The sequence below is a fragment of the Phocoena phocoena genome, chromosome 5 (genome assembly GCF_963924675.1).
Source record: "Phocoena phocoena chromosome 5, mPhoPho1.1, whole genome shotgun sequence".
NCBI classification, from domain to species: domain Eukaryota; kingdom Metazoa; phylum Chordata; class Mammalia; order Artiodactyla; family Phocoenidae; genus Phocoena; species Phocoena phocoena.
The window spans coordinates 20521062-20665240 of NC_089223.1; the positions used below are offsets into that span (position 1 = coordinate 20521062).

General features: G+C 44.0%; 1 protein-coding gene and 1 pseudogene across 1 annotated transcript; both read right to left on the reverse strand.

Moving 5' to 3' along the window:
- Positions 1-21707: 21707 nt before the first annotated feature.
- Positions 21708-64731, reverse strand: SETD7 (SET domain containing 7, histone lysine methyltransferase). Its single transcript, XM_065878073.1, has 8 exons — positions 64656-64731; positions 56000-56129; positions 44655-44856; positions 40544-40733; positions 34195-34276; positions 31851-31968; positions 27011-27168; positions 21708-21888 (listed from the first exon to the last, which is right to left on the reverse strand). Exons 1-8 carry the CDS (start codon positions 64693-64695, stop codon positions 21708-21710), a joined length of 1101 nt encoding a protein of 366 aa, XP_065734145.1. The 5' UTR covers positions 64696-64731.
- Positions 64732-65839: 1108 nt separating this feature from the next.
- LOC136123119 (transmembrane 9 superfamily member 1-like) lies at positions 65840-84414 on the reverse strand (annotated as a pseudogene).
- Between the last annotated feature and the right edge of the window lie 59765 nt (positions 84415-144179).

The following is a 144179-nucleotide window of genomic DNA, read 5'->3' on the forward strand; positions in this document are numbered from 1 at the left end:
CGAGGTATGGGAACAAGCAACAAGGGAAAATATCTCCTGGATCATAATAGACTAGTAAGACAGAGGATCCAGAGAATCTTTATCAACAGGGCCTAACCCAGAAATTAGCACCTGGAGTGGCGTATCAAAACGAATTTTCGCCTGATCTGGGATGAGCCTCCCAGCGCCACGGGACAAAAATTGGTCATGAAATGTCTTCCAAATATTGGTCGAATTTCAGACCAAGAGGAGGAACTGATAAATGGAATATTGCCTGCCATATCAATAAACAAAAGATGTCACAGTCATCAGCCACCTCATGGTGAGCTGGTGAACCCTGAGGGAACTCAGGAAGGAAAAGAATACCTGACATCTAGCAGCCATCAGACTGCAGCCACTCACAAAGGTGAGCCCTGAGGAACCTCAGGATGTGAAAACACAGGATACTGGCCCAGATAGCTGAGGTGCACATCAAAGGAATGATTTCAGTGAGCCGCCCAGACTCTTGCACCTTCCCATACATACAAAAGCGCTAAATTCCTTAACTTGACATATCTGTCTTTCTTTAACTAACAACAATCTTTTGACATTCAGACTACCTGCCCTTTGTCGCAAAACTCCTGTATATGCTGGCTCACGGAGCAGTTCTCTCAGGGTTACTTGACGTGCTGCCTCCCAGCTTGAAGTCCTAAAAATTCCTGCCAAATAAAACTTTCAACTTGGAGGCTGTAAAAATATTTCTGAGTCGACAGGTGTGACTTCCAGGGCAGAGATGCTCTCCTAACCCCGCTGTCTGTAGTGGCCGGCAGCCGAGGGGACCAAAAGGACCACAGGGTGTGAGGCGGCCCTGGCGCCCCCAGCCCTGCTCCACCCTGGAGCCCAGCAGCCCCGCAGCGCCGCTCCTCCACCCAGCCCCGCAGCGCCGCTCCTCCACCCAGCCCCACCGGCCGGCCGCCACAGCCGTGCTCCAACTCCACGTCACTGCCCAAGGCCAGCTTGGCGGAGGCGGCAGCCAAGGCCCCAAACGCACCGGCGCCGGCGCACAGGCAGCTGAACATGCCCCAAAAGCGGCGCCGCATCGCGCCGGCCTGCAGGCGCAGGGGTAATCGGGGGGAGGCGTCGGGGAGGGCAGCGCACACATACAGCCGCCAGCAGCCTGCGACCTCGCCGCCACGGTGCGCTCCGCCACACCTCCTTGGGTCCCCTGCCCAGCCACCGGCACGGCGGAGTGCGCTCCGCCATTGGACGGCGGCCTCACGTGACGCGAGGCTTACGTCAGCGGGTTGGCCAATGGAGGCTCCGCGAGGGCCTCGAGGGGCGGGGCCGCCGGCTGCGGTCCTGTTGCTCTTGTCCCCAAGGTGAGCCGCCGCCCGGTTAGGTTTAGGCTTTCCGGGGAGCCCTCCCGGACCGTTGTCCGAGGCTGACAGTGGTACTGTGCTAGCTGTTGTAGAATAACTCTTCGTGGTCTAGCAGTTTCAGTCCTTGCCACTGCGGGAGGTCAAGCATCAGCTTCCCCAGGGATTTCTTAAAACGCCGAATCCCGGTCCTGCCCCACACCCATTGAATCAGAATCTGCCTTTAACAAGACTCCTAGGAGACTGACCTACATACACCTCGTTCCGGAAAGGACAAAACGTAGAGATGCTTCGGCAGAGGGTGCTAGAGACCTGCAGACTCAGCAAGAAAGCGGGCTGTGGGGGTGGGGCGGGGGGGTGGAGGTTAGGGCGTCTCACAAATCAAATGGCCCAGATGGATACAAGTTCATTGTAGGAAATTTAGAAAGCATAATTAGGAGAAAATGTCATCCGTAATCACGCCACTCAGATAATCAGGATTAGCATTACTTCCAAATTCCAATGCACTTAAATACTTTTAAAATGTTTTCGTTAAAGAAGTAGTACATTTCTTTGAAAATAAACTGCTATTGAGGTGTATAAAGGCCTACTTCCGCCCTCCAGGAAAGTCATTGTTATTACAGAACTTTTTCTCTATGTATAGCTTTATATATAGCACACGTTAAAAAATAGTATATGTGTGGAACTTTTTTTTCTAAACATGATTTCACAGTGTGCATACTGTCCAGCAGCATTCTTTTTTTCCATTCAGTAAATTTTCATGTTAGTCCTTACTTGCCCTTCTCTCTCACAAGGTGGCTTTGTGGCTCTAATAAAAGCCAGGAAGGTTAGGGACTTCCCTGGCCAGTCCAGTGGTTAAGACTCCATGCTTCCAGTACAGGGGGCACTGGTTCAATCCCTAGTTGGGGAACTAAGATCTCACATGCCTGCAGTGCAGTGTGGCCAAAAAAAAAAAGTTACAAATTGTCTCATTTTGCAGCTGAGAAAATGGAGGCTCAGAGAGGCACGGTGCCACTGAACAAAGAGCTGTGTGAGGTGATCCCCTTGGAAAGCTCTTATGTTACTTGGAGCCTACAGGAAATTGAGTGGTGTTGCACTGGATAAACTCTTCATGCTTTATAAGGAGTTTTCTTAAATGATGCCTCCACCTAGCACAAGAGCACCTCAGAGCTACCTCCTCTGTAGGACGAGGTTGTGTGGTTATGTGTCTGTTTCCCTGTTAGCCTGCAAGCTCCTTGAGGGCAAGGACACATTTATTTCTTCTCTAGGTCCCCAGTGCCCAGCACAGGGCCTTGTTCTGGTGATGATGGTTGAGTTGATACCATTTTTCGACGCCCTGCTGGGAAGTGATTTCTGTCTCCTGGACAAAAGCTCCTGTGTGCATACATATCACCTGCTAGCAATCTTGTTAAAATGAAGATTCTGATTTAGGTCTGGAGGTGGATTGAGGTTCTGCATTTCTACCAGGCTCCCAGATGGTGCTATGCAGGCGTGGTGGGGTGGTGAGACCACGCTGATTAGCAAGACTGTAACTGACCGTTGCCCTCAGCATACTCACACAACTTGCTGCATACTTGCCTCTCTAACCGGGCCCCATCAGGCAGATGCCATGCATGTTTTCTCTTTGTTTCTGCCACAGTGCCCAATACTGTGACCAGCTCCTGTCCTTGCTACAAGTGTTTGAGTGAACAGACTATGGTTTGATTATAAAAGATAAATAAAATTTAAAACTTACTAACAGCATTGTAACCGAAAGTGGGGTCCGGCTGCTTGCCACTCAAAAGCCAATAAACCGGCAAGATTGGCGGAAAGGAAAGTTTGCTTTATTGCAGATGCTGGCAACAGTGGGTTGGGGGCAGACTCCTCCCCAAAGGCTGACTCACCCCCACCCCAACCAGTGGGCAAGAGCTTTTATAGGCGGAGGGAGGGGGCTACGTGCAGAAACAGCACCGTCAGCTCTGACAGTCGTCTTGAAATTGGTCATGCGGTGGTCTGACCAGCGTCATCTTGATTGTTTTAAGTACGGTTAATCTTCAGCTCCAGGGTCAATTTGTTCCATTTCTTTGAGGCCAATTCTCAAATTGTGGCAGCTTATGTCATGCTTACCTTCTGGTTGTCATGTAGTTAACTTCTTCCACCTGATGGGGGTTTCAGTATCTCTAAGACAGCTCAAAGGATGCGGCTCAGAATGTTATCTGTAGCCCTTGAGAAGGAACTAAAGGTCCTTGACTATGTTTAATGACTAAACTATTATTATTTGGTCTCCTTTGACTGTTTTCCTTTGTTTCTGCATTTTCTCACTTCTCTGATTAAACTTATTCTTTGGCTAAAACTTTTCCACAGACAAAAGGCAGGCTGAAGACATGGGGGGAAAGGATTATAGGGTCCTGATTCAGTTCAGCATCATGGTGCAAACTGGAGCACCCTGAACTGGGAGTATGGAGGGGAGGGAATACCTCATCCCACATTTATTTAAAAAGTAATGAAAACAAACCTCAAAGATGGCTTATGGACAAAAGATGACCTGTTGAGTTCTGGGAGACCCATTCAAACTCTCCCTCAGCTTTAGGGGCTAAAGTCACACATTTAAGAGGCCTTAGGGACCAAGGAGGGAATCTAAATATGAGAACCACACCACCCCACCCCCACGTGAGACAGGAGGGATGGGTGTGGCCTGTGACAATCTAGGGAGTGAATGTCTTCTCTCTCTCTTAAGCCTCCTCTCCAAACTTACCTCAGTCTCTTCCTCTCTCTCTTCTCTTTTCACTGTGTCCATTTATTTCTCTGCCCAATTAAACAAATGAGCACACAGGTACCCTGGGCCAGGCCTGTTCCAGGCAGTGGAGTTGCCAGGATGACTAAGATCCCTGCACTCCTTGGGTTCTGGGGTTTTGCAAAACATTCAGTTCTAACTCCCTGTCCTGAACTGGCTTAAGGCTTTATCTCCTTTTCCTCGCTATGAGTGATGTTATGGGATGAATTGTGCCCTCTCAAAAGATATATTGGGAAGTCCCTGGTAGTCCAGTGGTTAGGACTCCGCACTTTCACTGCCAGGGGTGTGGGTTCAATCCCTGGTCCAGGAACTAGGATCACACAAGCTGTGCGGCAAGGCCAGTAGATAGATAGATAGATAAATAGATAGATAGATAGACAGATGATAGAAGTCTTAATCCCTGGCACCTGTGAATGTGAACTTATTTGGAAATGGGGTCGATTGCAGATGTAATAAAATTAAGATGAGGTCATTAGGGTGGGCCCTAATGTGACTAGTGCCCTTAGAAGAGACAGAGACCCAGGGGAGAATGCCATGTGACCACAGAGGCAGAGATTGGAGCGATGCATCTACAAGCCAAGGAACACCAAGGGTTGCCTGCAACACCACAAGGTAAGACAGGCATGGAACAGTTTGTCCTCTGGAGGCCTGAGCCTTGCCAACACCTTGATTTTGGACTTATAGTATCCAGAATTGTTAGAGAATAAGGTTCTGTTGTGTTAAGCCACCCGGTTTCTGTCAGTTTGTCACGGCAGACCTAGGGAACTCAAACAGGTGACCAGACCCAAGCCTCTTTATTACCAGCTTCACTACTCCACCTTCTCCCACCTCCGAAGCAGTTAGAGCCAGACCTGTAAGGGATGCCTTTGATTCAAACAGTCTCCTTAAATCATGGGACTACCGATGATTCAGTCAGGACTCTTGTATCAAGAGGCTCCCGTTGATTCAATCAGCCCCCCAAAATACACAACTCCCATCGATTGAATCAGATCCTTAAATAGCCTCACTCCCATTGATTAAGTCAATTCCTTTAACTATTGGGACCCCTGTTAAATCAATCGTCCTCCGAAAATCTCTTAAAGTTCATTAAACCTATCAAATGCCTTAGATTTCCTGACTCCCATTAAATCAACCCTCCTTCTTAACTCTCCCTACACTCATTAAGAAGGATGATTGATTTAATTAGGGTCACCAATTTAAGAAGGCATATTGAATCAATGGGAGTGCAGTGATTGAATCAATGGGAGTTCCCCCTGGCGGACAGCCAGGGAGGGGTGCTGTTCCCCATGGGGGATGCTCGGGAGCCCCGTGTAAATTAGTTCATTTGTACCAATTTTTGGATTCCACCTATAAGTGATATTATATGATATTTGTCTTTCCCTTCCTGGCTTCACTGAGTCTGATCACCTCTGGGTTCAACTGTGTTGCCGTTAAGTGGCATTATTTCATTCTTTTTTATGGCTGAGCAATATTCCATTGTCTGTATGTACCACATCTTCTGTATCTTTTCATCCGTCTGTGAACATTTTGGTTGCTTCCACATCTTGACTGTTGTAAATACTGCTGCAATGGACGTTGGGGTGCGTGGGTCTTTTCGAATACTGGTTTTCTCTGGATATACCCCCAGGAGTGGGATTGCCGGATCATCTGATAGCTTTATTTTAATTTTCTAAGGAACCTCCATGCTGTTCTTTATAATAGCTCTTACCAGTTTCTATTCCCACCAGCAGCATAAGTGGGTTCCCTTTTCTCCATCTCTGATGATGGCCATTGTGACTGGTATGAGGTGATACCTTGTTGTTGTTTTGATTTGCATTTCTCTGATAATTAGGAATGTTGAGCATCTTGTCATGTGCGTCTTTTTAAAACAGTGTGAGTAAAAATGACCTCTTGAAATTGGCTTCTTGACAGTCTGCCCTGTTTTGAATTCTTTTTCCATTCCCTATGGCAGGACATTTCTAGAGGGTAGGTGTCAATTACAGCCCCCCAGGCCTTGTGAATATGAAGTGCCCGTAAGCATGTTATGAGAGGCCCCGAGTTAACAGGATTTCTTCATACTCATCTCTGGTTATTCTGGCAACAAGAGCCTTAGAGAAAGTTGTGCTCATGGGTTGTAAATTCGAGTGTTATGTGCCAGAACAAACACCCAAGGGGACTTCCCTGGAGGTCCAGTGGTTAAGACTCTGCACTGCCAATGCAAGGGGCGCTGGTTAGATCCCTGGTCGGGGAACTAGGATCCCATGTGCTGCGTGGCCAAAAACAAACAAACAACCCAAGGGTTGATTCTCATTACTTCTTCCCCGTTACTCTTTACCCCTGGGGCAAATCCCAACCTCTGGAAAACCACTCTGCTGAGGGAGCTGTCCTCTGGAGGTGAGGAGACTATAAGGGAGGAGGCTAGAGGTGGGAAACTCACCAGCAGGAGACCTGGAGACCAGCTGACTTTTCAAAGCTCTTCCAACCCAGAGGGTCTTCCTGGATCTGGAGATTGTGGTCCCATGAAGAGGGCACCAGGCACTACAGGTCCAAGGAGGGCTCATTTGCTGGCACATCTCTCCCCGTACCTCAGTCCCAGGACAATCCAGCCTTGGAACCCAAGCCTGCTCAGGCTCCAGGGATGTGAGTCCAGCCCAGGTCACCGAGGTCTGTCGGGAACATAGTAGGCATTTCTTTTTTTTTTAAATTTAATTAATTGTTATTTTATATTGGAGTATAGTTGATTTACAACGTTGTGTTGTTTTAGGTGTTCAGCGACTTGATTCAGTCCTACATAGACGTATATCTGTTCTTTTTTGGATTCTTTTCCCATATATGTTATTATGAGTTTTGAGTAGAGTTCCCTGTGCTAGACAGTAGATCCTTATTGATTATCTACTTTATATATATGTTAGGGTGTATGTGCTAATCCCAGCCAAACATGGCCAAAAATAATAAATAAAATAAATAAATTTATTAAAAAAAATAGTGACTCAGATCATGCCATTGCTCTATGGAATCTCTTTCCATTGCAGTTAGAATAAAATCCAAACTATGTACACTGGCCTGTCCATCCTGATCGCTATTAAAGACATTTTATTGAATCAAGTCCTGCTGGTTTGAGCGCAATTTTTCTTCTTTTTCTGGTGACTTTAGGTAGCTCTGCTCTGATCTTAAAACAGCTCCCAGGGGGCTTCCCTGGTGGCACAGTGGTTACGAATCTGCCTGCCAATGCAGGGGACACAGGTTCGAGCCCTGGTCCGGGAAGATCCCACATGCCATGGAGCAACTAAGCCCATGCGCCACAACTACTGAGCCTGTGTTCTAGAGCCCATGCTCTAGAGCCCTCATGCTACAACTACTGAAGCCTGCGCACCTAGGGCCCGTGCTCCGCAACAAGAGAAGCCACCTTAATGAGAAGCCCGCACATCACAATGAAGAGTAGCCCCCGCTCAGGCAACTAGGGAAAGCCCACGCACAGCAACGAAGACCCAACGCAGTCAAAAATAAATTAAAAAAAAAACAAAAAACGGCTCCCAGAGAGTGATTTTTAAGTTCTTGAGGGAAGCCTATGGTTCTGAGAACAGTTACCATTATCATTAGGCAGGGTACATTCCACTTACTTTTACCTTTTCTTAATTACTCAGGAATATCACTGTGAGCATCACTTACTGGACTACACTGCAAGGCCGAAATGCCAGGCTTCTGTGCTCTGCCCAGGCGACGTGATCCATATGCAGGGTCTCTGGGAGTGGGGTCCAAGAATCTGCATAGGTAACAATTTCCCAGGTGATTCTGCCCCTGAGGTTGGAGGAGGACTGGCTGAGAACACTGTCAGAGATTGCTAAGGTACGGAGCTTTCAAGCCATGGTGCTGAAAACCCGGAAGAGATTTTTAGAAAACCAGCTGCATTTCTCTGATACTTCCCCCTTCCCTGTGTCGCTGGCTGTCACACCTCATGGTTCAGAGGACCTGAGGCGGGAATCTCGTGCTCCTCACTGGCTGTGTCAAGGCAGTTCTGCAGGGCAGAGTGCATGAACTTTGAAATAGCTACTGGCTGCTCAGAAGTCCCTTACTTTCAAGTTTCTGCCTGTGTCCCACATAGCTGTGGGTACTATAAGTCTTACCTAGGTAAGTGGTGTTCCTGTACACACACACACACACACACACAAGCAGAGTGCTAGATTTGCTTTTTTTAAAAATTGTAGTTGATTTAAAATGCTGTGTTAGTTTCAGGTGTCCGGCAAAGCGATTCAAGCATTATATGTGTGTGTACACACATATTTATACACACACATATATATTTTCTTTTTCAGATTATTTTCCATTATAGCTTACTATAAGATATTGAATATAGTTCCCTGTGCTATACAGTAGGTCCTTGTTGTTTATCTATTTTATATACAGTATTGTGTACCTGCTAATCCCATACTCTTAACTTATCTCTCCCCCCAGCCCCCTGCCTTTCCCCGTTGGTAACCATAGTTTGTTTTCTATGTCTGTGAGTCTGTTTCTGTTTTGGAAATAAGTTCATATGTATCATTTTTTTATAAGATTCCACATATAAGTGATATCATAAAATATTTGTCTTCTTCTGTCTGACTTACTTCACTTAGTATGATCATCTCTAGGTCCATCCATGTTGCTGCAAATGGCATTATTTCATTCCTTTTTATGGTTGAGTAATATTCCATTGTGTGTGTGTGTGTGTGTGTGTATATATATATATATATATATATATATATATATACCACATCTTCTTTACCCATGCATCTGTCGATGGACATTTAGGTTGTTTCCACATCTTGACTATTGTTAATAGTACTGCTATGAACACTGGGGTGCATGTATCTTTTCAAATTAGAGTTTTCTCTGGATATATGCCCAGGAGTGGGATTGCTGGATCATATGCTTCTAGAGTGCTATATTTTGAATGGTTCTACTATATAACAAAATTTTGAGAAATTTCTCTAATATCTCAATTCTACTGGGATAAATTATAGGGTTGGCCAAAAAGTGCATTCGGGTTTTTCCATTCAATGTTATGGGAAAAACCCGAACCAACTTTTTGGCCAGCCCAATATTTTCCTTTTAGGGACCAATTTCAGTAGTTATGAGATAAACATTCATACTCTCCCCCCCAGTGTACATTCCACTCACATGGTAAGCTTGAATACGACTCTTTTTATTTCAAGCTACTTAAGATTTCCTTATTTTGGAGAAACTATATTCCTCTGCCCCAGTCAGGAGTAGATTCTAGAGTTTAGAATAAGTTCAGGAAGCTGGTTGCCAGTGAAGGTATCTACACGCTTCCATTTACTCTGTATAGTTCATGCATGTGGTTAACTAGGAGATAACTTCCCCTGGTGATCCATGACCCTTTCACCACCCCACGGGTGACTCATTTAAAAATAAATAAATAAATAAATAAAATGATAGGTCAGGGAAGTACAAGATAAGATTGATTTAGGACTAGTGAACTCATAACCCATGTTTTGCAGAAAACTGTGCTTTTAAAGAGCTACATGCCCTAAAAATGCTTTTTTTTCCGGTTTGTTTTAAAAGAAAACCAAGCTTCGTTCAACTTAGTTTTATTGCAAGCTCCAAAAGTGCTATTAGACCTTTGGAAATTTGGGCTTATTTAAAAAATAAAAAAAGCCCTGGAAATTGTGTCTTCATTTGTCTATACAAAGTTCAACCTGATAATGGGAATAAATAGACATCAGCCCAGTTTTCATGTTTGTTTTCAAAATGTATCAAATCATCCTTTTGCTAAAGTTCTTTCGGATTCCTGTCAGAAACAGTATGAGAATAAATGCTCACCACAAGGGGGAGCTGGACCACGAAGAAATTAATGGGTTGTTTTGGAAATAGAAATAAAAACTGGGAGAGTGCAGGTGATTCACGGTAAAACCATCAGGATTGGCAGGACTGATATTCACAAGTGATTATTCCATTCTTTTAGTTGTTCAGACCAAAGATCAGAGTCGTGCTTGATTCCTTACTTCCCAATGAATTAAGCCTGTCTTTCTCTTCTGATGCTTTGCCATCTGGGGCCTTGCTGACCCTGGGCCACCAATTCCTTGAGACAGCAAACAACTCGTCCTTTCACATGCAAACCAACCAATCCAGAGCCCATCTTGCAACCGGCTTCTTTCAGGGCTCTTAAAAGAAGAGCCCAGGCCTCTATCACCCCAAGGCCAGGTACCAGGTGACTAAAAGCAGCCCCTATACCGCAGAGCCCATTGAAATTATTCAAGCTAATTCTAAACCTTCCTGCCTGTTTCTTCCCCCAGAAAGCATAATCAAGCCTCTTGTCCCTGTTTTCGCCTGTTCCCTCTGCCTCCTGACCGACCCTGGCGCTTCCCTGCGTGGCCCCTGTGGCTTGGTGTCCCCTACCCTTGGGAACTGTGAGTAATGAGCTCTCTTTTCCTTCCATGGCACTGATCTGTTGGCCTCCCTGTACCTGAGAAATAATAAGACCAACACCTTAAAATCGCTACCCCACATCTCAGCAAATCCTACTGTCTCTGCCTTTATGGTGTAGCCCCAGTTCAAGCACTCATCGCCATCACCCCTGTGTCCCACCCACCATCATCTTGTTCTTCCTGTTTCCACCTGCCCACCACCCCACTCCCTGCCCCCTCATTCCAGGCTATTCTGCACCCTGTGAACAGTCAAGGTGAGCCTGTCACACGAGTAACGCAGGTCTTATCACTCTTCCCTTCAGAGCCCTCCAATTGAAGCCCTAACGGCAATTACAGTTTCAACAGCGTTTTTGGAACCTTCAGGAAACTAAGTTGGATAAAGCTGGTTTGTTTTTAAAAACACACAAAAGTGGTTCATGTCATCGGTTTACTTTCCATCCACTCTGAGTTAAAAACCCAGTCCTTAAAATGGCTTTGGGGGCCCCTATAGAATTGGGTTCCTGCTTGCCCTCTGAGCACAGCACCTGGCCGGCCCTTTCTCCTTACAGCCCTGGCCTCCACCCTACCAGACCCCCCGATTTGCAATCCCTCCCTCAGTGCGGTCCCCCACCTAACCGCCACACCCCTTGCCTTGTTCCATAGCACTTACAGCCATTGCTGGCTCACGATCAGGGTCGCCATGAAAACGTAAGCTCCACGAGGCAGGGACTTTGTTTTTGTTCACTGCCAATTTGTTAATGGCTTAGAATAGTGACTGCTACATGGTAAGAAATATGTGTTGATTGAATAAGCAAGCCGAGAAAATGATTTTTTTAAAAACGACACTCCAGCCCAGTCATTCTTACATCAAGTATTTGGAGAATGCTTTGTATGCATCCCGAAAGACACACTTGCTGGCCCCGAAGCCTGTCATCTAAGGGGGAGGCCAGCAAGATGTTTCACTCATTAAACAATCGAGAATACATTGTGGCCCGTGATGTCCATGGGTGCAGAAAAGCGGGGGGGGGGGGGCAGTGAGGGCAGGTCATGAAGAGTGAGGCCAGCTTCCCCTGCCCCCTCCACACCCCACCCCCCAAAGGTGGCGTTCCAAGGCAGAAAGGACACAGTTAGTGAGTCTGCTCCATGGGTCAAGCACTCAATCTTTTTTTTTTTAGGTATCATTATTAATGTAAATTTACAAGTAAGGAAACTGAAACATAAAGAAGTTTTATCATACAGTTGGGAAATGGCAGCGCTGGGATTTCAATCTAAGATGATTACGAAAGCTCTCTTAAACATTACAATCTGTGGACTCCCGTTCAGTTTATTGAGTGCTTACTATGTGCCTCATGTTAAGGATCCATCAGTGAATGAAACAGACTAAATCCATGCCCACCTGGAGCTGTAGTCTAGAGAGAGGAGAAAGACAGTGAACAAACATGATGGATAATGAAATTATATAGTAAGTTAGAAGGTGAAAGTGGTCTGGAGAAAAAGAAAGGAGGGTAAAGGGGTTCGGAGATGCTGCGAAGAGGAGGGTGCTGTAATTTAAGTGGATGGTCAAGGAAGGCATTTCAGCAAAGACTTGTAGGAGGCGAGGGAGGGAGCCATGTGGATCTGGGAGAAAGACACGCACAGGTGAGAGGGGAGCTGGAGCAAGCCTGGCATTTCTAAAGACAAGAAGGCAGTGAGAGTGACTGGAGGGGAAGGAAGAAGCTCAGGGAGGGAGGAGGGGTTGCAAAAGCTCAATCTTTACAATCCCCAAGCAACCCTGTGCAGCAGGTGTTATCCACGTTTGCTAGAGAGCAGTCTAAAGCCTGCTGTCCTTTGGACAGTGGCAGAGCTGATGAGAACCAGTCTGACTCCAGAGCCCAGGTCCCATCCATCACATGACCCTCGCCGGTGCCACCAGAGAGAGGCAGTGAAACCTCATCACTGAGGGAGCTGCACGTGGTGGGGGTGAGGAATGAGAAATAAGATGGGATGGAGAAGCTACGACTGGAATCAAGGCAGAGGGGGTGAAAGTTCCGGATCAGGGCAGAAGGTGATGAGAGCAAAACCGTAGGAAGGTGGTCTGGATACGCCGAAAGCTCAGCTTCTCTGTATACCGGTGCCGAATCAAACCTCAGAAACAGAGTTTGGGGTGAAGCAGAAAAGGATAGCTTTATTGCTTTGCCAGGCAAAGGGGGACACAGCAGGCTACTGCCTCAGAAGACCGTATGTCCCAACCTGGGAGGATGTGATGAGTTTTATGGTGGTAGTTCAGGGGCGGGGTTGCTGACAAGATGAGGGTGTGTGCAGGGTCTCAGGTGGTCCGTCTCCTAATCTTGATGGGCTTCTCTGGTCCCTGTAATCTGGCCTCAGGTGGTTTCTTAGCTGCTCCTCCCTTGATTAGCAACTGTTCGAATCTGCCCTTTGGAACTCAGGGAAGGTCACGGAGGCTGGAGTCTTGCCTATAAGAAACGGGGGACAAAAAGGCCTCCAGGTCCGGGAGCCCCACAGGGCCCCGCTCGCTTTCAGTATCGCATGGATTGGACCGAGGAGGGATGGGGCCTGGGAGATCAGTCGATTAGCTGGCTAAGCAAATGATCAAGGGAAAGAAGACTTAGACTAAGGATATTAATAGTTGGTTTTACCCTGTGGAGAGCATGAAGAAGTGAAGGGCAGGAGGAGAGAGGAGCTCCCATAAGTGTGGTTAGGAGAGCAGCCTGGAGCCCAGCTGCCCGGCTTCATGCTTTGCCTCTGCCACTTCCTTGTGAGTTCTGCGACCGGGTTACCTAACTGCAAGTCAAGTTACTTAACATCGGTATGCCTCAGTTCTTCCCTCTCTAAAATGGGGTGATAGCAGTACCTGTATCACATGGCTGTTTGTGAGATAAATGAATAAACTAAACATTTAAAACTGCCTTTAAACTTGACCTAAATGTATCTTTGTAGAACTCTCTCCCACACCAGCCACTGGAGAATTCTCGGAGTTGATTTGATTAATTAGAAAATCCATTTATGTATCTGAAGAAACTATTTCCTTTCTTCTCTGAAGAAAATAAGACAAACCCTGTGACGAAGAAGAGGCAGACACTGTGAGCGGTCAACCCAACTGTCTTTTCTCCTTTCTTCCTCGCTGGGAGAATCCCAGCTTCGTTCAGGCCCTCCGCCCTTCTCCACACAGCAGTAAGCTTCCCTCAGGTAATCATGGTGCCCCCATGGCCCTGCAAGGGATTGGTCTAGGTTTCCTCCATGGTAGGGACCATACAAGAGATTTTCCTTTTCACCCACTAGATGTTGCCAAATCTGGCTGTGATGTCTGCAACTGTGACACCCATGCTGTGACTGCAAGGTGAACTGGGCCCTCAGGGCAAACCGGACCTGCTAAGAATTGCAAAGCAGAAAGACAGAAAGTTGGTTAGAATTAACCAACTCCAGGGTCACTCAACACTTCTTGTTATGTGAGATAGTAAATCTTTATTGCTTCAGCTATATTGAGGCAGGTTTTTAGGCTTCTTGAAGCTGGAAGCATTCTGATACTTGCAATATCAGAATGATACTGATACCTGCAAAATCTGATACTTGCCAATAAAAATTTGGTAGCAATCTAGATGGAGCCATTCATCTTTTTCTATGTACATTATAAGAAGTGAAGCTCTAAATGCAAAACCATGGCTTTTGGTTTTCACAAAGAAACAAAACTTCAAGAGAAACACATACCAGTGTGTTGCAGGGGAGTTTGCATCATCTTTTTATATAAAAGGCAACAGCTGTTTTCTAAAATACTTTTGGGGCAAAACTTTCTAGTTGAACAACCCCAAACCAGTCAGATGCATAAAATCCTTCTGAATGATTGTTATCTAATTCTAATTCTAGAAATGAATAATTTCTGAAATAATCTTAAGTCTAGTGTGAATTAGCAGGCTGAATGGTCTGGAACATTAAAACCCAAAAGCAGATATTTAGTAAGAAGTATATGTGGGACGAGTATTGAGACTAAAATTTGGTTTCAATCTTCCTCACAATCCCTTATGCTACAACACTTGAGCCTACATCCATCTTAATCCACAAAAAGTTGCCTGTTCGAGAACAAACGTATGGACACCAAGAGGGGGAAGGCGGGGGTAGGATGAACTGGGAAACTGGGATTGACATATATACGCTAATACGTATAAAATCGACAACTAATGAGAACCTGCTGTATGGCACACGGAACTCTACTTAATGCTCTGTGGTGACCTAAATGGGAAGGAAACCCAAAAAAGAGGGGATATATGTATACATAGAGCTGATTCACTTCTCTGTACAGCAGAAACTAACACAACATTGTAAAGCAACTGTACTCCAGTAAAAACAAACCAAACATGTTGCCTGATTGTTCACTTTTGAGAGTTGAGCTTCTTAGACTTGCCCCAGTTTTATTCAATTTTTAATCTCACACCCCTCTCCCACACAAGGAGGAAGAATATTAATATTGTGTGTTAGTGGGCGAAACTCTGCCTTAAAGTTCCAGTGTATGGACGTGTCTTCATCCTAGTGGGGAAACTGATCTAGCCCCGTTTGGACTGAGTCATCTCACTTGCTTCAATGGAAGGAAGTGTGATAAGATCAAAGAATGGGCAACCGGGGGAGGTAAGATAAAGCAGGGGGGCTCATGGGCTGCTTCAGTTTGACACCCAGCTTACTGGAATTCACTTCTTTGGGACCATGGGTAGATGGCCCAGCTGATAGCAAAGTACAATTTTTACCTCCTTTGTCACTGGCCTTTCTGCTTTGGGAATGTTGTAGGGGAGAGTTTGGGAACGTTGACAGTGATTGGGCAGAAATAAGGGGTTTCTGGCTTCCTTGGCTCAAAGCTGTCCTAAGATCACCAAGATCTACCACAACATCTAACAACGTTCCTGTATCTTCAACCACAAGTGGAAGTTTCCCATTCTTCAGATATCTTCGCTGATCTTCTGATTTACGTTCAATATCCTTAACATTTATGGAGCCCATCAGATACGTCTGGCTGATGTGGCTAATTTTTCTGGATTCATGGGTGTATGGGGTGCCATGCCAAATACACAGCAGGCTCCTCACCTTTCATACCCCTCCCTCAAGTCTTACTATGATGCTTTGAAAAAGGTAAAAGGTTAATACAGTAAGTCCCCCACATACGAACCTTCAAGTTGCGAACTTTCAAAGATGCGAACGTGCGTTTCATCAGCGTCAGGCATGAGTGAAACTGCAGCTTGCCTTGCATCTCCTGTTGCTGACGATCCTTCAGCTCTACCATCTCCCACCTCCCCTCCCTTCTCCAGTCCCTAACTCTTCTTGCCTGTTCACTCGATGCCAGCCCCTGGATGCCAGCTGTGGTACTGCACTGCTGTACTTTTCAAGGTACTGTACTGTAAGATTAAAAATGTTTTCTTTGTTGTTTGCATTTGTTTTTTATGTATTATTTGTGTGAAAAGTATTATAAACCTATTACAGTACAGTACTATGTAGCCGATTGTTAGCTGGGTACCTAGGCTAACTTTGTTGGACGTACAAACAAAGTGGACTTACGAACGCACTCTCAGAATGGAACTCGTTCGTACGTAGGGGACTTACTGTAACATTTTTAAACAACTTCAAATGTAAAGTTTGCTTAGTAATTTAAATATACAGGAAGACATGGCAGAGAAATACGTTACTGCCTTCCTGCCCCAGGCAACCAAAGGAAGACAACGACAGGTGATTGTATATTTTGTTTAATACTTGCATTGTTTCTATAGCGCAATTATAGCAATCTTTAAATTTACTTTTCATTACAAATATTTGTCAAGTTTTGTTTCAGAAACATTTTTCCTACTCTTGCACATGCACCCAGACACACTACAAAAAACTCATTCATAACACAGTAAGGGCAAACATTATTCATGTAAACATCTTTCATTAATTTCCCATAATTTAAAAAAATCATAGAATTATAGATATTGAATAAGGCTCATAGATTTAGTTCAAATTCCACAAAAGACCAATCAAAGATGCTCGTTAACTGTGATGAGGTTAACTTTTGGTTGCAATAAATGCCGAAAGCATTCCCCTGGCTTCCAATCCTTAAACATACCTCACAACCTAATCAATGCATTTCAGGATAAAAAGAGAACACAGAAAACCCAGGAGGAAAAACTTTTGAAGTAGGGAGCTCAGAACCATGAACCCAACTTTCCTCTATGATAAGCAGACATCATGTAGTCCCTGTAGTTTCCCAGTACATGACTTGAGATGAATGACAGTCACCCAAAATGTAACCAAGTTGTATGTTAAGATACATTGGTATGTGTGTACATATTGCTAGTATACACAGTGAAAATTTGTCATCATATTTATTATTTCATTATATCCAGGACTAAAGCAGAAAAAAAAAAACCAAACCACTCAAGTTGAATATCATTATAAAGGAGTGTTCTAGTAAGAGTCAGGGGAGTTGGGAGGTATGTCCTAGAGGGAGTTGATTGGTCTTGATGTTAAAACGACTTCTAACAACGGTGTGTAAAGTCACAGACAGAGGAAGCAAGGATCTGCGTTATCCGAGGATGTCTCTCTCTGGTTGGAAGTTTGGTGCTTGGGTGCATAGTTTCCCAGAGCTGAGACCGGAAGTGTACTGTGCTGAGAAATGGGCCCCTTGCCAGCAGGACCCTCCTCCATCCTCTCTCGAGGTGGAGGCCCAGAGGCAGGGACTGCTGGCAAAACCGTGAGGTCCCACCCGGGGGTCTGAACCCCAGCTCCACTGAGGGCAGCCTCCCTGACGTTTGTGACTAGGCAGTAAGGAAAGCGGTGGATGGCGGCCAGAAAACCCGGTTCCGAGGTTCCCATGGCCACGTCTGGCTTCTGATTCTGCTGCCCTGCAAAGAAATTGTGCTCCGGATAACTGCACCGGTGTCTCTAATGCCTCTGAGTCACTCACGGGCCCCCAAAGGCCCGGAGTGATGTCACTAAGGGTGGACATACCTCCACGAGCACCTAACTTCCACCAGGAAGCGGCTGAGGCACTGGGGAAGCCTACGAGCTCTCTCCACATCAGGTGCAACAACGCGGGGAAGTTGCCATGAGTCAGAGTTTTTTGTAGGCTTTTTGATTTTGTAAAAATCAAAACTGATCTGCATTATATCTCAATAGACTCAGAGAATTCTCACCAAAAATGTTTGCAATTTGTTTAAATAGCACTGGAATAATTCAACTTCACTTAAATATATTCATTCTACCATGAAAATAGTTCATACAAACATCTATTTACATACAAACACGTTAAAATTTGTGAAAAGGGTTTCCATCCCTGTGGTTGTATGGCTTGAAATAGTTTTCATTGCTTTGAGTATGTCTGCACCCATTTGGCAAAATAAAACGATTACAATTTAGTATTTTAAAAATCAAAATGGATACTGAGGCTCCACATTCCTGAAGGGAAAGATCAAAGACAAAAAAAAAAAAGTCTATCAAGGTACCTCAAGTAGATGTAAATTCAATATATTTTGTGAACCTTTGATCTGCGGCAAATAAACATTACGACTGTCAGTCTTGCAACATGGTTTTGCTTGTTTTTCTAAAATGAAAGAAGTCTGGATTCTAAATCACTACTCTTAAGACAGAAACTTGAGGCAACTGTTTTAAAACAAAGCACAACAGAAAACAATAACCTTCCTGGAAGATCTTAAATGCATTTTGCAGTGAGTGATTTAAAATTTCATATAGTAAAGGAAGTTTACTAAAGTGCCACACACCACTCACTGAGAAGACAACCCTCGAACTCACTGTTCACAGTTACTGCAATTTTACCCTTACAATTAAATGTTGTCAATGGTTACACCTGGCCTTCACTTGGGCCTTTTCAGGTTGTTGGTGATAAGGAAATTGTTTTTCAATGTGAAGAACCCCCAGAAGGCAAATAAGTTTAATGACAGCCCCAGACAGGTTCAAAGGGGTCTTGAACAACGAATTTCCTTCTCAGTTTCTCAGGCAGACCAGGGATGAAGCAGGTTAAAATAAGAATAGGTAATGCAAAACTCAAGTCTTCCTTGCCTGTAGCTTTTAAATCTCATCATTCCTCTGTGTCAGAAATTCAGTCCTTACGGTTGTTTTTTGTGAGTCCTTTCAAATGCCCATTTGGGGACATACTCCTACAGATTAGTTCCTATTCCTAACTCTAACACAAGATAATATTTTGTCATAGAAAAGCTGCTAAGGAAAGATCTAGTCATGCAGGAGTTGGACTGAGACGGCTCTGAGTGAATCTGCTGGGGACCATGGCATCAGGCACCCTCCTCAGCACTGGCCCTTTTGCAGGAGAGCAGAAAGTTACGCCTTTATCCCCACCACCTGGACTCTTCCACATTTCTGTTACGATGCTGATGAAACTACCTGCTTCCTGACGTATTTCCTTCCACAGCGGACATCAAGATTCAGTAGAAAAATACATCCCAAGGCTTCCCCCTCAGCTTTGGCTCAAACAGGGAACAAACCCTATTCCCTCACCAGTTAATTCCTCATGGGACCCCAACCCCCTTGACTGTTTTATCTACCTACAGTGAATCTCAAGGCCCCCTACGACCCCACCCTGTGACAAAGCCTTACATTTGGTGTGTGTGGGGGTGTCAGGGGGACAACAGAAGCAGCAGAACCAGACGTGGACACAGAGTGATGGAGAGAGGTACTCGCAGAGGAACAGACAGACAGAGAGGGTCCAATGGGCCAGAGAGACTGGGAGGAGAGGAGGGAGAGAGGGAGCGGGCCGGAGGGATCAGCTGGCACGCTGTTATGTACGAACACCAGCCATTCTCACAGACAACAGAGAGAGAGAGAGAGGAGAGGGTAGGGCAGGAGAAAGAAGAGCCAGAGAACGAGACAGGAGAGAGGACGTGGAGAGGCTCAGCTTGGATGTACTGCTTCCTCTGATTTGTCTGAACGTCACAGACAGACACACTGCCGGGCTTTAAACTCAGAGAGTTATTCACTATCTTATTTGAAAAATGGATTCGCTGGTTAATCACTATTTCCAACTCTTCAGCCACTTTTGTCAAAAGAAAAGAAAAATTCCACTTGAATGGGGAAGCCCAGTGGGACAGAAATTACACACCATGGCAGCCGGCAGCCTGAAGTCCTTGCTTTGGAGTCCTGCGCCATCCTCCCCCGACCGACCGCACTCCCTGATCTGGCTCCACAACCCAACTCACTGGGGCTGATGAAAGCCATCTTTCTCCTGAAGACAGTCACTTACTTTGGGACGCGTTTGAATGAAAGCACCTATCAGAATACAAGTCCCAAGACTCTGCCCATCTGCCAGTTTATGGAACGGTCTCTTTCTACAGAATAGAAGCGATCCTATCCTGGTGCCTTTTAATCTAAAAACTCTATTCAGTTCACTTCGTGGAAGATCTTCCTGGCAGCCTCAGAATTTCTCACAAGTGAACCAGCAGCTTAGCTCCCTGAAACCATGGCCACCCAGCTGCAATGCTGGGGACAGGGGAGCTCTGGGAAGCCTGGATTTACCAAGGGAAAGGGCCACTTCTGTCACTGTCTTGAAGGCTGCATCCTGTGCCCAGGAGCTGCCAGAACTGAAAAGTTGTGAACAGTCCTGGATGAAGCACTTTTGTTAAATTCTTCCCAAGAGCAATGTGTAACTGACGTGAAATAGCAAACTTCCTCCTGCCTGTTTTTCTCTTTTCCTGCTCCCAGCAAGCCTTCCCTACTAGCCAGAGCTACAGTGTGGAAGGCTTCAGCTTTCAAGACCAAACTGACTCGGTGACAGGTGCCCCAGCTGACAGTTGCAACTTGTAGCAACTGCTGCTTTCCAGACCTCCCAGCTCCTCAGCTGGGCATCTGAAGAGGACACAGCTATGGCGTGTGGTGAGGGCACTTACAAAAACCCCAAACTCCCAGAATTCCCCCAGAGTAATCCCAGTCAGGTTACATACCTAATTAGCTAAACTAAAAAACAGGGGCTTTTCTCCTTATTTCTGCAGTTGTGATTACACACGGCTAGCAAAAATGGCTGAAATGCTATTGATACCGTTGCTTCTAAACTATACAGGTGTTAGTCTTAATTCACAAGGCTGTGAAGCAGATAAGTGCTTTGAAATTACAATGATGAAGAGTTTTACCATTAAGGTTTGATTTGTACCTAGTGATCAGTACGTCTCTCTTAACAGTAGCGATTAAAAAAAAAAAAAACGAAAAACAAAAAAAACCTTTTGAATTCTGTGTTATAATTCAAGTTTGCTATTTGACTTTTGAATTCAATGCACTGTTGCCACAAGCCAGGCTGCTCTGTTATGTACATTTAATGTGTACCCAAGGAGAAAAAAAATTACTAGCACTATTGAAGATATTGCAAAATTGCCACGTCTACTGCTTAGAAATACTAATTTCCCTCTCTTCTTTCTTAAAGTATATGTTACAACTCTTCCATAACTTAATGCAAACAAAGTAAATTCATTTCTTCTCACATCTTAAAGCAAAGATACCTTTGTTTCCATGCGAGAATAATAATTCTATAATAGTAGCCCGGCCCTAGGAGCCAGGTCTTTATATTAGGACATAATAATGAAACAGTGATATAGAGAGAGCCAGAGAGACCTACACACTGGCACTGAAACGAAATCCATTTGGAAGTTTTCTCTTGTGAAAGATACCTAAGATAGAGAAGAGGACTAAGGGGTGAAGTGACTCAAAAAGTGGGGTTCTGTTCGCTAGGGAAAAAACAAAGCCATTCTATTGCAAGAACAGATCAAAGGTTAAAAGGCAAATGATACTACATTTAGAGAATAAAAATGTAGTAATTCTCTGTCCTCCATATGGCGCATATGCAAGTGTGATAACGCAATTTGCACTGGCCACAGAAATAAACCTCATGGAAAAGCCACTGACTAAAAATGACTGAAAAACCCCCTTTTTCCCTTTTTTCAGTCTAATCGTTTGGCATCTCTGAATGTGGTACAGATTTAGTCTTGAACCACCCAAGAACATCACGCTGTCTTCTGTCAAGTGCTCAACAGTACCTCTCAGGAGGGCGTTGTTGCTAGCTAATTTTAAATCTGGTATGAGTAATACAGTCAGACCTAGTTAGTATTCGAGAAAGTTGTAGCGAACGCAGAGTGAGAGGATGTGATGTCACAGCAGGAGCAGTCCCTGGTTGTCCCGTTGTCGGATGAACGTAGTGCATAGATCCAAGTTTCTACTCCAGGTCTCTGAAGCCCAGAGCCAGGCCTTTCACTTCCGCTGGGTGGCCTGGAAGGCCTTCAGCTCCACCTGGTACCACTCGGGGGCTTCAGGCCCACTCTTCCCCGGGGGGCTGTGGTCGTAGCCATAGGCAACAGTGAGTTCCTCGTCGGCCTCCACGGCTCGGAGCGTGCGAATGCATTTGATGGGTCCAAAACGGGGGTGGACAAACCTAGACATCAAGATGCACATGGTCATTCCCGGGCCGGACCGGGAGGTCAGATGCAAAGGCTAGAAGGGCTGAGGCAGGAATCACCCGTGTGCTTGCTGCGCCCTGGACGCCACCGGCAGGTCCTCAGTGTGTGGGCCACAGAGGAGCCGGCGTCAGCTTCCCCTGGGAGCCTGGTGCTCACAGGGATACTCCCGGGCTTCCCCACCCAGACCTGGTAGTGGAATCTGCATTCTAACACCCCGCCCCCTCCCCTCCCCTCCCCCTCCCCTCCCCTCCCCTCCCCCTCCCCTCCCCTCCCCCGTGATTCCTATGTACATTAAGGTTTAAAAAGCACGGCCCTATCTTCCTTTCTGAACCTATTTGCCACTCTGTATTTGTAAATCAACAATCAGGATCTTCAACAAAAACCTGTCTTTAATGAGAAATCAGATCCAGTGTGGCCTGTCAGCATTTCAGATGTACCTCGGGGAAAGGCTTTGCCAGGGCACTTCTGGAGTTGTAAGAAAGGGCCCTGTGGATTTTCAAAAGCAAAACCCTCTGTTTTCCATCCTGTACCTACAGAGGAAGAGTTATTTTCTAGCATAAAAGTAAATGAAGGGCTTCCCTGGTGGCGCAGTGGTTGAGAGTCTGCCTGCCGATGCAGGGGACACGGGTTCGTGCCCCGGTCCGGGAAGATCCCACATGCCACGGAGCAGCTGGGCCCGTGAGCCATGGCCGCTGAGCCTGCGCGTCCGGAGCCTGTGCTCCGCAATGGGAGAGGCCACAACAGTGAGAGGCCCGCGTACCGCAAAAAAAAAAAAAAAAAAAAAAAAAAGTAAATGAAGATTTTTTTTTTTCCCAAGAGGGAAGCCCAGACCGCTCTGCCATCCTGCTTCTTTCAGATTTCCCTCCGATGCACCCTGTGATGGGAGAGGCCGGGCTAAAGCTAGGATTATGCTCCTCTGCCAGAGGCTCCCAGCCTGGCTCACCTGCACAGCTCCCTGCAGGGAAACGGGAGCTAAATAAGTATTAAGAGACTCATCTCCTCTAACAGCTGCTGAAACCCAACACGGATACCTGGAAGGCAGGCCAGAAAGAAATTAACTCTGTTCTCCTATGCATCTGGTCAAATCCATTCATTTATAGTTACATTTTGAACAAAGGGCATTGAAACACCAGAGGAGGAGGTTCCAGGCCCGGAAGTCAGAGGTACATGGGGCTTGATGGCAAGCGCTTGGTGGGAGAGGAGTGTGTCTGCAGTGTATGGACATATTTTGTGGGGAGTAAAAAGGAACAAGCACACCTTCACTCCAAGGGGGCCTCTATGTCCACCCCCTTTGGCTGTCCTGTTTCTTGGAAAGCACACTTGATTTGGGCCCGAAGACTTCGGTGTGAGTCCTGGTGCCACACATTATTACTGCCTCCTTCTGGAAAGCTCACCTCTGTGTCTCTGAATCTCACTTTCCTCACCTGCCAAATCATGATAACACCAGTAATCCTTATCCTCCAAGAGTCATTGTGGTGACAAGATAGGGTCACATAAATAAAGCACCACACGCAGTGCCTGGCACAACTGAAGACTCGTATCAGTTGTGACATGTGTAAGCAAGCACGTGGGCATATGAGAGCACACACGTGCACAGAAATCTCAGACTGTGCTCCAGCACATAGGACATCCCTGGATCAGGGATTTGGGAATTCCTTATTAAAATCACAACTCTTTGCCTCTAAATTAAAATATTTCATTAAAAAATAATACTCCTTACAATGGAATATTACTCGGCCATAAAAAAGAATGAAAGAATGCCATTTGCAGCAACATGGATGGACCTAGGGATGATCATACTAAGTGAAGTAAGTCAGACAGAAGACAAATATTTTATGATATCACTTATATGTGGAATCTTAAAAAAAATGATACAAATGAATTTATTTACAAAACAGAAACAGACTCGCAGACATAGAAAACAAACCTATGGTTACCAAAGGGGAGAGGCGGGGAGAGGGGGAGGGATAAAGTAGGAGTATGGGATTAACAGATACACACTACTATATATAAAATAGATAAACAACAAGGACCTACTGTATAGCACAGGGAACTATATTCAATATCTTGTAATAACCTATAATGGGAAAGCATCTGAAAATGAATATATGTATATCCAAATCACTTTGCTGTACACCTGAAACTAACACAGTATTGTAAATCAGTGATACTTCAGTAAAAAAAATACTCCTGAAATGGAGCTCTAGGTAACCTTCTGGTTCACTGGAAAAAATCACACAAGAAGCCTAAGATTTCTCTTAGCGTCCTCTTGTACTTTAATTTTCTTGCTCATTATCGTTATCCTCAGGGAGTAGAAAATGGACAGACTGAAAAGACAGAACTCAATCTCAGGCGCTGATTCTTCAAAGCAGCCCTAAGGCACAATGGTTAAGAGCACTTCTCCACTTTGACAAGAGCCCTGTGCTCCTTTTCTTTTTTTTTTTTTTTGCGGTACGCGGGCCTCTCACTGTTGTGGTCTCTCCCGCTGCAGAGCACAGGCTCCGGACGCGCAGGCTCAGCGGCCATGGCTCACGGGCCCAGCCGCTCCGCGGCATGTGGGATCTTCCCGGACCGGGGCAGGAACCCGTGTCCCCTGCATCGGCAGGCGGACTCTCAACCACTGCGCCACCAGGGAAGCCCGAGCTCTGCGTTTCTTGTCGCTGATCTGGGACCAGCGGTAATACCAGAAGCCCCATGAAGTTACTGGGAGGATTGAATGACAATGTGCACAGAAGGCTTTAGCACAGCACCGACCTACAGGAAGTGCTCAGGAAACACTGGCTGCACGATTAGCACTCAGACCAAACCTCTGGGCCACACTCTTCGGTCCCTTGTCAACAAGTAACCTATATTTACAGCGAGAAAAGTAGTTCCTGCCTATCTGTCCATTTGGCACGCTGTACCAGACTACAGTTAAAACAGCTTATAGAAGTGCTGTTCTGTTTAAGTTACAGTGTGCATAACAGTACCAGTGATTTTAGAAACAAATGAATGCCATGGATTGGTATCTGAATGTTATATTTGATTATTATTCAGCTAGTCTCCCCATGACCCCAAATAACTAATCGTTCACATTGGGCTTAGAAAAAAAAAAAACTCTGAGGAGGGAGTTGATTTTGCACAAATGGTTCCTTCTCTTGTCTCCTGTGCTCTCTTCTTTTTGATGAGAAAAATCATGTTCTTGCCATGAAATCACAGGACTCATTTGCTTTAAGGGGCAGCCTAAGTAGCATTTGTTATCCTTAGTTACCACTGCTTTAAAGGGTTGTTGTTCAGCTGTGTGCAGCCTGCAACGATGCTTTGGCCTAATTCACACTGGCCGTGAAAGCCTTGGAGTTAATAACAGTGTCAGTTTCATTCCACATGACACATGTCCTTTGCCGTTTCTACCCGCCCTTTAAACAGAAGTTGTAGCTTCAGTACTTGGTACTGGCTGCCAAGGAGAGCAAGTCAGTGCCAGAACAATTTTAAAGCCATCTCAGGGATGCAAGAAGGGACACTCAAATCCTGGCAATTTTCCTACAGATTAAATGCACATGATCAGATCCTGCTTATGTTAACAAGCTAGAGGACTAAGTGACAGCAAACTACAGCTGAGCAGAAAAGGTTGCACACAGCTGCGTAATTCCTAGACTCCTAGCCTGTCCTCAGGCTGAGTTAAGGACAGCAACAACATGGAATCTCAGCTGTATCCTTTAAGGCATAGTCGGAGATGCTTGCCTTTTGGAAGAGAGGGTTCAGGGGGCACATGAAAACTACTAAGATATTTGTAGGACTACTGTGTGGAAGAGAGACTGACACTGTACACAAGAAAAAAAGGCAGGTAATTAGGGCCAAGGGCTGGATATTACAGGGAAACCCGTAAGGGCTCAACAGAAGGAACTTTCTAATCATCAGAGCCCAACAGCTAATTCCATGATATGTATTTGTTTGTCCAGACAGCCGCCTTTGTGGATAATGGTAAGGTTCTCATCAATGGAGGTTTCCAAGAGGTTCAATGCACCATTGGAAGGGGAAGTAGGACTATTTGATTTTTTAAAATAATGATTTTGTTGAGATGTAATTCATGTCTTATAAAATTCATCCATTTAAAGTGTACAATTCAGTGGTTTTCAGTTGTGCAACCATCGCCACTAATTTTGGAAGCTTTCATCAGCCTCAAAAGGAACCTCCACGCTCATTAGCCATCAACTTCTACTCCGCCCACCCCCGCCCCCAGCTCTAGGCAACCACTGATCGCATTCTGTCTCTGCGGCTATAGTGGACTGTTCATATACATGGAAATCATACACTACATGCTCTTGTGACTGGCTCCTTTTTAAATATTTATTTATTTATTCTGGCTACACTGGGTCTTCATTGCAAGCATGCGGGATCTTCGTGGTGGCATGTGGGATCTTCGTGGCAGCATGTGGGATCTTTAGTTGCGGCACGTGGGATCTTTAGTTGTGGCATGCGGGATCTTCAGTTGTGGCATGCAGGCTCTTAGTTGCGGCATGCATGCGGGATCCAGTTCCCCCACCAGGGATCGAACCCAGGCCCCCTGCATTGGGAGCGTGGAGTCTTAACCACTGGACCACCAGGGAAGTCCCCATGACTGGCTTCTTGCACTTAGCATGTCTTCAAGGCTCATCCATGTTGTAGCATGTGTTCAGTATTTCATTCCTCTTGATTGTTAAATGATAGGGACTCTGATTTTACACGGTTTTTTCCAATACTGAGAGCTCACGCCCTAGGCTTAGGATCTTTTGGTTCTTCCTCGCACATAATAAAAGGATTCCCTAATCTCCACTGTGCAGTCATTTCAATTTGTACTATTACTTCAAAGGACACTACCCTTAATTTTCCAGAATGAGACAACTAAAGGACAAAAAAGCCACAATAAAACAGCAACCACTAAGTACAGCATTTCCACAGCATTTCTACTCTTTGAAGCACTTTTCCATTTCTGAGTTTCAAGTTATAACCATGAGGCCCCTGGCCAGAGGACCCTCGAATAGTCTGAGGAAGTCACCTTCCTCGAGGCAGGATGACACCTTTGAGGTGCCCTCCTCATTCTCGGGGCCCCAGCCACTGGCCGCTTGGTATCCTACTCACATGTCATAGATGCAGTTCGGAGTGAAGGAGTGATTTGCCTTGTGTCCTAAGGAGGCACAGTACTTGGATACACGGTTGTAGGGCTCAGGCACATCAATGACCGTTTCTTCATCGAGGGAGAGGGTGTTCCCATTAAGAGTCCAGTCCCTGCTATCAACCTGCAGAAAACAAGAAAGCGAACATTAGAAAGGCCCTTCCTCCCAGGAGCTCAAAGGACACCGGAGATATTAACTCATTTATCCTTAAACTTCACAGTTTGAGTGCCATATACATGGAAAGAGCCTAAGGCATCCCTTGCACCTCGATGGTGCAAACCCTGCACACTGATGGTGCACAAGGCGTATGTGGGCAGCGCCGGGCAGCTCAACTTAGCATTTATTGATTTTCCCTTATCTTATATGAAAAAAAGGATTTAAAGTCCCTTTACAAAGACACAAAAAAATAACCAGATGTCTTTTTTTTTAACATCTTTATTGGAGTATAATTGCTTTACAATGGTGTAAAGTTGGTATAAAGTTTCTGCTTTATAACAAAGTGAATCAGCTATACATATGCATATATCCCCATATCTCCTCCCTCTTGCATCTCCCTCCCACCCTCCCTATCCCACCGCTCTAGGTGGTCACAAAGCACCGAGCTGATCTCCCTGTGCTATGAGGCTGCTTCCACAAGCTATCTTTTTTACATTTGGTAGTGTATATATGTCCATGCCACTGTCTCACTTCGTCCCAGCTTACCCTTCCCCCTCCCCGTGTCCTCAAGTCCATTCTCTACGTCTGCATCTTTACTCCTGTCCTGCCCCTAGGTTGTTCAGAACTTTTTTTTTTTTTGGATTCTATATATATGTTAGCATATGGTATTTGTTTTTCTCTTTCTGACTTACTTCACTCTGTATGACAGACTCTAGGTCCATCCACCTTACTACAAATAACTCAATTTCGTTTCTTTTTATGGCTGAGTAATATCCCATTGTATATATGTGCCACATCTTCTTTATCCATTCATCTGTCGATGGACACTTAGGCTGCCTCCATGTCCTGGCTATTGTAAATAGAGCTGCAATGAATGTTGTGGTACATAACTCTTTTTGAATTATGGTTTTCTCAGGGTATACAGTGGTATATAGTGGCCCAGTAGTGGGATTGCTGGGTCATATGGTAGTTCTATTTTTAGTTTTTTAAGGAACCTCCATACTGTTCTCCATAGTGGCTGTATCAATTTACATTCGCACCAAGAGTACAAGAGGGTTCCCTTTTCTCCACACCCTCTCCAGCATTTACTGTTTGTAGATTTTTTGATGATGGCCATTCTGACCAGTGTGAAGTGATACCTCATTGTACTTTTGATCTGCATTTCTCTAATGATTAGTGATGTTGCATCCTTTCATATGTTTGTTGGTGATCTGTATATCTTCTTTGGAGAAATGTCTATTTAGGTCTTCTGCCCATTTTTGGATTGGGTTGTTTGTTTTGTTTTCAATAAATTTATTTATTTATTTATTTTTGGCTGTGTTGGGTCTTCGTTGCTGCGCACGGGCTTTCTCTAGTTGCGGCGTGAGTGGGGGCTACTCCTCATTACAATGGGCGGGCTTTTCATTGCAGTGGCTTCTCTTGTTGCAGAGCACGGGCTCTAAGCCCGGAGGCTTCAGTAGCTGTGGCACATGGGCTTAGTTGCTCTGCGGCATGTGGGACCCTCCCGGACCAGGACTCAAATCCATGTCCCCTGCATTGGCAGGTAGATTCTTAACCACTTTGCCACCAGGTAAGTCCCAGGTTGTTTGTTTTTTTTTGATATTGAGTTGCATGAGCTGCTTGTAAACTTTGGAGATTAATCCTTTGTCAGTTGCTTCATTTGCAAATATTTTCTCCTATTCTGAGGGTTGTCTTTTCATCTTGTTTATGGTTTCCTTTGCTGTGCAAAAGCTTTTAAGTTTCATTAGGTCCCATTTGTTTATTTTTGTTTTTATTTCCATTTCTCTAGGAGGTGGGTCAAAAAGGATCTTGCTGTGATTGATGTCATAAGGTGTTCTGCCTATGTTTTCCTCTAAGAGTTTCACAGTGTCGGGCCTTACATTTATAACCAGATGTCTTGAATTAAAAGCAGGTGAGTGTTATGTCAACGAGTCAAAGATGGCGTCTGTGTATGGGCCCCTAGGTTGTTTATTTCTTCACTGCTGGCTGAGATCTGTTACCTTAAAAGCCCATCACCACCAACCTTAAATTTTTACATACCCCACTGTTATTTTAAATAGCCCAAACAGAGCAGAGTTTTAGCCATTCAGAGTTTGCTTCATCCACAAAACCTCACCCCACATCTGCTAGGAGCAGGTAGGTAAACCCAGGACCATAAAGACGCCAGACTGTAGCTGTCCTTTGGAGTTCTTTGGCGCAGAGATCCCTCCCAGGCTACACATCACCTGGACATGTCAACCCCCTCTCTTTCCCAGGAGTTCCCTTGCCCTGCTCCCCTCTGGACCTTGGCCCCTGTGCCATAAGCCTCTGAATGGCCTCATGCTGGGAGGACACCCCCTCTCATGCAGCCCCGCCCAATCACCACCCAATATCTATAAAGCTTGTTGTGTGCTGCTGCCTCTTGTGGTCTTTTTCTTTAATCAGCCCTCAAATCTCTTGAACCTCTACAGAGAGAAGGATGAAGCCAAAGAAAAATGAAAGTAAGAACATCAAACAGAACCAGAAACCTAAGGAATGCAAAACTGAGCGCCAGAAAAGTCCTACACCTTTGCTGCAGGTGGGCAATCGGTGTGACCAGCAGAGTCACGGACAACCAGTGTGCTTTCTCACCCACAGCAGGACTCACTATCCGCTGTGCAAGCAGCAGGCATCCCTTCTCCCAACCAGTCCTGACCAACAGGCCCCAGCATCTGTGCATGCCAGCAAGGACAGCGTTTTGGAACCAACAGGATCACACTTTCATTCAAAAACTGTTGACACTCAGAGGTATACCACCTCTCCTGTCTGTAAGCTACAATTACGCTTTTATTTGTATCTGATATTCAATCAACAGATACTGACTGAGCACCTACCATATGCTAGGCACTGTTCTAGGTGCAGGGGATACAGCAGTGATGAAAGTGAAAAAATCTTCATGGATCTTAATATTCCAGACCTGTTATGTGATTTGATATATGATACTCAGTACCATCTTCCTTATGTTGCCACTAGTTGTGTATTTTTCTCATCTAAACTTCATGAAGGCAAGGAGGCACCCTCATTCATTTATATAGTGAGTTTCAGCACAGAGCCAGATTCTGCCGTTAGAAACCTTGCTTGAATTCTGCCAGTTACTATATTTGTGGCCTTAGGCAAACCGCTTAACCTCTCTTGGCTTCAGTTTCCTTAGATGTAAAACGTTTGAATAAATTATGTATCAGTATCCCAAGCCACCGTCCACAGGCTGAATTTCTTGGACTTTCTGGATTGACCATCACAAGGGGACACAGCGAGGCAGATCACAGCTCGGTTTCTGCACTGACACCTTTGCCTGGGCGGCTGCTTTGAATGTACAGTGACTTGATTATTTCTCGGCCTTTTGCTTTTTATCATTCCATAGGAACAAACGAAAAATGAAGACGTGAAGGTGGGATGTGAGTGATCGGCTTAAGTCCCACCCAACTTCACACAAGTGAGACCAGGATGGACAGAGCCCTAGCTGTGTTCAAAGCATCAAGCTTTCACCCTTAAGCAGACACTTAAGGAAGCTAGTTGTGAAGTAAAGAAACAAAAACAAAAAAACATATATGAAATCTGAGAAGTGTATCAAAGATTGTGTCTTAAAGGCAAGAGGTGATTCAACTCTTCAACTTTTAATTTTAATTTTTTTTGGAAATAGAACCCTTCCAGGTAAGATGGAGGCTATTGTATGGCTTTTGCACAGACAGAAGTAGGGGCCCTTCCTGTAAAGCACCCCACCCAAGGTCATAAATTAATTATTGACAGAGTCCAGTTGGATCTCAATTTTTCAGATACTGGGTGTAGTCCAATACAAAGCAATTACTGTCTCCCTGATGGCACCAGCCCACTCTCTATAAAATAGCTGTGGAATGTAAAAAAAAAAAAAAAAAAAAAAAAATCATACTAAAGCTCAAAATAAAGAGGAAAATTGGGACATCCCTGGCGGTCCAGTGGTTAAGATTCTGCATTTTCACTGCAGGGGGTGCGGATTCAATCCCTGGTCGGGGAACTAAGATCCCACATGCCGTGCAGTGTGGCCAAATAAATAAAAAAAAAAAAAAAAAAAAAAAAAGATGAATAGACTTGATTTCACAACAATTAAAAAAAATAAGAGGAAAATATCTGCTATAGACTGAATGTTGATGTCCCCCCTCCAAACATATGTTGAAATCTCATCTCCAATGTCAGGGTATCCGGAGGTGGGGTCTTTGGGAGGTGTTTAGGTCATGCCAGCAGGCAGAGCGCTCATGAATGGGATTAGTGTCTTATAAAAGAGGCCCCAGAGAGCTCCCTCATCCCTCCTGCCATATGAAGTTACAGCAAAAAGAGGGACATCTATGAACCAGGAAGCAGGCTCTCACCAGACACTGAATCTGTTGGCACCTTGATCTTGGACTTCCCAGCCTCCAGAACTGTGAGGAATCAATTTCTGTTGTTCATAAGCTACATAATCTATGGTGTCTTTGCTAAAGCAGTCTGAGGCTGGCTGTAAGACAATATCCAAGCATTTTACAAAAAACCCTAGCTTTTTGCTCCTTTATATTCCTAGTGAATATTAAAGTAAAAGGACTAATGAGATAATTAATAAGGGTGCTTGAAACAAAACCCTTTAACCAATCACGCTGATTTTCCACTTCTACCCCGCTCACCTCTTGGTGTGTAATTCGGACTCCATTATAAAAAGACATAACAGTATTGGGTCCCACTGCTACCTTTGAAAACAGTCCTTCTCCAGCACTGGAAATGAGAGATTCCGCAACATAAACCCTAAACAGAAAAAAGGGGCAAATAATGATTTTTTTTTAGTTTGATATGTCATCCCTTACATCAACCACCAAAATATTCTTATAGCTACGGAATACAAAATGTCAGTTCATAATAATCCAATGAGGAAGTAAGAAACAGAGAAACCACATACTTTGGCATTAGAAACTGGAGAACTGTTACTTATTTCTCTCACTGCTCTCTAATAAAGGGATTATTAGTATATATTCACAAGGTAACTCAGTGCTTGATAGAAGGTTTTTAAAAATTTGTCTGTTTTAATTAATGACAATTTCCACTGTCTTCCTAGACAAGGCAAACATTTCCCAAAGCTAATTAAAGCTATACCTAAGTTTCTTAGTGCCAAATAGGAGGGAAAGACTGTTTTAATGGAGCCCCAAGATGAATCTTTTACATAATAAAATATATCCAATAAGCACTTCCCAATAAAGGAGTTTATAGCAGATCAGCTCAAGGACCAAATCTGGCTGTGTCCATTTTTGTAAATAAAGTTTTATTGGGACACGGCCACACCTATCTGTTCAATATTATCTATGACTGCTTTAGCATTACAAAGGTAGACTTAAGTAGTTGCAGTAGAGACCCACAAAGCCTAAAATACTGACCACGTGGCCCTTTATAGGACAAGTTTGCCAACCACTGGTTTATAAGAAAACAGCACCCATGATTACGGAACTGGATTTAGTAAGTAAGTGCATGCCCCATCCACAGGATTTCAGTTCTTCTGGCCCCTGTGATGTAATGACTCTGGTGGAACTGGTCATCTGGGATTTTTGTTATGTAGATCTTCTGCTTATTTGATGGGCTGGAAGGCTGAATTATTGCTTTTACCTCTTGACTCTCTCCCAGGGACAGAATTATACGTCCTGCTGCTTGGCCGCACGACTGCCCTTCAGCTTGGGCTGAGGATACATCCCTGCCTGACTGACTTTGGTCTTGGCCATGTGATCCGCTTTGCAACTAGGCAGAAGTGACTGCAAAGCTAGGTCTTGGATATTAAGAAGCATGGCAAGTTTCTGCCAGCTTCCTTGAGTTTCCATTCATCTCCACAAGAAGAAGATGCTCTGGGGGGCTGTTGCTCCCTTAGCCTGAGTCTTGGAATGAAGGCATGTGAGACAGACTGGAACCCAACTTGAAACCTGGAGTGTAGCCTAGTCCAGCTGAGCTGAGTTGAGCCCAGTCAAAAGTGGCTGAACGTCAGCCAATCTGCAGAAGCACGAGTGTAAAAGAAAATGTTTGCCTTCATAAATCACTGATAGTCTGAGGGTATTGTTATGTGGCATCATCACAATGACAGTAACAAAAAATGACTGATGCATACAGTTATGGTACTGTTGTGTTTTGGGGGCTAACAAGAGACCAAACCTTTCTCCCTGCAAACAGGCCAGAGCCTCGTGTCAAGAAAGAGGCCATTCATCCATTGTGACATTGTGGTGTCAGTCCTGTCAGTTAAACCAGGGAAGAGGCCTTTTCTCCGATGGGGACGGGACAGAAACTGAATAGAAGCCACGCTTACAGAGTGAGGCCAAGAGAAAGCCAACTGCAGGTGGCACTCTTACCCACAAACAGGCCAGTCGCTGGGGAATAAGAACCCCAGGCAGGAGACCAGAGAAAACCATATCAGGAGCTTAGAGTTTAGCTAGGGTATGAAATGGAACAGGGCTTGACACTCTGGGAGGGATCTTATAGAATCAGAAAGTTGTAATTTATAAGCTGGAATTTTTTATGCTTCTTGTATTTTCTTTGTTTCACTCCTGTCTTCCCTTAGTGAATAAAGAAATTATCTCACATTCCAGACCCCCTCGCTGGGCTAAGTAGAAAAGGAGGCATTTGGTCCCTGCCTCGGCTAGAGCTTTCAAGAGTGTGTAATGCTCCCTAGGGGCCAGCAGGGGCTAAGGCACAAACTGTGGCACCAGAGCCCCAAGAAAGGGGACACTTGAGCAGGGCATAGCTGGCTGCCTGGCCCAACTGCTGTCTTTGTAGAAGCTTCATTCTGGGACTGACACATAAGCTGTTCTGTGCTTTATGGGTGGAAAAACTTCCTTACAGGGACAGATTCTATATGACAATAAAAACACTCTTCCTCGGAATATATGAATTTTTTTTCTGCTCAAGAACTCGGCCTTAGCAGAGGGCCAATAATTCCTACCACAAGGGTTATTTAATCTCACATAAATGGTGCTGTTTAAACCACATGGAAAAAATTACCTCTCTGATTCATATGGATCTGGAAGAAGGGCATTGGTAGAAATGCAAGATGAAGTTGACTTATCAAAGTGGTACACCGAACCTAAAAAGCAAACAAAAATCTCAGTACAAGGCCCAGAGTTAGGGAAGAGCGTTCTCTCTATCCACAGGACCAGAGTTAAATAATGAAAAGTGTTATTCAAGTTAGGCCAACTAGAATGAAATTCTTCAATATAAATGGTTAGTTTTTAAAAATGATAATAGGTTTTTATGATAAGGAAGTTTACTGGAGCAGGTTAGGGGGAAAAAACGTTTACTTAATACTGAGTGTGCAAACACCATAAATGTCTTAGCTTCATTCTCCATCATATTCACATGAATCTCTTGGTGATTAAAATAACATCCATTATATTTAAGAGAATTTACGATTGTGAATAGATAAACCCCAACTCCTCGTTTTGTTACGTAGTAAAAGACACACATACGGGTTTGATTTCTTTTCCTGAATATCTAAGTGGAAAAAATACATACAGATAATCAGGAAAAAGTTAATCTAAAGAAATACTTTTTTTATATTACTCCTGAAATGCTTTCACTTTATTCAAGAATATAATAATGATGGATACCATGTTATACAGCATAATGTACTTTCTCTCTTTCATTCTACAAATATCTGGAATTACCTGGGTGCTCTACATCTAAGCATCATCCACACCATTTGGTACAACTGATGTTATACCTCTAAGATCATTTACGATTGGAGAATCATAAATATAACAAATATTGCCATAACATCAAATATTCTTATACGAGGGGATTAAAATCTGCTGTCTTGCTTGTTGAACTTTGTGATGTCGAATTGAGTTGCTAAAAGATATTTTTAGGTTATTACTGAATACAGCAATTGGATGCTTAGTAGATGGGAACGGTAACATGTGGTAATATTAGTTCTAATTAAAATATGTGATAGAGGGACTTCCTTGGTGGCACAGTGGTTAAGAACCTGCCTGCCAATGCAGGGGACATGGGTTCGATCCCTGGTCCGGGAAGATCCCACATGATGTGGAGCAACGAAGCCCATGCACCACAACTGCTGAGACTGCGTGCTGCAACTAGTGAAGCCTGAGCACTGCAACGAAGAGTAGCCCCCGCTCGCTGCAACTAGAGAAAGCTCACGTACAGCAACAAAGACCCAAACCAGACAAAAATTTAAAAATAAAATAAAATAAAATTTAAAAAATTCAATGCCAAGGGAATACTGTGTAAAAAAAAAAAAATGTGATAGAATGAAATAGTAGCTGACTGGCTAGATAACATGCTTCCTATAGGCAGGTTTACACCAGTCATTACAAATTGCTGTGCAAGATATAAATGGATAGTTTTTAGGTTTGTTCTGGAGTTTTGTTCTCAGGTCTTAATAAACAGCCATCAGAAGTATCTTTTAAAATCCCATTTTTGCTTTTGAATTTTCTTTATTCATATGGTTTAAAAGCTGCTTGTGTAATTACAATTTTTAATCAAGAAAAAGCTTTGTCATGAAAATTTGAGATCTCTCTGGTCAGATCAGATTGGATAATAGTTTTAAATTTTTCTTGTGGTTTTCTTCATACTAGACACAGTCTATAGAATCCAACCACCCACCCCTGGCAATTGTCTCCTTCACTAAAAATAAATTCAGCCTCAGCAGAATTAAGGAGAACAGACTGCTTTTGAGAAAGCATTAACAAAGTCATCTTATTTCTATTAAAGTGGTTCAGAAGCCAATTAGTAATTTATTCCAGAAACGAAGGTACACAACCGTCCTAGAATTAATGTTCGTTCTCTGCAAAGAATTAGCTTCAGAGCATCCTCCCAGAGCACAAGGAAGACATACGGTGTTCCAAAGGCTAATAAGTAAAGAAACAAGTTTTGGAACTGGAGGGCTTACTCCAGCAAAGTCAATTACTTTAGGTACTAAGGCATCACAAATTATTCCATTAAGCAATTCCTAAGTGGTTACCAATGGCTACCAGGTCCTCTTTCTGTTTCCTTTTTTTATACAATCAAAACCCAAATTAATGGGCTTCCCTGGTGGCACAGTGGTTAAGAATCCGCCTGCCAATGCAGGGGACACGGGTTCAAGCCCTGGTCCGGGAAGATACCACATGCCGCGGAGCAACTAAGCCCGTGTGCCCCAACTACTGAGCCTGCGCTCTAGGGCCCACGAGCCACAACTACTGAGCCTGCATGCCACAACTACTGAAGCCCACGCTCCTGGAGCCTGTTCTCCGCAACAGAGAAGCCACCGCAATGAGAAGCCCGCGCACCGCAACAAAGAGTGGACCCCGCTCACTGCAACTAGAGAAAGCCCATGCACAGCAACGAAGACCCAACACAGCCAAAAATAAAATAAATAAATAAAATAAAACCCAAATTAATGTCTCAAAGTAAAAGTCAGAAAACAATCCAGATCAGTCGGTGTCTAACCAGGAAACAGACCATTTGAGTATTTCAGAGAGAGAGAATTTAATACAGGGAATTGGTTACACAGAGGCTGGAAGAGCTGGGAAGCCAAACAGGGCAGTGAAGAGCCCAGAAACTGGCAAGAGCAGGAGGCCAAAACCCTGAGCCACAGGGACAGAGGCAGAGGCATTCCTGGAGCTCTAGAGCTGGGGGAGTCCAGGGAAGCTGGACCCGTGGGGGACCGTCCTGCTGGGAGATGGAATCAGGAGACAGGCCACTGCTGGGGACTCTGCTGGACACAGAGAGGGCTTCTCCCTGCTCCTGTCCCTCTCCGTGTCCCCAGCCTGTGGCCAAAACCAGACAGAAGCCCCAGGCACAAGAGCCTGGGGAATGCAGCCTGCAAGGGGCAGAAGCCCCATGCAGTAAAGCAGGGCAGGGAAAGGCTGAGGAATGCATCCGGACCAGCACACAGCCCATTAAAGGACGTTAGTTCAAAAAAGAAGAAAAAACCACTTTCAAACCAAACATTTCTGTGGAATACACATTCTATTGTGCAGAAATTCTCCTGTGAATTCCCATCTCCCTTCCTTAGACTAATACTTTCCTCATGAATGTACTAAGTGCCAACCACACGTAAAGCACTGTGTTAGGGGCTATGCAGATACCAGTGGGAGTCACATCTCTTCCTGCCCTCAAGGAGCTGATGCACCTTCTTCAGTGCATACCATCCCTCCCTCTACTCCCTTAGACAGGCCTGTGCTCCAGGCAAACGAAAGGAACCCTTTCCTTTTCCTCCTTTCCCCTATCGTTGGTACTATGACCTGTGACTAGAATTCATCCATTCACTTGACAAACATTACTTCTAAGAGGTGAGCCAAGCTGTAAAGATGGAATAGGCAGGGACTTCCCTGGCGGTCCAGTGGTTGGGACTCCTCACTTTCACTGCTAGGGCCCAGGTTCAATCCCTGGTCGGGGAACTAAGATCCCACAAGCTACGCAGCCAAAAAAATAAAAACTAATAAGGGCCTACTGTATAGCACAGGGAACTCTACTCAGTCCTCTGTAATGGCCTATATGGGAAAAGAATCTAAAAAAGAGTAGATATATGTATATGTATAACTGATTCACTTTGCTGTACACCTGAAACTAACACAACGTTGTAAATCAACTATCCTCCAATAAAAAAAATTTTTAAATAAAATTTTAAAAAATGGGAATTCTGATTTAATAGTCCCAAAGTGGGCCTGACAGCCTGCATTTCTAAGAAACATCCAGGTGATGCTGATAACTGTGTTTAAAAAGAAAAAAAAAAAAAAAGATGGAAAAGACATTAGCCAGGGAATGGAATTCCTATGGAAAGAGGCAAAGAGATAAGGAGAAAAGAAATTCCAGGCAGAGGCACAAGGAGAAACTCAGCAAGAAGTAAGTGGAGACAGAGAAGCAGTTTGTGGATCCAAAAGCACAGAGAAAAAGGAGAAGACGGTTGTAGGAGGATTTTAGGTGAGATACTCGATTTCTGTTTCCCTCTTCCCCTCCCTCAACCACTGGACCAGAGGCCACATGACCCAAAAGCCCTCATCTGTCAGCCAGTCAGTGGTTCAATCACTGTAACTGGAAGAGGAAGGAGAGAGAAACAAAAGGAGCAGAACACAGAGTAAAGACTGTGCCCGGTGCCTCCCAGTCACCCAGAGCAGCTATGGTTCCTGACCCTTTTGAGACCCAAATTGTTCAACCTATCCTTAAAAGAACTGGGGCCTGCCAAAATCTTGCCAATAAATCCACCCCCCCTCCTTTTTTTGGCCTTAAGTTAGTTTGAAGAGGGTGTTTGTTATTTGCAACCAGGAGTTCTAAGAAAAATCATCATTCCCCTCTCACTTCCCAAAATGTGTTTCGTACTTATACTAAGAAGAATGTAATAACCACAGTAACTTTCCTGATGGGGGCTTTATGGTAGGTGCCACTATCTGTATTTTATAATGAAAAAACGGGTTCTGAAAGGATAACCAACCTGCCCCAAACCATAATACAGTAAATGTTGGCACTGAGACTCAAACGAGGTGACTCTTAAGTCCAAGACTCTTGCCACTAAAAATGCTGCCACTTCCAAATGCTGCCACTTTTAAAATCTGCATCACCAAGTGGGATCCTCCCCTAGCTGGAGTCTCCTCATTCCTAAACCTTATAACACTCTCTCCTTTTGGAATGGATGTGAAGAGTGCAGATATTAGAGTTTGAAGTTCAAAGATTACTGTTACAACTTAAAAAACCCTTCATTTTGGAATGATTTTAAGTTTACAGAAAAGTTGCAAACATAGTACAGAGAGTTCCCAATGCCCCTCACTGCTTCTCCTAATGTTAATTTCTTGTGTTACATGGTACATTTGTCCAAATTAAGAAACCAACATAGCTGCGTTAGTATTGACTGAACTCCAGACTTTATTCAGATTTCACCAGTTTTTCCACGAATGTCCTTTTTCTGTTCCAGGATCCAATCCAGAATCCCATATTGCATTTAAAATGCCTCAATTTTTAACTTAAAAATACAAAACCAGAGACATTTATAACAACCCAAGTTGGACCTAAATGTAAAGTGCTAGGCTTCCTATTTTTGGACTACCACCCTTTGGAGAATCTCCTTCCAATCCAAACAGCTAAATATTATTTAGGCCTATCAAGGCCTAGATATATTATCTTTTCTTTTTTTAAAAAAATATTTATTTATTTATTTGGCTGCGCCAGGTCTCAGTTGCGGCATGCAGGATCTTTAGTTGAGGCACTCAGGATCTTTAGTTGCGGCGCTCGGGATCTCTAGTTGCGGCATGTGGGATCTAGTTCCCGGACCAGGGATTGACCAGGCCCCCTGCATTGACAGTGTGGAGTCTTAACCACTAGACCACCAGGGAAGTCCCTGTATTATCTTTTCTACTTTATTCTCCTTATACCTTAACTTGGATTGGAAATGCGTGTATGCATATTTCAAGGAATCAGACCGATTTAGCTTTCTTAATGTTGTGCCACTGAAAATACAAAATCTTGATGTTTTTCTTTGTATATTTTCCAGATTTTCTACAAGAAATAATTTTATACTCAGAAAAAATGTTTGGTGTGCCATCCTGTACTTCTAAAAGGAAATAGGATTTTTTCTATCATTGATTCCAATAGGATCATTCATGTATGGAATATGTCCTCCAAGAAGATGCTAGACTTTGAAGAGGGCCCGGGTGCCGATGTGCATTTATCCTTCCCAGTCAGAGCTCAGGCTGAATCAGCATTACAATCTGTACCAACTTGGAGATCTGCCTAATTTGATTCTTTATCAGTTAAATCATTAAACTGTTAAGTTTTTTTCCCTGAGATATAATATTTAAAACTGATTAAATTACTGCTGTCATTTCTTCACTCCTTCTGTGTGTTAGAATTATACAGCTATGCCCTTGTCAGATGACTTTTTAGCATGTGCCACTAAAGTGCATGGTGTATATGACCCTGTCTCACTGATGTCCGCCTTGGCCATGTGACTTGCTTTGACCAATGAAAAGTGGGTGAAAGGGACTTTGTGTCAGTTCCAAGCTGAGGCTTTAGGAGGCATCATAGGTGTCTGCTCTTGCTCTGGCTTCCTGTGACCACCTGAGAAAACTGACCCAGGCCACCACTGTCCCTTTAGATTGGGCCCAGAATTAAGACATAGAACAGACTCAGAGCTGACTAGAAGCCTAAGGTCCAGCCTGGCCTGGCCATGCCCCACCTGGACCGGTCGAGTACAGTTGCTTAGCAGACCTGTGTGTGCTGTTGTAAACCACTGAGACGCTGAGGTATCTGTTATGCAGCCAAGCTAATACACCACACTAGACAAAGAAATTAACTTCTCTTAAGCCGCAACAACCCGTTCTGGAATTAGAGCAACCCGTCTGAAGCAGATTCAACTTACTTCCAGGCATCAGTTCAAAGTGAGGCCTTCCTTCTTCAGTGGACAGAAGAGTAGCCAGTTTCCCTTCTATCATCTCTCCATCAATGAATTTTCCATACAGGGCAGTCCTCTCATCAGGGTACACGTATGCTATCTTCTCTCCAGTCATCTCCCCATCTTCATTTACTTCTCCTACAAGGCTGCCTCCATCCTGATGGGAGAAACCCAAAACCAGAAAATATTATATATAGCATTTATCTATATGACATGAGTTCAAGACATTTCTCTTGTGCACCGCCATTGTGAACAGCACTGATGTGGATCATAACAGTTTCAGAACGCAGAGTTTTTCACATGAGCATGAAAGCGTGATGCATCTCTCCCCTCCCCTCCAGTCCCCTATAAGTTACATGCACAGGGGGCATATAGCCTGATTTAGAGAGTCAAAGACGGAGTTGTGCTTTATAATCCTTGGACAAGCTACTGATACTCTAACTTGGTTTGTTATCTAAGAAACAAACATGTTGTATTTGTGATGTAAGTTACAATCATCGAAAGGAAATGTAACTAAGGGTTACTTTGGGGCAATATCAAATGTGATGAGGTAGCAGGACAGTCTTACTATTCCTATGATTTCTCTTCTCAAATATTGAATTCTGGATTTCTGGTCTAGTAAGAAAATCTTTAGTTCAAAGGTACTTAAGAATGAGTTCAGTACACATGAGTAATGAGAGTCATCTGCACTTTCTAAGGGATAAACAAAAGGACTTGTGGACACTGCCTTTCTGAGAATTCTATTCCATCACTTTTTTTGGAGTCAGAAGGAAAAGTGAAAAAAGATCAACTAAATTCTACGCCCTTCCCCATCACTTCTTTCTTCTCACTCGTCTTTATTTACTTCTCCCTTCTCCCTCCTTCCAGGAGAGGAGTCAGCTGTGCTTCCTCTTTAACTGTCATTTGCTTCATTCCAAAGGGTCATTAAATGCTTTAGGGCAGAGGCTATCAGAGAATTCTGTATCCTGGTACCAGTGCTAGGGATATAGTAGATGATATATTTTTAAAACTGAATTGGGATACTAAAACCAATAAATAATTTTTAAAAAATCTAATCTAGGGTGCAAGAGATGTTCCCCCCCCCTTTTTTTTTCCCCATCCAGAAGGTCCTTATGGTATAACTGAAAATCTAAGACCTTCGTGGGTCTGACACAAGACTAGTAAGCCCATGACATCTTCTAAAAGCTTGGATATTCCCCCAACTGAAAGGTTCTAGAAGCAGCTACTCAAAGTCAGTGACGTGGGACGACTTTTAAGTGATTCCAAATGCTGTTTACAGAGAGACAGCAGGAAGAAATACCACCAGGTACAGGATTTCTACAGTTCATCGTAGTCCAATTGCTCTTTGGAGAAAAAAGGTTATCAATTAAAAAATGAATCCCGGCACTGCCATAGAAACAAAAATACTTGGAAGCACTTTTCATGGATAGAAAGTGCATTAGCGACGTATTATTGCTCTTTCTCCTTCCCGAGTTAATTCTTAATAACCCAGCCCGAACGGGGATGATACTTTTTGCAAGATCTGCCTTCAGGCTTTCAGTGACTGAGCTGAACGGTGTATTTATGCTTCTTATATGCCGTAACTAATATAAGCCATCAACATGATTATTTCTTCAGAACAGGATTCTGTCTTTCTAGGATCTCACGTTTTTCTTCCCCCTTATGTGCTTTAAACTTCCAGTTTGGGGGGCAAATGATTTTATTTGTCTACAATGATAAAGCAGAGATTCTTCTTTTTTTTCCAAAAGGAGTTATGAGTTTGTTTTGTTTTGCTTTGTTTTGTTTGCGGTACGCGGGCCTCTCACTGTTGTGGCCTCTCTTGTCGCGGAGCACAGGCTCCGGACGCGCAGGCTCAGCGGCCATGGCTCACGGGCCCAGCCGCTCCACGGCATGTGGGATCTTTCCCAGACCGGGGCACGAACCCGTGTCCCCTGCGTCGGCAGACGGACTCCCAACCACTGCGCCACCAGGGAAGCCCGGAGTTATGAGTTTTTAATTAAAAACTTTCCATCACTGTTTCAAGGTCAAATTTTGAAAGAAATAAACTGTCCTTAGAGTGAGCTTACAAATCCTGTAGGGAGGATCATTATTTTTGCCTCCCCTTGTTCCTGCTTTGACTTCATGTCACAAACACTTCTTTGTTGGCTGTGTCAGGGGTGCTGGAGAAGAAACTGCTCCTTATTCTCCTCTGCTCAGTGGCTCCCCCTCATGGGAGGAGAAATCGTTCACTTGATTGGTGAGAAGGCAGGATCTGACACCCACTGACACCCAACTCTACTGGGTAGGGGTTAACAGCATAAAGCTGCTGCTCTCATGTGTTCTGCACTTTCGCTCACCTGTCCTGGGAACTGACAGTGCCCACAGGCTGCACCTGCTCCCCTCTCAGTCCTCTCCTCTCCCTGGGGAAGCTCCCCCAGGCAGCCCTACTCCTCAAGGGAAACCTGCAGCTTTCTAGCTGCTCTGTGGGCAGCTGGCCCATCCGTTTAGCTCAGAGGGGCAGGAGTAGAAGCCCAGGCCACATCTCCATTCCAACTCCGCCATAATGAAACCAACATCCTGATCCCTGATCCCTACGTCTATTTCTTAATTGATTCCCAGTCCAGAGAGCAGAGCAGTGGGGTGTGATTACCAGCCTCCCCCCACCCCGACCCCAAACGCCAACAGATACTATATACAAAGTGTTATCAACCAAGTTGATTTTTAAAGCTTGTAACTCTCCCTAGTGCTTCTTCCTTCCTAAGGCAGAGTCTTCTCTCGGTGCTTTAAAAGACAGTGATTAAGGCGGAAGGCCAAAATGCAGCTGCTCATTCTAGGTTTCAAAATGCAACTACATTGAGCCAATCGGATCCATTCACCTCAGTTCATCGTTGATCTCCTCTAGGGACTTAAATTGATCACAGTCACAAGTAAAATGACAGGTAGTGGGAGAATCTGGTAATCCATTACCTTTTTCCTAGACCCACCCTCATGAGGAATTCCACGTTCCCAGGCTTCAAGATTCACTGTCAGATCGGCAGCCCCCCAGCACTGGGCAGCAGGAAGCTTATCCTGCCTACTGATGAAGCAACGAAAGTTTCAGGCTTCCTAACTGGTAAGTACCTCCATCTCTTCTCCCTCTGTAACTGAAAGGACTTGTGAGCTATTGCGGATCCTACCAGGAGAATGTGTAAATGCTTTCGTAATTATTTTAAAAAATGTTTTACAATATTTTTTCTTATGACTAGAGTATAACTTACTTTTTAGGAACAATAACGTGTAAATAGATTTAGCTGGGACTACTCTTCTTGCTATACATGTTTTTATTAATACTTTTAAATCATAAGAGGATACGGTTAAGAGTAAGGAAAAAAACGTATTTTGACTTAAGCTCTGGACCAAATAAAATATTTCCTCAGGTTTATTTTCTGAAACATTTTCTGGAAATTCACTACAAACAGATGGGGTATTTGAAATGCAAACAAAAATTACAGCATTAATTCCCAGCCATGGGTTTTGCCACATTTTTTTTGCTCTAGTCAGCTCCAGAAAGATCATAAAATGTTATCAAATACTCAAAGGCAAGTTAATTTTAATCACCTTGATTTAAGCAAGATAAACCAGAAAGCAGGGAGTAGGATTGTAAAATCAAGTAACAATAGTGTAGTAAGTCCAAAAAGATGGGAAATTGCTGGATTAGTTCTTACATATGAGGAAGAATAACATTAATTGCAACAACGAGACATTCCACCATCTCTTTCTATATCCCAAAGGAATATTTTTAAAAAGCAACATATTTTTGTCTTTATTAGTGGTACAATCAAACCAGTTTGTCCCAGTTTGTTTTCATCATGACTAATCATTCCTTTCCAAAGCCACCCTGAGGAGGAATTCATAGTAGATCGGAGCACAACAATCAAAGTCAATAGTGAAAGAGTGAGAGGATGTCCCCCTAAGCTGCTGGCTTCAGCTACTGACTCTCAAGTTTCACAGCCTCACATTTCCTAAGATAGAGAATACATTTTGTTATTCATTGGGAAGACTCGAAGCATTGTCTTAAAACTCGTTACTTTCCAGCAAAATGAACAGTCGTGAGGCTTACTGGGTAATATATCCAGCACACTCCATGCCGAATGTTATCTTTATATTGTCCCTTGAAGATCAGTCTTCCATCTGTGTCGTACTCCTGGGCGGGTCCATTCAGCTCTCCGTCTACATATGTGCCCTGGAGAACTCCTCCATCCTCATAAGTGTAAACTCCCTGGCCCTGCAGGGCATCATCCACATAATATCCCTCCAGGGTGCTGTGAGAGAAGGGAGAACAAAAGGGAACAGTCAGACAGTGACTCAACTCTCTTAAAAGAAAGGATCACACCACGCCCAGCTCTGTTCCAATGCTGGCCTGTATTCAGTACATCCTCCTGAATTCTCCGAGATTGCTAGGAAAAAGGCTCCCAAGATATGGGTAGGATTAGATACTGAGAGGGAGATTTAATTCCTAATCTCCTGGTTCCTATTAATCCAATTTCTCTACTGGAGGAAATACAGAAGAAAGAAGCCACAGGTGGAAAAAGAACAAGCCTCATCTAAGTATGTTTCCAAGGCTAGATGCCAACCAATACCGGGCAATAGAAATTCTGGTGTTACCCTTTCCACACATAAACCACCCTTTCCACACACAAACCACTCATGCTTAATTTCCCTCAAGAGTTCCAGAATTCACTGGGAGTTCTCAAGGGTCTTTCAGATGGCTTGTATATAGTGGTCTCTAGTAATACAAATGTGGTTTAGAACGTGTAGATGTCTGCTTATCTGTCTTAAGCCATTAATGCATTATTTATCGGTGACAACCATAAGTGGTATCCAATCAAAAGTATCCCCATCCACCTCTTTGGAAGATATATGGGGATTTACTTGTGTGTGCGTGCGATCATGGGAAATAGGGGCAAGTAAGGAAGACAGGCCCGCTCAACCTTGCTAATATCATTAGCAGCCTGATAAAGTTTGAGACCCGTCGTCCTAGAACAGAAGAAAGCTCACAAGGGTGCTCATGGTGGTTTTACAAGAACCTTTTTCTCTCCTCATAAAACACTTTTGGAATTTCAATACATGTTTTCAGTGTCAGCCTCGCAAAGGCCATTATGCAATGAAACTAACTTTATCCAAAAATTCCCTTCATGAACTGGAATCTGGAATGAGGGGAAAGACCAGCTCAAATTATTTTTTACAATTAAAAAGTAAGATGTTTAGCAACAAAGTTTGATGATTTTAACATGTGCAGATAACACTCATTCATTAATTCAACTAACAGACATTTACAGGGTGCCTTCAAGTAGTGAGCGTCGTGTGAGGATCTAGAAAGCATGATGAACAAGACAAACACATAACCAGGAGACAGGTACTGGGGACAGGTGGGACCCAAAGGGGGCCATGGGGACCGAGGTGGCTGCACCTGAGTCTGCCTGGAAAAAGTGCTGTCTTGCTCTAATGAATGACAGAATGATCTGTAATTATTAAATGAAAAGCACAGTCTAAATAACGATAGCCTCTGATTACATTGTAATTATACTATTTGTAGTCTCCCAAGGAGATAAATCGTTCTCTTTCAGTTTTGTTTGTACTATCAATGATAAACAGGCCTAGTAAATTCATGAAGAGAAAAAGTGCACTTCAGCACAGCCCTTGCATCAATAATCAAAATTTTATGTCAGTGAGGTCGGAATTAAGGAGATTCGGCTGTCATTAGACTCCTGCCATGAAAAAAAAGAACCCTGGTGAAGGATTACTAATCAACTGACATAATGATGCAATAGACAGGGCAAAAAACGACTTCATCATCTATCTTCAGTTTGGGGATTGCCAGATAAAACAGAATATGCTCAGTTAAGTTTGAATTTCAGATAAACAACAAATAATTTTTTAGCATAAGTATGTCCCAAATATTGAACTGGATATAGTTTTACTAAAATATTTTTCGTTGCTTATCTGAGCCATTTTAACTGGGTGCCCTGGATTTTTATTTGCTAAACCTGGTGACCCTATTGACTTTGAATTCTCAGCAGCATTCAAAACGTTACTGTGTATGTTTGGGCAGAATTATCCCTTGACAGACTAGTCTGCCAATGTTTCTTAGGTTTATGATGAAAGCTACAAGGCATGGGTCTCACGAATCAGTTAACCAGTCATGTGGGTTTGCACATATTTCCCCCAGGTCATGTCCCGTAGTTTGTCCCGCCCTCCCTCAGAGTAGAACCTTCCCTTATTAGTAACACAATCCTAAGAACAAGCTGCTCTTTCCCGTAGCTCAACGAACGTTAAGATTCCCAAATGCAAATTCTTAGGTATTGGAGAGCAAAACTTACTGCATTGTTTTCCAGCCCCTGCCTGAGGAAACAGCTTAGCTTCCTTGGTACATTTTTTTGGTAGCTTGGATGGAATCTGATAACAAAAAGGGGGCATGTTATCACATGAACTGGGGTCTCCAGGGCAATAAAAAGTGATAAGGCTTTGAAATCCTTTTATTTCAAAGGAAATAAAAGCTTCTTAGTCTGGCGTTAAAGGCACCACCTTTCTTTCTAACTTTTTCCTCCAGAGGAGGCTGGCAAACCATGGCCGGCTGCCTGTTTTTGTAAATACAGTTTTACTGGAACACAGCCATGAACATTCCTTTCCGTATCCTCTGTGGCTGCTTTCATATGACAACAGCAGAGTTGAACAGTTGCAACAGAGGCCGAATGTGGCCCAAGAAGCCTAAAATATTTACTATCTCACCCCAGGCAGAAAAAGTTTGCTGATTCCCGCTCTAGAATCCTCTGCTCACATTAGTTTATTCACTGGCCCCAAGCACACATCTATGTATCTTAGCTCCTATAGTATGTTTTCCCTGCCTCTTCCCTTAAAACATATGTAACCAAACTTTTAAAATCCCTGAGGACACATTCAGGAAAAAAAAGTTACGGGTCACATTTTCCTTTTTTTAAATTCAAAACAAAAATGACTTTGGGAAAAGAATGAATATTCTCCAACCTCTGGTCTTTTTCTATTTCAGAAAGAAATCGACTATGAGAAAATGGCACTATTTTGTAGCAACTCAATCATTAATATCTGGTTATATCTGAGAAGTAGCTATGCAGGAATAACTTTCTAATCTTCCTTGCTGAAACCGGATTGGGAGCTGTGTTGTGGAGGAAGGTGTTCTCATCACTGGCCTCCCCAGAGCCTACCCATCCTCCATATGGAGCCCTACTTCCCACAGAGTCTACCTTGACCTCTGCAACCACAGTCACTGAAGCCTAGTCATGGACTAGTACAGGATGTGCCACGTCTTTATCCATGATCAGCTTACGGGTCCTATTTCTCTAAATAGATTGTAAGCCCTTTACAGGAACAAATTAGGCATTATGTATTCCGCCCTAACATATAAACACAGCATATCTTCAGGTGATATTTGCTAAATGAAAGAGTGGAACTGGGATAATCTTGCTTTGAGAAGAGAAAACTGAGAGGGAACATAAGGATGTTAAAAGTATTTCTCAAGTGCAGGGAGGATTCTTTATATGAAGTGTATGTGCATACAGTCTGCAAGTTAGGAAAGTTTCTTAAACGCTCTGCTTTATTTCTCCATTTGTAAACTGCAGCTGCTAATAGGGTTATTAAAAATTACATGGGTTAATACATATTAAGTGCTTAGAAGATGATCTGGGACATAATGATTGCTCGAATAAATAACAGCTATTATTATTAAGCATGCACCTTCATGTACATGATGGTGAGCTTTCTACTGAGAAACTTGGCCTAAAACAGCAGCAGCAGGGAAATAGTTATGAGACACTGGAATAGATAGTCAAAGAAACTGACAACACTGCTCTAAATCTACTTTAAAAAAAAAACAAGTAAGGCCTTCCGTGGTGGCGCAGTGGTTAAGAATCCACCTGCCAATGCAGGGGACACGGGTTTGAGCCCTGGCCCGGGAAGATCCCCCATGCCGCGGAGCAACTAAGCCCGTGCGCCACAACTACTGAGCCTGCGCTCTACAGCCCGTGAGCCACAACTACTGAGCCCTTGTGCCACAAACTACTGAAGCCCATGTGTGTAGAGCCCGTGCTCCGCAACAAGAGAAGCCACCCCAATGAGAAGGCCACGCACTGCAATGAAGAGTAGTCCCTGCTTGCTGCAACCAGAGAAAGCCTGCGCGCAGCAACAAAGACCCAACGTAGCCAAAGATAAATAAATTATATATATTACTTTAAAAAAAAACACACAAGTAAGAAAGATCCCTCTCTGTCTGAGGGAAGGATGGTATAAATGCTTCTTTAAGTGAAAAAAGTAATATGTATTCATTGTAAAGTGAACAAACAAATAAATCAAATACTACAAAGATGTAGAAACTCCCAGTACTCTTACCCAATTTGGCAATTTACCATTTAAGACTTTTTTCCATTTATATATTAAGCATTTTCCCACCTGTGTGGTGGTTTGTTTTTTTTTTTTTAACAAAAAAGGGGATCATATCATACACAATGTTCTTGACTTGTATTTTCTTAAAATTTCTTTCAACATGTTGGCAGATTTTTTAGTATATTAAGAAGCTGCAAAACTGGTTTGATTTTTCTGGTACCAGCATCTGAATCAAATAACTCGAAAACATGGAGAAAATTTAAAAATCAATTTTAATTAGATTTCTTTCTTTCCATATACACAGACCATTTTCATCTGTTTTATCAAAGCTCTTGTACTTAAATTTCCAGTATTAAATTAAATGAGAAAATCTAACTTACGAAGAAATGAAAATTTTTTATAATTGTTTACCTAGACTGATACAGCTGCAATCTATTCAACTATTTTCATTTTAAAATTCTCTTTAATATCTGAATACACAAAAGTGTTCTTAGGAGACTAAACAGCTTTGGCTTTTCCTTCATATTTTGGCCTCTAGAAGGTTTGGGGCTTTCCAGCTCCTGAGGCATAAACTGTTCCCTCCCCCACTGTGTTGCCTTTCTTTTGTCTGGTATAGAATCAAGAGGGAAATTTTAAATGAATGATAATTTTACTTTAAATTCCTGTCTCTAACCAAATTAAATTGTGACTCTTAGTATTAAAACATTGTCTTAACTAGTTATATGACAATATATATTATCTCTTTTTTTTAATTGAGATAGTACTGACATATAACACTATACTACACATTATCTCTTAAAATCTTGAAAACTAAGTAAAGAAGAACATCAATAACAGACCCAAATCATCCGCTGGGGCTATATGCAACGAGAAACTTCAGCTTCTTCCAAGATGTGACAAGCAAACTGAATGGAGCTCTGTAATGCTTCCATGTAATCCAGTGCACTACCTTCAAAGTTTCTTATCCTTTAATTAGAAGATCTATGAGTTCATAGGTTCTGATTGTTATAAAGGCTCAAGATAACAGTAAAATATTTGAAGGGCAATTAGTGAAATTTAGTTTTGTTCTCTAAAAATAAACCCTGAGAAAACCCTGCTGGCCATTGTTATCAACGGATAATAATAGTAACAGCAGTAATAAAATATAATAGTAATAATGATAACAATAATAATCCATCCTTGATCTTGAGGACCTTATGCTAAGTGAAATGTCAGGCAAAGACAAATACTGTATGTCCCCACTAATATGTGGAATCTAAAAAAGCCTAACTCATAGAAAGAGAGTAGAGCAGTGGCTGCCAGGGGCTGGAGGATGGGGAAATGGGGAGATGCTGGTCAAAGGGTACAAACTTCCAGTTCAACTTGGCTTGAATCTCAGCTCCAGCTCTTACCAACGAGGTCACCTGGGGCAAGTTAATTCATCTCTCTATGCCTTAGTTTCTTCATAAGTACAACAAAAAAGGATTATAAAATCTACTTCACAGACTGTTGTGAAGGCTACATGTCCAGCGTTTGAGCAGATGGTAGGTATTCAAAGTTATCCACCTCATTCCCTCTCCCTTTCTTATACATCACAAAAATCTTTGCCTCGACCAGAACTGTTCCTCAGAATACAGATGAATGTATTTGTTGAGCCTGGTTCCAACAAAAGCGATACAGAAGGGACTTTTGCCTTGTGTGGGAGGTTGGGATACATGAGTTCCAGCTCCAATTTCTCTAAAATGTGACCAAGCACTTTCTAAAAACCAGACAGAAGAACTCCTGCATGGACCTGTCACCTGGAAAACATCCGCCTCCTCAGTGGCTCATCAGATGGGCAGCTTCTCTTAGGTTACCTGGTCAATGATCAACTACAGGGAGCCCGCTTAGCCGGATTCGTTAGTGGAGCAAATCAACATCAGAAGATGACTTGGGCAGAGGAGGACAAGTCATGGAGTAGCAAATAATATCTTGAAATCTAATTAGCATGTCTGGAGGAAGCATCAATAATGTAAAAAAAAAAAAAAACCTGAATGAATTCACTTATCTCTCTCTCATAATCAGGCTAAAAATCACATGATGCCCTAATATCTCACAGCCCAAAGCCAATCTGCATTGAAATATCTCTTTCTTGTTACCATTCTAAGATTTCGAGAAGTCCTGCTAAATTGTCTTTACATCCACCAGTCTTGTTTGAGATGAGAACAATTCAGGAAAAAAAATACATTAACATGAACATCCAGAATCTGGGATTAGTATAAAAAGTAGAGATGTGTAGGGCTTCCCTGGTGGCGCAGTGGTTAAGAATCCACCTGTCAATGCATGGGACATGGGTTCGAGCCGTTGTCCAGGAAGATCCCACGTGCCGCGGAGCAACTAAGCCCGTGAGCCACAACTACTGAAGCCCGTGCTCCGCAGCGAGAGAAGCCACCGCCATGAGAAGCCCACGCACCGCAACCAAGAGCAGCCCCTGCTCGCCGCAACTAGAGAAAGCCCGCGTGCAGCAACGAAGACCCAACACAGCCACAAATAGATAAATAAGTAAATTTATAAAAGACAAACAAAAAAATATCTCAAAACTATCGAACATTCTGAAGCTTCTGAAGCTGACACAGTAGTAAAAAGGTAAAAATGTACATTTTGGCTATTTAAACTGGTTTAGAAATAGATAGCTAGTTCCTTATTTTACCTCGAGTATTCTCTGCCAACAGTGGCGGCAGAGAATAAGATGCTTAAATTCTCTGCCAACAGTGGTTTACCTCTGTGACCTGAGGACGGGGGTAAAAAAAAGGGGGGAGCATGTTCACTTTATACATTTCTGTATTTCTTGAAGTTCTTTTTTCTACCAAGTATTTGCTACCTATGTAATTAAAAAAAATAAAATATTCTGCTTCTGTTTTTCCAGGCCATCTTTCCTGGTGATCTGAATATTTAAAATTCTTATTCAGGTTTATCATATTCTATGTAAAGGGGAAAACTGATTCCAGAACTTTCTTGATATAAATTTTTATTTGTTTGAAACGTTCTCACAAACCACACACCCAGTCTATGGCATAGATTGCGGTGACAGTTTCATGAACGTATACTTAACTCCAAATTCATGAAGTTGTATATGTTAAATATGTACAGCCTTTTGTATATGAATCATGTCTCTAGTTTAGCTTTTTTTTTTTTTTTTTTTTTTTTTTTTGTGGGCCTCTCACTGTTGTGGCCTCTCCCGTTGCGGAGCACAGGCTCCGGACGCGCAGGCTCAGCGGCCATGGTTCACGGGCCCAGCCGCTCCGCGGCATGTGGGATCTTCCCGGACTGGGGCACGAGCCCGTGTCCCCTGCATTGGCAGGCAGACTCTCAACCACTGCGCCACCAGGGAAGCCCTCTAGTTTAAAAAAAAAATCGCAATCAGGTTTTATATAAGATTAGACTGCATCAGGCCAAATCTTCTGTCACTACACTAGAATTTTCCAAACACAGCCTCCTGTAACTGCAAATAAAGCCTCTGATGGGAACATAAGCGAGTACTACAGGTTTGAACAACTTTTTAAAACTCTACCATAAACCTTTTGTTTCCTCAACTGTTATTTCAAAACCTTGATGTCACCCTTTTGGGAGGAATTTTTCCAGACTAAAGCCTCCTCACTGGCAGTAAAAGCACTGAGTGCCCACTTTTTTTTTTTTTTTGCAGTACGCGGGCCTCTCGCTGTTGTGGCCTCTCCCTTTGAGAACAGGCTCCGGACGCGCAGGCTCAGCGGCCATGGCTCACGGCCCAGCCGCTCCGCGGCACGTGGGATCTTCCCAGACGGGGGCACGAACCCGTGTCCCCTGCATCGGCAGGCGGACTCCCAACCACTACGCCACCAGGGAAGCCCCCACTTTGTTTTACTCGATACATCAGACCCTAAAAATGGGGAGCAGTAACAGGGAGAAAAATTAATAGAGCAGTGTAAACTAAGTTGCTGCTTCATTAGAGGTGACTGACTTCTCCATGACCACTTCCTGCATCCCCCTTAGAAAGATCTAATAGATTCCACAGCCTTTATTTCAGTCATAAGACTCACTAACTTTTCCGCTAACCCTTTTAGCAGATGTCTCATGACATGATCATCATTGGGCTTAACGAACGAAGGTGACGAGGACCTTTTGAGAAACTGTCACCACACTGCTTCATCCCATGTCATAAAAGCAGCGATACTGACCTTCTCCTCTCAAGGTATTAACAAGGGTAAACTTTTCAGGTCCTTGCTAATACCACCACTCTCTGAGTCTACCATTGGACCCAAGTCCCTCCAGGTGTTTGAGTGGTAGGTATAAAAACCAGTGAATTCGTGCCTCTAAAAGAAAAAAGAAAGGCAATGAATTTCTTTCTATTCCATAGATAGTTACTGGCCTAGTGCTTCAGCCTCAGCCACTGCTCCAGCTTTCCCTGGTCATGACTCCCATGCAGATCACTGCATTTGAACAGCACACTGGGGGAACTGGATGAAGCTGGTCAGAGCCAGACGTGACTGGCTTGACACAGGGAGGGAGGGAGGCGCTTGGGAAGTCTCAGGCCCCACTCAGCCCCGCAGGGCTCATTCCTGACACACTGGTTGGGAAGCTCAGCCTAGCCCTTCAGCTCGCTGAGTCTCAGGTCTGTGAAGCGAGCCAGTAACCAATACTAAACTCAACGAAGCCTGCTGGACTGTTTTCCCAGAGTCAGTCAGTTACTGGGTATGACCTTCAAACTACGAGATTTAAAACAGCAGCGTGTGCGTGTGCATGTGTGTGTGTATGTGAATTCTACCCTCTTTTTTGTCTCCCATCCTCATTCAGCAAGAATTTTTTTTTTAATACCAAATTAACAGAAAGTGCTATGAAGCATAGAAGATGGAACAGATACAGACAGTGCCCTCAAGGAAACCGCTCTCCTGTAGGGCAAAGAAGACATTTATATAAATATATATTTGCTGAATGAATAAAAGAATAATTGCATGAGGTGAACAGTGACACTTTCCAGAAAAGAGTTATAAATAAACTTCTATGGAAGTGAGGCAGGAAAAGTTTCCTTCTGGACAGGTTAAAGGAATCGTGAGAGAAGAAAGCACTGATACCTCATCGAGTAAGAGGCTGCTATGGGACTCGGTTATCCACCAGGGCAGAAGAAAGGAAGCAGAATATTCGACCATTTAACATGAATAGTTTGGAAACCAATTTCTGCTAAAAAGAGGTGGGGTGTGGGGTTGAGGACAGTGGGAAAGAGAAGGCTGGAATTAAAATAAAAATTTACAAAAGTTCTCTGATAGGTTTTTATTGTTTTCCTCACCCCTCCTTATATCAGATAATTGAGAGCCTGAGGACCTGTTAATATTTTTTAAAAGCGACTCATTCCACCTACAGAAAAGGGATTGTGGGTTACAAGCCAGTCCCTGCGATCACCCTTCAAATATCAGCTTAGACGTTTTCTTTCTTGAAGGAATTCCAAGGAATAAGGAAGCTTCAGCTTATCACCAATGTCAAGAGTTTACAGTAAGCGGTGCTGTGGCCCACAGAATCCTATAACCTGCTTTAGCTAAATCCATTTCTGAATTACCCAGTCAAGTGGTATGAAAAGAGCTAGTCCTTCCATGGCTCTGAATTCCTCTAAATGCTGGAGAAATTCACACGACCACTTTTCATTTCTGAAGCGGACACGGCTTAAAAGTCACTGTTGGCCCATGCAACCCCATCTTCCACCTGTCTCAAGAGGGTGAGAAGCTTCTGCCTCACAGCGTTCTCATACAGGGGGGTAAAAGCAAGGTAAAAGAACCCTGCTGTGAAAAGTATTTTAACTAGTGGTAGAACACAGGAAATGCTAGTTCCGACATCAGCGTTAAGGTATCACACATCATGTCCAGTCATCCCAAAGACAAGCATTTAGAACACTGTGAGTCTGCAGCTGTACCCCTCCTATATCTACCCATCTTACTGCTTGGACCGTGATGACGTGGCTTTGAAGAACCCTGCTAAATAGTCTCTTGACTAATCTCAGGAGGAAAGAGAATATGCCGAGAAAATTATGAAGCCGCAGAACCAATGAGGTGGCTGAACCTTCTTTCAAAAGGAGATCAAGAAACTGGACCATGATGTCTGAGAGCGTGCTGAACACAGAGTGAGCGTGCATTACGCTTGGAAAAGAGCGTCAATCAGCCACTATTGGAACTACACACAGTGGTCCCTGACAAAAACGATCCCCACCTGTGTCACTTTATGGAGACTCATTATCTGAACGAGGAGGTGAAATCCATCAAAGACCTGCGTGACCACCTAACCAACCCGTGCAAGATGGGGGTCCCTGAATCTGGCACGGCAGAGGCTCTCTTTGACAAGCACACCCTTAGAGGCAATGGTGGCAGAGCTGAGTCTTAGGCCATAGCCACGGGGGTGTAACTAAGCAGGATGCTATGGGACCTTCCCGGGACAGACCCCTCACCCATATCCTCTGCTGGAGCTCCTCTCTGAAGTACCCAGATAACAGGAGCTGATGCACATTTCCGGAGTTGTTTTGCAGATGTTAAAACCACCACCAAATGGAAGAAATTAACTACTTGAGGTCATACATGGTCATGACTATGTAGCCCACAGACCTACTGGTAATGTTAACCCCTGTGACACCGCCCTGTTCCCTCACCATCAACCAAGCAGAGATATGTGTACAAGTTGATCACATACTCTGGGACTCCCCTCCCTCACCTGGTGTTTAAAAATGCTTTCCCGAAACCCATCTGGGAGTTCGGGTGTTCTGAGCACTAATTACCCTGGGTTCATTGCTTGGCGCCTGCAGTAAACACTGCACTTGCCTTCACCACAGCCAGATGTCAGACTGGCTTTACTGTACACGGCTGAGCAGACCCAAGTTTGGTTCAGTAACGGGGGTGGCTGACATCCCTGGTCCCCAAAGCAGTACATGCATGCTGGGGTTACTTTGACTTTTTCTATAAATTGTACTAAAATATTCACTTAAATTCTCTCATTCATATCATTCCTCCAAATAAAGTAATTTGGTACCTACTCCCCACCCCCCAAAAAAACAAAATGAAACAAAACCGTGAGTGCTACCTGCCATCAAAGAAGAAGAACTTCCCCCGTCCGTTCTTTTCTCCGTGAATGAAGTTGCCCTCAAATCTGTCTGTGGAGGAGTAGGTGACTGTGCAGAAGCCGTGCGGTAATCCATCATCATCCAGGTGCCCTGGAGAAAGGGAACCACAAGGCAAACCTTAACATCTTCCACGCTCACCCACCATCATCTGTGCTCAGATGCTGCCAGCAAGTGCCCCATGCAGCTCAAGGGTCCCTTCCCTGCCTGAGGGGAGAGCGAACACCAAGGTTTCCCTGCCCGCATCAGCACCATCAACTCCGCTCTTAGGTACACTTTAGAAAGGACGGGTCCACAATAGAGGGCCTTAGACACGTGTAAGGTTATGAACCAAAACCACGCTCATATTACACCGGGGACTGAGAGTTATTCTCAATAATAACACCTGCAGTGTGAGTTTCAGTTGACCCAGTACTTCCCCACAGGGTACTGCTCACGTTTGGAATTAACGCCCCCGAACTCTCATGCTTAAGGGAAACATAGCTGAGATGGCACACTGTCTTGGCAATAAGTTATCTGGTTCTAGAACTAAGTATACAATACGACTTCATACATCATTATATAGTATGTGGAGCACTGCTAGCCAGGCGCCCTCTGAAAAGGATAGAGCCACGTCTTCAAGACTGCCCGAATATCTGCACCTCACGGTACGAACACACGAACTCAGAGTCCCTCTAAGCTTAAACAAGCTTAACATTGAACTTACTGCTTTACTTTACAAAATCGTTCAGCTTTGAATGTTCGGTAATCACCTTGTCATACACCCTCTACCCATTGTGTTCAGAGGGTTTGTGCTTTAAATGTAGTTAGAAGTATCCACATGACCATTTAAGCCGTGATTTTGAACATCAACAGCAATGATTACACTGTGATCTTTAAACTGCTGGTTCTTCTTGGGTCACCGATTGGTGTACTCTTATATTTATGTTTACAGTCAATGTTTAGGTTTTTTATTATTATCTACATATTTCACAAAACCCAAGAGTCACCTCACTGGTGCCTCCCCAGTCATTCTGGTGAACTAATTTTGCAGAGGCGGGTGAAAATGAAGGCAGCAGTTAAATCTACTGGCTTTCTCCCGGGTTAGTGACCTGAGTCATGGATGAAAAAGGTATAAAAGCATTAAATACTGTGTGCAATGCGGGGACATTAAACACTTAAGTGTGGCTTCCAGATGGCTCACAGACATAAAAGAAAACACAAACCATTTCACCGCAACGAATGCTTTACTCTCCTAAAAGAACTTCTTCTAAAGTGATAAACGAATGTCATCCCTTAGAAGAGAGAGGAAGTAAGCTCTCTTACAAAGAACGAGAAAGCTCTTTATTTGTATTATTGATTACACAAACATAAAATAGAAATGAACAAATGCACTGTTTTCTTGCTACATCTGATTCTGCATAGAATGAACTACCTGGAATATGTTACGTTAAAACATGGCTACTTAAATAAATCACAATCAATAAGGTTCCTTTCCTCTTAACCCCAATTTTTTTCTAACAAGGGCCAGGAAATTAATGGTTAGGAGGGAAGTAGGCCACAATTGCTTCCTTCTTGCTTAAAAACCAAAAACTGTACCTGACATAATTCAATGACACTTGAGTCATATGAAGTGATTTGGACAATTATTTTCTAAATATCTACTGATGGCGTTTCTCTCATTGAAATTAATTATATCTACTCTTCTCCTTTCATTAAAAAAAAACCACTCAGTGTATAGTTGAAAGCTTTCTTTTAGGAAATGTTGCCCAGATCAAATTAAATTTAGCTATTTGCTTTCCTACAAATTTAGTCTTCCACTTCTGATTTAGGTATAGCTATCAGAATAATCGTTTTAACCTTATATTGAGGTACTTACTAATTTATTGAAAACACAGAAAACAGTTCACATAGTTCAGACTTTATAAAGTTAATGTTTGATAAAATTAGTTATTCTACTTTAGATCAAGAGTGGAATATGATAAACATGAACACTAAGGGGAAAAAAAAATCCCATGTTAATTCATTTCCACCTTTGCTCAGTTGCAATAGTCCTATCCTATTTCTGAACAAAACACTGCAGGTACACGCGCCCTCAGCAATGGCATTTAGATATTAGAGAAACTTGGAAGCATCACAGAACACACTAAAAGCACTTGAAGGACAGTACTGAACCCCACTGAGATGAAAGCAAAAAAAATCAACCCTGCTCCATGAAGGACGCTTATGCACGTGCCTCCTTCCACAGGCCAGTGAACAGAAGTCCCATCACCTTGTTAGGCTCTAGGGAGGGAGAACAGAGAAGCTGCTGAATGATGGCTGTTTCTCTGGTGACACTGTGTGTTTAGAAAGGCGGCTCAGACTTGTGACGATTCCCTGCGTTTCTAAAGGTGTTTAGGCTGCTTGTTGTGAGAAATCTCCCTCTATCAGATCACAGCAGAATCCTCTGGTTGGCTCATTTGTTTTGTTTTCTTCTCATCCTTTCAAAAGGAGGATGATGTGATCAATGACCAGGATGTGATCAATGACCGGGATCAATGAAAAGGAGCTAAAAGTTAAGGCTTGTGATAATTCAAGACTTCCACCCTGAATATGTAACAGCCGGGGGTGGTGTTCCTAGCAGTAGAACTTTATGTTTAAAACAACAGCCACAACCAAAACAATAACAACAACTAAGGGACCTTCCAAGGAAAGAAATGTCAGGAAGAGAAGACATTAGGCTGGGACTTCCCTGGTGGAGCAGTGGTTAAGAATCTGCCTGCCAATAAAGGGGATACGGGTTTGAGCCCTGGTCCGGGAAGATCTCACATGCCGCGGAGCGACTAAGCCTGTGGGCCACAACTACTGAACCTGTGCTCTAGAGCCTGCGAGCCACAACTACTGAGCCCGTGTGCCACAACTACTGAAGCCTGCGCGCCTAGAACCCGTGCTCTGCAACAAGAGAAGCCACCACAATGAGAAGCCCGTGCACCGCAAAAATAAATTAATTAATTTTAAAAAGAGAAATAAAGAAAAAAAAAGAGAAGAGATTAGGTTGCTGAGACCGCATATCTCCTATCAATGTTAGTGCGAGAGGAGCTTCTGGTACAACTCTTGTTCCGCTGCCATTTGGACAATAAGATCATGTAGTATGTGTCTTGCCAGCAACGGTCAATTTAATGGAGAGGGAGACTGATGTACAGAGAAGAAAAAACTCTGTATACCTACTATGCATCAGGCACTGGGTTATGTAATTTCCTGTTATCTAAATTAAACCTTACAACCATCCCTCAAATTCCAGTCTTATCGATGAGGAAGCCGCTGCTATGTGCCCAAGAAACACATTAACTGCTACCCTGAACGCGCTCATGGATGCTGAAGGCCCCTTCCCCCAATCCTCCAATCTCTCTTCTCTCTGGTCAAGGGCAAACTGGCCGAACACTCTTTCTTCCCTGCCCGTGGTGGAAGAAGCGACCTCTAAAGAGGGAGGTGTTCTCAGGTCCCAGGCAGAGAAGTGGAAGACGCCTTTGTAGTTAAGATAGTTCTCACAGAACCACCAGGATCTTCACCAGCACATCCTGGTGGCAAATGCCTGTCTCTTCCAAGTGTTACCCAGTGCAAAGAGAAACGCTAGTCCAGCTTGCTCTGATTGAGATCAATCTGTGCAATGCGCCAAGTCAGCCAACAGCCTTCCGGGCCAATTCCCACTCAACAGAGATTGAACGCCAACCCAAACAACAGGGAAAACCCACTTGAATGACTGCTCTGTGTTGGGAATGCGGTCCCAGTTCGTGTGCCATATATCTGTCTGCAGCACGGTTTTAAATATTGACTGAAGTTAGAGGAAGAGGGAATAAAACATAATCGTCTCACAAGTCTAGTTTTTCACTCTGTTCTAAAGATCATTATCTACTGAACAGAGAGAAAGTTCAATTTTTTCCCCACGGGTTCCCTCGGAGCTTTTCCCTGAACCCGATGAGAGCCAGGCCTGTATTCTATGCAGTGACGGTACCTCTCAGCACAGGAAATTCCCTCTGGATCGGACATCTGGCTGCTTACTGCCTCAGACTTATTCACAGGACATCTGAGTGTGTGTGTGTATATGTGTGTGTTTCCCTCAGAACCAGAGGCCCTTACATGCATTGCTGGTTTTGTACAATAGAACTACTTAAAAAAAAAAAGTAATAATAATAAAAAGGCAAACTTATTCTGTTTAGTGCAAAGAATGTGCCCTCATGATGATACACTTACGCTGGTGGTTAAAAACATAATTTGAGGGCTTCCCTGGTGGCGCAGTGGTTGAGAGTCCGCCTGCCGATGCAGGGGACGCGGGTTCGTGCCCCGATCCGGGAAGATCCCACGTGCCGCGGAGCGGCTGGGCCCGTGAGCCATGGCCGCTGAGCCTGCGCGTCTGGAGCCTGTGCTCCGTCCGCAACGGGAGAGGCCACAGCATTGAGAGGCCCGCGTACCGCAAAGACCAAAAACAAAAACAACATGATTTGAGTTTTGAGAGTAATCCCTTGCAAGAACTCAATTATTAGTTGCGAGGATCTTAATTTTAACGTGAGGCCTACACGTAGAGGGTGCTACCAGGACACCTAGCCTGTATTTTTCCTAAGTACATTGCATGAGCAGTCTTATTAGAAACAGGCAGGATGAGATACTAGGGGGACTGTTAGAAATGCTCTTAATATTTGAGGGGTTGGGACAGTGAAACATGGAGATGCTTGTTTTCATTCTGGCTCCTTAGTTCTGGAGACTCTGCTATTTCCCATTTTTGAGGATTCTTCCTCGATGTCTCCTTTATGTTTCGAGGCCTTTCTGTTTTTTCCTACCCTCGTCACCGCTACTGCAAAGAGCCTTTTAGGTGATCGCCTCACCCGCTCCCCACTGCCTGTTCATCCCATGCTCCCGCCCTCCCAGAGCAGAGCCTTCATCCTCCATTCCCAGCTCTAAAGAGCCCTCACACGGCCCACGGCCTCCAGGACAGAGTCCACAATCTCGGCCTGTGACGAGCCGCCTTTCCCTGTCTCACCTTCCACTTTTCTCCTCCTAGGCCCTCTGTTACAGCCGAACCCAGGGATTCGTCTCTGAATGTGCCTGCATAATTCCACTCCTCTCTCTCTCTCTTTTTTTCTTCCCTTTCTTTTTAATGCCTTTGTGCTCCTGGGTTAGTATTCAATTAGCTGAAACTCCTTGATGATATTAATGAATCACACGTTAAGGGTGTCCCTTTCCTTGTAGGATGATATCCGTCTCATTGAATTTTGTCAATCTAATTAGAGAAAACTTTTATCGCAACATTTTCATTTGTATTTATTTAATGAAATTGTGTCTTTTCAAATGCTTATTGGTCACCTGCGTTTTTCTCGTGAATTATAGTTTCATTCCACACCTCTCTTTACTCCCAAAGTTCCCCTCTGGACTGGACTCATCTCCACTCCACCTCTTCCGGGAAATCCCCCCCCCATCTATTTCCCCAAGCTAGATGCAATTTTTGCTTCCTCTCAACCACCATCATTCATCGGTTTAGATGTGATATATTTATTTCAAATTATATTAGGGACCACGTTGTATTCATCTCTGCGTCTACGGGGAGATGAAGAAATAGACGTAATGACGATTTCTATTCCCAAAGCTAAACATCACTCCCTGAAGAACCAATGAGCCTCTAAGAGTTTTTTTAAAAACCACAGCAGGAGCTCAGGTGATGTCTGCAGGCCTGCTGAGGCCCAGGGCTACCTTCCCAAGGGAGCACAGCCAGCGCTGTACACAGACACTCCCTCCACCCACCTGCCCTCGCGGATTCATCCACCCTGAGCTTAGAACTCCACCCAAGCCACAGTTCCACCCGACAGAGAACCAAAATGTACGTGAGGTGATAAAAGACTCAAGTCCTGAAGAGACCCATTTCTTCCCCAGAGTATGTTTCTAAGGAGGAAGAAAAAGAAGAAAAAGGGTATCTGTTGCAGAGGCTGTAAGTTAAATTCTCTTTCCCCAAATACATTTTTCTGAAAGTCACCAAATTCTTTCAGAACCAACCTCTACAGAGCGACATTAATAAAGAACGACACTGATGCAACATTTAACTGTGGCTTCCAAACTCAGTTACCAACTACTTCATATACTTGACTGACTCATTAAAAAAAAAGGAAAGATGTAGAGAGACAGTTTGGTATGGCACAGTGGGGTTCTGGAGGTCCAAGCCTGTCTCCCACCTGGCTGAATGTCCTCAGATTAGTTCTTAACTTCTCTAAGCCTCAGTTCCCTCCTTTGTAAAATTAGGATGATATTACTAGGCACGTGATAAGACTGAATGGATAATAGGTGTGTGAAACACTTAGCACGGAGCCTGCACATGTAAGGACTAAACAATTACAGCAATGGTAATTTCAGCTAAGACAAATAAACTACCGAGAGCACAGGCTCTGTAAATGGAGAGAGGTAGGTTAGTTGGTACTTCAACACCAAGATATTCAGACTGGCCTTTTACCAGTCCCCCATGCATGTGTTAGATGTTAAGTAAAGACTATTACAGACAGCTCTTAAAAGTCCAAGAATGGCTAAAGAAAAGCCTACTTTTACACATGCATGCTCTAGACACTGTGTGAGTTTGAGCCTTGGGTGCATCTAAGGATTTTTTAAATTTCTGTGTTACTCTAATTGTTTACTGTTAGGTACAACTGAGTCACCATGTGTCCCGGATTGCCCCAGACATTCAAGGTTTAAGCCAGTTGTCCCAGCATAAGTATTAAACAGTGACCCTTCTCAAGTATGTTCTGATTTTGGACAATAATGCATATGGTCACCCTATATAACAGAAACTTCCTTGCTTACATGAAGAAATTTCTCTGCTTTCACCCATTGAGCAATCTCAAAAACAACATCGGTGCATTTCTAAAGCTGCTTGTTCACATTCTGCAAGGAGCCTGGGACCGTGGACAACTGGGCCTTGTGTTTCCAAACAGCTTCAAAGGGGAAGATGGGTTAACCTCGGGAGCACTGCCTGTGATCAAGGGTTTGCATTAAATTTTTATGAGTAAAAGTAAACTTTGAAGAATGAGAGCCAGTCCTAACAATTTGAGATGAGCATTTTTCAATTATCTTTCGTAATATGAAGGCACACGTAGTCAATAATTTACATTTAAAGAAGGCTTCCAACTAACATCTTTGGGCCCCAGTAAGTCCCAGCATTGGCTTTACTCAATGGAGAGAAACAGTTCAGGACACTATGAAATTAAAACAACACCATCAACACTCCTTGAAGCTGGTTAAAGAAATAAGAAGTTTCAATAGTTACATTAAGACAGTTAGCTTTTATAGAATTGAGAAATATTATTCTACTTAGTCTCTCCTTAAGACCTTGGGACTACAAAAGGAGTCAATTATGTTGACATAAAAACTGATTATTTTTTCTCCCAAAGTAGCAATAAGTATGCATCCTCATGCATCTGTAAGGGTCGCCACTTTGTCTTCCTTTACCGTTTCTGAGAGCTTGCTTATACAAATTAGATAGAAACCATATTCAACCAAAAGCTTAAAAAATATTTACCTAGATATCTGGTTAAAATATTCCGGAATAATATCACGCAACACTGCAAAACATGACGACGTACTGTGTACGGCAGAATCAAATAAATAAATACGCTAAAGAGTATTTTCCAGTATTCACTGTTACAAAATCATAACATCTCCTGATACAAACAACTAGATTGTATAACGTCCCCACCTCGCTTTTTAGAACCAGCAAAAAAAAAAAAAAGGTGGAGAAACTCAGCAAAACAAAGTGGCGAGAAAAGTCGGGGGAGGGGCGCTGGAAGCGAAGGGGCGGAGAAACACGACACCAAGGCGGTGATATCACCCACAGCCAACTGCATGGAATTCAGAAAGTTAAGTGTCACCCAGCAATTTCAGTCCGGGCTTGCGGCGCGCCTGCACAGCGTGGCGGCGGCGGCACCCGCCTGGGAAGCAGGAAGGGGGAAGGGCGGTTTGACTGAGTTCGCTCGGGGGCAGCAGAGGCCAGGGCCGCCCGCCTCCCCGCCGGCGTGCGTTCAAGCCCCGGGTCGGGAGCGTTGTCCATGGCTCTGCAATGATTTCATCGTTTCGGAGAAGCGACCGCCCGGACCGCGGCTGCCACGTGCCTGGTCCGGCCCCGTGCGCTGCGCCGGGGGACGGACCCGGACGCGGCCGCGGTCACCGCGGGTCGCAGCGGCGAGCGGAAGGAAAGGGCTGCCGCCCGGAGAGGGGCTCGGGCTTGCCAAAAACGGGCGGGGGGATTGCTCCACGGAGACGGCCGGCCGCGGGGGGCTGAACTCCTGCGCACCGCCACCTCCCATACCCGAAAGGGGGAAGGCCGGAGTGCCCGGCAGGTTTCGCAACTCCGAAGGCGGATGCAGGCGGTGACCGGGCGGGATGGAGCAGCAGCGCTCTCCCGGAGACCCCGGCCCAGCCGAGACCCGTTCCCGGCCTGCGCCCCGCCGCGCAGTGCGCGCTCCCAGTGGCGTGGCCGTGGCGGTCCGGCCCCTGCCCAAGCAGCGGGCCACCCGCGTAGGGGACAGTGGCGGCCGCGGGGCCCGGCGCCGCGCAGGTCGCAGCCCGCCACTCCTTCCGCGTTCCGTGCCCTCGGCGCCTCCTCCCCGGGCCCCAGAGAAATGCTTGTACCTTCCACAGCCTCCTCCACCATCTCGTCGTCGCTATCCATGGCGGCTGGGGACCCTGCCCAGCTCGGGGCCGCGCGGCTGCCTCCCGTCCCTCCGGGTGCTCCCGGCGGCTGAGCGAGCGCTGGGGCTGAACCCTGCGAGTTTGGAGGAGGAGGAAGAGGAGGAGCAGTCGGGGCTGGCTCGCACTGCCTCCCCCTAGAGCCCTTTCAATTTCTTGGCCTTAAGCCGCTCCCGCAGCAGCCGTCCCTCCTCCTTCGCCCACTTGCCCCTCGCTTCCGAGGCTCCGGGGTGCCGCCGTGGCCGCCGCCGCCGCTGCAACTTTCTCCTGTAATACCCCCTCTTTGTTATCGAGCAGCTGATCCGCTGACATCACCCAGCGCCGGTGCGCTCCCTCCCTCGCTGATTGACAGTTCCCCGTCCCTTCCCAGAAGTGAGGCTCCTTAAAACGAAAGACGCTCGGGGTCCGCGCTGACGTTACGCCCCAGCCCACCAGCCCCCGGGCCCATCGGGGTTTATCTTCTGCTTCTGCGAGGCTTGGTGCGCTCCGAGCGCCAAGCCTGGTCCTGGGCGCCGCGGGCTCCTCGCGGGCACTTGGGACCTCCGGGTATCCGCCCTCTGGGGCTCAGAACTCCGACCTCCAACTGTGCCGGGGACCACTTGGAAGTCCGCGTGCAGTGCCCGCCAGTCCCCCCTCGGGACAGCCTCCAAAGAGCAAGGCAAGCTAAGGCAGCGTTCCTAAAGCTCCAGCGCCTCAACTTCCTCTCGCCCTCGCCCCCACTTCACCCCGTTTGCCACCCGGAGCTGCACGAGTGCGGCACGCACTGGAGAGCAGGTGTCTCCGCGTTGCCGCATCACATCCGCGAGCAGGTTTCCCAAACTCAAGGGGGTGACATCCAGCCCAGATGCGGGTCTGCGGCTCCCACCCGTGCGCGCTGCGTCCCCACCCTCCTCGGGACCGTCAGGCGTCTCGGGTGATTCAGAAATTCAGATCCAAATGGCAGCGGGCTCCTTATCAGGCAGGAAACAAGCGGCGCGGAAGGCCTGGCAGTTCCCTCCTCGCGCTTGTGGTGAAAGAAAAGGAGCCACTGAGCGGAGCTACTGAGGAGGGACCCTCCGTCTGGCACGCCTCCCCCCCGTACGTGTGATGTCCCCAGCCGTCTCCCTGTTTCTCCAAGTGCCAACCTTTCACAGATTCGGGCTCTTTAAGCGGAGAACATCACGGGGCACCCGCTTCGCAGCCCCGCCACTTAGCGTCATTATGGCGTTGCCTCTTACAGGTGGCGGCAAAGGGCGGCTGTAAATAGCTGGTTAAATGGATGCAAATGTACACAATGTGCCGTGGAATTACCGGGTGCCGCTTTGGGTGTCTGCCAAGAACAGCTACTGCACGGAGGGGGCGGGGGGAGGATAGGAGGGAGCCGAGAAAGTTGTTCCATTTTGTTTTCCTAACCGCGAATGAGACTTTGTGGATTTCAAAGTACTTCCAGTACCCGGGAGACCACGCCTTGCTTTTGGCTTTGTGCTTAAATGCCAGGTATTTTTATCGAGTATTGTGAGTTTCTTATTAAATTCAGTTTTTCCTCTGCGAAAAAAGAGAACAATGCTAGGGACATTTGTCCCATACACTGCCAGAAATGTCAACCCCTTTTGACTGTTTCAGAAAGAGAGGGAAGGGCCCTGGACCAGGCGTTAGGAAACTTGGGTCCTCGAGCTGCTCACCTGCCTAAGGGCCCTGGGAAGACACGCCTCCCAGCCTGAATTCCTCCCCTTGGAGATCACAGGCTTCGGCTACACTGGTATCAGGCCCTCCAGCTTAGACTAGAGGCTCTGAGGTCCGCCCAGCTTAGGCTAAACTGATCAGAGGTCCTTCCGGCTTAGTCGATACCTTTCCGAAGTCTTCTGGCTTAAATTGAACCTCCTTAAAGTCCTCCAGAGCAGATACCTGGGTTCCAAATCTGCAAAGAGAAGAGGTTCCTGCAGTGGAAGATGAAAGCCCCACTTTGGATTACATCATTTTCAAACATGACCCACAGAAACAGGATTTTATTTCTGATTAAGAAGAAAAACAAACAAAAACCAGCCATCATGTACTGAGCTTGGTCACTCACTGGTTTTGAGTTATATGATATTTTTTGTCATTTTCCCCTTTTAAACATATCATCTCCTCTCTTACATGTTACACTGATGCACAAAAACCCGCCAGATAATCATCTTCTCCAGTTTCCAGGGCAAAAAAAAGATGCCAAGGGACTTCCCTGGTGACGCAGTGGTTAAGAGTCCGCCTGCCAATGCAGGGGACACAGGTTCGAGCCCTGGTCCGGGAAGATCCTACATGCCGCAGAGCAACTGAGCCCGTGCATCACAACTGTGCTCTAGAGCCTGTGAACCACAACTACTGAACCCACATGCCACAACTACTGAAGCCCCTGCGCCTGGATCCCGTTCTCCGCAACAGAGAAGCCACCGCAATGAGAAGCCCGCGCACCGCAACGAAGAGTAGCTCCCGCTCGCCGCAACTAGAGAAAGCCCGCGCGCAGTAACGAAGACCCAACGCAGCCAAAAATAAATAAATAAATAAAACAAAATTTTTAAAAAAAGGTTTGCACATGAGGCAGGCAACACCTGGGACACAGTCCCAGCCCCCTCCCCCCACCACTCGTGCCTGCTGGCTCTGGGCCCAAAGTTTAGGCAAAATGTTTTGATGACTCCCTTAAGAGCCATTTGCATTTTGACACATCATTTTGTGTGTTTTCAATCCCCTTCTCTAGACTGACTGACTGATTCTTCCTTATAGCCCCAGAACCCAGCACAGTGCCTGGTACAGAAGGAAGGTGAAGCTTTGTCAGTGATGATTGTGCAGAGAGGAATATTCTGTTTTATATAAACAGTGCTGAGTCTTTCTCACACACTGCATCCTCTTCCTGTGTTTGGCAAAATGCTTTGTTTCAGTTCGAGTCTGAAGAGCGTTTTTGAGTTCTATTTTCCCACATCTACTGGCCCCAAATCTGCTTCCATTGCATTCTTTCCCACAGTTTTCTTCATTGAGAGCTCATTTCATAAACCCTCTTTCCACTTGGCTTCCCGCCAGTCTCCTCTGTCATACTGTGTCCCCACCAGTGTGGTCATGGGCTAGAAAATCAATCATTGAGCTCTTAATCACAGTGTGGGGCGGCGGCAGCAGAGCTCAGCTCCTAACTCAGCAGATCCCAATGCACCAGAACAAGCCCTACCAGGGACGAAAGGGGTGGCTCAGGACACCCAACAGCCAGGCTCTGGGGTGGGACTTGCTTCCACGCTCACACCAAGGAGTGGCTCTTCTAAGCTGCCCTGCCTTTCTTCCTCTGCATCCAAGGATAAATCCCTCTCTTCCCACTCAGCTTGGGAAACAGAAGTCCCTCTTCCACTGCAGGAAGCAGTCAAAATACTGAGTTATTTTATTCATTTTACCACCCATGTCTTTCCACAGAGAAGGCTGGTGCTTACTTACAAGACTGATATAACTTTTGCAATAAATATATTTTCATAGGCATCATGTATTTTATGCATCTTTTTACACTGAGGGGGAAAAATTCTGTCAATTCACCACTGTGTGTGCTGGCAAATAGCGAAAAGCCTAGTGGATGTGGGACTTGTGTGGAATTCATTAGTCTGGCTGTCACTGAGCCCTCATCCTGTCCTGCTGGTAGGGGCTGGAGGGGCCCAGGTGGTCTTCAGGGTCTTCATGCTCCTACGAGGCAGAGCCTCGTCAGGTGTCCTGGTGGATCTATGACTGGCGTGCCCGCTCTGCTTTGATCTATTGCTTACACTGATGGCAGGGAGATGAGGGCAGAATGAGTGAAGGAACTCTTAAATAATCATCAGTACTCTTATTGGCACTGCTCACCCCTTAACAAGACTTTTTCCCACCAAATCTGCCAATGTGATTGAGTTTTCACCCTGTTTGTTTTGGTTCCTCCAAGGGCTAGCCATGCAACTGGTCAATTAAGCCCTCTGGACCTTAGTTTTCCCATTTGTGAATGAGGAGGTTGGGCTACCAAAATGCTAAGCTCAAACCTTCTCTGTCCACCTTTCCTGGGGAAAAGCTAAATAGAGCATGAAGAGCTCCGGGGACATGCACAGAAAAAGAAAGGGGAAGAAGCAGGGGCAACCCTGGCAAATGGAATATTCAAGCCCCCGTGTCATCTCAGCGTAAGGGCACTGAGATCTGGGGGTGAGGGAGGAACTTTATCTTGCTCTAGGAAGAGAAACATGGACCTTTCAGAAGAACCAAGGTTCTTGGCTTCTGAATCACTGAGTTACTAATCAAGTGGCTAACTGTGTTAGTGACAACTGCAGAAGCTGGAGGGAGGGGCGGGAAGAGCAGCACTGAGGAGAAGGGTGTGGAGGAAGAGATGTGGATGAAAGGGAAGCATTTACAGCATGTGGAGCAAAGAGCAACTGGCAACATCAAGGGCACCAAATAAAGGTCCGGGAGCAAAGGAAGAGATGGAGAAAATTCATTCTGCTGGAAATAGACACGACTGCAGTCATGAAGAGGACTCACAAATTCAGGGTGACCTGATTTGATTACAGCAACAGGAAGTGCAGGGGAGAGAGGGCAGGATGACCTGACCTGAGGAAGTGAGTTAAATAAGAGAGAAGACATCCTAGTTGCCATGGCATTTAAATATCTTGCACCACATTAAGCTTATTTTTCTCTCTTTGGCTTGATTCTTGTTCTTGCAACATGTTAATGTCATCGCAGTATATCCTGTAAACTAAATTTAGCCCTTTGGGGGCATGGAGGAAAGGAAGACACAGCCCAGGTCTCCCTATTTGGGTCCACTCTGGACAAATATTCTTCCTCCGCAGTGTGCCTGCTTCTTTTGGTCTTTCCATTATGGGATATGAAAGCCCTTGTCAGGCTTGGGTCTGGTGAAGCTGCAGAATGACACGATTTGAAAAAAAAAAAAAAAGAAGAAGAAAGAAAAATTGGAAACGATTTCAAAGAGGTGATTGCTTTAGAAAGTACTTCAGAAAAATCAATAGGATGCAGGAAGTTGAAAACTACAATTACCATCAAAACCAAATGTGTTTTCTTAAGTATCAGTTTATTTTATTGCTTTTTAAAAAAATTATTTTCCTGGGCTATAATTAAAGTTATTGGGTCCTGTAATCAGTCATGTGCAAATGCTAACATTGCAGGGGTGGGTACATTGTGTATCTTTTAACATTACTGTCCACAGAGTGAATGGAAGGGCACTTCCAGCTGTCTTATTTATCACAAATGTCACAACATTCATCACGGCCGAGATCCTGACCTTCCTCAAATAAACTCGCATTAACCAGACCCCAGAGACTGATGGACGTACCCAAATTATGACCGGCAGACCAGAATACTCACGTTGCCATGCAAGATCAGTCTCTATAGATAAATGTACTTGAGAAGACAAGTTCCATCCAGATGTTTGCTTAGCCTGGAGTTAGAATAAATGAAATTTGTTGTATGGTCCACAGAGAAATGCCCCTGACACAATGCCCTGAAAGAATGAAGCACCCACCCCACACCCATCCATCCTTGCTTAGATGGCCCTGCCACCTTCTGAGAGTTTGGGCTTCCTTTCCGTATGCACTAGTCTCTTCAAACCAGTTTCTCCACACAGCATCCTATACACCTAACTAGGCAGACTTACACTTTTAAAGTCATAATCACATTCCATATCTACCTTCCTGATATTGCAGTCAAGTCACTTTGATGGGAATTTGGGGGTATTTCCAAATTCTTCGGTCACAAATTCTGTCACTGTCTTGGTCTACTCCCGCTGAATCCTAGTCCAATCCATCATACGCGCAGATTTTAGTCTAACTTTCTGAGGGTGACCTGGTTTCCAAATTCTTGGAGAAGCAGCTCATTTTGCTTCATGGGCTACCAACAGTGACCTAACCTTCCTTTGGCCACCATGCACTTTGAATAAGGAGATCAGGCTTATTAAGGTCCATAGGTCCTGTGATGCGATAGAGTTGTCCATCTTTTCCTGGGCACCCAACTCAAAGATATCTTTCCTCTTCTCTGCGTGAGAAGAGAGGCTGGCCTTTTGCTATGATGACTTAAGTTGTGAAATTTCACCTTGAGGATGCAGGTACTATCTACTCCAACATAGATGGAGAGCAAACAGGACTCTGATTTTGAACTCAATCCAGAGATGAAAATATTCACATGGCCTTGTTAACTCAAGTTACCAACAAGGACAGATTGACAGAGCGTTTCTGGAACCCCTGACATTGAAATGACATCCTTGACACATAGCTAGCCCCCACCCAGAGGGGCTTGTTGCTAAGCCACCCCTTTCCCAGATGGACTTTGTTGGGGACCTGCAGCCTTTTTAAATGTAGAGTGTCCTTTCAGGTCATTTAAAGTCCTATCGATCCTCCTTGCTGAGTCCATAGATCAGTTCCCAGGAAAAAGTGCTGTGGCCAACTTTGGAATATCTTTCAGCCCAATTTAAAGAACCCAGCTCAGATGCTCCGTGCTCAAGATAGAGGAACACAAAGAAGAAGCCCGGTGGCAGGACAGTGCAGGGCCTTGGAGAACAATGCTAGTTGAGCAGCCGTGTTATGTGGGCAGGTCTTCTACAAGCCCTGAGCATCGTTTCCCAACCGGGCATCTGGGCAGTTCCTCAAGCATGGGCTGAGCATGGGTTTTCTATGGGTGTGGGCAGCCTAGTTATTGCTCAGCTGGGAAGACGGGGCACGTTCTCCATGCTGACTATCCTCCCCCTCTCTGGACTGGCCTCCCCTGGGATTCCCTACCCATTCAGGTGTGACAAAAGATTGTGATTTGAAGCAGGCTAGGTTCATTCTAAGTTGTATATAAGAAAGAGGGGCAAGTCAATTTTCTCTTACTTCCCATCAATCCTGTATAAGATTTGGGTATTTTGCAATTAACTTTCCTATTTCAAAATGCTTACCGAAAAATTTGGGGTTATGCAGTGGATGTATCTCATTTATAGATTCATTTTTTCCCAAGGGCCTATTTCTCTTGTTACCATACTCTTCTAGTATTTGGAGAGCTCTATCTTGAGTGGAAAGCAACTTGGTGTCTATTATCTCATTAGTATCTCCAAGTAATCCTCAAGACCAGGATGATTTAAAGACTTGCCCAGGATCCCACATCAAAAACATGGCTGAATGGAGCTCAAATCAAGGCCCATTGGGCCTTCACATACCACACATCTCATGCAGAGTGATGAGATCCTTTAGATGGTGGGCATAGGAGGGCAGGAGACAAGTGAGAAGAAAATGTGCTCAGAGACAGTCTACTGTATCCCAGGACTTTGATCTATGTGATTTCACTTAATCCTGAAAATGACCTTATAGAGTATTATCTCCACTTACAGATGAGGAAACCTGAGACAATAAATTTAAATAACCCATCTGTGGTCGTATCAGTAGTGGTATTGGGATTGGAGCCATAGCTGTCCAGACCATGAAAAGCCACATACAGAGGAAAGGGGAATGACAGGACAGTGGTGGAGAAACAATTCTAGAAGCTGGCTGGGTAAAGGAAAAGTACTTGAGGAAACCCTACATCAATTTCCATGGTGTCAGGCAAAATGGAATTATGGGGGATGAAACCACAAGAGCATATATATACATGGCTGGCCTCAGACTGCAGAGGAAACTTTGACTTTATCTCTGAAGGTATGCTCACCCCCTCCCCCTCCCAGTTTTATTGAGATATAATTGACATACATCACTCTATAAGTTTAAGGTGTACAGGATAGTGGTTTGACTTAGATATACTGTGAAATGATTACCACAATATGGTTAGTTGGCATCCATCATCTCATATAGATAAAATAAAAAGAAAAAGCAAAAACAATTTTTTGTTCTTGTGATGAGAACCCTTAGGATTTACTCTCTTATCTATATTCCTATAGATCATACAGCAGTGTTAACTGTAGTCACCACGGTGTACATGACATCCTTAGTACTTATTTACATGGTAATTGGAAGTTTGTACCTTTTTTTTTTTTGCGGTACGCGGGCCTCACACTGCTGCGGCCTCTCCCGCTGCGGAGCACAGGCTCCAGACGCGCAGGCTCAGCGGCCATGGCTCACGGGCCCAGCTGCTCCGCGGCATGTGGGATCCCCCCGGACCGGGGCACGAACCCGTGTCCCCTGCATCGGCAGGCGGACCCTCAACCACTTCGCCACCAGGGAAGCCCAGAAGTTTGTACCTTTTGACCACCTTTGAAGGTATGCTTTTATGGGGGCGTCCCGGGTGACCTTCTCATGTTTGAGATGACATACTACTTGGCGCACATTGTTTGGTTTGTTTTTCTGGTGATGGTGGCTGAGGTAGAGGGCAGAAGTTATGTTTGCTGCTGCACTAGGCACTCAGGGTGCCTAGTACAGTCTGGACACGTAGGTGTCTAGGAGATGTGTGGGAGCTTGTTGCCAGGAGGTGTTCTCTGCCATTGAAGGACCAATCCAAACAAGCCCATCAGGAACAGGTTGCTGAGAATAGCCATCTTGGGAGCAATTTATGTCTGACAGATGATTTTTGAGCTATGGACATGGACTAGGACAGAAAAATGTTTTTTGAAGAACTTCATTAAATTAAAAACAATCCAGTCTTTTTTTTGGGGGGGGGCGGGTGGAGGGCAGTGCCGCATGGCTTGCGGGATCTTAATTCCCTGACCAGGGATGGAACCTGGGGCCCTGGAAGTGAAAGCACCGAGTCCTAACCACTGGACTGCCAGGGAATGCCCCAAAACAATCCAGTCATTTTTAAAAATTTTATTTTATTTATTTTTGGCTGCATTGGGTCTTCATTGCTGTGTGCAGGCTTTCTCTAGTTATGGCAAGCAGAGATTGCTCAGCAGTTGTGGCTCACGGGCTCTAGAGTACAGGCTCAGTAGTTGTGGCACATGGGCTTAGTTGCTCGGTGGCATGTGGGATCTTCGCGGACCAGGGCTCGAACCCACGTCCCCTGCATTGGCAGGCAGATTCTTAACCACTGCGCCACCAGGGAAGTCCCAACAATCCACTCTTTTTTTTTTTTAATTAATTAATTAATTTATTTATGGCTGTGTGTGTCTTCATTTCTGTGCAAGGGCTTTCTTTAGTTGTGGCAAGCGGGGGCCACTCTTCATTGCATGCGCAGGCTCAGTAATTGTGGCTCACGGGCCCAGTTGCTCCACGGCATGTGGGATCTTCCCAGACCAGGGCTCGGACCCTTGTCCCCTGCATCGGCAGGCAGATTCTCAACCACTGTGCCACCAGGGAAACCCCCCAACAACCCACTCTTAATGTATAATTTTAAATCACCATTTACTTTATTACTTTTAGAAGAAAAACACTACTTGTAGAGATATTAGAAAAGTAGAATATCGAAAAGAAGAAAGTAAAACTTGAAATCCTAGCAACCAATAGTAACCTCTATCAACAATGTGGTATGGGGCTTCCCTCATAGCTGGGTTTTGGTGTTAGTGTACAAGTCCCTCCTCAGGGAGGCCTTCCTGGCCACCCAATGAAAAGGAGCTACCTGGGCACACCTCTCCGGTTTAATTCTTCCTCTGTTTCATTTTCATCATAGCATTTGCGACATGTTGTTGTTTATTTGTATTATTCTGTAACCTAGTGTCAGTCACCCCACAGACCTTGTTTGTTCAGTCAGAATTTCCGCTGGAATACCTAGAACAGTGACCAGCTGGTTGTAACACTCAGTATATAGTTGCTGGATGATTTAATTAATTATGTAAATTATCTTTGTCAAGTGAATGAACAGTTCAATCACTTCCCACCACCTTCTCCTCCGAGGGCTGGTGTTTTCCCAAAGAGGAAGAAGGAGTCATATCGCTTTATTTCTAACCCTCTCTGCCAGTTAGAAAACAGATGATACAAACATCAAAACCGTTTATTTCTTAGGATCTCCCACATGTGGCCAGACTCATAGTTTTCCAACCCAGATTGAGACATTAAAAAAAAAAAAAACAGGGCTGACTAGGTTTCAAAAGAGAACCCTTGGAGGCTTTCACTCAGATACATGAGGCTGGACAGGCAGTCCCCACTCTACAAAGAGGTGGTGTTCACCACGTTTCTCTGTGTATGTTGTTTGTTTCCAACACAGAATGCATTTTTTACTGGAAACAATGTTCCCAGACTAGCCCACAAAAGCCTATTTAAACTCCCATGCTCAGTAGGGAAAAAAAAAAAAAAAAAAACCTTGGGAATCTAGGAAACAAAACTGGGAAAATGAATAAGAAATACAATTGAAATGTTTATCTTGAATACTAGTGCTTGAGGAAAAGCAGCTCCCAACAAAGGAGGATGGGGCAGTAGGGTGAAGGGTGTGGACGATTCAGAGGGATGCCCAGCTGTCATGGCCATGCCTCACTCCTGCATCTATCTGATGGACCGAGGCCGTTGACAAAAGCCACATCTCCTAGGCGCGGGCATGTCTGAGCCTGTCTGAGGGAGCATTCCTGCAGATCTGTGTGCCAACAGAGGGCAGGCAGGGCTGACACCAACTCTTCACACGCTTAATTCTAGAGGCTAGAATTAACATGTGAGAATTTTTCCATAAGATCAAGCTCCAAGTATGTCATACTGGTGACCCATGAGCTTTCTCAGGAAATTTCTGCTTGAGTTACCTACGTATAAACATGACAACACAGCTTAAAAAAGAATAGGTTCCGTTTTGGTTTCATCATTGAAAATCATCATTTCATCACTGAAAATACCACAAGGTAATTTCAGTCATGTTTTCCCTGTATCTGATCTTTGTGCTGCCACTTTGAGGTCAAAGCTTTTATTGCTTAAAAGTTAAGCTTCAGAAAGCAGGGGAGCTCCTTTGATGGGAGCTTCTAAAATTTCTTGTATTATGTTGCATAAGAAAGTGTTCCGTTTGGGAAAGACCCATTATCCTGAAACAACTCCAATCAACCCTAATTCTGGAAGTTTGTACAGAGCATCTCTAAGATAAAAACTTCACTCTCTGAAGTGGCTCAGTTTCGTCAACTGTAAAATAAAAACAGTCACACTTCTTATATCACTGTTTTTGTCACCTCTGTTATAAATACGTAGACTCAATCATTGATTAGCTTATATTAATAGAAGCAGGGTCTTATCCCGCTTATTTGATTTAAATCTCAGATGACTTAACTTAAAACCGTTTTACATTTTACTTAATGTGCTTTGGTATTTACCTAATTGTAGGTATCTGGCCTGCAACTTTACTTTAAACAAAATAATGACACTAGGCCATAAATATTGGCATCAGTAGTTGAGGAATTGCTTAGGTTTAGTTCTTCCACGGAGGCTACTCTAGGGTCAGCAGCAGTAAGGCTTTGGGGTCAGATAGCCCGAGATCAAGTTCACGTCCCATTCCTTTTTAGAGCTGTGTAATCTTCAGCAAATTTCTTAACCTTACTTGGTCACACCCACCTTCTTTAAAAAAATGGAGAGGACAATAAAATAAGAGTAGGGATGATAAATAAACCCATTTCATGGTTATCGAGAGGATTAAATGAGACCATGCACGTAAAACCAGGCAATAGATGGTGGCCATTATTGTTGTTGTTATTATCATTATTTTAAAGTCTAGGTTGGTAACTGTATTCGTTTCCTAGGGTTTCTGTAACAAAGTACCATAAACTGAGTGGCTTAAAATGACAGAAATGTATTGTCTCACAATTCTAGAGGCTAAGTCCAAAATCAGGGTGCCAGCAGGGCCCACGCTCCCTCTGAAACCAGTAGGGGAAGCCTTTGTCTTTTCCCAGCTTCTCGTGTTTGCCGGCAATCCTTGGCTTATAGTTGTATCACTCCAGGCACATGGCATTTTCTCCATGCGTGTCTTTACATGGTCTTCCTGGAGTGCATGTCTATCTCTGTGTATTATTTTCCTCCTTTTATAAGGACCCAGCCACACTGGATTACAGCCCACACTCATGACCTCATTTTAACTTGACTTCTGCAAATATCCTCTTTCCAAATGATGTCATATTCTAAGGTCCTGGAATTCAGACTCCAGCATATCTTTTTTTTTTTTTTTGCGGGGTTGGGGGTTGGAGACACAATTCCACTCATAACAGTAATAGAAGTTTAAAAAAAAAGCCTCCAGGGACTTCTGTGGTGGCCCAGCGGTTAAGTCTCCGTGCTCCCAATGCAGGGGGCCTGGGTTCGATTCCTGGTCAAGGAACAGGCTCCCGCATGCCACAAATAAGACTCTGTGTAGCCAAATATATTTAAAAAAAAAAAATTCTTTAAAGTAAGAACTAGCATCTCACGTTTTGCTGTCTAAAATCTCTTCCCCACCAGATGTTATTATCACTGAAATTTTGCTCATCAAGGATATTTAGATACAAAACATAAACTCTTAAGTTGGCTGTGTTTGTCAATAAACTAGAAAGCAAGGAATTTGCTTTGTTTGAAGGAGTCACCCTTTCCAGCAGGACTCTGTCAAGTACTTGTTACCAGTGCCCTATCCACTCCCTTCCATCCAGACAGATCAAAGCCAAACCCCATTCTCTTCTGGGTGGCAGCCAAGCCCCTCCCTGGGTCTTGATTTCAAATGGTCATTCAAATCCATCCTCATGGTCTCTGTTCTGCAACAGAAACCAGTGTCCCTGCTTTATGTGACATTTGGGATGTACTTGGCAATACCAGCTATGTGGTGATGCTATCAAGTTGCCCTTAGTGGGGTAAGGGAAACTATCATAAGTTCTTAGAGTTGGAAGGTATCTTAGATATCATCTCATTCAGTGGTTCCCAAATCTGGCCGTGGGTAGGGATCACTCAGGGAAATTTTAAAATATAGCAATTCCTAGGCTTCATCTGAGAGATATTCACTCAGAGTGGCAGGGGAGAGCTGGACCTTAAAAACGCTCTCCAGAAAAACAAAAACAAACAAACAAACAGCTCTCCAGATGAGGCCCAGAGAGGCTGACTGACGCTTCATGCTTGCTCAGTATTTAGTAGTTGACTGACTCCTAGTTAAGGGCTGGCTCCATGCTCCAACTTTCTTCTCCGATGGTGCCAGGGCTTTAACCCTGGTGAGGTTTGCAAGGTAAGCACAAAGACTCTCACTGCTGCTTGTTCCAGAGAGCCTTTCCAGGGCACAGCAGGTATTGGAGGCGTTTGTGATTTATTTATTCGTCGTGTAGCTTTGCTGTGGGCTGTGCAGGTTGATACGTCGCCTTCTAAGGATTCTGTCTTTTATGTTCTTTGTTCTGACATAATTTTTTACATCACTGAGCCATGCGTCCACGTTTTAAAATATGAATGTAGTTCTTTTTTTTTTTTTTTTAAAGGAGAACTAAAAGGATAGTTATGAAGAGCTGTCAACACCTTTCCATCGGAAACCACCCATGAGAGGTAGAGAGGTCGAAGAGAGCGGGGGAAGGGCAGAAAGAAAAACGGCAGGAAATCAGGTTCCCACAGAGGTGAGAGTTTGGGATATAGAAGAGGGAGAGGAGTACGATGCAGCTCCACATGTCAGGACACTGTCTGGCTCTCGGTGCAGCTTGGAATGAGTCAGCCGTCTCAGAGTTAAACCGAATGTAGAGGAAAGTTAGGAACACAGGTGTTGGAGTCAAGCAGACCTGGGTTCACATTCAAGCTCTCTCACCAATTAGCCACATACTAATGTCTCTGAGCCTCAGTTTTCTCATCTGTAACATGGGGGTAGTAGCACCTCACAGGATGGGGGTGAGACTTGGGGTGTCTGATACCTGGTAGACAGTATACAAATGGCGGTGCTATGATCATGGAAGAGTTATGTTTGGGGGACTTGTGGGGACATTTTTCTGTCTTGCTTGAGGCCTTCTGCATATATCGTTCCAAGAGAGAGCATACCACTTTAGCAAATCATGTGGTATGAATTGAACATGGCCCGACTTTGTTATCAGAGGGAGGAGGCCCTGTCTCTGGCCATCTGTTCCCCTTTCTGGTCTCTTGTTGCTGTATCTGAAGTAGCAACATTTTACTTTGCAAAAATGTGTCAATGCAGGAGAAGCAAGTTATGTTGGGAGGGGAGATCGAGGGGGAGGCCTCGAGTAGAAAAGTGTAGCTGGCTTTGGAGAAGACCTGAGGTGAGGCCAGAGAGGGTAAGCCCCAGACATTAGGGTGTTGGGCAGACATGAGGTTGAGGACACAACATCTACAAAGAAAGTGAGACAAAATGTAGGAGCAGAGAAAGCGGGGACGACAAAGACAGGACAGGCTTCTGAACCTTAGAGCTCCATCTAGGCCTACCTTACTGGGTGAACTTCATTTTTTTTTTTTTTTTTTTTTTTTTTTGCGGTACGCGGGCCTCTCACTGTTGTGGCCTCTCCCGTTGCGGAGCACAGGCTCTGGACGCGCAGGCTCAGCGGTCATGGCTCACGGGCCCAGCCGCTCAGCGGCATGTGGGATCTTCCCGGACCGGGACACGAACCCGTGACCCCTGCATCGGCAGGCGGACTCTCAGCCACTGCGCCACCAGGGAAGCCCTGGACTTCATTTTAAGCTTTGAATTCCTTTCTGGATGATGGCTCGTCCACCTGAGCAGGATGCTTCTCCACAAGTCCCAAGTTTTTCATCTCTAAGATGGACAAAACCCAAGGCCTTCCTCATACATTGGTTAGAACAAGTGAGGAGAGATCAGAACAGCTATCAAATTCTTGATTGTATTCCTTGAGGGATACATTAAGGGACCCTCCTACACTGTTGGTGGAAATGTAAATTGGTGCAGCCACTATGGAAAACAGTGTGGAAGTTCCTTAGAAAACTAAAAATAGGGCTTCCCTGGTGTCACAGTGGTTCAGAATCCACCTGCCAATGCAGGGGACACGGGTTCGATCCCTGGTCCGGGAAGATCCCACATGCCGTGGAGCAGCTAAGCCCATGTGCCACAACTACTGAGCCTGTGTTCTAGAGCCCGCGAGCCACAGCTGCTGAAGCCCATGTGTCACAACGACTGAAGCCCGTGCACCTAGAGCCCATGCTCCACAGCGAGAGAAACTATTGCAATGAGAAGCCCGCGCACTGCAATGAAGAGTAGCCCCTGCTCGCTGCAACTAGAGAAAACCTGAACACAGCAATGAAGACCCAACGTAGCCAAAAATAAATAAAATAAGCAAATTTATTTTAAAAAAACAACTAAAAATAGAATTGCCATATGATCCAGCAATCCCACTCTTGGGCATATATCCAGAGAAAACTCTAATGTGGGAAGAAACATGCACCCCAATGTTCATAGTAGTACTATTTACAATAGCCAAGACACAGAAGCAACCTAAGTGTCCATCGACAGATGAATGGATAAAGAAGATATGGTGTATATATAATGGAATACTACTCAGCCATAAAAAAGAATGAAAAAATGCCATTCGCAGCAACATGGATGGACCTAGAGATTATCATACTAAGTGAAGTTAAGTCGGACAGAGACAAACACCATATCATATCACTTATATGTGGAATCTAAAATATGACACAAATTAACGTATTTATAAAACAGAAACATAGAGAACAAACTTATGGTTACCAAAGGGGAAAGGGGGTGGAGGAAGGATACATTAAGAGTTTGGGGTTAGCAGATACAAACTACTATATATAAAATAGATAAACAACAAGGACCTACTGTATAGCACAGGGAATTATATTCAGTATCTTATAATAAACCATAATGGAAAAGAATATGAAAAAGAATATATATATATAATATATCTGAATCACTTTGCTGTACCTCCAAAATTAACACAACACTGTACATCAACTATACTTCAATTTTAAAAAAAGAGGTCCTTGAGGGCACATTCCCTCTCCCCTAGGGCTTTGGAAGGGGCAGTCTCTAGCCCTTGGAAGGACTCAGGCAGGTCTGTAGGAGCCAAAATGCATCAACCCTATTTCTAAACTTTCACTCTCTTTGACTGTGGCTGAATTAGTTGGGTTGTATTAACACGGGGTAAATGCTGAATTCTGCGTGAGTGCGCTCTTCATGCCTCAAAGACAATGCCCAGATGTTATTTTTATCTCAGATCTATTCTTGGCTTCTGAAGGTTTCTAAGCCCTTTGATATAGTGATTATCACTCAATCACTTAATACCTTAACAGCAAAGTTTCTAGACAAAACAGCTATCCAGGTCATATCTTCTCTCTGAGCCTCAATTTAATACGTAAAAGAAGGTCGTCTGAACAACAACTAAGGCTCCTTATTGTGATAAAGTCCTACATCTCGAGAAGCAATGGCCCCAGGCAGTCCTCGGTGGGGATAATGCAGGGCACGTGGTTGACTGTAGCAAGCAGGCGAAAGTAGGATAAAATGTGTGTCGAGCGTTCTCTCAAAGGGGAAGAATTAAGCCATTCGCTCTTCTTTTACCTTTCGTTTAATAAACATGTATTGAGCAGTCAGAATGCATAAAGGGGGACTTCCCTGGTGGTGCAGTGGTTAAGAATCCGCCTGCCAATGCAGGGAACATGGGTTCAAGCCCTGGTCCAGGAAAATCCCACATGCCGCGGAGTAACTAACCCCAGGCGCCACAACTACTGAGCCTGCACTCTAGAGCCCGTGAGCCAGAACGACTGAAGCCCGTGCGCCGCAACAAGAGAAGCCACCTCAATGAGAAACCCGCGCACCGCAACAAAGAGTAGCCCCTGCTCGCCGCAACTAGAGGACGTCCGCGCGCAGCAACGAAGACCCAACACAGACAACAATAAATAAATAAATATTTATTTATTTTTTTAAAAAAAAGAACGCATAAAGAAAGAGTGCAGAAAAGACAGGTTCTGAGGAAGCTCCCGATGGAAGGAGGTGGGGCGGAGCACAGACCTCTTAGAAGGGCTTGTGCTGGGGGAGAGATTGTCCAGGCGGTGACTTGGGATGTAATCTTTACCCTCTGATTTAGAAAAACCCACCTAGTTTCTCTATAGGTACCTTTCATTTGTGAGGCAGTTAACCCTATTTTGGACTCTAAACATTTGATCAGGGTGGCCATGGGATAAGAGAGAATCATGAAAATCACCCTCCGCAAACATCATCTGATATCACTTATATGTGGAATCTAAAATAATGATACAGATGAACTTACAAAACAGAAATAGACTCACAGACATAGAAAACAAACTTATGGTTACCAAAGGGGAAAGGGTGGGGAGGGATAAGTTAGGAGTTTGGTATTAGCAGGTACAAACTACTATATGCATAAAATCGATAAACAACAAGGACCTACTGTATAGCACAGTGAACTATATTCAATATCTTGTAGTGGAAAAGAATCTGAAAAAGAATATATATATAAATTATAAATATATATATTATAAAAATATTATAAAGAATATTATATATATATAGATCTGAATCCCTTTGCTGTACACCTGAAACAAACACAACATTGTAAATCAACTATACTTCAATTAAGAAAAGGCACCTTCGCAACAGGTGCTCAGTCGTCTGTGGGTCAGCACAGCCTCAAACTGGCAGATCCAGGATGAGGAAGCAGGTTCCATGATGTGTTCTAAGTTCCTAAATTGGCCCACCAGGGAAAGGGCTGTCCTCACCGGAGAAGAGACTGGTGGTGAGAATGATGTTCCACACCCAACACTGGCCTCTGATCTGCCAGTAGAAGTGGCTGGACATGTAGCTAGAGATGCAGCAAGTCAGGGCATACAAGATGGCTGCTGAGTTAATGGCCCCAGGATGGTGCACACTGAACACGCCCAGCAGTGCCATGACGATAATGCCTGCAGGGTGATAGTGGAAAGCCTGTGTCAGGTTTCACCCAACCCTCTTCTGGCAATTTCAGAGGAATCAGCTAGCTCGCTTTCTCCCAGACCCAGGGCTTCCATCCAAACAATATCCCCCAGTTCTGTTGTCTAGAAAACCCACAATAGAATAACAATAGAATATACACATCCTTGCTAGAGCCATCCACCCCTTAGGTCTGCCCCTCACCTTGGACAGAAGAGAAGATCTGCAAATCTTTTTCTGAACAGACCACCTACTTAGTCCTACCCCTTGAGAGAAATCCCTGATTAATTTTTTATCACCTCACCAGTGCCAAGGGCCAGGAACTGGGCACCCACACCAAGCACAGCACAGAACAGACCACGATATGGAGGGACGTGGAAGACATCTGTATAGATAATTTCCTCGCCATTGTCACCTTGGTCAAAGTCATCACCAGAACCTCCAGAGGTTGGCTCTTCATCCAAGTTGTACCGAGCCAGGTCCTTTCGAAGCACACGCATGAGAATGACAGCCACAAAACCCACCAGTAAAAGCACAAGCACCATGGAATTGATGATGGACTACCAATGGATTTCCAGTGTTTGGGGAAAGAAACCGCCATCATCACCACGCACCTGTCACTCCAATGCTCACCTGACGTCTCAGACCAGCGCATGCTGTAGGTGTGGGTGAGGCCTAGGAACTTATGAGGTCGTAACCCATCTAAACTGGGGGGCTTGACGTCCCGCACTGAGACTCTGGCACATATAATCCAGTCTCTGTGGAATTCTAGGTGGAAGTCTAAATGGGTCCAGAGTCCTGACTTGTGGCTGTGAGGCAGGAAGCCACTCTCCTCCATGTAGCCCACAAAGTCACAGATTGGCAAGTTGTCCACCACAAATTCAAAATAGTATAGTTCCTTTATGGCCTGGCGCAGCCGTTCCACCTACAAAGAGCAAGCCAGGAGTCAGACAAGGCTTCCCCAGGCATTGGATTAGAGCAGGGTTTCACCCTCAGCACTAATGAAATTTGGGGCTGGATAATTCTTTGTTGTGACGCTGTCCTATGCCTTGTACGATGCGCCATCCCTGGCTTCTTACTAGATGTCAGTAGCGTCCCCCAGTGGTGACAATCAAAAATATCTCCAGACATATCTCCAAATGTCTCTGAGAGACGAAAGCCCCTGTTGAGGGACTGCCCCGGTGGTCCAGTGGCTAAGACCCCTTGCTCCCAATGCACGGGGCCCACGTTCGATCCCTGGTCAGGGAACTAGATCCTGCATGCCACAATTTAAGATACTGCGAGCCGCAACTAAGACCCGGTGCAGCCAAATAAATAAATAAATATTTTTAAAAAGAAAAAGCCCCCTGTTGAGAACCACTGGTTACACCCTAGTATGTTGAGATTCTCCGAAATGAGCAAGTATTACTTGACAGGATGAAGGCCTAGAAGAAGAGGGATAAGGTGTAGGAAGGTCTGGAGTAGACTAAGGAAAAGTGCCCTAAGATAGAAATTGCTGAAGAAAAAAACATGACAGGGAAAATTAGGTAGAGTGTACAGGAGCCAGTTAAAAAAGCTGAGAGGTAGGAATGGAAGAAAATGACTACATAGGAGTGACAGTTGGGACCTTATTACCAACAGAGAAGCTTCGAGTCAGGAGCCCTGGGTTCTGATATCAACTCTACAATCCACTATCCATGTAATCTTGAAGTTACTTCTGAACAAGTATGTTTCTTCATCAACCAAATGCAAATAATACTACCTGTTCTGCCTGCCACATGAGGTTGTAGTTAGAATCAAATCAGATCCTTTCCCATAAAGGTGCTTTGAAAACCAAAAAAAAAAAAAAAAAAGACACTCTACACCTCTCCCCACCCTCCCAATCAGAGGGACAAGCCAAGGGCTGAAGTGGCCCCGTTTGCCTGCTTGCGGGTGTCAGTGCTGGGTTAGAAGCTCAGATTATTCATGTGCATGAGCTAGGGAGTCTTTAAAATCCTAGCTTTTCCCCAATTTCTCCCTGAGTTTGGGAGGAAGTGGGTGAGACTGGCCTGAGGTACCTTAGGGCCATCTCTGCCTGTGGCTCTTTTCTCTTAAAAACTTCTTTTCTGGAGGTTGAAATGAATCTCCCCATCAATCTGTGATGGGGGGAGGAGGGATTATTATCTCTCATATTTCACAGACAGGAATAGTAAAGAATTAAAAGCTTAAGTAATGTTCCCAAGGTCATGTGGTGAATTAGTAACCGAGACAGGGAAAGGATTCGGGTTTCCGGTCCTTTCAGTTTTGTTGCCTCAGCATTAGATCTTGCTGTCTCTTTAAATCTCACATGTAGTTAGGAGTAGGGTCTGTAGCTGTGTATTAGTTCCATCTTAACTTTGCTCATTAAAAAAAAAAAAAGTGGGGCACCCCTTCCTTTCCTAAACTTCTACTGCAAATCTGCTTTGTGACTTTATTGGGCGAGACCTAAAAGACGGTCGTATTTTCCCCCAGCACAGCTGAATATCCTTGTTCTTTTGGCTATTGGTGTTCTGCAGCAGCTGTCTGACGGAGATGGAGAGCTCCGACAAGGATGGGCCGGAACTCCAGCTGCTGGTAAGCAAGTGTTCACTATTTATAGCGAGAGGGGGGCTGCAAAAGAGTGGAATTTTTTCCTTCTGAGTCGTTTTGGTGCAACCAACAGGAAGTGGGCTCTGATAGATGCTAAATTTGATGACTTGAGTGAGGTCTATTACAGCACTTCTCAAACTTGTCTGTGCATCAGAATCACCCAGAGGGGAGGGGCTTGTTGAAACACAGACTCCTGGGTACCACCCCCAGAGTTTGTGAATCGGTAGATCTGGGATGGGGCTTGAGAAAGTGCATTTCTAACAAGTTTTTGGGTAATGCTGACGCTGCGGGTTGGAGAACCACTGCTTTATTGTATTGGGTGGAGTGTCCGGGCAAGGGCCATCGTACATGGTAGCAGATTGAACCCAAGAAAGGCACTGACATGCACCAAAAGACTCTTTCTGGTGATCTTACTGTCCTTGTCCAATCAAAATCAGTCACTTCTGAGCCGGCATTTCCAGGGCAAAGGTATTATTTTATAAACAAAGAAAATGGCCTAAGATTTAAAGGATAGGGTTCATAAGAAATATGTGTGTGTATTATTTAATAAAAATTATTCCCTCCCTCCCACCCCTTTCTCCAGTGAAAAAAGTGTGACTTGTTAGGTCATTTTATCACATCGTAATGTTTGGAGTCAAGACTGGCAGATTTCACCTCCACTTTCAACTCCAGCCAGAGACACACACCGGCCTTGCCGGCTGAGGTATCCACCTTTGATCGATGGCCAGGAAAAAGCAAGCAGACAAGTCCTGGGAGAACATGGCTAATCTGCTAAGTAGACCAAGACTTTGGCTTTGGCCTCTCAATTTCTGGTATGAGATGGGCCTGTTTAAGTTTCCTGCTTCTTTTTGAATGAATTTTGATATTTTATATTTTCCTCAAAAACGATCCATTTCACTCAGACTTTGAAAATAGGAATACATATTTGTACAAATGATTCTTTTACAAGAATTTAAATTTCTTACATACAAATATCAAGTCATTATCATTATTTTACACCTGAAACTAATACGATGTTTTATGTCAAATACATCTCAATAAATAAAGTTAAAAAAAAAGAGAATTATAGTTTCCTATATATGTGTGTCAATCCAGTTTCTAATTCCTAACTTTATTTGTATTTTTCCTCTTTTTCCTTGATTAGTCTAACTTAGTGGATTATTTATTATTGTAGCTGTTTTCTCTTTTCTGTGATGAACCAGCTCTAGATTTCTTTATCAATATGAAGACCTTCGAAGGGTCTGAGATTTTATCCTATTTGCAAGCTAACAGGTTAGTTAGTCTGTTGGTAGAGCATGCGAGTCTCCCAGGTGCAAGACAGCTAGAGTATCAGCATTTTTGCCGCTTCCCACAGGTCCTTGCCATGGAGGTCGCGTGATGCTTTCTCACGTAGTAGGTTGGAGGAGAGGAATCCAGATCCTAAGCTTAGCAGACCCAACTCTTTCATAAGGAAAGTAAGAACGCCTGCCCTTGGCTCCAGGTAGGGGCACTCCCTCTAGCTTCCCAAGCTGTTTGCTACACAAACCTCCTCGAAAAGATAAGTCTAGGACAAATGTAGTCAGTGTGTCTGCTCCTGAGATGTGCAGAAATTCAAGCCACCCATGGGAGCACTGTCTCCCAACAATCAATGCCACTGACTTTGTTTTCAACATCATCATATTCTGCTTTCATTTTAAATTCTATTTTCCTTAGATTTTAAAAGTTATTCTTTTTTTAGTCTTCTTGAATAGTCGCTTCCTTCATATTCATTCTTAAGCTAAAAAGGTTTTAAGATTATGACTTTTCCTCTGAATAAATCTTTGACTACATCTCATAGATGTTAGTAAGTAGTGTTCTCTTGATCATTATTTGCTGAATTATCTAGCTTTCCTTTCTTATTTAGGAGGTTCCAAGGGTTTGAACAAAATGAATCAATCATCTTTGGCTCTGCTACTCTCTCAGTTTACTCTGGAAGCTGTTGTCTTTTCCTCAAACTTTGTAGATTAAAGCCACAAAGCCCTTTTTAATAGGATCTATGTGACTTGTGTGCTAAACAAGTTTACATTGCACTTTATTGCAGTTTAAGAGGAAATGGGATTTGGAAGATGAAGGTTCAGGCCTGACTCTGCCACTTCATACTGGTAACCTAATAAATGCCCATTTTGAGTCTCACTTTTGTCTGCAGATGTCGGATTGAATTATATTATCTCTCATGTCCTTTTCAATTTATGACTGTAAGAGATTTGGAATTAGTTTCAGTTACACTCTGAATGATTTCTAGGCTGACTTGTTAGTGGAAGCAACACGGCCAAGTGGAAAGCTCTCTGGCTTTAGAAACTGGAAAAGCTGAGTTCAACCCTTGCCATGGGCAGCAAATGCTTGATTCCTCACATGTTTTCTTGTGTGATGCTTTCAGAGGAAAGAAAATCACATGGCCGTGGCAGCTCAATTCCTCCCCTTTTTGTAGCAAGAAGACAGCTCAGTTGGTCAGAGTGAACTAAGGAAGAAAGAGCCTGGGACTTCCCTGGTGGCACGGTGGTTAACAATCTGCCTGCCAATGCAGGGGATATGGGTTCGAGCCCTGGTCCGGGAAGATCCCACATGCCGTGGAGCAACTAAGCCTGTGAGCCACAACTACTGAGCCTGCACTCTAGAGCCCGCGAGCTGCAACTACTGAGCCCGCGTGCCACAACTACTGAAGCCTGCACGCCTAGAGCCCATGTTCCATAACAAGAGAAGCCACCACAGTGAGAAGCCCGCACACCCCTGCTCGCTGCAACTAGAGAAAGCCCGCGTGCAGCAACGAAGACCGAACACAGACAAAAATAAATAAATAAAATAAATAAAATTTTTTTAAAAAGGGAGGAATAGCCTGATGCTGGAGGCTGAGCCTGGAAGCTTCCCCGTTCTAACATGGCTGTCTGTTTCATGGCTCAGGAAGCGCCATTACTACAGAATTACCTAGATGTTCCCGTGCTTCTTTCTCTAAATGTGTGTAGAGCACTAAAGGCGTGGAACACCTCTCCTGGGATCTTTCCATGATGTGTCTGCCTCCTATGCTGAGTCCCACACACCTCTCTGGGGCACGATGGGACCTCAGAGACCCACCAACACTCGTTACTTCTATGCTTTTAAGTTTCCCCCTGATAACCTATTTTTAATTAACACCATGTGTGCTGTTAATATGTGTGTTCCTGTCCTTTTCATACAACCCATACTGTTTTGTTATTTTTAAAATAAATTTATTTATTTATTTATTTATTTATTTTTGGCTGCGTTGGGTCTTCACTGCTGCGTGGGCTTTCTCTAGTTGCGGTGAGCGAGGGTTACTCTTCCTTGCGGCGCACAGGCTTCTCATTGCGGTGGCTTTTCTTGTTGCGGAGCAGGGGCTCTAGGCGCGTGGGCTCAGTAGTTGTGGCTCACGGGCTCTAGAGCTCAGGCTCAGTAGTTGTGGCGCCCGGGGTTAGTTGCTCTGCGGCATGTGGGATCTTCCCGGACCAGGGCCGGAACCCGTGTCCCCTGCACTGGCAGGCGGATTCTTAACCACTGCACCACCAGGGAAGTACCCAACCCATACTGTTTGGTGAGCATCATACCAAGTGCTTTACACACAGCATTTCATTTAATCCCCATAACGAGCTTGACTGTCAGGTATATTATCCCCATTTTACAAACAGGAGAAACCTAGTGCTCAGAAAAGTTCAGCAATTTGCTGGAAGAGGCAGAGCTAGAGTTTGAATCAAATTGTTTGGTTTTCGGGCCTGTGGTTTTAACTCTAAAAGGGCTCCGTTCACATCCTAGACATCACAGATAATTTTCCTGCAGCTGGCGCAAAAGGGTCTTATTTAAAAAAAAAATCAGTATGTTAAGACAACTTGTTTAATAGATGAAGATAAAGTGTAAGGGATGCCTTTTCCAATGTGTCTGAAAGCACCGTGTGGATAAGCAGTAGCTCTGATGTAACATGACTATGTCGTGAGAGGCAATTCATACATGGTGATGAAAATGTTTTTAGGGTTGTTTTTTTTTTTAAGGAAAGGTTCAATTCAAGATGCATTCAGCACTCTTGAGAATGCAAAGCCCAGTCTCAGAGGGAGGAGGGAAGGAAGGGCAGGACTGGCGGTGGTGTTTCAGGAAGCCCAATACCTTGACCTCTGAAGTCCTAAGTCCAGAACATTCAAGGTAACCGCAGCTTCTCATTCTTTCCCTGCTGCTCTGTTGACACGATTTCCCAGAACTCACAGGAAAATTATTGGGAGCTCTAGTGTCTGTGAGAGTTCCACAGCACCGCTGCTTAAAGAAAATAATTTGTTGTCCTATCTGGTGACATGGTAGACTGTGACTAAGGACACCCGTATTACAAAGGCAGGTGGGGGAAATCTTCATTTTTAGGAAATTAACTTTATTATGTTTCATGAGCTAAAAATGACCCTTTGGATCCATAGTGCTACAGACCCACATGGGTCTGTAGAGATTCCCTACCTTCCTAACAGCATTTTGTTACAAAATACTCTTTAATTCTTTTCCATAAGGCTCAAATGTCCTACTTTGACATGCTATTTTCAGTTTTTGTGAGCAAAATACTCTTCTGAGACTTGCCAGCACTCACATTAACTCATTCCTTTCTTTTCTCCTGGCTCAGCAAATAACAGATTCTCCGGGGTCCGAGCAGGGCCTAGTCTTCTAGATTCCCCCTTGACTCGCCTGTCATCTGGTTTAAGCAGATTCTCACTTCAGGGGAGCCAGCAGTCCTCCAAGTGTCCCCGGAGGACTTGTGATAGCAAATATGTGTATATACTCTCAACACCCAGATATGTATAAGTATGCATCCTTGCTGGGCGATGTGCTAAAACAGTGAGGTGAATGACCTCACTGGGCTTGTGAAGTAAAGCACAAGACTTTGCTGGTATACCTAAATGCAGATGCATGGAGAGCCACACAGAAACACATGCACGTCCATACAGAAATAGATACATTACCCAGAGACAGCAGATGGAGGCTCGGAGGACTTCCTATAAGAGGTATATGTCAGGGAGGAAGAAATTTTCCTCTACCCTTCTAGGTTCTTTTGGCTGGTCTAAGAATTAATTTGACATGAGATGGATGAACAGGAGAAAATCAAACAAAAGTTTAATAACATGCATACAAGGGAGAGACCCAGAAGTGAGTAGCTTGCCAAAACGACCAAAACCCTCACCTTAAAGACCATCCTCAGTTAAAGACAAAAGAGGATGTTGGGAGTGGTGGTTTGGGATCTCAAAGGGGGAGGAAGGAAATTGACATGGAGATGGAAAAGCAAATGTTTGGTGAACAAATGTTTGCTGGGCCATGCAGAGATAACAAGACATGGAGAGGAATTTTAACAAACAGACCTTGCCAGGTTCCTCCCTGTCTGCACACCTAGTTCATACAATAGTTACCTATGGTGAAGGCTCCCTTCCAGGAACTGGTCCTCTATCTCCATCCTTTAGGCAGTTAGGGGGAAGATCAAGGGTTCTTCCTGAGTCTTTTGGGCCTTGATTGTGTTCAGCTCAAAATAATGCCAAAGAGAAATTTTTGGGGTGGTGAATTTTGCTCCCCTACACCAACAAATACCTTCAATAGACTTTTTTTTTTTTGCGGTACGCGGGCGTCTCGCTGCTGTGGCCTCTCCCGTTGTGGAGCACAGGCTCTGGTCGCGCAGGCTCAGCGGCCATGGCTCACGGGCCCAGCCGCTTCGCGGCATGTGGGATCTTCCCGGACCAGGGCACGAACCCGTGTCCCCTGCATCGGCAGGCGGACTCTCAACCACTGCGCCACCAGGGAAGCCCCTTCAATAGACTTTTGATTTCAAAGGATGCCAGGAACTGGGAGGCAGGTAAAATTGGCACAAACTCAAGAAGACAGCTGCCTTGATGAGAATAGGTTCACAGACAGCTCAAAGCAAAAAAATAGGGCCCTGGAATTTCATGTAGGTCTAGTTCCTAGCTTGGAATCTAGGAAAAGGAATAATTCTAACAATGTGACTTGCTGTGATTCTTCAGCACCACCAAGAGAGGGGAGAATTTGATCTACACAGGGGTGTGCCTAGTAGGAAAGTGGTTTTATGTAAGTTGTATGGGTGACTTGTGTGAATGTCCTTTAAACCTATGTAGTTTCCTTTTTACTGATCCCAGGTTCTTCTATATTAGCCTTCTGATAATTGCTTTGGCTCCCCGAGAGGTCTCTAACTACTGCTCAACTCAGCAGAATTGTAGTAATACCAAAGATAGTTTCCCTTGGAGTTTTTTTGGGTGCTTCCTAGAGAAATACTAAATCAGGTATGTCTCCCACTACAAAAATAAAAAGTATATCCTGTTGCATAAATTAGTCTCTTGAGAGTTGGGGTAATACAAATTCATTCACTAGAATTTGAGCTAAGAAAGTGGAGTTTATCTTTAACATCAGCCAGTATAGCACTTCCTAAAAGAATTCACACTAACCCTTCAAGAAGTAATCTCATAGCTTTCATTCATCCATTCATTCATTCACTCACTCATTTGACAAATATTTATTTAACACTTTATATATGCCAGGCCACCTTCTAGGCGGTAGGGATACATCAGAGAACAAAATACTCAAAACTCTCGTGGAGCTTATATTCTGGTGGAGTTAGTGCTTTGGGCTGTCCTTTTATGGAGCTTCACTCATTTGTGTGATCATTTGATTCATTTTTTTCCTCTTCTGTAAGGTCCATGAGGACTGGGTCAATTTTGCTGAGCATTGAACATCTAGCACGCACACAGTGCCAACTCGTAAAAGACACTCAATAAATATTTGTTGAATGAGTAAATTAGTAAATTCTCAAAGTTTCACAGCTGGACTCTGGGCCTCAAGCAACCGTTCCTAAACCCTTAGAACTTTAAGGAGTATGCGTGCTTGGTAATGGCTAATGGGCATTGCTCTCTTGGCAGGAAGTGACAGAGCCAGGATTCAAATCCAGTCTTTCTGACTCAAAAGCCGATGTTTTTATTCACTGTACCAGTGGTCTCAAACTGAGAAACCTATCCCGAAGGTATTCAGAGACATATCAAAGGGAATGTAGGTGCAGGAGCTCTTAAGGGTATGGTTGATTTTATTTTCCAAAAATGGCTTAAACAGTATTTCCATCCACATCCTTTTCTGGAAACTTGTCACACCCCCATCAGAAGGAGGAGTCTGTGTATCTTCCCCTTGAACCTGGGTGGGCCTTTATGAACATCTCAACTAATAGAATGGGCAGAAGTGATGCCACGTGACTTCTGAGGTGAGGTCCACCTGGACCCTTCTCTCGGATACTTGTTTTTGGAACCTAGCCACCGTGCTATGAGGAGGTCCAGACCTCATGGAGGGGCCCACATGAAGAGGAACTGTGTCGGGGGTCCCAGGGCCCCCCCGGGTTTGATGATTCACTATGAGGTCTCACAGAACTCAGCATATGGTTGTGCTCACGACTAAGATTTATTATATGAGCGGATACAGTGCCAAATCAGCGAAGGGAAAAGGTGTGCGGGGCAAAGTCAGGAGAAACAGGCACAAGTCTCTGGAGTCTTCTCCCTGTGGAGTCACACAGGGCGCGCTGAATTCCTCCAGCAATGAGCTGTGACCACGCGTGTGAAATGGCATCTACACAGGAGGGCTAAGAGACAAAGTGCCCAAGGTTTTTATGGTGGGCTTGTCATGTAGGCACCCTCTGCCTAGCATGTCCCAAGATTCTAGACCCCCAGAAGGAGGCTGGTATTTAGCATAAACCACATTGTTTGTATAAACAATTTAAGCACAGAGAGCCACTCTTATCAGTTAGGGAGGTGAGCACCCTCCCCAAATCCAAATTCCCAAATACTAGTCAAGGACCAGCCTTGCCAGTAGGCCTTTCTAAGGAGAGCAGTCAGGCCCGCTGCATAGGATATGAAGCCTGCAGCCTCAGCCCCGCCTGAGCTCCCAGCTGACAGCCATGGACAACTTGACATCCATGTGTTGTCTTGGAAACCCATCCCCCAGCCCTTAGCTAAGTCACGTGGAGCAGAGGCGAGCTTTCCCCTGTCAGCCCTACCCAAGTTACAGATCTGTGAGCAAAGTAAATGACTGTTCTTGGTTTAAGCTACCAAGTTTTGGGTAGTTTGTTATGCAGCAATAGATAGGGAATCCTTTGCAGATTTGAATGCGCCATTTGTCCTCTTCTAAAATTGATCATCTTAAGAATCCAGCATCACAACAGATCCTTTCACAAAGGCCAGTCTGCACTGTACAGTTAAGGTGTGTGGTCACCCTCCTGACTCTTACCAGGCGCTTTGTCCTAGATTTACCTGTAAAGGGTCATATAGCAGATATTTCAGAATTTGTGGGCCACACACTGTCTCTTTGAATGTTTGTCTCTCTCTCTGTGTGTGTGTGTGTGTGTGTGTGTGTGTGTTTTACAATCCTTTAAAAATGTAAAAACCATTCTTAGCTTGAGGGCTGTACAGAAACAAGATGGGCAGAATCTGGTCAGCACCAGCTGGCCTTAGTTTGTCAACCCCTGTCCTAGATCATTAAAAAAGCAAAAAAATCACAAACAAAACAAAACCTCCAGTGCAGCAAAGAAAGGGACAATTTGAGGGGCTTCCCTGGTGGCGCAGTGGTTGAGAGTCCGCCTGCCGATGCGGGGGACGCGGGTTCGTGCCCCGGTCTGGGAGGATCCCACATGCCGCGGAGCGGCTGGGCCCGTGAGCCATGGCCGCTGGGCCTGCGCGTCCGGAGCCTGTCCTCCGCAACGGGAGAGGCCACAACAGTGAGAGGCCCGCGTAACGCATAAAAAAAAAAAAAAAAAAAAAAAAAAAAAAAAAAAGAAAGGGACAATTTGAAATGATGGTGTCAATACTGAAAAAGAGAATGGTTCAAGTATTTGGTAACAAACGCTTTGCAAGCCAGGTGGTTTCTAAGTTTTTGCTTTCAACTGTATTGAAGGAGACCTAATCACATTTTTAGCTGGTAGGTCATAAAAAGTAATTCTAGATGTTAGATCACTATGAGATTGTTGGTCTATAACTTGGAAGGCATTCAGAGAATTAAGTAAAATTGCAGTTACATAATTCATTCCATTTTCATGTCAACAATATTCTTTGGTGCTGTGTCTATAAAAAATGAAAATTGGAATAGAATTCATATAGAAGCCTGTGTCATTCTAGCAATAAGTAATGTTAATTTTTAAAAAAAGGACTAATTTTGAAAAGTCCCATCTTATTAAGAGCTACGTTTCCAATAAAATTTCACTTTTCACCTTTAATAAATATATATATGTTGTTTTGTTCAATTGTATATTACTAATAATTATAATACTAACTTAATCCAAAATAAAAATTTAAAAAACTCAGAGCCTAGTAGTTACAGGAAATTTAAATAAATGTCAATTTCAACTTCTGTACATACATTTATGACAGATATGCAAAAGAGGATCAATAAAATACTTTTAAGAATAAAATATATTTACATTAGCATAAAATTCAATGGAGGAAATGGGATGGAAATAAAAGCTCAAGGAGAAAAAGGAGCAACATGAAATTTCCAATTGTCAAGAAGAGCTTATTCTTGTATTTTTAAAATCTGGATGATGTTGGCTCTCAAATTGTGCCACTTTTAGATTCCACTGGATGTATTTAAAGGAGTGACATGACGGTTTTATTTTAAGATGTCAATATTTACAATACAGCAGAACAGTAGTTCTCAAAGTGTGGTTCCTGAGCCTTAGCACTGGGATCACCTGGTAACTTTACAGAAATGCAAATTCCCAAGCCCCACCTGAAACTTATTGAATCAGAAACTCTGAGGACGGGCCCCAGCAATCTGTGTTTTCACCTGCCCTCCAGGTGATTCTGATGCCTACACAAGTGTTAGGACCACTGTGCCATCAGTTGCTGCCTTTGCAGTTACTTAAACTTATAATAGAAAAATTTTAATGTCAATTTAAAATGTGTGAGGTACTTCCCTGGTGGTCCAGTGGGTAAGACTCCACACTCCCAATGCAGGGGTCCCGGGTTCGATCCCTGGTCGGGGAACTAGATCCCGCATTCATACTGCAACTACGAGTTCACATGCTGCAACTAAGAAGTCAGTGTGCCACAACTAAGAGTCTGCATGCCGTAACTAATGCACTGTGGTATCCTAAATGGGAGAGAAATCCAAAAGGGAGGGGATATATGTATATGTGTGGCTGACTCATTTTGCTGTGTAGTAGAAGCTAACACAACATTGTACTCCAATAAAAATTAATTAAAAAAAAAGAAGTCTGCATGCCACAACTAAGAGCCCGCATGCTGCAACTAAAAGATCCTGTGTGCCACAAATATAATCCAGAGCAGCCAAAATAAATAAATATTTTTAAAAATTAAAAAAAAATCTGTGAGGGGACACACTGACTTATAAAAAATTATTTGATGCATACACAAGCAAAAATGTTTGAGGACTACTACACCAGACCCTGAACCTCTTGTATCTTTCAGCTAAAGAAAGTTTTCTCCTGAAGAGGAATTAGTGGCTTGGACAAGTACTGAGGATGGTTCCGCATAGAAACTGGATAGGATTTGGACAGGCACAAGAAAGGACAGCATGGTAGGCAGAGGTATGGAAAAGGCTCAGAGGTGGTCGAGCACAGGCGTGGGTGAGGGAAGAGTTGGGCTAGGCTGGAGCATGGGGTGTGGGGAGAGAGCAGTTGGAAATAAACCTGGAAAGACAAGATTGCAGTGATGCCAGGACTTTATTTTGAACAGGAGAAAGATACGGTCAGAGATGTGCTTTTATGGAATGAGTCTTGCATAAATCAGGTGGGAGAGACTGGAGGCAGTGAGATCAGATGCTAGGGCGCCACCTTGGAGCCCGTCCGCACCCCAGGATGGTCACTACCCTCTCTTAGCTGGAACAGTCCTTGTCTGCCATCACTGAAAAGTGTAGATGATGCCCACTGGGGTATAATAAGTATATCTGGACTTTCTCCCTGGTTCCTGGCACAGAACTCCTCAAACCCTTGGAATTTCCTGAGTGACAGGAGTGTCTTTTGTTCTTCATCAGGAGCCCCCTTTTGAGCACATCTGAGTTTACATTAATGAGCTGTCTTAAGGTGGGAGCCCTAGATCCCCTCAGATGGGGCTGGTCACCAGAAAGACCAAGTGATTAGAAGGTTGGAACTTTCAGCCCCACTCACAGGCTGGGAAGGGGATGGGGCGGGGGGGGGGGGTGCCACAGATAAGCCCTATTATAACTCTCAAACAATGAAATTTGATGAGTTTATGGATTGGTGAATGCATCCATGTGCCAGGAAGGTGGTGCACCCTGGTCCCCAGGGACAGAAGTTTCTGTATTCAGAACCCTTCTGGACCTCACCCTATGTACCTCTTCATGTGGCTGTTCATCTGTATCCTTTATAAATATCCACTACAGTAAACTGACAAATGTAAGTTAATGTTTTCTGAGTTCTGCGAGCAGCACTAGCAAATTACTCGAACCTGAGGAGGGAGTCGTGGGAACTTCCTGTTTACAGCGAGTTGGTCAGAAGCACAGGTGACAACCTGGACTTGTGACTGGTGTCTGAAATGGGGACTGTGGGACTTCAGCCCTGAGCCCCGTGGGATATGAGGCCACCTCCAGGTAAAGAGTGTCAGCGCTGAGTTAAATTTGTAGGACAGTCAATTAGTGTCCACTGAGAACTGGAGAGTGGCTTGGTGGTGCTGGAAGACACTCCAGACCACCCAACGCAGGACAATGTTCACCCAACCCAGCGAGACTAGCAAACCCTAGGGACAGAGAGAGTCATGCTGTTCTGAGGCAGCTATGCCCATCTGTTGCTTTGGGCTCATTTGAAATCTTGGCCGTTCCCTAAGTCGGGAGCCCACCTCCTGAGATCAGTGAGATGTGTGCAGAATGCCAGGAGTTGTTCAGGCAGAAGGAATTTACAAACCCCTGGAGTACATTGTTGTTATCTTTGTTTCCATTTAACCAAGGACTCACCAGGGAGAAAAGATATTACATCATCAAAGCACTCTCTCATTGGCTGCCCATTCCCCAAGGGGCAGGTTCTCTTTCCAGTTGCTTAGTTCTCCTAAGTATTATATGCAGGTCCTGTCACTTCAGTTTCCAGATTCAATGCCTCTGATGTCATTAGGTTATGGCAAGAGAGAGAGATAACACAATGATGGTAAATTTCAGTTGACAGTGTGATGCACCTTAGAGTAAGCTGCTCTGAGCCTCATGTTTTCCCCTTTAAGGTTGCTTTCGACTTTGCATCGCTACATTAATTCATAATGCAATATGCATGAGGGATGGGGATAATGAAATTGTGACACTAGCTCTTCTACTTAGTGTCTTACAAAATGGGATGTAAATGAATTGGATCTGTCGGTGCATTTTCTCACAAAGCTTTGATCTGCAGTTCCTACAAGGATTGCTGTCCAATGGGCTGATGAGTTTCAGGTGCCATCTCAGTTTTCATTATCTGTCTCATTTTTTGCAGGTTAATTGAACCGATTTTTTTAAAAGTCATATATAATTATGTTGAAGAAAAGGAGGAAATTGTCACAATTTCTTTTATCCAGACCTGAATTTGATGTTCCTTTTGGATGAGAAGAGTTAAAACGAATACCTCATTTTGGGGGAGCAGTTAAAAAGCAACATAATTCTAAAGTGAAATTTCACTTAGTCTATCACACAGTCCTAATCAGTTGAGGAAAAAAAAATGTCAAGAATAAAATTTCAAAGGGATTCTATTTAAAAGTAGCCACTGGACATGTACTGTAATGAAGCTTTTAATGGCCATTTTATTTTTCATTTCTGTGCTCATCTTTAGTGAAATTGATTGGTGGTGAATAGAACCAGAGTGATGGCCTGGGAGACAAAGCTCCTTGGTTTCTGAAATAATAACAAGTAGCATCCTCTGGTGACTTAAGACTCTTTCTCAGGAATTTACAGCTCCCTCGAAACAGGCTTGCCCCATCCCAGGCACAATCATTCCCTCTGGGCTAGAGGGGCTGGAGGGGCTGGAGGTGGAGAATAGTACTGCACCAGCCACATTTCTCCTGGTCTTCCAGACGTGGTGGTGAGGAAACCCTGGGAGGTGCCATACCTTTTCTGAGGATCCACAGTCCCTGATCAAGTGAAACTGAGGCCTGGGGACTCCTGGGAAGAGCCTGCCCATATACATATAGCTCTTCCAGAGTTACACACCCAGCAACTTCATGGTTCCAGAGTAGGGAGGCTGCAGGGGAGCCAGACCTCCTGAAGCCTCTCAGCATCACACAACTCAGGAGGATCTGACCCAGGATGTGCTTTTTTGTTGTTTTTTTTTCCCCTTTCTCACAGTAGTCTTTCTGGAACACAAATCAAATTCACTGTAACGATGTCCAAAGGAAACCTTCAATAAAATTGTGTTTTGTGAAGGGCTTTTCTGATTTCAGAGGGTGTTTGGGGTGATTTTTTACATCTGAATGTTAAGAACCAATAGAGTATTGTGTTCAAAGCTCAGGCTTTGGAGTTATACTGGATTGGGCTCCTGGATTCTGTGGTCTTGTTAATGGAAACTTTTTGAGCCTCAATTTACTTCTCTGTAAAATGGGGATACAAAATCTACATCAGAAACTTGGGGTATGGATTAAATAAGATTATATGTGTGTGTATACATATAAATAATATTTTATAGTACAAATATATAATGTTTAGCACAATGCCTAGCACATAGTAAACACTCAAAGTAATTCGATTTCTTCCTATTACCACTACTATTATAAATCTGATCCTTTGTTCACAAGTTCCAGATGCTGAATCCTTTTCTCCATGCAAGATAACCCAACAAACTCTGAGCGAACTGGGGTAGAGAAAGAAGTACTTTTTTTTTCTTTTCTTTTTTCAATAAATTTATTTATTTTTATTATTTATTTTTGTCTGTGTTGGGTCTCCATTGCTGCGCTGCGGGCTTTCTCTAGTTTCTGCGAGCAGGGGCTACTCTTCGTTGCTGTGCGTGGGTTTCTCGTTGCGGTTGCGGAGCACGGGCTCTAGGTGTGCAGGCTTCAGTAGTTGCAGCACATGGGCTCAGTAGTTGTGGCGCGTGGACTTAGTTGCTCCGCGGCACGTGGGATCTTCCCAGACCAGGGCTCAAACCCCTGTCCCCTGCATTGGCAGGCGGATTCTTAACCACTGCACCACCAGGGTAGTCCGAAAGAAGTACTTCTGATCTCCTCTTAAGGAGTCCCTCTCTTTCCTTGGTTCTGGGAGACTGGGTCCAGGCTGGGACAATTCCGTGGTGTCCCCAGCCCCACCCTGAGCAAACTGAGGATTTTCTGTCAGGTACAAGGGTACGTAGGTCTGCAGAGTAGCCATGGGATAGATCTCTCTTCCAAAGGGCTCTAACTGTTCCTATTTCCCCAACAATTTCTGTCTTTTGCTGGAATTGGAAACAGTCTACCAGGCTAATCATTTTAGAGGACAGAACATTTCCAATCCTTAAAAAAAAATCTTTCTAAAGAAGTGTCTCGGCTGGGGACAGAGTGGAGACTCAGATGGTCCTGGTGAGGACGGTGAGGCAATAGCCTTTTCTCCCATCAGGCTGTTCACAATCTCTGACTCCCCGAGGGCTGAGGAGCCTTCTGGGGAACACACGTCCTTACTGACCTTGAGGACCACTCACTGTAAAGGGCTGAACTGCCTTTCCAGAACTGCTTCCCACCCAGGCAGCACGACTTCATCCCCTGGGGGAGAAAAGGGCTTTGTGCCTGAACTGAAAGGGCTTGTGACTAAGGCTTATGACATTCTGAGGCTCAAGGACCCTTGTGTTGTCAATCCCGTAACTGAATGTAAGCAGGGAATGTTCTGACTTCACCAGCGAGAGGAGCTAGTCTTCTGCTCAGAGTTTCAGAGCTGTTCCGGCCCCAAGGACGCCCAGTGGGTCAGTGGCTCTGCGCAGCCACTAGCATGGAGGGGCTCTTCTGGGGTCAGGGCTGAGATCCCTTCTCAGAGAAGCTTACAACTTTAGGGACACTATAAATACACACCCTGGGGATTTCCTAATACACTCAAGGGAGGGGAATTTGGATGTCAAGCTGGTGGAGGCTGTGAGTCATGGAGATTTTGATATTAATATTGATGAAATCCCATTTGCGGTCACAGACCAGTGAAGCCTGAGATATTCCGGCTACAGGGACACAGAAACAATTTCCACAAGATGTATTTTTCAGGATTTAGCACTCGATTCTCTAATTAAACCATTTATTATCATTCACAAAAAAGCCAAAAACTGCTTAAGGTTTTAAGCTGCGTCTTTGGGATGACCACTTGGTGGAAAATCTAACCCATCGCTTCATGGTACTTCTCCCCTTTCCACCCCCCATGAATGATAAACAACTTGCTTAACTCCATTGATTGATTTGACCAGATGTTTGCCATCGTGTAACAGAATTCAGTCAAAATGGTGGCATTTTTTCACTCGTCTAATTGCTGTCTTGGTTCCCGGTGACTACACTATTCTCTAGCACTGGTTTAGAACCTTTTAAAACAGTTTCTCCGACTGATTTCCCTCGCAGTCCTATGAAGGATATAATAAGGCCTTCACCTCAGGAGCTCCAAATGAGGAAAATGCTGTGATTCCAGGCAGTGATAGCTCTTGACGGTTTCTCCTACCTTGTGTGGGGTTGAGACAGACGCCTTTCTTTCCCTTCTGGGTCAAATGCAGTAAACACTGACCCGGTGAGAAGGCTTTGCTGATCAAACTAATAACGCCAATGCTTTGAAAACATACTTCATTATGAAGAACTTCAGGGTATCTGTTATGATTTCAGTCAGATGCCACTGGCTTTCCCACACCATAAAAGAGGAATTACATGAAAATTGCACAATTTTATTATAGGAAACTGCAGAGGAAATTTCACCTTTCACCTGAAGCCCTAGGTCTGAGAATTTGCAACTATGATGCCATGGTCAGAATATGGAGTTGATCACTCCTTCCTCCTTCCAGCAATTTCTCCACTCAGCTTCTAGAACCTTACACATTTCTGTTTCTCCTCAACCTGCCCGACTTCTCTTCTCAGCTCTTAGCTGCATCCTCCGAACACTGGCATGGCTTCCCTCGTTTTTCTTTCTTTTTTCTTTGGCCGTGCTATGCAGCAATGCAGAATCTTAGTTCCCCATCCCCAGCCAGGGATCGAACCCACACACCCTGCCTTGGAAGGGCAGAGTCTTAACCACTGGACCGCCAGGGAAGTCCCATAGCTTCCCTCTTCTGTCTCCATCCCTCCCGGGGTTACATCACAGGCCCCGTGTCTTGCCATGCTGCTGCATCCTGGTACCTCCGTACTTATGGCTCAAGCCCTGCACTGCCCTCAGCTCCAGGTTTGCTCATCCAGCTGCCTGCCCAACATCTCCACTGAATATCAAGTAAGCCTCTCAGACCTGACGTGTCCAACACTGAGGTCCTAGACTCCTCTCCCAACTTCTTCAACCCATATCTTCACCATCTCACTTAATGGCGATTACATCCTCATGGTTGCTCGGGTTAAAAGCGTGGTCATTGCAGTGAATTCAATGGTGTCTCCCAAAAAGATACAGCCACGTTCTAACTCCCAGTATCTGTGAATGTGACCTTATCTGGGGGAAAGGTCTTGGCAGAGGTAGTTAAGGATCTTGAGATGAGATCATGCTGAATTATCTGGGTGGGTCCTAAATCCAATGACAAGTGTTCTTATGAGAGACAAAAGAGATGACATAGACAGAGGAGAAGGCCATGTGAGGGTGGAAGCAGAGACTGGAGTCCGGCAGCTTCCACCTAGGGAATGCCTGGATCCCCAGAAACTGGGAGAGGCAAGGAGCAGAATAGCCCCAGAGCTTCTGGACTCAGGGCAGCCCTGGCAACTCCTTTGTTTCAGCCTTCTGGCCTTTAGAATTGTGACAGAATAAACGTGTGTCGTTTTAAGCTGCCAAGTTTGTGGTGTTGTGTTCCAGCAGGCACAGGAAACTAGTGGAGTGTTCTTTAACCTTTCACTTCCTTCTTCCTCTTGAGCCAGCCTCCCAGAAAATCCTGTCGGCCCTTTCCCCAAAATACACCCAGAATCTGACCACTTCTTACCACCTCCATTGCTGTCTACCTGGTTTGAGCTCTTAACATCTCTTACCTGGAATATGGCAATCCTACTAGTCTCCCTGGTTCTGCCCTAACCCGAGATCCTTTTAACACAGAAGTCAGATCATGTCATTCCTCTAGCTGCCATCTCACAGTAAGAGCCAAAGTCTTACTAACAGAGGGCTACCATGGCCTTCATGATCTGGAATGACCTCTTTGATGTCTCTAACCTCATCTTAGACTACTTCCCCCTTGCTTACTCTGCTTCAGCCATTATGGCCCCTTTGCTCTTCCCTGTATGTGCCAGTCATGCATCTGCCTCAGGGCCTTTGCACTGACTTTTCCTTTTGTCTGGAATGTTCTTCCCCCAGATACTTCCATGGCTAACTTCCTTAATTCAAGTCTTACTCATATATTTCCTCAGTGAAGTCTCCTCTGACAACTCTATTTAAAATAACACCCCATATACGTGTTTTATCCACCCTCTCCATACTCATATTGCCATCTAAATACTGTATATCTTTTTTCTTTTATTTAGTTTTTTCTTTTTTTAAGCTGAATGAAAGATTCTTTAAATTCTATAGTGCTTTACAATTTTCAAAACTTTCACACACGATTTCATATAATCCCATAATGACCATTCCCCCACCCCTAAATTGCCCCGCCCCTTCCCTCTCCCCACTGATAATCACGTTTGTTCTCTATATCTGTGAGTCTGCTGCTTTTTTGTTTTGTTCACTACTTTGTTGTTAAATACTATGTATCTTACTTGTTTATTTTACTTATGGTTTTTCTCCACCTGCTGGAAGGTAAGATCCCTATGGATGAGAAATTTGGAGGACCTTTTTTGTTTGCTGTCAGCCTCTAGAACAAGGCCTAGTACATAGTAAATGGTCAGTAGATATTTGTTTAATGAATAATTGAAAATCAGACCACCTCGATGCAGTGGTCTACAGGAATAAATGCCACAAGATGGCACATCCTCCCTATTTTATGCTCCCTGTCATCTTCTGGAGACCAAGAAGAGGGAGGGAATTCTATGCCATCAAAAGCTGCACTCTTAAGAAATATATTTACTTAAAATTTTTAATTGTGGGAAAATACACAAGTTACCCTCTTAACCATTTTAAGTATACAGTTGAGGGGTTTTAAGTACATACACATTGTTGTACAACCATCTCCGTCATCCGTCTCCAGAACTCTTTTCATCTTGCATTCCAGAGAGAAGGTCACAGTTCCATAACCTCGAGAACCACAGAAGCCCGTCATGGGACTGCCTGAAACCAGCCTTGAAAGTTCTGAGATGATCCAGGGATGACAAGAATGCAAGCACTGCATGCACCCTGATTCTTTTTTGTTTTTTGTTTTTGGAGGGACTGGTTCTTTATTTCAAAAAGACATTATCAGTTTTCAGTATCAAAACAGTTACAGTATTGGTTTTTCTTTCTCCCAATCGGCCCCTAAAGAGACCACACCAAAGGAGAGTATATTCAAGCCAAGTAAGCTGTAGGATGCCCACCTAACAGACCTCACTGAAACCTCACCAAAAAGAGGGGATTGGGTAGAGAAAGAAACTTTCAAAGATCAGCACACTGCCAGCCCACAGACTGTAGACAGCTTTCACAGCCAGATGGTGTACCCTGCTTCTTATCTACAGCCCTGCTTCTTTGACCACTATTATATGATTCCGTGCTACCCTCCCCAAGGGAGGACACAGTTTTGGGGCCACTAACCTGCTGTGTCCCCCTTTGCCTGGCAAAGCAATAAAGCTATTCTTTTCTACTTCACCCAACAACTCTGTCTCTGAGATTTACTCCGGTGTCAGTGTAGAGAGGCCAAGTTCAGCGAGAATGTCTCCAGCTTTATTCTTCTTTTTCAAGATTGTTTTGGCTCTTTGGGGTTCATAACAACTTATAACAGAGAGTTACTACCTTTACCACCATTTTATAAATAAGGAATATGAGGCACAGGAGATAAAATGACGTTTCCAAGGGCACAGAACTCATAAATGGCAATGCTTGTTTTCAAATACAGGCAGTCTGATTCTAGGATTTATACTCAACTATTATAGTCTATTGCCTCCCAAGTCTTTAAAACAATCTTCACCTCTCTACCCTATTCATCTATCTATCTATCTATCTATCTATCTATCTATATCTCCTATATATTCATATATATATATATATATATATATATATATATATACATACCTCATTTCTCTCTAGAAAAAAAAACAAACTGCAAAATCTCACCATTTGAAGAGTCATCTTGCAAGCAGTTGCATCTTCCAGAAAGCATTTGCATCATAATGCTTGGGTTCTCGTTCTTTTTAAGAAGAACCTTGGGGACATCAGTTTCTCCTCTGGTGGGTTTATACAGATATACAGTGCTTTAAGCAAATAGGAAAGTGAAACTAGGAATATTCAAAACAAAGTCAGAGGGTGGTTGTTTACATTACCAAAGGACTCTTTAATTTAGAAAGGAAACCAGTGTTGAGTGCCTATAAATAGCAGCTCCCTTGTGCAAATCAGTGCTTGTTTATTTGACCAAATGGTTGAGGTCAGAAACACTTCAAACTCAAATGCTAACAGGTCAGCATGATCCTTGGAAAATCATCAGAAATGATGGTAAGTTATCGCTAAAATGATGATGTAATCGGTGAGAAAAAAATGTATTTACTTTGTCCTCCCAAATTATCTTCAAATGGCACTTTGGAAAACACATCTTTGACGTGAAGCTAAGCATAGTCATACACGCGGTTGCTATGTGGAACTGTCTGGCATTGCAACTCACACAGAATTTAAAATTGGAAGACTGTGTAGCTGTCAGCATTTTTACAAGATCAGGAGATGAAAAGTAAGTCTGTTTACAGACAGGCAGCCAGACCCATAACTTCTCATTTACAAACAGCACACAGGCATCTTTTTATGTATGTGGTTTGTAAAAAAAATAGCAACTTGGGACTTCCCTGGTGGTCCAGTGGCTAAGACTCTGTGCTCCCAATGCAGGGGGCCTGGGTTCGATCCCTGGTCAGGGAACTAGATCCCACATGCTGCAACTAAGAGTTCGCATACCGCAACTAAGACCCGGCACAGCCAAATAAATACATTAAAAAATGTATATAGCAACTTGATTTTCAATCTCAATAAAGGTTTAAGGGCTTTGGAAAGCACTTAACTCTTAGTTATCATAAACAGCCACTTACAATAAGGTGTTAGTTTTCCAAATGATATTAAATGCTACCATGAACAACATGGCTATTTGAGGAGAAAGTGTAAACGCAATCTGAAATTTCGTATTTCACAAGGAAATCTTAATATTCAAAACAAACTCAAGGTGACACCTGGAAAGGCTTTGGAGGTTATGTGGTTTATGTAACTTTTATCGACTTCATGGTTAAATACATCATTCCAGTTGATTTCTTTTAACGGTAAGGAGAAAATTCAATTCCTTCATGAGAAAATCGCATACAACAGCAGGTAACTAGATTTGTGTCAATCTTGACAGACTTACAATGAGAAAATTCACTTCTGTCACCAGAGGGCACCAAAGCTCAAGTTGCTAGGAAAATTGCAAACCACTGGGTCACAGCTGTCGAGGGGCTAGAAACTCCTGAAAGGTCATTCTGGGGTCTCTAGACAAGACGTTACCTAATTATTTCAGAGGACTGAGAATATCTCCTATGAGGAACCATTTCCCTAGCTTGTTTTCATAGCTCAGTCTGTTATTTATCAACTCTCCAAGCCAAGAAATTCTCAATACCAGCTCATTGACTCATCCATCTCATAGATATTTATTGAGCACATACTACATACTATGCCCTGGGGAGCAGTAGTAGACTAGATAGGCAATCTCTGCCCTCTTGAACCCATAGCCTAGAAGAGAAGACTGACTCTAAACAAACCCTTACAATTCAGTGTGATGAAAAGGGCAGACAGGAGCTGTGGGGCTGCAGTGAACACATGGCCTCACCTTGTCTCTGAGGTCACGGAAGTGTACTCCTTTCCTGTTGCTTCTGTAACAGATTGTCACAAACTGAGTGGCTGAAAACAACAAGAAGTTATTCTCTGGCAGTTCAGGAAGCCAGAAGCAGAAACTAGGGGCTGGTAGGGCCGCACTCCCTCCCAGGGCTCTTGGGGAGAATCTGCTTCTGTCCGTCCCCCTTCTTGGGGCTCCAGTCATCCCTTGGTTTGTGGCTGCATCACCCCAATCTCTGCCTCTTGGGGCACATTGCCGTCTCCTCTTCTCTGTGTATCTTCTCCTCTGTGTGTCTACATTATAAGGATCCATGTGATTACATTTAGGGCCTGCTGTGGACTGAATGGTGTGCCCCTCAAATCCACGTGTCGAAGCCCTAACCCCAATGTGACCATATTTCCATATATGGAGATAGAGCCTTTAAGGGAACAAGGTTAAATGAGGTCATAATGGTGAGGCCAATTCAATAGGACTGGCAGCCTTAAAAGAAGAGAAGGAGACATCAGATATCTCTCTCTCTCCCCCAACCCCAATCCCCCGAGGAAAGACCATTGATGACAGTGAGAATTCAGCCATCTGCAAGCCAGGTAGAGAGGTCTCACCAGAAACCAACCCTGCCAGCATCTTGATCTTGGGCTTCTAGCCTCCAGGACTAGGAGAAAATAAATTTCTGTTGTTTAAGCCCCCCAGTCTGTGGAATCCTGTTATGGTAGCCCAATGCCCCGCCCCACCCCAAATGATCGAGGAAAATCTGGAGATCCTTAGCTTAACCACATCTTTTGCCATATAGGGTAAGAGTTACAGGTTCCAGGAATTAGGATGGGGAATAGATTTTTTTATGTTTGGAGGGGGGAGGGAAGGCACTATTCAACCCATCACTGAAGGTCTCATCACCTCCTGAGAAAGTGACGTTGAAGCTGACACTCGAGGCTCAGGAAGAGCTAGACTCGTTGGGGGAAGGAGAGGAGTGCGGGAGGACTGTCTATGGGGTGAGCTGTGGGAAGCAAGGGAACAGGAAGAGAAGTGAGGGCCCTGGGAGCCGTGTCTGAGGGTCTGCTTTTTATCTCAGGGGCCGTGGGAAATCTTAGAGAAATTCAGAGGAAGGGGAGAAGGTGCAGGACACAATCTGATGAACATCGTAGGTCAGTCAAAGCTGTTTGCAAGAGTGAAGACAGGAACCTGGGGGACCAGTCAGGAGGGTTTTGCTATACCACCCCAACTAAGGGCTGGTGCCTAGACCACAAATGGCAGTGAGGATGGAGAGACGGAGCCAGATGGACAGCTTTTTGGAATGGACAATTGGAAGACTTGACTACTGATTGGATGTCAGGAGTCAAGAGAGGGAGACTTCAAGAATAACACCTGAGTTCCTGGCAGAGCACCAGGGTAAAGAGTGGGAGCATTACTGTGAGCAGGGGAACCTGCCAGAGCTGTGAGCTGGGAGGAAGGCGGGATAATAATGAGTCCAGCTTGTGACATGATGCGCTTGAGGGATTTGTAAGAGAGAGATCTGAGGGGAGGAGTCCACTGGTCAGTCGGCTACCCGGAGCTCAGAAGAAAGATCTAGACTAGATGAAAAATCTTGAGCATCTTTAGACTTTATTTTTTTTAATTAAAAAAAAAATTTTTTTTACATCTTTATTGGAGTATAATTGCTTTACAATGGTGTGTTAGTTTCTGCTTTATAACAAAGTGAATCAGTTATACATATACATATGTTCCCATATCTCTTCCCTCTCGCGTCTCCCTCCCTCCCACCCTCCCTATCCCACCCCTCCAGGGGGTCACAAAGCACCGAGCTGATCTCCCTGTGCTATGTGGCTGCTTCCCACTAGCTATCTACCTTACGTTTGGTAGTGTATATATGCCCACGCCTCTCTCTCGCTTTGTCACAGCTTACCCTTCCCCCTCCCCATATCCTCAAGTCCATTCTCTAGTAGGTCTGTGTCTCTATTCCTGTCTTATCCCTAGGTTCTTCATAACATTTTTTTTTCTTAAATTCCATATATATGTGTTAGCATACGGTATTTGTCTTTCTCTTTCTGACTTACTTCACTCTGTATGACAGACTCTAGGTCTATCCACCTCATTACAAATAGCTCAATTTCGTTTCTTTTTATGGCTGAGTAATATTCCATTGTATATATGTGCCACATCTTCTTTATCCATTCATCCGATGATGGGCACTTAGGTTGTTTCCATCTCCTGGCTATTGTAAATAGAGCTACAATGAACATTGTGGTACATGACTCTTTTTGAATTATGGTTTTCTCAGGGTACATGCCCAGTAGTGGGATTGCTGGGTCATATGGCAGTTCTATTTGTAGTATTTTAAGGACCCTCCATACTGTTCTCCATAGTGGCTGAACCAATTCACATTCCCACCAGCAGTGCAAGAGTGTTCCCTTTTCTCCACACCCTCTCCAGCATTTATTGTTTCTAGATTTTTTGATGATGGCCGTTCTGACTGGTGTGAGATGATATCTCACTGTAGTTTTGATTTGCATTTCTCTAATGATTAGTGATGTTGAGCATTCTTTCATGTGTTTGTTGGCAGTCTGTATATCTTCCTTGGAGAAATGTCTATTTAGATCTTCTGCCCATTTTTGGATTGGGTTGCTTGTTTTATTGTTATTGAGCTGCAGGAGCTGCTTGTAAATTTTGGAAATTAATCCTTTGTCAGTTGCTTCATCTGCAAATATTTTCTCCCATTCTGAGGGTTGTCTTTTCGTCTTGTTTATGGTTTCCTTTGCTGTGCAAAAGCTTTTAAGTTTCATTAGGTCCCATTTGTTTATTTTTGTTTCTATTTCCATTTCACTAGGAGGTGGGTCAAAAAGGATCTTGCTGTGATTTATGTCATAGAGTGTTCTGCCTATGTTTTCCTCTAAGAGTTTGATAGTTTCTGGCCTTACATTTAGGTCTTTAATCCATTTTGAGCTTATTTTTGTGTATGGTGTTAGGGAGTGATCTAATCTCATACTTTTACATGTACCTGTCCAGTTTTCCCAGCACCACTTATTGAAGAGGCTGTCGTTTCTCCACTGTACATTCCTGCCTCCTTTATCAAAGATAAGGTGACCATATGTGCGTGGGTTTATCTCTGGGCTTTCTATCCTGTTCCATTTATCTATCTTTCTCTTTTTGTGCCAGTACCATACTGTCTTGATTACTGTAGCTTTGTAGTATAGTCTGAAGTCAGGGCGCCTGATTCCTCCAGCTCCATTTTCCGTTCTTAAGATTGCTTTGGCTATTCGGGGTCTTTTGTGTTTCCATACAAATTGTGAAATTTTTTGTTCTAGTTCTGTGAAAAATGCCAGTGGTAGTTTGATAGGGATTGCATTGAATCTATAGATTGCTTTGGGTAGTAGAGTCATTTTCACAATGTTGATTCTTCCAATCCAAGAACACGGTATATCTCTCCATCGATTTGTATCATCTTTAATTTCTTTCATCAGTGTCTTATAATTTTCTGCATACAGGTCTTTTGTCTCCTTAGGTAGGGGTGTGCTTTCTTGTTTTAACTTTCAGATTTTTCATCATTAGTGTATAGGAATGCCAGAGATTTCTGTGCATTAATTTTGTATCCTGCTACTTTACCAAATTCATTGATTAGCTCTAGTAGTTTTCTGGTAGCATTTTTAGGATTCTCTATGTATAGTATCATGTCATCTGCAAACAGTGACAGCTTTACTTCTTCTTTTCCGATTTGGATTCCTTTTTCTTCCTTTTCTTCTCTGATTGCTGTGGCTAAAACTTCCAAAACTATGTTGAATAAGAGTGGTGAGAGTGGGCAACCTTGTCTTGTTCCTGATCTTAGTGGAAATGCTTTCAGTTTTTCATCATTGAGGACGATGTTGGCTGTGGGTTTGTCATATACGGCCTTTATTATGTTGAGGAAAGTTCCCTCTATGCCTACTTTCTGCAGGGTTTTTATCATAAATGGGTGTTGAATTTTGTCGAAAGCTTTCTCTGCTTCTATTGAGATGATCATATGGTTTTTCTCCTTCAATTTGTTAATATGGTGTATCACATTGATTGATTTGCGTATATTGAAGAATCCTTGCATTCCTGGAATAAACCCCACTTGATCATGGTGTATGATCCGTTTAATGTGCTGTTGGATTCTGTTTGCTAGTATGTTGTTGAGGATTTTTGCATCTATGTTCATCAGTGATATTGGCCTGTAGTTTTCTTTCTTTGTGACATCCTTGTCTGGTTTTGGTATCAGGGTGATGGTGGCCTCGTAGAATGAGTTTGGGAGTGTTCCTCCCTCTGCTATATTTTGGAAGAGTTTGAGAAGGATAGGTGTTAGCTCTTCTCTAAATGTTTGATAGAATTCGCCTGTGAAGCCATCTGGTCCTGGGCTTTTGTTTGTTGGAAGATTTTTAATCACAGTTTCAATTTCAGTGCTTGTGATTGGTCTGTTCATATTTTCTATTTCTTCCTGATTCAGTCTTGGCAGGTTGTGCATTTCTAAGAATTTATCCATTTCTTCCAGGTTGTCCATTTTTATTGGCATAGATTTGCTTGTAGTAATCTCTCATGATTTTTTGTATTTCTGCAGTGTCTGTTGTTACTTCTCCTTTTTCATTTCTAATTCTATTGATTTGAGTCTTCTCCCTTTTTTTCTTGATGAGTCTGGCTAATGGTTTATCAATTTTGTTTATCTTCTCAAAGAACCAGCTTTTAGTTTCATTGATCTTAGCTATTGTTGCCTTCATTTCTTTTTCATTTATTTCTGATCTGATTTTTATGATTTCTTTCCTTCTGCTAACTTTGGGGGTTTTTTGTTCTTTCTCTAATTGCTTTAGGTGTAAGGTTAGGTTGTTTATTCGAGGTGTTTCCTGTTTTGTAAGGTAGGATTGTATTCCTATAAACGTCCCTCTTAGAACTGCTTTTGCTGCAGCCCATAGAGTTTGGGTCATCATGTATCCATTGTCATTTGTTTCTAGGTATTTTTTTATTTCCTCTTTGATTTCTTCAGTGATCACTTCGTTATTAAGTAGTGTATTGTTTAGCCTCCATGTGTTTGTATTTTTTACAGATCTTTTCCTGTAATTGATATCTAGTCTCATAGCGTTGAGGTCGGAAAAGATACTTGATACAATTTCAATTTTCTTAAATTTACCAAGGCTTGATTTGTGACCCAAGATATGACCTATCCATAAGCACTTGAGAAGAATGTGTATTCTGTTGTTTTTGGATGGAATGTCCTATAAATATCAGTTATGTCCATCTTGTTTAATGTATCATGTAAAGCTTGTGTTTCCTTATTTATTTTCATTTTGGATGATCTGTCCATTGGTGAAAGTGGGGTGTTAAAGTCCCCTACTATGAATGTGTTACTGTTGATTTCCCCTTTTATGGCTGTTAGTATTTGCCTTATGTATTGAGGTGCTCCTATGTTGGGTGAATAAATGTTTACAATTGTTATATCTTCTTCTTGGATCGACCCCTTGATCATTATGTAGTGTCCTTCTTTGTCTCTTCTAATAGTCTTTATTTTAAAGTCTATTTTGTCTGATATGAGAATTGCTACTCCAGCTTTCTTTTGGTTTCCATTTGCATGAAATATCTTTTTCCAACCCCTCATTTTCAGTCTGTATGTGTCTCTAGGTCTGAAGTGGGTCTCTTGTAGACAGCAAATATATGGGTCTGTTTTTGTATCCAGTCAGCCAATCTGTGTCTTTTGGTGGGAGCATTTAGTCCATTTGCATTTAAGGTAATTATTGATATGTATGTTCCTATTCCCATTTTCTTAATTGTGTTGGGTTCGTTATTGTAGGTCTTTTCCTTCTCTTGTGTTTCTTGCCTAAAGAAGTTCCTTTAGCAGTTGTTGTAAAGCTGGTTTGGTGGTGCTGAACTCTCTCAGCTTTTGCTTGTTTGTAAAGGTTTTAATTTCTCCATCAAATCTGAATGAGATCCTTGCTGGGTAGAGTAATCTTGGTTGCAGGTTTTCCCCCTTCATCACTTTAAATATGTCCTGCCAGTCCCTTCTGGCTTGCAGAATTTATGCTGAAAGATCAGCTGTTAACCTTATGGGGGTCCCTTGTGTGTTATTTGTTGTTTTTCCCTTGCTGCTTTTAATATGTTTTCTTTGTATTTAATTTTTGACAGTTTGATTAATATGTGTCTTGGCGTATTTCTCCTTGGATTTATCCTGTATGGGACTCTCTGTGCTTCCTGGACTTGATTAACTATTTCCTTTCCCATATTAGGGAAGTTTTCAACTATAATCTCTTCAAATATTTTCTCAGTCACTTTCTTTTTCTCTTCTTCTTTTGGAATCCCTATAATTCGAATGTTGGTTCGTTTGATGTTGTCCCAGAGATCTCTGAGACTGTCCTCAGTTCTTTTCATTCTTTTTTCTTTATTCTGCTCTGCAGTAGTTATTTCCACTATTTTATCTTCCAGGTCACTTATCCGTTCTTCTGCCTCACTTATTCTGCTATTGATCCCATCTAGAGTATTTTTAATTTCATTTATTGTGTTGTTCATCATTGTTTGTTTCATCTTTAGTTCTTCTAGGTCCTTGTTAAATGTTTCTTGCATTTTGTCTATTCTATTTCCAAGATTTTGGATCATCTTTACTATCATTATTCTGAATTCTTTTTCAGGTAGACTGCCTATTTCCTCTTCATTTGTTATGTCTGGTGGGTTTTTATCTTGCTCCTTCATCTGCTGTGTGTTTTTCTGTCTTCTCATTTTGCTTATCTCACTGTGTTTGGGGTCTTCTTTTTGCAGGCTGCAGGTTCGTAGTTCCTGTTGTTTTTGGTGTCTGTCCCCAGTGGCTAAGGTTGGTTCAGTGGGTTGTGTAGGCTTCCTGGTGGAGGGGACTAATGCCTGTGTTCTGGTGGATGAGGCTGGATCTTGTCTTTCTGGTGGGCAGGTCCACGTCTGGTGGTGTGTTTTGGGGTGTCTGTGGACTTATTATGATTTTAGGCAGCCTCTCTGCTAATGGGTGGGGTTGTGTTCCTGTCTTGCTAGTTGTTTGGCATAGGATGTCCAGCACTGTAGCTTGCTGGTCATTGAGTGAAGCTGGGTGCTGGTGTTGAGATGGAGATCTCTGGGAGATTTTTGCCGTTTGATATTATGTGGAGCTGGGAGGTCTCTTGTGGACCAGTGTCCCAAAGTTGGCTCTCCCTCCTCAGAGGCACAACACTGACGCCTGGCTGCTTCACCAAGAGCCTTTCATCCACATGGCTCAGAATAAAAGGAAGAAAAAGTAGGAAGAAAGAATTAGTAGAAGTAGAAAGAGAGAAAGAAAGAAAGAAAGGAGGGAGGGAGGGAGGAAGGAAGGAGGGAAGGAAGGAAAAAAAGAAAGGAGATAAAATAAAATAAAGATAAAATATAATAAAGTTCTTAAAATAAAAAATAATTATTAAGAGAAAAAAAAGAAAAAATATTTAAAAAACGGACGGATAGAACCCTAGGACAAGTCGTGGAAGCAAAGCTATACAGACAAAATCTCACACAGAAGCATACACATACACACTCACAAAAAGAGGAAAAGGGGGAAAAAATCATAAATCTTGCTCTCAAAGTCCACCTCCTTAATTTGGGATGATTCGTTGTCTATTCAGGTATTCCACAGATGCAGGTACATCAAGTTGATTGTGGAGCTTCAATCCACTGCTTCTGAGGCTGCTGGGAGAGATTTCCCTTTCTCTTCTCTGTTCTCACAGCTCCCAGGGGCTCAGCTTTGGATTTGGCCCCGCCTCTGTGTATAGGTCGCCGGAGGGCGTCTGTTCTTCGCTCAGACACGACTGTGTTAAAGGAGCCGCTGATTCGCGGGCTCTGGCTCACTCAGGCCGGTGGAGGGAGGGGCACGGCGTGCGGGGCGGGCCTGCGTCGGCAGAGGCCGGCGTGACGTTGCACCAGCGTGAGGCGGCTGCGGGCGTGACGTTGCACCAGCGTGAGGCCCGCCATGCGTTCTCCCGGTGAAGTTGACCCTGGATCCCGGGACCGTGGCAGTGGCGGGCTGCACAGGCTCCCCGGAAGGGGGGTGTAGATAGTGACCTGTGCTCGCACACAGCCTTCTTGGCGGCGGCAGCAGCAGCCTTAGCGTCTCATGCCCGTCTCTGGGGTCCGCGCTTTTAGCCGCGGCTCGCGACCGTCTCTGGAGCTCCTTTAAGCCGCGCTCTTAATCCCTCTCCTCGTGCACCAGGAAACAAAGAGGTAAGAAAAAGGTTCTTGCCTCTTCGGCAGGTCCAGACTTTTCCCCGGACTCCCTCCCGGCTAGCCGCGGCGCACTAACCCCCTGCAGGCTGTGTTCACGCCGCCAACCCCAGTCCTCTCCCTGCGCTCCGACCAAAGCCCGAGCCTCAGCTCCCAGCCCCGCCCGCGCCGGTGGGTGAGCAGACAAGCCTCTCGGGCTGGTGAGTGCTGGTCGGCCCTGTTCCTCTGTGCGGGAGTCTCTCCGCTTTGCCCTCCGCACCCCTGTTGCTGTGCTCTCCTCCGCGGCTCCGAAGCTTTCCCCCTCCGCCACCTGCAGTCTCCGCCCGCGGAGGGGCTTCCTAGTGTGTCGGAACGTTTCCTCCTTCACAGCTCCCTCCCACTGGTGCAGGTCCCGTCCCTATCCTTTTGTCTCTGTATATTCTTTTGCCCTACCCAGGTACGTGGGGAGTTTATTGCCTTTTGGCAGGTCTGAGGTCTTCTGCCAGCGTTCAGTAGGTGTTCTGTAGGGGTTGTTCCATGTGTATATGTATTTCTGGTGTATGTGTGGGGAGGAAGGTGATCCGCGTCTTTCTCTTCCGCCATCTTCCCGGAATCCTCTAGACTTTAGATAATAAGTGATGTCTTGAGAGTAAACAAGCTTATGCAGGGAAAGCTTGAAGAATGAAAAGAGAAGAGGGCCTCGGACAGAAGAACCCTAGGAGTAAACACAAAACAAAACACATCATGTGTGGAGGGGTCTCGAAAGGAGGCTGGAAAGTAGGGGAGAGAGACAGGGAAGATAGGAGACCAAGAGAGCACAGGTATCACAGGAAGTGAGAGAGCAGGGCGTCGTCTGCAGGGGCAGACGTTGCCTGGAGGTCAAGAAAGAACCAAAGTTTACCGCAAAAGAGTTTGATCTGGTCAGTGGGGTTGAAAGCTATTTTGGTGCCATGGGAGCCTGAGAACAACTGGAGTGAGATGAGCAAGGCGTGTGGATACAGAAAGCAGACAGGTCTTTCACGGAGACTAAGGAGACAGGTTAGAAGTGCCGACTGAGGGAGAGTTTTGATTTTATTTATTTATTTATTTTTGCGGTACGCGGGCCTCTCACTGTTGTGGCCTCTCCCGTTGCGGAGCACAGGCTCCGGACGCACAGGCTCAGCGGCCATGCCTCACGGGCCCAGCCGCTCCGCGGCACGTGGGATCTTCCTGGACCGGGGCAAGAACCCGTGTCCCCTGCATCGGCAGGCGGACTCCCAACCACTGCGCCACCAGGGAATCCCTGATTTTATTTTTTAAGATGAGAGATAATGAGTATATTTAAATGCTGATGGGAAGAGTCTGTACAAAAGGAGAGACTGGATATTGAAAGCTGAGCCAGTCTGTTCCTGAGAAGGTGGTAGAGGAGGGATTCAGGGTCCAGGAGGATAGGATGGATGAGGGTAACCCGTCCACTGTCACCAGAGGAAAGGGGGAAGGTGGAAGAAGGCGGGTGTGACGATTTGGTGGCAAATGTTACAGGTGCTCTTTTCTGACAGCATCTACTTTTTTTTCTGGAGGAAGCAATGTGTGGTGATCTGCTGAGGGTGCAGTGGAAGAGACAGGATTGCAGGTGGAGGTTTGCAGCAGTCACCCTGGAGATCAGGAGAGTTGAGTCAAGAAGGATGGGGGAAAAAAAAGAAGATAAGAAACAAGGCGGGGCTGCAGAGATCAAATAGATGTTACCTGGGCAGTAATTAAGGAAGCTAGTTGGAAGAGTAAGAAATTACTGTTTTAGGTATGATTTCCTAGGAGGCGTGGATCTGGTGTTACAAGGTCAAGAGTATAACCATGAAGTGAAGAGTGCTGGTTATCATGGTGGATCTTGAGGTCACCCAAGATGCTGACAGGTTTCAGAGTGGAGAGAGGAGCTTAGATCACGGGCCAGAATCTTCACTGGAAGACAGGAGCCTGAGTGGAGTAGGGTTTTGAAGGTGAGAAATCCTGGAGCCAGGACTTTATAAACGGTGTTCCTCTGGCTGACAGACGTCAACAGACCAGTCCAAGGATGGCCTGGTTTTTTTTTTCAAACTGTGATAAAAGCTAATTAAGATGCCTTAGTGAAAAAAAATGCCAAAAATAATCTATCAACTGGTCCAGTCAATTGTGCAATAAATGAATGCAGCAGGGGAAACAAAATCCGCAAAACAGTCAATGGTTGTCTTCATAAAGACATTCCCTTAATACGTGTCAATGACTTCACTTCATAGACATTTTTTTTCCATTATAAACTGGTTTGCATTATCCATTCCTTGATTCCTTTTTCTAAGTGTGTTTAATCCAGAGTTGGGTAAATCTCTACTTTAAATGCCACAGTTAAGCCTCATAATTCATTTCTGTCTTAGTGGCAATGGAGCGGAGCTGACCACTATACTCATAATAGCTTTTAATATCCTTACTGAAGACAGCTATTAATTTCACACACTCTGCCTTCCTTTATTCCAAGTTAAATCCTGCGTCTGTTATCTCTTCCACAGTGTACATTTCTCTACCCCTTAATAATTTTATATGTAAGCCTAAAAATCCCCCTTTTAAAAAGCAACAGATTTGATAGAACCATGTATTTTTATTAAGAGCATCTGAAGACAAGTCGGTACATGGGCATTGGAGAAATTATGTCTAGGAAAATTTCTACCATAAGAAGGGATTAGTTTTTTGCAGATATAATTTTTGCCATCCTGTGGGTAAGCCAGGGTCTCTGTCTGATCTTCAGCAGAATGAAACCAGCCCCAGAGGAGTTTCTTCTTACAAACATCTCTACTGGATAGGAAGCTGCCATAGGTACAGCTATTGTATGCCATTAAGTGAGAATTTACAGTGTGCCAGGTTCTGGGCTAAATATCTTATATGCACCCCAATTTTCTGTTTTTTTGGCCGCTCCATGGGGCTTGTGGGATTTAAGTTCCCTGACCAGGGACTGAACCTGGGCCATGGCAGTGAAAGCCCAGAATCCTAACCACTGGGAACTCCCAGTACACCACATTTTAATGTCACAAAGCCCCTATGAGCCCCTTGTATTATCCCTATTTTATGGACAAGGAAACGGGCTTAGAGTTTAGGTATATGCCTGATGGGCACAAGTCAATAAATAGCAAAACTTGAATTCAAAACAGATCAGTCTAAATCTAAAATCCATGCAGTTAATGTACTGTTTGCTGCTGTGATAAGAATGCAGGATGAATGTGCATGCGTGTGTGTGTGTGTGAGAGAGAGAGAGAGTTTGGTATGTGTGTATGTGTGTGTGTGTGAAAGAGAGAGAGAGAGAGTTTGGCAGTAGTAAAGATGTTGGTGGAGGGACAGGGACAGGCATATAGAATAAAGAGCATGGCAAAAGGTTTGGGAACAAGTGAAGCAGAGAAGCGCCAGAACTGAGAAAAAATGTAAAGAAGCACAGGTGTATATTTAATGGTGAAACTCCAAAATGAGGTGTGTGGGAAACCCTCACCCCTTCAAGAATATGCTTTTTCACTCTTTTACTCCGTGGAAATCAATAGGCACAGCCTAGAATCTAGGGGCAGCCTAGAATAAATTTTCTTAACAGTATTCTGATCTTCTTATCTGTAATCATCTTTTCTTCTTGGGTGGGAGGACTATAATTGGAAGCCCCGCCTTCCTTTAGCCTGGGAGCAGACAGGTGACTCCAGTTACGAGAGTCACATGTTCATCTCACTTTGGAACTTGACTCTTGCACCATCTCATCCCAGTGGTTGATCCTCATCAGAATTTTCCAACTCTGTGGTTGCTATTTAGACTTTGATTTTAAATCTGGACTCTCAATTCCGTTTCCTTGATCTATATGTCTTTCCTTATGCCAGTACCACAGTCTTGATTATTGTTTCTTTGTAATAAGTTTTAAAATTGAGAACTCTGACTCATCCAACTTTGTTCTTATTTTTCAGGATTGCTTTGGTTATTCTGGGTCCCTTGCATTTCCATATGAATTTTAGGACCAGCTTGTCCATTCATTTCTGTACAAGAAGGCAGCTGAGATTTTGATAATAATTGTATTGAGTCCATAGATCAATTTGGGGAGTGTTTCCATCTTAATGACGTTATCTTCCAATCCATGAACTCAGGAAGTTTTTCCATTTATTTAGGTCTTTTAAAATGTCTTTCAGTGCTGCTTTGTAGCTTGCAGTGCTTAACGTTTCTTTTATTAAATTTATTCCTTAATATTTTCTTCTTTTTAAAGCTATTGTAAATGGAATTGTTTTCTTAATTTCACTTTTGGATTGTTCATTGTTAGTATATAGAAATACAATTGATTTTTGTATATTGATATTGTATCCTGACATCTTACTGAATTTGTTTATTAACTCTAATAGTTTTTTAATGGATTATTTAGGATTTACTATATAAAAGATTATGTCATCTGCAAAGAGAGATAGTTCTACTTCTTTTCCAACTTTTATCTCATTTTCTTGCCTAATTGCCCTGGCTAGAACCCACAGTACAATGTTGAATAGAAGTGGCAAGAACAAACATCCTTGCCTTGTTCCTGATCTTAGAGGGAAAGCATTTAGCTTTTCACCACTGAGTATAATGTTAGCTGTGGGTTTTCCATAGATTCCTTTTATTAGTTTGAGGAAGTTCCCTTCTATTTCTAGTTTGAGGTTTTGTGGGGTTTTTTTTCTTTTTTTTATCACGAAGGGTTGTTAGAATTAACTACATGAAAAAGACCTGTGTTCTATCCATCATTTCCCCACCCCATATATGAAGTAGATCCTCTCTCGTTAGAGCAGAGTGACGGAATAGCACACAGATAGGCATCACGTTGCTGGAGCTTTGATATACATCATATCATGTTATAATTGCTAGGATTATCTTTGCATGTAAAAAAGAATACTGACCACAGTGGCTAAGCCAAAGAGTGGCTCATTTTTCTGATGTAACCGTCTGGAGGTGGTCAGTCCAGGGCTTATGTAGCTGCTCATGGATGTTGCCAAGGACCCAGGACCCTTCCAGCTTCCTACTCTACCATCATCAGACCTGGTGTTCGTCTTCTTCATTGAATGGCTGTTCCACCTCCATGACCACATCTATGTTCTATGCTGGACATAGAAGAAAATAGTGAAGGGCTATAAGGATGAACTAGGTGAGTCTGTGCTTTTTTCTCTTTTCTTTCTTTTTTTTTTCTTTTTTAGTTGTGAAAACAGTAGTATTCCCAAGAAGCTCCATTCAGCAGATTTCTGCTTTTATCTCATTGATCAAAATGAGTCACAGGGTAATCTCTAGTTGCAAGGGAGGCTGGAGCGATGGATATTTTTAACTGGGTACATTGCTTCCTGGTTAAAAATTGAGGTTCCATTGGTAAGAAAGAATGGGAGTCAGGGAGAAAAAATAGGTGTCAGAGTCAAAAAAAAAAAAGTACCATATAGCCAAGAAAAGATCCTTCTTTCTTGGAATTTTGGAAAAATAGATTTGGAAATTTAGATTTTCTTCTAATGCTCTGTGTATTTTTCAGGTTTTTCATGGTTAATTGCAGTTGTGTTTCTAAAGAGGACTGAATCTGTAGGTCCCTCATCATAGAGCTGGCTTAGAGGGCAGCCCTCCTGCGGTTACATGGCAGAGAAGTTGCTCCCTCAGGCCACAAGCTGCTGTCCTGATCCTCCAGTCCAATGGTCTAAAGCAGGGGTCAGCAAACTTTTTCCTAAAGGACCAGAGAGTAAATATTGAAGGCTTTGTGGGTTACATGATGTGATAGACTGAACACTGAGAGGTCCACATCTTAGTCACCAGAACCTGTGATTTTGTTACTTTCTATGGCAAAAGAGATTTAGCAGTTGTGATTAAATTAAGGATCTTGAGATGGGAGATTATCCTGGATTATCTGGGTGGACTCAGTGAAATCATAAGGGCCATTATAAGAGGGATACAGAAAGGTCAGAGTCAGAGGGAGAGATGATAAAATGCTACCCTGCTTGCTTTGAATATGGCAGAGGGGACCATGAACCAGGGAATACAGATGACCTCTAGCAGCTGGAAAAGGCAAGGAAACAGATTCTCCTCTAAGGCCTCCAGAAGGAATGCTCTCCTGCCAACACCTTGATTTTAGGACTTCTGACTTTCAGAATTGTAAGAAAATAAATTTGTATGGTTTAAGCCACTCGTTTGTGGTCATTTGTTACAGAAGCAACAGGAAATGAATACGTAACAGTTTCTACCACAGCTACTCGACGCTGCTGTTGTAGTAAAAGCAGCCATAGATAATATATAAATGAGTGGGCGTGTCTGTGCTCCAGTAAAACCTTATTTACAAAAACAGGCAGGCTGGATTTGGTCCATGGGCAACAGTTTTCTGACCTCTGGAATAGCCTCAGATACATACCACTATTCTAGGTAATCTCTAATTTTGAGACATAGTTTGTCTCCATATTCAAATTACAATGCATAATGTTCCAGTGAACATTCTTGTGGGCAGTTCATTGGGCCTATCTCAGATTACACGTCCAGAATAAATTCTAGAAATGTGATTCCTGAGTCAAAGTGTGTGTATCCTTTTCCCTAGACTGACCTTTTGCAAAGCCACAATAATCCACTCTCATGGGGGAGCACAGGACGGTCTACCACACGCTCAGAGTAGCCAATTCTTCATAAGTAGATGTAGAGACTGGAGTAAAACACCAGGATAATGGCTCACGTTCATATTTTATACACAAATTTTAAAGCACTGGGGCAGGTTATTTATCTGGTAACCCTGAATTTAGACTGTTTAACGTGCAATTTTAAATATGGGCAACAGAAAATAAAATATAAATTCTTCTGACACTTAAGCATGCTAATAAATGATTATAATCTTCACATTTTATTTGCCCGTGGAACTCAGCATGTTCTTAGTTGGCAACAGTACTTGGATTTGGTACTCTACGTGTTGGCCCATTGGGAATGAAAATGGCCAGGTGACTTTCTCATCAATTGTTTAAATAGAGACTTTCAAGGACAGTATTTCTGGAATGTGCTCTTTTTCTTTAAATATAAATTTATTTATTTATTTATTTGGCTGCGTTGGGCCTTCGTTGCTGCACGTGGGCTTTCTCTATTTGTGGCGAGCGGAGGCTACTTTTCCTTGCCATGCACGGGCTTCTCATTGCGGTGGCTTCTCTTGTTGCAGAGCATGGGCTCTAGGCACATGGGCTTCAGTAGTTGCAGCACGTGGGCTCAGTAGTTGTGGCTCATGGGCTTGGGAGTACAGGCTCAGTAGTTGTGGCGCATGGGCTTAGTTGCTCCGTGACATGAGGGATCTTCCTAGACCAGGGCTTGAACCCATGTCCCCTGAACTGGCAGGTGGATTCTTAACCACTGCGCCACCAGGGGAGTCCTGGAATATAATCAAGTCCTCTTGATCAACTTATTTTTATTTTAAGAAAATTTATCCTTGTATTCACAACCTTATTTCTGTCAGTCTCTACAGGAATTTGGAACCCCTGATATGGGGTGGTAGCATACAGGGAAAATGATTAGTCGATTCATTCGTTGCTATTTGGAGGGAAGAAAAATCAATACCTCCTATTTTCCAGCAAAATTCATTGTTTTTCTAAGACTGTTCTTTGACTCTTTTGGTTTTAGCAAGGATCCTCCAACTGGGGGTTATATTCAGATTGGCCAAGAGTTTTTGTATGATTCTTGGGGGAACTCCACAGGTACAGTGTCAGGATCCTGTATTCGAATGAGATCCAGTGTGTGTAGATGCCAGGTGCACACGAATAATAACTAACATTTGTTGAGGATTTAGCACATTCTGGATAGGGAAAATTATCCTGATTAACTCCGACACCATCTTTGGGATCTAGTCATTACTATTATCTTACCAATATTATTGTTGAGGAAGCCAGGAGTAATAAGTAACTTGCCCTAGGCTAACAGTTAATAAATAGAGTTGCTGGGAGAGAATTCCCTGGCAGTCCAGTGGTTAGGACTCAGTGCTCTTACTGCCAGGTGCCCAGGTTCGATCCCTCGTAGGGGAACTAAGATCCTGCAAGCTGCAAGGTACAGCCAGAAAAACAATAGAGTTGCTGGGGGTTGAACACAGGCAATTTGATTCCAAAGCCCACACTTTGTATTATATATTATAATAAATCAATAGATGTATTCTTCCTTTAATTTATCCAATCAGTCGATCAGTAGGTGTTTGTTCATTTATTGGGCTTAGTATATATCAATAAGCAAAACAGATAAGATTTCTGTCCTATTAGAGATTACCTTCCAGTGGGGGCCAAGAGATAAAAAACCAACAATTAACATACTAAACATATTAAATCAATCAATCAATCATAAAGTATGTTGGAAGGTATTAAGTACAATGAAAAATAAAGAAATAGAGCAAAGGTAATGGGGGCCAGGAGTGGGTGTATAGGCTTCACTGAGAGGGTGACGTTGAGCACAGATTCAAGGAAAAGAGGGAGTTCTTTGGATTCCTATCCAACCCTTTCTTTCTATACTTGTGAACATTTCTCAGTGAAATTTAAACCAGAATATCTGCCACCACTTATCTAGAGGGTGATATTGTATTTACTGTACCATCTGTAGGCTCCTTTGAATTTTCATCCAGCAGAGGACTCAAACTTAATTATCAAGTTACTGGAAAGTGTTACTAATAATGTATAGCTCAGCCTCAATTATTTGGACATTAGATGAAAATAGAATCCCCCCCCCATACCAGTTTATCTGATTTATGTACGTATGTTGACTCAGTCGCAAGGACATCTGTAAAACTCGGGGGCAAGATACACATCACAGGCAACTGACATAGAGAACCAGGAGAGAAGCTACTGAAAAATAAAACCAAACACCTGTTTCCTCTCTGGCTTTGGTTGTCAGGCAAACATTTTCCAGTGAAAACAGCACAATACATGAGAAGTACTGAGGGTTGTTTGTTTTTGTTTTCGCTTTAGATGCCTGGGGTCTTAACATAAAATATTTATTGAACTGCATTTGAGATATATTTTGGTAGGTCACTTATCACAAAAGAAAAAGGAATTAAACTGCATCCACATACACATGTCTGGGCTGAGTATCCAGTTTGTTTCAGTCCTTCACGGGATTGTAAATTCCACGAGGCTGGAGTGTGTGCCTTGTCTTGGTGTTGCTCCATACTTGTTTGTTGAATTAAAGGATGAGAAAAGGAAAGAGGAAGGCAAGAAAGAAAAAGGGTTGGAGGGAGGGAGGGAGGAAGGAAGGAAGGGAGGGAGGGAGGGATGGAGGAAGGGAGGAAGGGAGGGAGGGAGGGAGGGAGGGAGGAAGGAAGGAAAGAAACCTAGGGAAGAAAAGAAAGAGTGGATTCTATTTATTCAGGAGCCTTAGATATATACTGAGCAGTATTCGAATAGAGGATAGTAATGTAAGATTAGGCTGCAGGGACAAATCATTTAACTTTTGTGCTGTATGTGTGTGCACTGATTGTTTTTTGACTATAACAATTGTGAAAGAAGCATTTGTGCTTGCAAAGAGAGACACATTCACTCTTTGGCTGGTAAGCTGATGCCTGTCTTTGGGAGGTGAAAATCAAGGCAGTGGCAAGAATTTTCATAAAGATTTTTTTTTCTGTACATCCTTGTCAATCAGTATTTGACCATATATGGATTTGGGCTGAGAAAAGATCCTTTTATTAGTAATTTCCAAATTGCAGAAATCAATCTAATTGTTTGTGTTGAGCACTTTAAAAAAATGGTACAGAACAGAAAAGAATCGAACAGACCAGAGTGCACTGTGTGCTGTGAGGGTAAGTGTTGCATCACATATGCGTGTACTGGATGAAGAAGTAAAATGCATTTCTTACTATGAAAAGTGGTTATTTTTTATTTTTTTTATTTTTTACTTTTTGGCCACGCTGTGTAGCATGCAGGATCTTCATTCCTCCACCAGGGATTGAACCTGTGCCCCCTGCATTGGGAGTGTGCAGTCTTAACCACTGAATCTCCAGGGAAGTCCCTGAAAAGTGTTCTAAAGAAAAGTTTGAAGTTCAAACTTTGAATCAATGAAGTGATTGGATTGGTATAACTACGATCTCCAGGTCAGGAGCAAGCCACTGAAATCCTTCTGAAGCTCAAATCATATTGACTTTAGTAGAGAAGTATTGAGAGAACTTCTATCCTGGTTTTAATCCAACTTCTACCACTTCCTAACAGCCTGACTCTGGGCCTTTGTTTCCTTATGTGTAAGATGGAATAATAGTAGTATCTACTTTAGAAAGTTGTTTTGTGTATTAAAAATGAATTAATATATGTAAAGTGCTTAGAAAAGTGGCTGGCACATGGTAAGGACTATATGAGTATCAGTGATTGTTATTGTTATTTTTGTTGCTGTTGTTGTTATGTGATGAGCCCTGTGGGAGAAAATACCCAGACAATGTCTTATTTAACCCAAGACCAAGTATTAGTTTCATCACATGCAATACTTTGTACCTATTTGAAGTCGAGTCTGGCTATCTGGCTTTTAAGCAGAAACATCCGACACCTTAGAAACCAACCATCTCCCTGGATGTTCTTCTATTGATACATAAGATCATAGGTAGTAACTAGGGGGCATGTTTTATTTGGATATGCAGTGTTTTTTGTGTGTTTCTGTTAAAAAAATTTTTTTTTTAATTTTTAAAATTTGAATGCCCTAACTTCTTGTGGTAGAAACCAAATTTCTTTTAATATATTACATATATATGTAACACTCAAGTGAAATATATGTACTTTGAGGGGATCTATTTATGTTCCATTGGGAGTCATTCCTTCCTGTTGGGAATCTCACCTGTTGTTTTGTGCATTTGGTCAGATTCCTGGCATGTTTTGTTTCTTGTTGTTTAGTAAAGGTGCTCTTCCTGGGATTTACTAAACCTGGTGACTTTTTTGGAAGATTTTTTTCCTTTTGATTTAATATACTGAGAAAGAAATGGGAAGGTTAAGATCAATTTTAGGAGTGCTTCGGCTTGTGTATTAAATAGCCATTCATTCTGGAACACAAGGGTAGGATTGTAATAAAAGGTGATGGAACAGCAAAAAAAAAAAAAAAAAAAAAAATTTACCCCAGTTCTTATCACTTCCTATTGGCTAAAGCCACTTGACAATTTATGTTATCTGTCTGATCCCTCGATGCATTTGACTTTTAAATCCCTGCTAAAGATTGAAGTGCCTAAAAGTTCCTCACTCTGCACCGAGTTGCTTGTAGCTTCAGATCTTTAAACTGAATTAACATATTATTACTTAACTGGGCTGCCCGCTTTCCTCCATGTCTCCTGGCATTTTACCTGGATGCAGAGGGCGGCAGTTGCTCTGCTGTAAGCATCTTATCCAGCTATCTTACGGATGTCACTCTAGAATGGAAAGAAAGGCTTCTATGAAGCACATATTTTTCCAGGCACAAAGACACACACATCCATCTAGGGACCACACCAGCCTCCTGCACTGAATTCCAGAACTCTTACGATGGCAGGTAGAGGAGGTGTGGGAATGTTCTGTGTCTATATTGCAGCCTAGAGTACAATAAAATATATGTAAGTTGGTATATTGAGGGCTTTAGCTCATTTTTAACAAGGTCTTGAATTTATATGGCATCATTCTCTAAAAAGCTAGCAATGTACACAAACTGGATCTAATTCGTCACCACACCAATTCCTTTAGAGTAGATAGGTGGGTGGCATAGAGTTGGGGAAGATGTAGCCATCAAATGGCTGCTCACATTAAAAATATCTAAGGTTAGATAGTTGCAAAAGCCAAAGGTTTCAACTGTTCCACAAAAAGAGTACAGAGGTCTGACTTTTCTGGTTAATCTGATGGATGTAGGTAGCTCAGAGCTATATCATCTGGCCATCCCTATTGATAACATTGGCCATTTCACATAGGGCTGCATAAAGACTCCCGAGGTCTACAGTTCCCTCAACGGCCACTAGAGTCGCTGAGAAGAAAAAAAAAAACTTCAGAAAACACAGCATGAATAATGGCAGCAAGAGAAGCTCCTGGTTATAGCCCACTCATATATTTTTGAAATGTAGGTCAGATTTAGAGGAAGTGAAAGAAACTTCCTGTTGAATTTTCGTTTATAGCATGTGTCTGGAAATCTCTAAATGTAATTTCTTGGTGTAAAGTAAACTGCAGAAATCTGGGATGTGTCAGTCTGCTTTATGTTTATTGAAGCCATTCTATTTGAAGCTGAAATGTAAAATTATATAGTGGAGTGAAGAGCTACAATTAGTTTAACAGACATGACCGTATTCCTCAATTGAAAAGCTGTCAAGACCTCAACAATCAGATACAAAAAAGATCCAGGAATGCTGTAGAATCTTGTCTCCTAGGAAAGATTACATTTCCCTTTGGTTGCTACACATCGCTCTGAATATTGTACTATCTTCTAGCCTCTTTTTTAAATTTTAAATTAAAAAAAAATTGAAGTATGGTTAATTTACAATGGCCTGTTAGTTTCAGGTGAACAGCAAAGTGATTCAGTTGTACATACATATATCTCTATTTTTTTCAGATTCTTTTCCATTATAGGTTATTACAAGATACTGAATATAGTTCCCTGTGCTATACAGTAGGCCTTGCTGTTCTACCCTCTTTTTTGTGGTTAAAAAAAAAAAAAAGCACTTCCCTAAAAGTCACAAATAATGGGGTATTCATTTTATTTTTTAAAAATTTTTGGCTAGGTCTTTGTTGCTGTGTGCCGGCTTTCTCTAGTTGCGGCGAGCAGGGGCTACTCTTCCTTGTGGTGTGTGGGCTTCTCATCGCGGGGGCTTCTCATTGTGGTGTCTTCTCTTGTTGCAGAGCACGGGCTTGAGGCGTGCAGGCTTCAGTAGTTGCAGCACGTGGACTCAGTATGTGTGGCGCATGGGCTTAGTTGCTCCGCGGCCTGTGGGATCTTCCCGGACCAGGGCTTGAACCCGTGTCCCCTGTATTGGCAGGCAGGTTCCTAACCACTGCACCACCAGGGAAGTCCACAAATAATGTTTTTATAAATTTGAACTGGTTAGAACAACTTAGATGTTCTCATGACCACAACTAAGCTCTCAAAATAAAAAGGGTTTTGGCAAAACTAAAATTCTCATAACTACCGTGTGGCAGACACCCCCATTTAACTTATCTATAGTCTACTTTGATTTTGGATTTTCCTTCTAAATTGAGATGAGGACTCTATTAGTTGTAAAAGGAATGCTACTTGATGACACTTGGTGTCACTTGTAGCAGACACTGTTGATGGCCTAGGCAACCAACAGCAGAAGCTGATTCTGTGGTTGTGTCCACCCTAATATGCTCTGTGAAGGTCACCCTATTTCCTATCTGGGGGGATAGACCATCATTTTGCTGAGCCAGTCATGGTCATCCCATTCTCCTTGACAGTGAAAGCAGAGAGATGGAGTGAACCTGGGTCCTTCATGATATCATGAAACCATCAAACCCTGAAGCAACCTACATTGAGGCTTTTAAAAATGTGACGTAATTAATTTTTTTAAATTTGTAAGCCAAATTCAGTCAGGACTTTCTGTTACTTGGTTCCCCAGACACCCTAATATTGCTGCAAAGAAAGTATCTCTATAATGCTATTGGGGGTAGAGCCTTCTGCTTCATGGGCAGAGCTAAGACTTTGCCTCTGATAGACTAGAAAGACAGTATACTATTGAGCAAAGAGCCCTGGATTTAGGGGCAGCATAACCAGTTCTAAAGCACACCTGTCATTTACTATTTGTGTGCACGCAGGCAGGTAATTTAGTCTGCCTGAGTCTCAGATTAACAATACCAACTCATGGGCTCATTATGAAGGTTAAATGAAACAATGTGTTTCACAGGCCATCAGATGGAGTATGCTTGAGGGCCAATATTGTGTTGTGCTTATCTTTGTTATCCCTATCGCACACTGGCCAGCATATAGCAGCAAATACTTACACATCATCCACTCTGTGCCCATGTTTTTCATGTATTAAGTATTTTTCATGTATTTTAAAGCTCATTTAATTGTATTAACTCATTTAATTGTCACAACAACACTATTCTTTTATTCCACTTTACAGATGAAGAAAGAGGCTCAGAGAGATTAAATAATTTGTCCAGGGTCATCCCGATAGGAAGTAGTAGAGACAGGATTTGAATCCAGGCAGTCTTTAAAGTCTAGGGTCTCAACTACACAATATTCTACATAGTGGGGGCTTAGTATTTATTTAATGGCTGAATGGTACCTGTGAAGTTCAGTGAATATATATTGAACAGGTGGGATGTAGCAGTTGAATAACAATTTCTTTTTCTTAAGAAGAAATGTTATACTCCGATTTTTTTTCTCTTGGAGAAGAAAGTAGTTCTTCCAAGTTTAATGAGATTCTGTGACCATGGATTACTTTGGGGGGCATTTTTCCATCCATGTTAATGAACGCGGCCCCCAAGGTAGCCACCAGTAGGATCAGGTCTGAATACAAGGATTATTCAGCACCCTTTTATCACATGACTCCCATGTAGAAACAGCCCCCAAATCACGTGACTCCAATTGATTAAATCAGCCCCTTAAACATCCCAACCCCCATTAAATTAATCATCATCCTTAAATCTCCTGACACCCATTATACCAATCAAACCCCTTAGGTTTCCTGACCCCCCCCAAATCAATCTGCCTTCTTAATTCTCCAGACACTCATTAAGTCATTCTGCCTTCTTAATTCTCTTGAACCCCATTAAATCAATCACCCTTCTTAATCCCCCGACAGCCCTTAAAACAAAAAGACCCCTTAAATCACGTGATTGCTTTGATTCAGTCAGTGCCCTTAAATGGTGGAGCTACCAGTGATTCAGTCAGGCCCACTGCATCATGTGACTCCCGTTGATTAAATCAGCTCACTTAAATGTTGTTAACCCCTTCAAATCAATTGTTCTTCTTAAACCTCCTGACTTGCATTAAACCGACCAAACACCTTAGGTTTCCTGAGTCCCATTAAATCAATCTGCCTTCTTAAGTCTCCTGACACCCATTAAAGAGGATGATTACTTTAATTAGGGTCACCATATTTAAGAAGGCAGATTGAATCAATGGGGGCCCAGCCCAGGAGGGGTGCTGTTCCCCATGGGGGGTGGGGGCAGGGTATCCCCGAGGGGTGGCCCTGGCATCCCCCTGGGGTACTCAGTTGTGTATATGCATTGTGTACACAAAGTTCTTTTGGGGAAACATAGTATGTCCACCGTTGTGTATATGTATTGTGTACTCAGAGTTCCTTTGTGGAAACAGTATGTACACTGTTGTGTATAAGCATTGTGTACTCAAATTCCTTTGCGGACACACATTATATACACAGTTGTGTATATATATTTTGTACACAAAGTTGCTTTGTGTACCCATATTTCATACACAGTTGCATACATAGGTGCTGTCCCCCCTGGCGGGGGGGTGCTTGGGCTGATTCAATCAGCCCCTTGGATAACATTACTCCTATTGTTAAATCAGTCCCTGTAAATCAGGGAGGGGTGCTGTCCCCTCTGGGACAGTCTCTGAAATGCAGCATGCACTTAGTTTTGTCTATCATCTCCTCTCCCAAATGGTTAGTTAGAGCACATGCTCGGACAGTTCTGGCCACTAGAACATCCTGGCCACACACCCATGAGTTGCTGTAGCTAAAATCTGGTTAGGTAGGTAAGTGTCTCATTTCTCTGCCGTGTCCCCATTCCCTGGGGCACTCCCATGCCTCGGTCACATCTTCAGCACCAGTGGTGCTCTGCTCATCACCCCCAAACCCCCTTCCCCCATTAAAACCTGTGGTCAACAAACTGTCCAGAAGTAAAGAATTCAAACAATGAAATCAAACACATAAATGACAAAAATCATGAATTGCACACCAAGTTATGTAGTTGACTCGTAGCTTAACGGATATGTTCTTCCTCTGAGGACAGTGGATAGAAAGACATTCTCAACTCCAAGAGGTCAAGCTGACAGGCCCGCAGGAAAGAGCTGGTTGGGGAAGGAAGCCTTCTCCAAAATGACAAGTGACAGCTTAGAAGGAGACCACCTACTTGTATTTCCAACATTTAGTTGTCTCAATGACCCTATCACCTCTGAAGTAGGTGGCCTTCCTCCTTTCCTCTCCAGGCCTCCTTCTATCCTCCCAGGGAAGTCACAATTTCCATTATCTGCCTAAAGTCTAGTATAGAATGAAGAAAGCCAGCTGTAGAACTGGTCTTTGGAAATATTGCTTTCAAATTCCTTCTGTTCCAGACTTCATACACCTTATAAATATAAACAGAACAAGAAATTTAGCGATTTTATAGAAAGAGGACCTAATAAACATTAAACTCTAAACTTAGCAGTAGAAATATAATGCAAGCCACAAATGTGAGCCACATACGTAATTTAAAATTTTCTGATAGCCACATTCAGTAGAAAGAAACAAGTGGAATTCATTTTATTTTATTTTTTATTATTATTTTTAAACTAATTTACTTTTGGCTGTGTTGGGTCTTTGTTGCTGCGCGTGGGCTTTCTCTAGTTGCAGTGGGCGGGGGCTGCTCTTTGTTGCGGTGTGTGGGCTTCTCATTGCAGTGGCTTCTCTTGTTGAGGAGCACGGGCTCTAGATGCGCGGGCTTCAGTAGTTGTGGCTCGCAGGCTCTAGAGCGCAGGCTCAGTATTTGTGGCGCACGGGCTTAGTAGCTCTGTGGCACGTGGGATCTTCCCCAACCAGGGCTCGAACCGGTGTCCCCTGCATTAGCAGGCAGATTCTTAAGTGGTGCGCCACCAGGGAAGCCTGGAATTCATTTTAATAATATGTTATTTAACCCAGTGTTTTAAAAATACAACCATTTCAACAGGTAATCAACATAAAATTTTTGATGAGCTATTTTATATATTTTTTCATATTAAGTCTTTGAATCCAGTTTTACACTTACGACACATGTCAGCTCAGACTAGCCATTTGTACTACACTAGCCACTAGTACTACATTTCCAGTACTCCACTCCACTAGCTATATGTGGCTGTTGGCTATGGAATTGGACTGTGCCTTCATATCTTTTCACGTAGTCTTCTAATTTTTCTGAAAAGTTACATGTGTTTTTGCATGTATCTAACCAGTTGTTCAAAACTCTCTTGGATTCTTTTCCCCTGAGTTACTGTGTATATGAACACATCACATATATTTATATGTGGCATGCATTATGCAGATTTAAATATGCAGTATATATTTATCTCTAAGACTGGTATGACCCATATAAATAGCTTATCATTTATCAAATCAATCTCATGATCTGTTGTGTTACTGTACTGACTGGATGGGCATTCATCTACTGGACATCTGGGTAATTGACCACTTTTCTCTGTTACAAGTATTACTGCTATGACTGTCTCTTTTTTTTTTTTTTAGAGTGGAATTTGTTTTTTCTCTTTCTGTCTTTGTCCCTTTTTCCCCTATTCTACTGTCTTTTTCAGGATTACAGAAAGTGAGACTGAGAAACCCTCCTTCCTCAGTTGGTCCAGGATCAACCAACTTTCCACTCTACAACCGCTACCTGGGGGCATCTCTGTCTTCTGTGATAAATTAAAATCAGTTACCAACCCTGGGCCCAAAGCGGTTAATTCATCAATTTGTAAAGAAGAAACAAAGATGATGGGGGCGGGGGCTTGAAGGGTATAGAACAAACAGCTTCTTTCATAAAGGCTTTTGCAGGAGAAAAGCAAAGCCCCTTTCATTCTGAAGTGTAAGGAGAGAGGATGTAGTAGCAATAGATAGGAAACACAGGCATGAATATGGATATAGTTTTCCACACGGCCCCAGTGACTTGAAGACAACAATGAAAAAGCTATTATGGCTCCTATTACAAAGGTGATGGGCTGGATATAATTAGGGATTAAATCTGAAGTTCCCAGTACCTACTCAGCACCTCGGGAACTTGACAAGCTGCCATCACTCCAAGATCCCTGGGAGGAGCAGTGCGGCTGGCTTAATCAAAGGGGGCATCAGTGGGGCCTGCTCATAGCAAGCCACTTATCACAGCGCTAATGAACAGGGAGGCCTTCGAAGAGGGGAAGTGGAGCAGTGGTGTCACTTTCCCTTTGTTGTGTGCACATCAGCTGGCTTCTCCGCAGGGGCGGTGACTTGTCAGAAAGGAGACAAGTTGCTAGGTAACCAGGGAGTATGAGGGAAGCCCCCTCCCCCATCCCCAGGGAAGCAAAGTGCCAAGGGGGCTCCAAGAAGGATTTGTTGGTTAAAAAACAACCAAAAACAGCCATAGCCTCAAACGTGGAAAGATTAACTGCTACCCTGAGGAGCGCAGGCTACTTTTTTTTTTTTTCCGGAAGGGGAAGGCTAATTGGAAGAGAATTACTGTGACCTGGGAGTCGAAGGAGGGGGAAGGAAAGGGAGGGGAAAAAGCCAGAGAGTACAGGGGGAACAAGTATTAAAAAGAGGGAGAGGGAGAAGATTGTGGGAAAGAAAGCATCTCCATCAACTCTGGAAATGACCGTATTACAGGACAGTATACTGGGGCCACCATGAACTCCAGGGCCCTTAGAGGGTTAAGATGGTCTGTGCAATGAACAAGCTAAAAAGTGTGGTCTCTGTGCCAGCCATGTCTTATCTGGAAACTTGTTGGAACATGTCAAGCCCCGACCCAGGCCTACTGCTTTAGCAACTGTGTTCTTTTTTTTTTTTTTTAAATATTTATTTATTTATGGCTGCATTGGGTCTTAGTTGCGGCGGCCCTAGGGATCTTTCATTGTGGTGCACGGGCTCTTTGTTGCAGTGCGCGGGCTTCTCTCTCTAGTTGTGGTGTGTGGGCTCAGTCGTTGCAGTGCACAGGCTCTCTAGTCATGGCACACAGGCTCCAGAGTGCATGGGCTCTGTAGTTGCAGTGTGCAGGCTCTCAGTAGTTGTGGCTCACGTGGCTTAGTTGCCCTGTGGCACGTGGGATGTTAGTTCCCCTACCAGGGATTGAACCCACATCCCCTGCATTGGAAGGCGGATTCTTAACCACTGGACCACCGGGGAAGTCCCAGCAACTGTACTTCTAACAAGCCCTCCAGGTGATTCAGAAACATATTAGTTTGAGAGCCACTGCTGCAATGGAATGAGAAGCGTTTGGAGGCATGAGCAGGGGCATGTCAAAGCAAAGATTGCACCCTGCAAAGTTAAACAGGCAAGGAAAACTTCATTCAAGGCTATTGCAATAAGGGAGAGAGGCCAGAACTCAGTCTGAACTTAACTCCCCTGGATCAGAGGGTGGAAGGGTTTTTAAATGCTGGGGTGAGCTAGTGGAAAACTACTGGGAGGTGTTAGGGCGCTGTCAAAGGCCATCTGTGTTTGCTCATAAACCTCTCCTGTCTTTTTGTGTATATATATAAATTTATTTATTTTATTTATTATTTCTGGCTGCATTGGGTCTTCGTTACTGCGCACGGGCTTTCTCTAATTGTGGCGACCAGGGGCTACTCTTCATTGCGGTGCGTGGGCTTCTCATTGCGGTGGCTTCTCTTGTTGCAGAGCACAGGCTCTAGGCGCGTGGGCTTTAGTAGTTGCAGCACGCAGGCTCAGTAGTTGTGGCTTGTGGGCTCTAGAGCGCAGGCTCAGTAGTTGTGGCACACGGGCTTAGTTGTTCCATGGCCTGTGGGATCTTCCTGGAACAGGGTTCGAACCCGTGTCCACTGCACTGGCAGGAGGATTCTTAACCACTGTGCCACCAGGAAGTCCCTCTCCTGTCTTTATGGCAGAAGTTAGCTTTACAGCTGGGAGCAAGGTGTTCTCTAATGTTAGGCTTCTACCCTCCCTCAGAGGCCGAGAGATAGAGAAGTTGTCTCCTCTGATGATTGCCTTTCAAAGAGATGGTCCGCAGGTCCTAGAGAAGGACATTCCTAGAGCCATGTTGAAGGTGACAGGGATGAAAGGCAGTTTATTCCAGAAGGAGACTTCTTCAGGGTGATGGAGCGGGGAGAAGGATGGAGTGGCATGGGACGGAGAAAAGCAGCTCGTGTGGAGTCTTTTCTCTCGATGCTGCTGCTGGTTTCATTTCTTTCACGGGAAACCAGACGAGGGCACAGAGAGGGAGGGCAGCTTGGGCTTGATTCACGTGATTCTCTCAAAAGGTTTTCTGATGAGCTGATAACATTCGCTTGGAACGAAGTGTCTGTGGTTAAGAAAACAAGCCCACGGCTATCCTAGCCAGCTTAAGCCAGGTCGTTACTGCTGCACCAACAATTGTAACTTCCCATAGGCCTGCCTTTCAGGGACTTGGCCAAGAGGGATTGCCTTCCAAGATGGATTTACTGGAAGGCTTCAGTGCCTGTAACTGTGGGGTTCCTGCGGCAGGGTATGGCCACTCTTGTCCTTGAGCATTAGAAGTCCTGCCAGAAGGGCTGGCTTTCTTCCCACCTCCATTGTCTGCCGTGGCTGTGCTTCTTCCACATAACTGGTGACCGAGCACGCAGCACTGATCAAGCCTGAACTGTTCCAAAGGACGAAGAGGCTTTTTGCTAGTGACCTTTTAGATAATCTGCCTCACTCCACCCTGTTTTTCTTTTTCTCAGAATGGTAAGGAGGCAGCTGTTCCTGGAAGCCTTGCCAAGGCCAGGCATGAGGGTGTGGCTAAGGCACTGTGGGAGGCTGTGTAGCTCCTGTATACCCAGTCCTGGTCACTACACATCCTACAGCAGCATGGCTCAGCTGACCTGCCTCCTGCTCTGAACAAGGGGCGAGGCCACCAGGACCAAGGGCTCTGGTGCTTAAGGTTGGCTCAGCTGAAAGACACATGCACCCCAATGTTCATAGCAGCACTATTCACAATAGCCAAGACATGGAAGCAACCTAAGTGTCCGTCAACAGATGACTGGATAAAGAAGATGTGGCACCTATATACAAAGCAGTGATTACTCAGCCATAAAAAAGAATGAAATAATGCCATTTGCAGCAACATGGATGGACCTAGAGATTACCATATTATCATTTCTCAGAAAGAGAAAGACAAATACCATATGATATCACTTATATGTGGAATCTAAAATATGACACAAATGAACTTATTTACAAAACAGAAACAGACTCACAGACATATAGAACAGACTTGTGGTTGCCAAGGGAAAGGGGTGTGGGAGAAGGATGGAGTGGGAGTTTGGGATTAGCAGATGCAAACGATTATATATAGAATGGGTAAACAATAAGGTCCTACTGTATAGCACAGGGAGCTATATTCAATATCCTGTAAAAAGCCATAATGGAAAAGGGAAAAAGATTGGCTCAGTTGAGTACCAACCAATGTCTGCCACAGCCCATCTCATTTGTAAGATGCTCCTGGGCCAACCAGATGGTGACATTTAATAAATTAAAAAGGTGAGAATTCCCTGGCAGTCCAGTGGTTAGGACACTGGGTTTTCACTGCCAAGGGCCTGGGTTCAATCCCTGGTTCGGGAACTAAGATCGTATAAGCCTCACGGCATGGCCAAAATAAATAAATAAATAAGCTATGAAAATATCCATCATTACCACTTTACCCTGTAATCACTAGCTCATTTGTATCCCTAGACTGTGGGCTTCTTAAGGCAGGGCTGAATCCCAATAAATGCCTGTGTCAATGTATGAGTAAAAGAATGAAGGGGAGGGCTTCCTTGGTGTCACAGTGGTTGGGAGTCTGCCTGCCGATGCAGGGGACACGGGTTTGTGCCCCGGTCCGGGAGGATCCCACATGCCTAAGAGCGGCTAGGCCCGTGAGCCATGACCGCTAAGCCTGCGCGTCCGGAGCCTGTGCTCCGCAACGGGAGAGGCCACAACAGTGAGAAGCCCGCATACCGCAAAAAAAAAGAATGAAGGGGAGTCCCCAGGACTCCTTTTGTCCACTCTGTGGTTGCCTCTTACCATCCCTTTATTTTTCTGGGTTTTTTTTAAGAATTATTTTTTATTGAGGTAGAGTTGATTACAACATTATATAAGTCTTAGGCATAAAACACAGTGATTCACAATTTTAAAAGTTATGTTCTATTTGTAGTTATAAAATATTGGCTATTTCCCCTGTGCTGTACAAAGTATCCTTGTTTACTTTATACATAGTAGTTTGTACCTCTTAATCCCTTATCCCTATGTTGCCTCTCCCCTCCCTCTCCCCTCCCTCTCCCCAGTGGTAACCATTAGTTTGGTCTCTATATCTGTGAGTCTGTTTCTTGTTTGTTATATTCACTAGTTTGTTTTATTTTTTAGATTCCACATAAAAGTGATATATTTGTTTTTCTCTTTCTGACTTACTTCACTTAGTATGATAATCTCTGGGTCCATCCATGTCGCAAATGGCATTATTTCATCCTTTTTATGGCTGAGTAGTATTCCATTGTGTATATGTACAGCATTTTCTTTATCCATTCATCTGTTGATGGACAATTAGGTTCCCTCCATGTCTTGGCTACTGTAAATAGGGCTGCTTACCATCTTTCATTTCAACGATAAAAATCTTTTTGAGCTCCAGAGACCAAAAAAAACCCCAACAACAACAACAAAGCTGTGCTTTTTTCACCATTCTTTAGAGTTTGAGAATTGTTACCAGAAGGACTATTTGTAGACTGGCAATCTTGGTAACATTCATGGATATTAAATTAATAAAAAAACTAAGTTAACCAGAGAAGAACATCATCTAGCACGTGGTAACACTTTTTGGTTGAACTGCTAATAACCCAATGAATCCAGAGGAAACACCTATTTGTGAAAATGATTTACAAAAATGGCCAAACCAACATTTTAGAGTGTGAATTAGTCTAAGATAAAAGATTAATGCGACCACACCATAAATAATTCACCAAGGAAATTATTTAGTGAGTGCTTACCGTGTGCATGGCAGGCACCTGACCAGACACGGAAATGCTAAGACCACATTTACCTCCTGTAGGTCTCTGCAAGAAAGATACCCTGATGATGAAGAAAGAAGCCCAGGGAGTCTGGAATTGTGCACATAAACATAACATTTGCAAGGCAAACGGTTTTAAGAGACCCATTTAAAAGACACTATTCTAAATAAATTTAAAACAAGAACAACATTAAATGGTTCCCAGGAATACCCTGGCAGTCCAGTTAAGACTCCACACCCAGAAGCCTCCTCGCTGCCAAAAAAACCCCACCCACCCAAACAAACAAACAAACAAACCACCCCCCGCCCCAAAATACATTAAATGGTTCCCATTTTAAACTGTTGGTCCTGAAGAAGAAAGTAATTTTCCTTGTGATATAAACTCTCAACACAGCAAAACTAAAGGATGATCTGGAGAAACTAGTTTTAGCCATAGGAGGAAAAGATTGGAAACGAACCAAGCCATATCCCTCCAAAGTGTCTTTATTCCATCTAATTTTAAGGAACAAGCCGGGATGCTCTTGTAAGTATTTGCATGCAAAGGAGGCTGGAAATTGGCCTTGTTTAAACAAGTGCTCCTAGCAAGGCCTCCCTCCGTCGCCCACCCTTGGCATCAGGGACCTGCCGGCCATAAAAGAGGCAGCCACGTGAGCGTTGCAGCTGAAAAGAAGCCTCTGAGTCGCTCAACTGTTTAAGTAATTAATGCAGTTCTCCCGCTAAGGTTAGAAATGAAAGGAGGGGGGAACAAATTTCTGAGCGATCCACCACTTTGGGTCCATTATGTGCTTGCAAAGAGAGATGGAACGTCCCCACGCCCGCATGCGGCTCTTCAAGCCTCTTGCGGAATCCTCTGTAATCCCAGGCATTCCCTGGAGCACAGCGAGGCCTTTCGCTGCAGAGTGGCTCTCAATGGGTCGATAACCACAGGAAAGACTCTATACATTTATTTATTTATTTATTTTAATTTTGGCTGTGTTGGGTCTTCGTTGCTGCGTGCAGGCTTTCTCTAGTTGCGGCGAGCAGGGGCTACTCTTCGTTGCAGTGTGCGGGCTTCTCATTGCTGTGGCTTCTCTTGTTGCGGAGCACAGGCCCTAGGTGTGTGGGCTTCAGTAGCAGTGGCACCCAGGTTCAGCAGTTGTGGCTCGTGGGCTCTAGAGTGCAGGCTCAGTAGTTGTGGTGCACGGGCTTAGTTACTCCACAGCATGTGGGATCTTCCCGGACCAGGGTTCGAACCCGTGTCCCCTGCATTGGCAGGCGGATTCTAAACCACTGCGCCACCAGGGAAGTCCCAGGGAAGCTGCTTTTGATCCTGGCATAAATCAGAAGGAAACAAAACAAAACAAAACAAAAGAACAAAACCCACACCTCCCACCACGGAACTTTAGTTATCTAAACTGGGATGTTTAAAAACTAAGCAAACCTTTGAGAGGTCTATAAGGTAACCCAAGGTGAAGGCAGAGGGCTCCCAACTCAAACAGTTGCTTTTGCTGGAGGCAGAGTATTTGCCATAGTCTGACAGCCAGCCCCAGAGATCCAGGGAATGGGGAACAGCAAAGGGGGGCTGGGGAGGTGCGTGGGCTGGCCAGGTGAGAGCCAGTGTCTTGTTGTGTGACAAATCTGCCACTGTCACATCCCTCCCCTCTCCCTTTCCCTCTCCCTTTACACCACTAGAGCCAGACCTTTGCAAAATTATGAAGAGAAATCTAGGTTCAGCATCCTAGACAAGCCTCCCCCCTTATTATTATTTATATTTATTATTATTAATTTTCTTCCCCTGTGTTAGTCTGCTTGGGCTGCCATAACAACCGTACCACAGGCTGGGTGACTTAAACAACTGAGATGAATTTTCTCATGAACCTGGAGGCTTGAAGTTGAAGATCAAGATGCTGGCAGGGTTGGTTTCTGGTGAGGCCTTTCTTCCTGGCTTGCAGACAGCCACCTGCTCTTGTGTCCTCACACGGCCTTACCTCTGTGCCTGTCAACTCCTCCTGTCTCTTCCACTTCTTATGAGGACACAAGTCCTATTGGATTAGGGCCCCACCCTTATGACCTCACTTAACCTAGTTGCCTACTTAGAGGGCCTATCTCCAAATTTAGTCACACTGGGGGGTTAGTGCTTCCACATATGGATCTGGGGGATGTACAATTCAGTCCATAGCACATCTCTTTCCTCTTGTTTTCACTTTAGCAGGCCTGTCCTTTTTACTTCTCTCCCCAAGACTCTTATCAAAATATTCACTCAGGAAAGGGCATAGTTGGCACTGCCCTAGGCATATTGGGGGGGAGATGTAAAGAACTGGATGCTTGGGAGGTGCCCTTTGTTAGAGTCTCCTCAAGATACCATGAGTGTAAAATAACTAGACTTCAAAGCAGAGTATGGATCCTGAGGAGTGCTGGAACTAAGTGGCTACTACACTGTTGTTCTCCTTTTCACATTTAGCTTCTAGATAAAGTGAGTGACACTTGTTTTATCCATTTTCTTATTACCCTTCATCCCCTTCTTATTCCCCGCTTGGGTTCCACCACAATTCTGAAATGTTTTTTATTGAGAAGGCTAAAAAGTTCCTACCAAGCACCTCCTTGCGTTATACTGTAAAGGAAAACCTGTTCCTGTGCTTCTCTACTTTCACACTTCTGACACAAGATGTGGGCTTATTCCCACGCTGACCAATTCTGCAACACCAGCTGGGTGTCCTACAATTTAATTCAGTTCTGACACTCCCTACCTAGAGCTGGCATCAGATTCCACAGGTAAGGGCTCAGTCCCACAAGACTGTGCCCATCTCCAGATGCCAATCGTAAGTCCAGATAGTCACCTGTGCTTTTGACCTACCAACTGTAGTTCGGAGGTTCTCACGATCTCCTCCTCCAGTTCCATTAATTTGCTAGAGCAGCTCACAGAACTCAGGAAAACAGTTTACTTACCAGGTTACCAGTTTATTATAAAAAGATATGTCAGGAGCAGCCAGATGGAAAAGATGCATAGGGCAAAGTATATCTAGGAAGGGGCATGGAGCTATTCTCCCTGCACCGCCATATGTTCACCAACCCAGAAGGTCACCAACCTCCAGTAGGTCACCAATAGCTCCAATGGCTCTGGAGCTATTTCAGGAACCAAGGCCAAAGACTAAATATTATAACAAAAGATGCTCCCATTCTCTTATCACTTAGGAAATTCCAAGGGTTTTAGGAGCTCTATGGCAGAAGACCAAACGTATATTTGTTATTATAAGTCATGATGTCATATACAACTATGCACATTTCATTCATTAATTTAAGCATGCATTCAACTGAGCACTGCATTTAGTCACAGCCCACTTCCCCCAAGTCTGCATCCCTGGGGCCTTGCAGACAAATGTATCTTTGGTTCTTGGATCATCTCCTTATTAGACTGGGTTATGCGGTTGTACATACAATTTCTCTCCTCTTATATTTGAATTAGAAAAGTGCTTTTCAGATTTTAAACACTGTGGTTTGCATGATGTCATTTTAACTTGGGTAATAACAGGAAAGTGAAAATTTTGCTTTATTAGAATAATGCCATGCCTGTTGCAACTTTGTATTTTGGGGAAGGGGCAGAATTCCTCTTAGAGGTCGATGGCTCTTTTCTTTAGGAAAATACCTTGACAGGCCTTTCGGAAATAAAAGGTGGGACCCCCGTAGTGGCAAGGGTTGTGAAAAGACTGCACCACTGAATGTGTGTTCCCTGTATGTGAATTTAAGAGCATATCCCGGAAGCTTGCAATAAAGGGAGCTTGGGGGACCAGATGTCCCAAAGAGGAAGCAAGGTAGAGAAGGGTCTCTGTAGAGAGAGGTGACCTGAACAAAATTGGCAGAGTCAGGACCCAAGGGGAAAACTGGTCCTTGAGAAATTCCTATTAAGGACTCTAAGACTTCATAGGTGATGTTCAGTTTGTTTTTTTTTTTTTTTTTTTTGCGGTACGCGGGCCTCTCACTGTTGTGGCCCCTCCCGCTGCGGAGCACAGGCTCTGGACACGCAGGCTCAACAGCCATGGCTCACGGGCCCAGCCGCTCCGCGGCATGTGGGAACCTCCCGGACCGGAGCACAAACCCGTGTCCCCTGCATCGGCAGGCGGACTCTCAACCACTGCACCACCAGGGAAGCCCGATGTTCAGTTTTAAGTTATTTCTAGCCTTATGCTCTGCTATGTCTCCTCTTTTATCTGCGAATAGTTGGTAAATGTCTGTTACACATAACAACTTTGTGCCAGTGGGGCTTGGGTAACGAGAGTAACCGTGGCCACCATCGAGGGTCATGGTGAGGGACAGGACAGCAGAGAGAGAAGAGGAGAGAACAAGCTGGAGCCCCTCTCTCCAAGGTTTAAGTAAGAGAGGAGAGACCCAGATCCTTTAGAGGTCTTAGGGTGGGTCTTCAATATCCACGTAGATAATCCACTCAACAGTAATCCGTCATCTCCTCATTTCCATTGATCTTGTCTTCCAGCCTGTCTCAGCCACGCACTCTCATGGTCTTATCAATTGCTGCATCTCTTCCAAAAGTTTGATTTCAAGCATCCTAACCCCTGATTACCCTTGCATACCCTTTTGGCTCCCTCCCTGTAGCACCTCTGCTCAAAAAATGATCAGGCATGCATGGGTTTTTAACCCATTGGCTTTCCCATCTCTGCATTGCTATTCACCCTTTCATAACCTCACTTATCTCTTAACCCAGCTGAGAGTCTTTGGGTCATTCTTAAAATCATCTTCAGCTCTTCCTTCCATCGGTTTTTCTTGGCAAGACTCCAGTGCCACTTAGATCCAACTCTGCCTATTCTCTATCTACACCTGAAGAAAGCTGATGGCTACTGGGAGCAATCATACGCTCTGCTGATTGGTGTCTCTTTAACTTTATGAACTCAAACTTCAAGTGGGCTGTTATCAGTCTGGGTCCAACCAGGCAAAAAGAAACTAAGTGTTTAAAAGAGTGGGAATCTGATACAGGGAATTGGTTCTGTAAGTGTTGGTCAGACTGAGAAGTCCAGGTTGCCGGAGAGGCAACCCGAAGCTTAGCAGTAGCATGGAGCTCTACCAGCCTTAGGTTGGAGACAGCATCACCAGGGCCCAGGACCAAAGTCACTGGGTGACAGGTGACCACGGTAGGAATGTTCAGAGAGAGGCAAGATGAGATGATATAGCCCGCGTGGATCAGTCCCCTGCAATAGTTTGTTCACACTAAAATAGACACTTATCCTGATACAGATTTGTCTTCCCTGCCTGAGATACATCTGCCCAAACCACATGCGGCCGGACTCACAACTATTGCATATATGCACTTGTGGCTCCAGCATCATACAACTCTACTGCACCATGATATAACACGTGAGTACAAAAATCTGAGGTCTTGAAGAAGGCAAGAAACCCTTAAGAGGGCTGAGTAGGGGCTGGGCTGAGAATTACTTAGGTTATCAAACTAGTGTTAGTTTTCACTCTGAGGGGACAGAAGAGCAGTCTGAGAACAAGAAGGTGCTGGAGATCCATAGTTGACAACTGACCGCACAATCATTCTCCAGCTGAGGGTAACCCAGCCCTCAGCCTCTGGTCATGTTGGCCATCGTCAGACAGGAGCTGCCTTCTTTATTTTCTAATTAAGCATTTCTCTTGTCTTTCCTCCACAATTCTCCCTTGGGGAAGAGACGACCTCTTTGGGATTTCTTAATTCTCTATGAATTTCTTCTAAATGAGGCTCCATGTAGGGACTCGTGCCCTGGCTTGGGGGCATTCCCAGATTCAACAGACCCTCTGGCCTAATCTTTCAACCTGGGGATGACTGTGCCATCCCTACAGCCACCCAGGGTGTGTCGGGTAGATCCAGGTTGCCATCCAAGAGCTGTCTCCCAGGTAGACAGACCCCAGGGAAGGAGGGAGCTCTGTGGGCTCCGGGAGTGCACTGCATTTTGGGGTGTTCAAAAGAGAGAGATGAAGGGAAACTGCTTTTCAAAGGGAAGTAGACGCTGATGTTCTCGTTAGTTCATCGGTTAGAGACCCCAAACCAGATCCATCAGGGTTACCATGTGAGCCCCACGATGGGCCATTTTGCAATTACTTGGATTATTTCAGCTATGTTTATCCTTAACATCACACACTTGATGAAGTTCACGAGCACATTGTGACCTGTGTCTTTTCTTGTGACCTCTTGGGGCTAAAATTAAGCACAAAATTCTGCCCTCTCCTCAGGATGTTTAAACATTAGTGGTCGGATCCTGTTATGCACTGAATTGTATCCCCTCACAAAGTCATATTATTGAAGCCCTAATCTCCAGTACCTCAGAATGTGACTGTATTTGGAGATAGGACCTTTAAAGAGGCAATTAAAATAAAATGAGGCTGACTGTGGAAAACAGCATGGAGGTTCCTTAGAAAACTAAAAAAAAGAAAAGATGAAAACTCTAATTTGAAAAGACACATGCACCCCAATGTTCACAGCAACCCTATGTACAATAGCCAAGACATGGAAGCAACCTAAATATCCATCAACAGAGGAATGGATAAAGAAGATGTGGTACATGTATACACTGGAATATTACTCAGCCACAGAAAAGAATGAAATAATGCCATTTGCAGCAACATGGATGGACCTAGAGATCATCACACTTAGTGAAGTTAGTCAGAGAAAGACAAATAGTGTATGATATCACTTACACAGAATCTAAAAAACAATACAAACGAATCTATATACAAAACAGATACAGACTCACAGACAGAAAACATACTTGTTACAAAAGGAGAATGTGAGGGGAGGAATAAATTAGGAGTATGGAATTGACAGATACAAACTATTATACATCAAATAGACAAGCAACAGGATTTACTGTATGGCACAGGGAACTATATTCAGTATTTTGTAATAACTTATAATGGAAAATGAATCTGACAAAAAAAATGTAACCAAATCACTTTGCCGGACACCTGAAATGAACACAATACTGTAAATCACTATACTTCAGTTACAAAAAAAAAAGAACAGTAATGCACACACAAAATAAAATGAGACTGCTTGTATGTGCTCTAGTCCAGTCTGGCTTGTGTCCTTCTAAGAGGAGGAGAATAGGACACACAGATCTGGAATGCTCACACAGGGAAATGGCCATGTGAGGACACAGCAAGCCACAGAGAGAGGCCTCAGAAGGAAACAAACTGTCCTCACCTTGGCCTTGGCCTTCCAGCCCCCAGAACTGTGATACTTTGTTATGGCAGCCAAGCAGACTAAGATAGGTCCTTTAGATT

What these genes read in the sequence shown, in the direction of transcription:
- SETD7 (XM_065878073.1), bottom strand. Translation starts at nt 64,695, where the DNA reads ATGGATAGCGACGACGAGATGGTGGAGGAGGCTGTGGAAG. An exon ending in CTTTGAACTGATGCCTGGAA is followed by an intron (nt 34,277 to 40,543) that starts GTAAGTTGAATC and finishes TTTGCTTTTTAG; the next exon opens with GTTCGGTGTACCACTTTGAT. An exon ending in CCGAACTGCATCTATGACAT is followed by an intron (nt 21,889 to 27,010) that starts GTGAGTAGGATA and finishes CTTGATGTCTAG; the next exon opens with GTTTGTCCACCCCCGTTTTG.